Here is a 144,179-nt window from a genome sequence, read left to right on the forward strand (position 1 = left end):
TATTTTTCATCATCATGACTCTTTTGGGGCCTGGCTCGTGATTTTTGAACATTGGAGGTTCGCAATACTATAGACTTCAGGCAAGGACTGTCTTTTGTTTCACAGAGATCAAAAGTGCATTGTCAGCATGTAATAAATAAAGAAGAGAGGGAATAAAAAGTAACTGGAATTCAAAAGAATGGGTTCCTGATTTCACAATCGGGAAAGTTTCAAAAGGAACAAATAAAACATCTCTTCCCAAATGGAAAGTTGTGAGTGAAGGATTTGTCTCTGTTTCTGCATCTTACCTTCTCCAAAAGTCTCTCTTTCCCCCGCTCCCTAAAAGTGGTAAGTGGTATTCATTCTGGAATTTTTATCTTCACAGATTCAGATATAATCATTTAGTTTCTCTCCCCCTGCTTTTGAATCTGAAATGACAAATTCAAATTAGGGCTTATACCTGCAAACTGACTGCAGGTTTCTGAATCTGTGACTGGATGGCAAAGAAATGCTAAGTATATCTGGGTTGACTTATTCGAGAGAGAATTGATTCACATATTCATAAACTTCAAGATCAGAAGAGACTATCATGATCATCTAGTCTGACCGCCATAGCAGGCAACAGAACCTCACTCATACACTTCTGTAATAGACCCATAGACTCCGGATGAGTTACTGAAGTGCTCAAATCATGGTTTAAAGATTTAAAGTTACAGACAATCCATCATTTACACTAGTTTAAACCTGCATGTGACCCGTACCCCATGCTGCTGTGGAAGGCGAAAAACCCCAGGGTCTCTGCCAATCTGACCCAGGGGAAAATTCCTTCCCAACCCCAAATATGGCGATCAGTTAGACCCTGATCATATGAGCAAAACCCACCAGCCAGACACCTGGGAAAGAATTCTGTATAGTAACTCAGACCCCTCCTCATCTACTGTCCCATCACCAGCCATTGGGGATATTTGCTGCTAGCAGTCACAGATCAGCTACATGCCATTGTAGGCAGTCTCATCATACTATCTCCTCCATAAACTTATCAAGCTCAGTCTTGAAGCCGATTAGGTTTTTTGCCCCCACTGCTGCCCTTGGAAGGTTGTTCCAGAACTTCACTCCTCTGATCGTTAGAAACCTTCAATTAATTGTTGACAGCCAGTTTATATCCATTTGTTCTTGGGTCTACATTGGCGCTTAACTTAAATAACGCCTCTCCCGCCCTGGTATTTATCCCTCTGATGTATTTATAGAGAGCAATCATATCCCCCCTCAGCCTTCATTCGGTTAGGCTAATCAAGGCAAGCTCCTTAAGTCTCCTTTCATAAGGTTTTCCATTCCTCTGATTATCCTAGTAGCCCTTTTCTGCAGCTGATCCTGTTTGAATTCATCTTTTTTAAACATGGGACACCAGAATTGCACATTGTATTCCAGAAGAGGTCTCACCAGTGCTTTGCATAATGGTACTAACACTTCTCTCTTACCATGAAGCCTAATTGTTCTATATTTATAATTTCACAAACTCATAGATTCATAGAGTCCAAGGCCATAAAATAGATTGAGCCCAAGTCTATCATTATAAAGAAGATTTTCTAATCCTCATTCTCATTGCTCTTCTCTGAGTCCTTCTTGAATAATGGACACTACAACTGGACTAGGATTCTAGCAGTAGTCAAACCAGTGCTAAATACAGAGGTAATATAACCCCTCTATTCCTCTTTATGCATCCAAGGATCACATTAGCACTTTTGGCCACAACATTGCACTGGGAGTTCATGTTCCGTGGATTGTTCATCATGACTCCCAAAGCTTTTTCAGAGTCACTACTTCCCAGGATAGAATCCCCCAGCATGTAAATATGACTTATATTTTTTGTTCCTAGATGAATGTATTTACATTTAACCATATTAAAACAAATTGTTTGCTCATGCCCAGCTTATCAAACAATCCAGATCGCTCTGCATCAGCGACCTGTCCTCTTCATTATTAAACATCCCCCAATTTGTGTGTCATCTGTAAACTCCATCAGTCATGATTTTATGTTTTCTTCCAAGTCATTAATAAAAACATCAAATAGTGTAGGGCCAAGAACTTTCCATGAGGGTTGCCAGTGGAAACACATCTGTTCAGTGATGATTCCCCATTTACAATTACATTTTGAGACTTATCTGTTAGCCAACTTTTAATCCATTTAATATGTGCCATGTTCATTTTATATCATTCTAGTTTTTTTCATCAAATGTTGTGTGGCACCAAGTCAAATGCGTTACAGAAGTCTAAGTATACAATAACAACACTATTGCCTTTATTAACCAAACTTTTAATCTCATCAAAAAAAGATGTCAGGTTAGTTTGATAGGGTTTATTTTCCATGAACCCATTTTGGTTGGCATTAATTATATTGTTTTCTTTAATTCTCTATTAATTGAATCCCCGATAAGCTGCTCCATTGTCTTCACCAGGATTTGTGTCAGATTGAGAGGCATATAATTATCCAGGGCACCCCATTAAGCTTTTAAAAATATTGGCACATTAGCTTTTTTCTAGTCTTCTGGAACTTCCCTGGTATTCCAAGACCGACTGAAAATCAGAATTAACTGTCCAGCAAGCTCCTCTGCCAGCTCTTTTAAAACTCTTGGATGCAAGGTATGCTGATTTAAAAGTGTCTAACTTTAGTAACTGCTATTTAACATCCTCCTGAGATACTAATGAACTGGAAAAAGTGTTACCACATGCTATGACTGCATCACCTGTTCCTTCTCCAAACACAGAACAGAAATATTTATTGAACACTTCTGCCTTTTCTGTGTCTTTATTGATAATTCTACCATTTCCATTTAATGATGGACCTATACAATTGTTAGGATTCTTTTTGTTCCTAATACCTAAATTCCTTCTTATTGTCCTTAATTCTGCTGGCCATAGATTTTTCCTCGTGTCCCTTTGTTTTCCATATCAATTTTCTACAATTCCTAGCTTCTGATTTATATTCATTAGTATCACCTTTCCCTTTTTATTTTTTTTATAGCTGCCTTTACTTCCCCAGGTCAGTTTTTTAACCCATACAGCCTTCCTTCTTCCTTGATTGTAGTTTTTTGGGCATCTAATAAAGAATTCTTTAACAATTCCCAATTATCATTTACATTTTTTCTGATTAAATTCTTCCTCCTAGTAGATTTTGCTCATAATTGTTTTCAGATTTGTGAAATTGGTCCTTCTAAATCATCAAGTAATATGTATTATTGGTTCTGGCTTTATTCTATTTGCACATTATAGATGTGATCAAGTCATGATCACTTGTACCTAAGCTACCATTATTATTTAGTTCTGTAATCAATTCCTTTTTATCTGTCAAGACATGGTCTAATACAGAGTTCCCTCTTGTTGACTTCAACACTTTGAATTAGGAAATTGTCATCTATGATATTTTGTAATTCCAAGGACGTTTTAGTACTGGCAACATGAGCCCTCCAGCATATGTCACTCAAATTGAAGCCCCCATGATCTCACAACTTTTTCCCCTCAACCCTTTATAGACAGGTGTGTAAGGAGCTGATCATCCTGTTCCCTAATGCCATTTTATTATCTGTAGCAGACACCAACTAACACCCCACCTTGTTGCTTTATCTGATAGGACATTGATCCATATGCATTCAGGATAAGTTTCTTCTGAGTTATCAGGGATTCATTAGGTGATGCCATTTTTGCTGGAGTGCCACTTCTCTCCCCTTTTGCTCACTCGATCCTTTCAAAATAGGTTATAACCGGTTTGCTAGAACTGGTTGTTAAATTTAGAAGCTCTTTTAGAACCGGTTGTCCAGTGAGGGAGAACTGGTTCTAAAAGGGCTTCTAAATTTAACCACCGGCCAAAAGTGGCGCCTTAGGCGCCAACTCTGTGGGGGCTCCGGGGCTGGAACACCCATGTGGAAAATTTGGTGGGTGCAGAGCACCCACCGGCAGCTCCCCGCCCCGCGCCCGACCCCAGCTCACCTCTGCCTCCTCCCCTGAATGCGCTGCCCCAGTCTGCTTCTCCGCCCCCTCCCCCGGCTTTCCGTGAATCAGCTGTTCGCACGGGAAGCTGGGGAGGGCTGAGAAGTAAGCGGCGGCTTCGCGCTCAGGCCCAGAGAGGCGGAGGTGAGCTGGGGCGGGGGGAAGGAGGGCCACCCGTGTTGCAGCAAGTAACCCGGGGGGCCGCGCAGGGGAACCACTCCTGGCCCCACCTCACCTCCGCCTCCCTGGGCCTGAGCACGAAGCTGCCACCTGCTTCTCAGCCCTCCCAGGCTTCCCGCGCAAACAGCTGATGGAACATCCATGGAGTCGGTGCCTAAGGAGCCACTTTTGACGTGATCAGTGGGGGGAGCAGCCGCTCCCCCCCCCAGTTACGCTCCCCCCACCCCTAGGAGCCAGAGGGACCTGCCGGATGCTTCCCAGGAGCTGCCTCAGGTAAGCACCACCAGGACTCCCCACCTCGCCCTGGCAGGTCCCTCTGGCTCTTAGGGGTGGGGTGGGCACCCACTACAGTGGCCCACGAGACCCTCCTGCCCAGTTCTGGGGGCAGTCAGGGGACAGGGGAGGGAGGTAGATGGGGCAGGGGTCCTGGGGGGGGGGAGCGTCAAGGAACGCGGGGGGTTGGATGGGACAGAAGTCCCGGGGAGTGGGGGTGGGCCACAACCCCCTTGCGGGGTGAGGAGGGAACCGGCTGTTAAGATTTTGGCAGCTCATCATTGGTTATAACCATTTATTTTAACATTCCAATAATGGGAATCATACTATCAGGTTTCCATAATACCAGCTTGTTCAAATTTATGCTCATACCCATTGTGAGACAATCAGCTGGTATGGATGATAACTTGGTCTCTCTTGGCTGGAGACAATCTAGAAAAAAGTAAAGAAAGATCATTCTTCATAAACTGTACCAGATAAGACTGAACCACATACTGTATGAGCAGCCTGTTAGACCCATTTCCAAAGCTAATCTTTAAACAATTTTTATTAAAATACAAGCCAAAGAACAGACTTGGTACTATTCCCAATCAAATGAGAAAGTAAATCAAGACCACTATACAAACACTCATCTGCAATATCCAAAGACCCTGTAACTTTTGCTCCCTCTTCCCCGCTCCCAGTAAAAGCAACTACAGCAAATTTACAGCTTCATTCCACAATCCACACTCAAGCAAAGCTCACATCACCAATGACGATGTTGCATGTGTATGGATTGCAGAATAAACAGGATTAGAATGGCCCAAAAGACCACATGCCGGCAGGAGAGAATTAGATATGGATAAGGAAAAAAAAACAGGGTTTCCATCGGTGATCAGCAAAAATTTATGTATTCTATGATTCTGCAGCTTCAGAATCCACCCTTTGCTGCATAATTCTACTCCAGAGTCTAAGGGTATGTCTACACTATGAAATTAGGTTGATTTTATAGAAGTAGATTTTTAGAAATAGATTTTATACAGTCAATCGTGTATGTCCCCACTAAGCGCATTAAGTCGGCGGAGTGCGTCCTCACTACCATGGCTAGCATCGACTCCTGGAGTGGTGCACTGTGGGAAGCTATCCTACAGTTCCCGCAGTCTCCGCTGCCCATTGGAATTCTGGGTTAAGCTCCCACTGCTTGATGGGGCAAAAACATTGTCACGGGTGATTTTGGGTACATGTCGTCAGTCTCCCCTCCCTCTGTGAAAGCAACTGCAGACAATCGTTTCGTGCCTTTTTTCCTGGGTTACCCATGCAGCCCGCTCAGCTCACCACTGCTATTGCAAGCATTGTAAACAGCTCACGCACTATACTGCAGTATGTGCAGAACCTGGCTAAGAGATGGCAGCGTGAGGACAATTGTGAGGACATGGACACAAACATTCCTAAAAGCACAGGATGTGGCAGTTGGGACATCATGGAGGCTGTGGGGCTGGTTGATACAACGGAATGCCAATTCTGGGCTCAGCAAACAAGCACAGACTGGTGGGACCACATAGTCTCGCAGGTGTCCATGGACAGTGGTGGGGTAGTGGTAGGGTCCCCCCTAGAATGGCATGCAGCTGATCACAGAAGCGGCATGTATGGGGCTCTGACCTGGAGTGACCATTTGCCTCCTTTGTCTTTTGGTAGGCTTGCCTGAGCTCCTTAACTTTCACGCGGCGCTGCTGTGTGTCCCTGTTGTAGCCTCTCTCCAACACGCCCTATGAGATTTTGGCAAATATATTTGCATTTCTTCTTTTTCAGCGGAGTTCTGCCTGCATAGATTCTTCTCCCCATACAGCAATCAGATCCAGCGTCTCCCTTTCAGTCCATGCTGGAGCTCGTTTGCGATTCTGGGCGGACTGCATGGTCACCTGTGCTGCTGAGCTCACCATGCTGGCCAAACAGGAAATGAAATTCAAAAGTTCCCAGGGCTTTTCCTGTGTACCCGGCTAGTGCATCGGAGTTCAAAGTGCTGTCCAGAGCAGTCACAATGGAGCACTCTGGGATAGTTCCCAAAGACCAATACCATCGATTTGCATCCGCACTACCCCAAATTCAACCCAGCAAGGTCGATTTTAGTGCTACTCCCCTCGCCGGGGAGGAGTACAGAAGTTGATTTTAAGAGCCCTTTAGGTCAACGGAACGGGGTTGCTTGTGTAGACGCATTCATTATAAAATAGACCTAATGCGGCTAAATTCAACCTAACCCTGTAGTGTAGACCAGGGCTAAGCTTTCATTTAACAGATAGCTCCTAGGTAAACTCAACCTAAGCTTTTGGGACCCCTGAGTTTCTTCTCACTGTGTTTCTATGGGAACTGACCTGGTTAGATTTAATTTGTTTTCTTTACGTTTGTTTATGTATAACTGTGAAGATAATGTCTGTGGATTATAAAATAGCCATGTTATGTTGTAAAAATTAAGTTATTATTTATTATGTTTCTTTATAAGATATATAAAGATACTTAATTAAGTTCATTCCTTTTGTTCTTTTTGGGATTTGAATGTCGGGAGGTTCAAACTTAAATTGTTCTTTAGGTCTCAGTATAATCTACAAACCAGGCAAGTTTGAAGCTTTTAGATGTTCAAATTGTGTATGTACAAAATTTCTCATTTGAAGGATTGTTTTTTTTAACATGTACTTATGTCAAAGAAAACCCACTTCAATTAGTTCAAGGTTTTTTGTTTTAAATCACCTATAAACTGAGAGCACAGAAAGTTTTGCACCAATCTAGATGTTTGCTACCAACTTTTATTGATCTATCTAAACTTTAGAATTTTTAAATGGCCCAGGCTTTAAGGGAGCCTGGTTCAGAAGTCTTAAGATTACGCATGTCTGTTTAGGATAGCTCAGTTAGTCAAGACTGTTCAAATGGAAAGGCAAATGGCACCCCCAAAAAGAATTTACAAGCTGCATTGACAATTTTTTTCCTGTTTTTTCCCTGGTAGAGATTAATGCTAAACAAAAAATGTTCTACTGAAAAATGAAGCACTTAGTAGGCAGTGAAACCTTACGTTTGAAAGCTCAGCATTAACTCTGGCCCCCTATTGTTATGTCTGTCTCTCATATTTATCTGTATGCCAGCATAAGTGATTTGTCAACTAATTCAATACATAACATCAAATAGAACTTTATAAAACCTTACATATAAATTATAGTAGAGAATATACAGATCTTCTGACTTGGGTTGATTTTTAAATCTTAGATCTATAAAGGTAGAACTGTTCAGAAAATTTTCATCAAAACATTTTCAGTGAAAAAGCTGTTTTGACAGAGTCACCAGTTTTTTCATGAAATCATTTAATTTCACCAAAAAATCCTGCAGAAAAAAAAAAAAAAAAAAACTTTACATCTTGGAAAATTTACATCTTTTGGAAAACTCTGAATTACATATTGGAATTTTGAAATGTTTTAAGTGTTTTATTTGATGGGTTTTCACATTTTTAAAAATATTTTACAGCATTTCATTACATGTCAATGGCAGGAGTTCACATATGTAGTATTCCACTATTACTGACATGTCATATTATGACATCATAGTTCAAATTCTGATTTATTTTAAAAATTAAGGGCAGCTGCTACTTTAGTACTGATTGGAACACCTCTTTTAGATCAAAAGTCAAACTGTTTCATTAAAAGACAAAAAGGAGACAATGACAAAATCTTTCAATTAGTATTAAGTAGCAGTTGTTCTTTAAAAAAAAGAAAAAAATATATTTCAGCTATTATTTTCGTATTGTATGTCAATAGAATAGTGCCCAGATTAGGCTGTGAAACTTTTTGCCATGGGATTTCATCGAGACCAAGACCTTAGTAGGATTAAAAAGGCTGTGGACTCTCATACAAAAAACATGGATAACCAGATTTATAATAGTAAATATTAAAAAGAATTTTGGAAGGGATATAAATCCTATGCTTCAGGGTTAAACTGAACCTGTAACTTTTGGGGTTACGAATAAACCTTCTCTGGGGGCAGGTTTTCCCACAACTACCAACTTTAGGGTTTCTTTTACCCTTCTCTGAAGTATCTGGTACTAGTCAAGCCTGTGAGAGGACACTGGACTGGAAAGACTCTTGGTCTAACCAAGTACAGTGCATCCGATTTCTAACTCCTATGCTGCTTCTCCAGCCAAATATTTGCGTAATATTCTTTATAGCAACATCTAAACCTCTTATCTGTGTAGTTCATTGCCAACTTTCTACTATGTATTCTTCCACAGCGCTGGCCCTAGTTGAAACAAGTATTAGACTATTTCCTCCCACCGTTCTTTTTTTCCTACTGTGCCACCAGACTTATCTCTGTTAATGCCTCGTCCAAAAGAATTTCCCCATTTCTGCAGTCTCCAAATCGCCCCATCATCAACTGCAATGGAGCAATGGAAGTGGCAAGGGGCTTTAAAGTGGATTTAAGTGTAATTTACATCCATTTTGGAGTCTATTTATTCTTCCAGACCTTCCTAAAGGACTTTAACATAAATGAGAATCAGACCCTTGATGAGCAGTCAGTGGTTCGAGTGTAGTTCCAACCACACTCCATGAGATGTGGTGCCTTAAGAGGGCCACTTACTTTGACTATTCTTAAGGCCACATTCTCCCCCTCTCTCTTCCTTCTCCTTCATCTCTGTGCAGCTGCAATATACCAGGAATCATTCCTCAATTTATGCAGACATGATTCCTTCACATCATGAGTCTTCTTCTACCTTAATAAGGGAAACCCTGTTTCAAGTGGTGGGCCCATTATCTGTAAGGACCAGCAAAGTTCAAGTCTTTGTATCTACTTTCTCCAGTTTGTTCACCTTATACTTTGAACTAGCATTTTCACATGGATAATACTCAATTGTACCTATCCCAAAGGTCAAAATATTTCCTATGGTTAAAATCCTCTACCAATTTACTCCAGTTTATGTCTTTGTCCTAGCAGTGCTTTGCTTATCTAGCAATAGCCTCCTCTTTCCCGTCCCTCCCACAATCTCATCACGGTTAATGAGTGCAGTGTCTGCCTGCCATTCCTAACCTTTTTCTGGTGCATATGCCACATCTATTCCTCATCTCCTTTCAAGAGTTTTGTATCTTTATGTATATAATGGACTTAATCCTGTGTGTCTGCAGCCCAAACAGGAGATAACCTCAATCAGCTGTAGCATTTGAACTTGCTGGTTCATGTTCTCCCTAAAACCAAGGCACAAACTAGCTTTGTTACATATTCAAGGATGAGCCTAGCTATTAACCAACATCTGAAAAATGCTCATCCAAACAGAACGCAACTACAGACTAGGATGAAATATAAAACAGGTTAAGTAATTGTAGTAGTGAGGCTGCTACATTTAAATAAATAAACACAGTTCATTTTTTTCTTATTTAATAAATAATATCAAAAAAGTGAACCGGTTCTTTTTGTACATTACTGGAAAAACAACAGTCACTTGTCTAACTTCAGCAATTATACAAGCTGTGGAGAAACAGGTTTAGATTTGAAACCAGTTTTTTATGTGGACATTCCGTATCCAGTTTACGTGGAGCCAGGGTGCCTGCCTCACATCTATTGATGACTTTTCCTCTCCTGGGCTTGGTCTTCTGCTGCTCTGGTTCCACAGATGACCTCACTGTTCACAAGCCAAGAAAAAAACAAACCTGATTTCTTGTTTAACATTATGTCAGCAAAAATGTAGCAATTTTCAACAAATGTGATCATATTATATTACTCCCTATATAGTAACATCATACAGCTGTTAAAATAAGTTTGTCACAGGAGCAGTAACATGACATTTCATCGTGACTGAAACCTTATAGAAAAAAAATTGAAATAAAATATTATATGCGCTTACACACACTGGACAAAACACGTAGTTTACATTTCACTTTTATTTATTCCTTGAAACTGCCCGTATTGCAGATTGTTTTGATGAAATATGGAACTGAGCAATTCAAATTTTCTACAAAATTATGGTAAAAACTTGCTCAATTTTCTACCTTATTGCTAAGAAATTTTACAGGTGCACAGTTTGTAAAATATAACCCTTAAAGGACTGAATGCATACACTTGCTGCAAGGTTCAAGAAACAAACTAAAACTAAGCATAGCGCCTACAGCTGGACAAATGCAGTACGGACTGTAGGCAAATGTGTACAAAATTGGAACTGTTCATCCATTTTGTCACTTTATGAAGGGAGGAAACAGTTCAGTCCTAAAAGGGTTAGGTAGAAACCCCAATATATGACTGTTTCTAACAAAGCTGCCACTCAACCCCACAGTACAGTGCTTGAAAACAAAGTCAACCGCCTGGCACAGGAAAGTACACATTTTTTCAGTACTCATCATACACACAGCTGCTTTTGAAAGTAAAAAGTAAATAACATGGTTAACAATTACAGAGCATTTTGTTCCAAAATTGACACCTCTACAGTTACTTGGTCTGAAGTGGGTAACTCACTTGTTTCATTTTTGTCAGATTTGTATTAGGGGTATTTATGGTTTTATTTCTTTAGGTTCATGTCTTTTCACGTAACTTATAAGTCTGTGCAATGAAGACAGAAGTGAAATAGTGTATATCAGCATTAACAAAAAGACAGATGCGGAGAGCCTTCAGATAAAATTAGGAAAATTGTCAGCAGCAGGTTATATCATACTAGTGTTGAATTCTGAAGTGCAGTTCTAAACAAAAACAGAACATAGGTAGCTTTGAGCATTTAACTTGCTTTCTCATCCAATAAGTTGGAACTATAAAAACATTCTGAACAGACTCAATTTCTATGTATACTTTTAGAAATAAGAAGACAAGACAAGACTTAACAGCTACAGTAGAACAGTTCTATAGTTTCATATTGAAACATTCTATAAGTAGTTTAACAGAAATTTTTAGCATTCTTGGAATATTGTGAATATCATGAAAGATGATCAACAGCTCTTGATGCCATTAAAAGTAACAAAGCCACTCACAGGAAAGAGTTCAAGAAAATAAGTTATTTGAACTTAAATTACAACTGAGCATCTTTCTTAGTGACAGTGTGGATCTGGAAGACAATTCCTGTGTTACTAACTAGCTACTAAAAACAATGGAGCCACAAGTCCAGGAAAAAGCCAACAAAAAGAGCTTTAAAAATTATACATAAGCAGATACTGCTGAAATGGAATTTAATGTACTTTTCCACCCACTAGCCTGTGGTATGTAGAGTGGCAAAAATTAGGCCAAATGCATCATGTTTGTTAGATTCTTTAAAAGTCCAGGAAGATTGTGTATACTCCATTGGGCAAACTTATTGCAAGGAAAGAAACTGAATACAAAAGTCTATTGCATTTACATGTAAAAACATTTTAAAATAATGTAATATAAAAGCAGGTGCCTCTTATGGTTTGAATAGCTATTTAAAAATATTCCTTGAAAGTTAAAAAGCTTGTTATGGTTTTATCTGCTGTGTATGTAATGGTTTGTTCTTTAATATTATACTAAATTAATTACTAACCACTTCCTTTAATCCTCAAGCTAATAAATGAAGAAAACCTGAGGCCCATAAGTTAAACAGTACTGTATAAAACAAACATACTTCTAGCAAAAACTTGTGAAATGATTTCTGTCAACACAACCAAGATAAAATTAAATAGCACACAGACAAGTAAACAGATTTGCAAATAAATGCCAGTAAACAGCTTAAAACAGAGATAAGGCCACAATGAAGTCTGCCCTTGGCCACTGAAATAGAGATGAGGCAGTATTTGTAACAATGTTCAAGGGAAGGTTACATAGTATAAAATGGCTAATAAGAAGGCCTGTGGTAGAATACAAGCACATTTTAGAAGGACAGTGGCACTGATTTAACAACTAACTGAATATGTTTTACAACGGATTTCTTCCCTTAACCACATTATCTTCAGTTTTCAATGAATGCAAAACCAACACGTTCATCGAGCAGCTGAGGCAAACACGTAGAACAGAGCGTCAGAGAAGACAAACATATTGCAGAGAAGCAGTGCTTTAAAATGGTGCTGGTGCTGAAATTGGAAACTCTTAAAGTGGTCAATGGAAATCTATTCAAATAGTCAATGGGTAAGCCTGCAGGCCATACTCTGTAGTAAACCACAGGTTCACATGGACACAGTAGTTGTGGCTCTTGTTTCATGGGATGGTAAAGGTTGAGCAATTCATAGAGTTTATATTCTTGTCCTGGAAGGGAAAGGTTACACTACATCCTATAAGCCTATGCCTGGTTCTGGGATTGCAAATGAGCCACTGGGATATATTTTCAAATACAGTTGAAGCGATCAATTACATAGAGAGGGATAAAAAAAGGCAAATTCAGAATGAGAGTCACACAAATCAACTGAGTCAAACTGAGCCTTAAATTTATGGTGGAGAGAAGGCTCGAATATTGCACTAATTGTTTGCAGGGAAAGAGAAAACCCCCTGGAAATAGAGATGGGAGTTGACTTCACGACAGTGCTTTTGTAATCTTATAATTGCCCATTTCTAAGTACTAAAATTTATTTTTAACTATTATGGTATGATCACTTCACAATGAAAGCACGTCAATACAAGGATTACACCAACGTTTGGCCTAATTTACTGAACAGTAGGAAGAAAAACCATGCTTTTTGTGATTTCTCTCATTGTATAATGATGAAGGGCATCACCTACCAATCCCATTTGTAGCAAATACTTCTCATGATATTAGTCACATGCCAACAAGACAGAAGACATGCTGCCAAATGAAGTCATTGGGAACATTCCACTTTTGAAATAAAATGTTTAAGTTACACTTCATACAAATTATGTACAAGATTAGAAAAAACCTGAATGGATCCTAACACACTTTATGATACATTTCTGACTTTTAGGAGGGAAGGGGGCAAAAACCACCCTTCAAAACACCAACGTATTCCTGTGACGTGACCAATCATAAACATGACTGTTTGAAATGTCACATATTTTGAACTCCTGTAATGTTAGACCCTCATGAATTAGCACTATAAATACATATTTTAAAAAAAGGAAAACACAGAAATAACGATTAACGACTGAAACCAGAGCACTAACGTTAACATACATTGCATGTATTGCAGGCAAGGCAGAGGCATTTTATTTAAAGCTTTTGCACAGACTTCATATAATCTTAAAAAAAAATATGCTGGCCTTTCCAAGGTTCCACTTGCTGAAATAAAAACCATTTCAGTTCATAAAAAGTCACAAGACTTCAGTTTAAAAAAAGGAACAGTTCCAGCCACAGACCAAAAATATATCTATTTTTTAAAACTGGAAGAGTATGGTAATTAGATTATACAAGCATGGTCAGGCTTGGAACCTGAATATACTTCAGAGCAAAAGCTCAGAGGAAAAAAAAATATAAACTATTTGGTAACAAAAGTGTACTATATGTTGTGATACAAAAAAGGTATGGTGAAAATGTACCTTTTATACTAAAGCTTATACAAGTTCCTTGGTCCGTAAAAATTATGTCATGTTCATGTTTTCTAGTTTGTTTAACTTGTATCCCAGCCACATTTCAATTTCTTGCCCATTTAAAAAAAAACAGCTGAAAAATAGATTTTAATAAAGTTTATACATTTCAGATTTTTTTTTTTTTATTGTGGCTTCTATTTTTCAGATCAGCACTTGCAGGTAACAAAGTTCAAATAATATCACTCAGAATGGAAAGGTGTTTTCCCATGAAACCACAAAATTGTTCAGTTGTCTTGTCTGTAGCACTTGAAAGTCTGTTAAAGTCCAAGCAAACACTGTAGTTAGGAAACTACTGTTGCTGCAGATGATGTGACATTGGTTGGATTTGTGCTGACATTTGTGTAACTTCCCTCGCTGTTTGTATTTGTTTCACTGGAAGCCATGAGGCTTGAGTTGGCTCTGAGAATTGCTCCAGCAGCACTGCAGTGTGGTCGTGGGCCTGGCTCCGGTGTATATGTAAAGGTAAGGCTAGTGGAGTAGATTATGCCATCATTACGGACCAAAGTTACTGGAACCTGGACTGGCTGACGGACCCACCTCCAACCCTCTCGGAATGCAGAAATGTCTGGAACAACACACAGCATACTTTCTGCACATCTGACAAGAGAAAAAGGCAACATATTAGCTGCCACGCAGGTATTCAGTAAAAAAGGTAGTGGCTCAGAAAATGAAGAGATATGGAGCAAACAACAAAAATCAATATACACTCGCCAGAACTTCAACACCGACTGTAATCAGAACTCCACCCACCAAAATAGTAGTAGAAAATAATACTGCACCTGTACATGGTTTCAGCTTCCACGTCCCCAAACCAGACACGTAAATTTGGAGTGAAATTCTGACCTGTAAGTTCCAGCATTGCTACATCTCCACCACCATTTAACTAGAGAGAAAATAAACCAGACATACAAAATCAGAAGGAATTACTCTTGTAGTACATATGAGTACCATAAACATTGGTTTATTCCTTCTTTTCCAATTAAGAAAAGCAGCAAACAAATTTAACTCAGTTAAGAGAAATCACATGATAAATAGCTCCAAATGGTTTGGTGTTCGGAAGTGAATGGCAACGCTTGAAGGAAGACCATTTCAATCACAAAATATAAATAGCCAGCAAGCATCTATGAGTCAAGTGCCTGCACCGTCTTCACCACCTGGTAGTTCATCAAAGCTCAAGTAGGAAGAACTTCAGGACACAGGATATGACCTTTTGTGTAGCTGACCTTTTGAGTCCTCTCTCAAACAGAATGAGGTTTGTTGTTAACAAGGAAGGGTTCAGTCATAGTGTGTTAATTGGTAATTAGTTGTTATTGATAAGGAGTCAACATAAATTTTTAAATAAACAAAAATAAAGATCTTCGAGGATTTATTAAAGAGGGCAATTTTAAGAAGTGCAGCAATTCTTAAGAAATAGACAAAGTCGATGTTCTCTTTATCAAGCATGTGTTCTTGTCTTGCATAACAGAGTTGAAAAAACATAGCTAAAATTTGATGGAACTATAAACAGTATTTTTACTTAACATTACAAAACACTCTCTTGTGGATGCAGATATATAATGTAGGACTAGTTTAGAATTGTTCTGCTTAAGAGAGTTTGTAAGACGCTTTCTAAGTGTGAAAATGCAGTCTAGTGATTAGAGAGGGAGAGACTGGGAATCTGAACTCTTTGCTTTTACTCCCAACTCTGCCACTGACTCACAAGTGACCTTGGGCAAATTATTAAAGTTCTCTTTGACTCAGTTTACCCATCTATAAAACTGGTTACATAATACTTACCTACAGCATCTCACAGGAGCACCATGAAGTTTAATTAAAGACTGTGAAGTATTTAAAGATGCTCAGATGAGAAGCCCTATAGTAAATGCAAAGTTTATTAACAAGAGCAGAAAAAGTAAACAACTGACTTACTTGAAGACTTTCTACAACAGGCACAGGTGTTACTGGAGCATGGACTGGTCCCATCCCCTCATAAAATGTATATTCTGCCTTATCTGTACTAATGATTGTCCAAGAAGCTCCATCATTAATCATCTCTTTATTTGGTTCTTTGGGGCATGGAGTGGCCTTTAAGAAAGAATAGTTAGAAGTTTGGTCTGTATATTGGTTTGATATTCACACCAGAACTAATAATGAAGAATCTGAATTGGTAAGAGGAAGTGGGTCACAATGTCTCATTTCAAAGTTATGCAACTTAGTTTCCCTGTGTCTCTTCCTATAACAGAATGTAGTCAAAGAACAACCCCTTGTACAATGCGGAATGCATTGCAATTTGCAACACATCCTCCTGTGCTAAAATAGTCATCAAGAGCCTTACAAAGCATACAAGACACAAAATAAGCAACAAAAATATTCACACTGAAAGAGGGGTTCTACTTGGGAAATGTGAACAGGTCCAGGAGGAACACCCTTCACTATTTTTAATGATTGAATTGGAGGGAAAATCTTGATTTTTTTTCCTGTTATGAGATGGGGTCATGGCATGGAAAAGGTTGATAACCATTGCACTAGAACAAGTACAATTACTGAATGAAATACAGAGCTGAAAAAGTCAGTTGATATGCTTAAGTGGTTCTGTGTCAATGCTTTGTTAATTTGGGAGGGGAGTGGGGGGGAGGTGGCTGCACTGCAGTGTCCAGGTTCAGTGTCAGACATCCAAAAGAGGTGACAAAAGGAGAAATTTTACTTATCTCTACATTTACTTTATTTGACCCACTTTAGATCCTTGGGTTATAGTTTCTCCCACCCAACAGATGGAGACAGAACATTAAGACTTTTGATATCACACCCATGATATACAAAGATTTGGCAGGTTGTCAACCTTCTGTTGAATTCATTGAAATCCGTACCAAACAAAAAAAATGGATTGATGCTATTCAATAATCATTAACAAATAAGTTCAGTAAGTAAAAGAAGAAATCTTAACATGGGATTGACTCAATAATGGCATTAAAACTCTCAGTAATGAGGTAGATGGCCAAGCAAGGGAGGTGGGAGGTGAACTGATCTAGAAGATTCCAAAAAGATAATAAAATTTCCCCTTCTATGATCTTCTGTACCAGTCCAGGTGCTTGGAACTTTCCAAAGCAGTTCAACATTTTAGTATGGATGGGACTACCATTAAACTACTAGTGCCAGTAACAACCTTCTACAAAGGCTGTGAATGCAATCTTATTCTCCAATGTTTTCGCAAAGATGTGGGCAGAAGCTCTGAGGCAGTCTTGCAAATCTCTATTAAAGAGGCTTCTGCTCTTTCTGCCCATGAAGATCCTACTGACCAGATAAAGAGAGCTTTAAAAGATTCTAGTGTTTTTTTTCCTGCTGTAACATAAAGACACTCTGACTAATTCCCTAATCCATCATCTGATGAGGAGTTCAGAGGCACATGACAACCTTTACATTTTGGTGTGGGATGAAATACTTTTAAGATTGCTTAAATTTTGTTATTCTTTCTATTGAGTCCATAGAGCCCAGGCAATGTAGCCTCCCCCCTGTATGATTCTAGGGCCAAATGTGGTTAGAGTGATTTCCCAGTTCAGGTGAAAGACTGATGATGTCTTGAGCCTGAATTCAGGCAGAGTTGTCAGCATGACCACAACCAGGTGAAAAATCACATGACTGCTTTCAGAAAAGGCCTGGAACTCCACAACTCCTCTTGCTCCTATTATTATTAATAAGGTTAGCGTTCAGAGTCTTAACCAGATTAGAACCCCATTGTGCAAGGTATGATATAACCATGCTTTTATCAGGAACAGGACTTGAAAACACAAGTCTCATCAAAATACTCCTCAGAAGGTTCAAAATGGTGAGTTAGCACCAGTTTCAAGTTTTAGCTAAGAACCACGAGGCTAATCTCACTTTATCTGCTGCCTTCAAGAACCTAGAAACATTAGTTTCCAGGCATAGAAGTAGTTTCTCAGCTTTCTCCCCTGGGATTCTTGCCTGGTACTTGCACCTTCAGCCTGACTGTTCAAAACCTGAAGGGCCTACCCTTGATGTTTGTTACCTCTTCTCTGGTTCAAGCCTATCTTTTTAATGTGATTCTGCCTCCCTTTTCCTGAATTATAGGAAGGGCCCTACCAAATTCACGGCTATGAAAAACACGTCACGGACTGTGAAATCTGGTCTCCCACCTTGAAATCTGGTGTTTTGTATGCTTTTACCCTATACTATTCAGTTTTCACAGGGGAGACCAGTGTTTCTCAAATCGGGGGTCCTGACCCAAAAGGGAGTCGCAGAAGGGTCACAAGATTATTTTAGGGGGATTGTGGTATTGCCACCCTTACTTCTGCACTGCCTTCAGAGTGGGGCGGCCTGAGAGCGATGGCTGTTGGCTGGGCACCCAATTCTGAAGGCAGCGCCATGCCAGCAGCAGCACAGAAGTACCAGACCATGCCACCCCTACTTCTGCGCTGTTGCCTTCAGTGCTGGATGGCCGGAGAGTGGCGGCTGCTGACTGAGGACCCAGCTCTGCAGGCAGCAGGGTAAAAGTAAGGGTGGCAATACTATACCATGCCATCCTTACTTCAGAGCTGGGCAGCTAGAGAGTGGCAGCTGCTGACCAGGAGCCCAGCTCTGAAGACAGCGCCACTACCAGCAGAAGCTCAGAAGTAAGGATAGCAGTACCACAACCCCTCCCCCGCCAACTCCTTTTTGAGTCAAGACCCCTACAATTATCACACTGTGACATTTCAGATTTAAATAGCTGAAATCATGACATTTACAATTTTTAAAATCCTAGGACTGTGAAATTGACGAAAATGGACCATGAATTTGGTAGGGCCCTAATTATAGGTATTAGTTGTGCTGGATTTGTTCCTGTTGGACTGTAATCCTAGAGCCCATAGGGCAGTGGTTCTCAAACTGTAGGTCGGGACCCCAAAGTGGGTTGCGACCCCATTTTAATGGGGTCACCAGGGCTGCCTTAGACTTGCTGGGTCCCAAGCCCGAGAGCTTCAGCCCTGGGCAGCAGGGCTCAGGTTATAGGCCCCCTGCCTGGGGAGGTGGGGCTTTGGTTTTGCCCCCCCGGTGGCGGGGCTTGGGCGGGCTCAGGCTTCGGTGCCCTCTTCTGGGGTCGTGCAGTAGTTTTTGTTGTCAGAAGGGGGTCATGGTGCAATGAAGTTTGAGAACCCCTGCCATAGGGCCTCAGCTGGGGTAGGACTCACTACTTTGAAGCAGCTAAGGACTGTTACATCTTCTCTTTTCTCCTTGAAAAGAAATTTGCCTTTGAAGTGCACAGGTGGTAGTCTGACATTAGAGGAAGAGCCCATTACCCATGGTTTGAGTCACAGAATTCTTCTGCCTGCCACTAAGGTGGCCACGGCTCTAGAAGATGAATAGACTGTCATATCTGGTTTCACACATGAATGAGAGTATGAGGTCCAGAAATGGGAAGGTCAAGATCAGTTCAGCGTCCTCATCTTTGGCCTCTGCATACCTGCTTTACCGCTGTAGCCACCTTGCCCTTGCCTGGGAGAGACACGCTGCATAAATTGGAGCTTGCAGTGACAGGCCTGAGATCTGACAAGATCTTTTTTAAGGGATGCCTTACTTCTGTCACGGAGAGCCCTAATAGCTAATCCTTCTTCCACAGGAATTATTGTCCTCTTTGCTACCCCCCATTTGGCACTGTCTGCCCTTTTGATTCTCAATGATCATCTCCACATCTGACACTCTGAGAGGACAGAGAGCCTTTAACGCCATGCTTAGGGTCTGCTGATGGTCAGTCTTCTTTCTGACATAGGAGCGGATGGTCAGCAGCTGCAGGGTCCTATCAGATTAGGAAAGCTCCCTGGCACAGCTTCTGGCCAACAGTTCCTGCAGCTCCAAAATATGTCCCATCCTCATAAAGAGCATTGGCAGGTCCTGCTTAAATATGCAAAGTTCACCTTTCTCTTGATCTTAGGGATCCAGATGGACCTGCTGATTTTCCAGTCTCCTTTCCTTTCCTTTGTCCTCTCTCTCTCCCTAGCTATTTTCACGCCACTCCACTATGTCCACTCAGTGGACATGCCCAGTGATTTCCTCTCTGTAATGGGCAGGTAGAAGGAGCTGGCTAAGATGCTCCCTTCATTTCTGCTTGTTCTTAAACTATAGAAGGTAGAGTTCCAAAGACTCCATAGAATCTGGGCTGTAGTTCTGGAATAAGCAGCCTGGTGCTCACGTTTGATTGGGTAGGAAGAAGCAGGTGAAGATGAGACTCTGTAAATGCAGAGGCTTCTTTCCCACAGAGCCTTTGCCCGCAAGAAGAGAGAGTGCTGTTCCACAAATAATCTGGAAAAGGGGATGGGCAAGTGAAGTGACAAAGTTTGCAGACGATACAAAATTATTCAAGATAGTTAAGCCCAGAGCAGACTGCAAAGAGTAATCAAGGGATCTCACTAAATTGGGTGACTAAACAACAAAATGCCAGATGATGGGTTCTAAATTAGCTGTTACCACCTAGGAAAGAGATCTGAGAGTGACTGTAGATAGTTCTCTGAAAACTTCCACTCAATTCACAGCAGCAGTCAAAATGTCTAATGGTATGTTAAGATCTATTAGGCAAGAGATAGAAAATAAGACAGAAAGTACAGTACAGACCCATTTACGCACGGATGTCGGGAGTCAAGCAGTCACGACCGCGTGTTAATGGACTGCGGGTTAAGAGGGCCAGGCTGAAAAAAGTGTCTATGATTCACTTAGGAAAAAAACACAGTTATTTTCTGCTCTTTCTGGTTCGCATTTTTTCTCTCTTATGAAGTCTGTCATTTGCTGCAGATGAATGATTTCAATATTTTCTGCATTTTGCTCCTCCATAAATCTTACAACAGTTTCTACAGCACTAAGGGCTTCTCTGGGCGAAATTTTGACCTTTTCAACGACATTCTCGCCATCACTTTCGTGGTCCGACGTAGCCTCGCAGCCCATTAATATTTCTTCGTCGGACAGAAATTCTGAAGTCGGGCAATCTTCATCCATCTCCAGCCACTCGGTAATGATTTCCAGCGATGTATCCAAACTAAAATCCTCTATCATTTGAAAGAGAAGTTTACCTTTATCCTCTTTTGTCTGCGTGCATGTTTGTAGGACATCTTCTTCCAAAAATCCTTCAAAGTCTGGCTCTGAATCAGTGCCACTGCTGGAGTTTTCCGAGTCTGAGCCGTCTTTGACAGAAAAGGCATCACTAAGAGCCTTCATCCAGCAGTTTTCAATGGACTTTTGTTTTACTCCGTCCCAAGCTTTTTTAACTAAATAAATAATTTCCTTCATGTTTAACTGTTTCAGGAATTCGGAAATGCCTGAAGACATACAAGACACGATCGCCGAAATAAGCTCCCATCGATAACTGTTTTTAAAAATCTGAACAATGCTCTGGCCTAAAGGTTGAATTTTTGATGTTGTGTTGAATGGTAGGTGTAGCACCTGAATTTCTCCATCGCTCGATACCAGTGATTTGGCTGGAGGATGGGTTGTACAACTGTCAATTAGCAAAAGTGCTTTGGCTTTGAGTTTCTTCGACCGCAGATGCTTACAAAGAGCTGGAACAAAGCTGTTGTGCAACCAGTCATCGACAATGTGTCTCATCATCCAAGCACTTTTGCTGTTAGTGTATATTACTGGCAGTTTTGGCTCTACTGAGGTGATTAAAGCAGTGAGGGTTATGAAAGCAGCCAACGAGAAGAGGGGCAAGCTTATGGCTGTCAGTCTTATTACTACTTATTACTACAAAAAAGTAATATATGATTGCTCTCTATAAATATATCAGAGGGATAAATATCGGAGAGGGAGAGGAATTATTTAAGCTCAGTACCAATGTGAACACAAGAACAAATGGATATAAACTGGCCACCAGGAAATTTAGACTAGAAATTAGACAAAGGTTTCTAACCATCAGAGGAGTGAAGTTTTGGAATAGCCTTCCAAAGGAAGCAGTGGGGGCAAAAGATCTATCTGGCTTTAAGATTAAACTCGATAAGTTTATGGAGGAGATGGTATGATGGGATAACATGGTTTTGGTAATTAAATATTCATGGTAAATAGGCCCAATGGCCTGTGATGGGATATCAGATGGGGTGGGATCTCAGTTACCCAGGAAAGAATTTTCTGTAGTATCTGGCTGATGAATCTTGCCCATATGCCCAGGGTTTAGCTGATCGCCATATTTGGGGTCGGGAAGGAATTTTCCTCCAGGCAGATTGGAAGAGGCCCTGGAGGTTTTTTGCCTTCCTCTGTAGCATGGGGCATGGGTCATTTGCTGGAGGATTCTCTGCTCCTTGAAGTCTTTAAACTACGATTTGAGGACTTCAATAGCACAGATATAGGTGTGAGGTTTTTTGCAGGAGTGGTGGGTGAAATTCTGTGGCCTGCGTTGTGCAGGAGGTCAGACTAGATGATCATAATGGTCCCTTCTGACCTCAATATCTATGAATCTATGAGTCACACGATCTTTTATCTTTTTAAATCCAGCTGTTTTCTGTGTCTTATAATTAAAGGCTAAAGTCTTATCAGGTAGCAGTTTTGAAAATAAAGCTGTTTCATCACAATTATAAAGTTGTTGTTTGTGGTACTCTTCATTTTGTAAAACTGATTTTAACTCGGTGGTAAACACGTTCGCGGCTGATTGGTTTTCTCCAGAAATCGATACCTGTGCTATGCCATGATGTTTTTTAAAACTACTTATACCCCCTCGCTGGCTTGGAATGATTCATCCCCCATTAAATTTCCAAATTTTGTCACTTGGGCTTGAAGAATTGGCCCACTTAGTGGCATTCCTTTCAGCCTTTCCTGAGCAAACCATGTGCGCATGGCTTTATCTAGTGTGGGTTTTGCTGAATAGCGCACACGTTTTCGCTTAAGCCCTGCGGCAGAATCGATATTTTGTACAAAGCCATTCAGTTTAGATTAGTTTTTTTTAGCCATCCTCGGAGAGTAGATTTGGTAATCCCAATATCTTTTGAAACTTTGGCCTGGGTTTCTCCACTATTTACTCGATTTATTTCAGCTAGCTTTTCTTCTACGGTGTAGGAATGCTGACGCTCGCCCTCTGCGATTATATTAGGCCTATGGTTAAAATTTTCTAATGTAATTACTATATAACTACTATAGATTATATATCTCTCTAGAGTGACAATGACTAAGCATGCGTGATACGTCTTTACCAATATCGGTAAAGACGTACAACACGTTTCCGCTCCGCACTTTGTCGATTTCTACGTCAGTGAGTTAGTGAACAAATCTGTAGAGCTACATAGCAAGTTCCTGCACCGCGTGTTAATGACTCTCGCGTGTTAAATAGATAGCACTGGCAAGCATGGTGCTACCACCCGTTAAGCGAATTCGCGCGTAAACGGGTCTGTACTGTATCATAGTACCACCATATAAAGACATGGTGTGCCCACACCATGAATACTGAGTCCAGTTCTGGTCGCATCTCAGAAGGGATATAGTGGAACTGGAAAAGGTTAAGAGAAAGGCAACAAAGACGATCAAGGGTATGGAATGGCTTCCATATGAGGAGAGACTAAAAAGATTAGGGCTGTTCAGATTAGAAAAAGAGATGACTAAGGGCGGGGGAGAAGCGGGATCTGATAGAGGTCTGCAAAATCACGAATAGTGTGGCGAAAGTAAATAGATAAATGTTATTGACCCTTTCAGACAGTACAAAAACCAGGGGTGACTTAATGAAATTAACAGGCAGCAGGCTTAATACAAACAAGTGAATGTACTTTTTCCATACACCTAACACCTGCAGAACTCATTGCCACCATATGTTGTGATGGCCACAAGTATAACTGGCAGGGACACAACCCATACCTCTGATCATCAGAAGCTGGGAGTGAAAGACAAGGGAGGAACACTCCATAACTGCCCTGTTCTGTACATTCCCCCTGAAGCTCTGGTACAGGCCACTGTCAAAGACAGGATACTGGGCAAATTGGACCATGGTTTGACCCAGTATGACAGCCTTTATGTTCTTATGAAAGTGGGAAGAGGCCCATGTGCAGCCTGAGCAGGGTTTAATCAGTGGGGAGGGGAAGCAGATGGTAGCCTTTCCTTTGTTCTCCCCCTCCATTCTCAAGAGAGAAATTAGAAGAATTGATGGTTTTGTTCTTTAATCTTGTTCCTACCCCTGAGAAGAGCTGGCTCTGATCTGACTGAGCTTGATGAGTGCCGCAAGAATAGTTACAGTGGTAGGGTGTCTGTCTCTGAGTCCCCACAAGCATTTTCCAGGGAGGCTGAATGTACTGCACTCTAAAGCAACTTTCCACAGCAGCAGGAGCTGCTTTTTCTCTTGACTCCCCCGGCTGCTCTGTGAGGGGAGGTATAATCAGGGAGCTGATTCTAAGCATTCCTGGTGTTTCTTGGCTTTCTGTTTCCTGATGGAGGATGTGTTTTCCTAATGGATAAGATCTGATGTTACAACTGTTCCTGCCTAGAAGACACACTTTAAGGTTGAGCGATAGTTCATGCTGGGGACGCCTCCAGACACTCGAGGGGCTTCTCCCAGCTACTTAAGATTCTTTCCTGGTACCACTGTCTCTCTTCAGGGCAAGGATCAAGCCTTCTGAGGCAAAGCCAGGACTGAGTCTTCTTGCTCCCTCCTTATACTGGAAGGAAGTTTTTGTCCAAGGCCTGGTAGAGGCAGGTCTTGCTCAGCTTAGTCGAAATTTGGCCCTAATCTTGTTCCCTTGTAGGGGACAGCCACACTAAACGCCTGCTAAGAGTGGTTCACCATATCAGATGAGATTGAGGGATCATGTCAGTGTGTCATTTGTGCTGCCTGATCAGCTGCAGACATCCTATGTAACAAGGCTCCTGTTAGGCCTCCAATGTCTGCTTTTTCACTCGTGATGCAGCAGCTTGCTAGGAATAATTTTCTCCACCTACTGGAGAACAGAATAACTGAAGACACTTACATGTGAGAGAATGACATAATCTACAGCTTTAATGTTCTGTTTCCATTTATTGACTGGGAGGAACTATAAAACTCAAGAGTCTAGTCTGATACAGAAGACTGGAGAAAGAAAAGAAAATTTAACAGAGTTAACAGGAAGAATAAAGTTTGGTACTTCCTATACCAATTTCTATTAAAAACAAAGACTGCTGAGACCAAAAATGTTCTTCCCAGATATTTTTGAAACAAACTTGATTACATTTCTCATTTAGCACAATCTGTTTAAATAACTCACTTGAAACTGGATTATTCTCTCCTGGGAAAGGCACAAGTACATTCTTTCAGTATCTTTAAGGTAGAATGCACATTTATGGAGCTGCGATACTGGATCATCTGCATCCAGTAACGCTGTCTGTTTATCCACTTTTCGAATGATCTGTTGGTAAAAAATACACAAAGAAATACAGTTAGAACCATGCAATCTATGTTTTATTTACATCAGAGATTATACATTTACGTCTGGCAATTTTACATCAATGGTACGGTAACAAGAGACATTTTAACACATACATTTGCAAGTTTAATTTTAAACATTTGATCAAAAACTCCCTGCAATTTCTAAAACAAGGACAGATATGAAGGCTTCTCTGCTTTTCAGAGTCCTAAGTGAGTTTGTGCTGCATGCATATATTTTAACTTTTTTGCTAGAAGAGAGGGAAAAAAGCATCAGAAACCAGCAAAATCTAATTTCTTTTGTTTGGTCTCCTGATACAGAAGAGCAGCTGGTCAAATATCAATACACAATTTTACAGAAGCAAATGCCTCCAGGATTGACAACTGATATAGCCAACTGCAGCATAAAAGGCCACTTATTGAATTTAAACCTTTCAAAATAGGGATTTATGGTCAAAGTATTAACACATCATTATCTATAGTTTTGCAAATGCAACACTATAATAGTGTATCTCTTGACAGCTGGTCATGATAAATATTAGTTAAGACATGACTGTACAGTACACCTTTAAAGGATGGCTGTTTCCTATATTTGACAATCCAGCATAAAAATACCTACTGTTGTAATTCTAAAAAGTTATAGTATTTGATTTTAAAATATAATTACTCCCTTACAGACGACGGAATCTGAAGCTTGGAATTTTAACTCAACTTCTAGAAAAAAAGTTTAGTACTTCATTTTATGCATCAGCAGCAGAAGCAGCAGCCATAGTGCTTGAAGATTTCTAAGCCACTAATCAGAAAGCCAACCATGTCCTCTGGGATTTCTAATGACGATAAATGGAATTATTAGCAACATTATTTTCAAGGTTTACATTTTTCTTCAGAAATTTTATGAAAAAAATTTAGTTTCTCGCCTAAAACCCTATAGCCAATATAATAAAATTAAAGGTGACCTGCAAACATACTTTATAAAAAGAATTGTAAGGGTGTGTGCTGAATGTTCCCAACTGCAAGGGTAAAAAGTAAAATGTCATGGTAAATGCAAATTTACTTCCCCTTCCCCATTAGAGGTCTCTGGAATTGCAGATGATGGCGCCTTTCCAACTGGTGGCTGGCCCAGCAATCACGCTAATCATGATGTCATATCGCAATATGGAACCTATTACGGTCAAAGAGAATCTTTCCCTGATTTTCATGTATACTGAATCAAACTAGAAACTGGGTAAATGATGGAATTTTTTATTGCTATAACAGCTTAACAAAGTGAGGTTTTATTATTTTATACCATTTCAGTAGATAAAACAAACAAAAGTTTTGCCCTCAGCAGACTATTTCCATTCTCCAACTGAATTTTGTTGTAGAGACAAATTCTCAACATATTCATGCTGGGATATTTTACAGAGCTGGAACTAAATCTGTCAGAGTTTTATTCTGTCACCATCATCATATTTGAGTAGATTACACATAAAAAAGACTGATAATAGTGAAGTGCCTAGTGGGCTAATGATCAATGGTTTTAGGAAACTTAAATAAAGGGAAGGTTTATAATCAGTTATGTACTAATGCCTCCCAGGCTGGCTATCTGTGGGCATTCAGTGCACCTATATCTATAATTAGCTTGTTAAAAAAAGCCCTAAACAGCCCTTTCTCAATCATTGAGGCAGAACTGATTACTATCATTTAAGCTTACAGAACCAAAACACAATTTTTCTTTTGCTCATAGGCACAAAGTAATGGTGATGTGCAATTTTTTAATATATGTATTCTTATTGTTATATATGGTTAAATAAGTTCAGTGCCAGTAATCATCTAAAATTACTTTGCATAGTATACTGATATAAGGTGGATAGAAAGCTGGCTAGATTGTCTGGCTCAATGGGTAGTGATCAACGGCTCCATGTCTAGTTGGCAGCCGGTATCAAGTGGAGTGCCCCAAGGGTCGGTCCTGGGGCCGGTTTTGTTCAATATCTTCATTAATGATCTGGAGGATGGTGTGGACTGCACCCTCAACAAGTTTGCAGATGACACTAAACTGGGAGGAGAAGTAGATACGCTGGAGGGTAGGGATAGGATACAGAGGGACCTAGACAAATTGGAGGATTGGGCCAAAAGAAATTTGATGAGGTTCAACAAGGACAATTGCAGAGTCCTGCACTTAGGACGGAAGAATCCCATGCACCGCTACAGACTAGGGACCGAATGGCTTGGCAGCAGTTCTGCAGAAAAGGACCTAGGGGTTACAGTGGACAAGAAGCTGGATCTGAGTCACCAGTGTGCCCTTGTTGCCAAGAAGGCCAATGGCATTTTGGGATGTATAAGTGGGGGCATTGCCAGCAGATCGAGGGACGTGATCGTTCCCCTCTATTCAACACTGGTGAGGCCTCATCTGGAGTACTGTGTCCAGTTTTGGGGCCCACACTACAAGAAGGATGTGGAAAAATTGGAAAGAGTCCAGCGGAGGGCAACAAAAATGATTAGGGGACTGCAACACATGACTTATGAGGAGAGGCTGAGGGAACTGGGGATGTTTAGTCTTCAGAAGAGAAGAATGAGGGGGGATTTGATAGCTGCTTTCAACTACCTGAAAGGGGGTTCCAAAGAGGATGGCTCTAGACTGTTCTCAGTGGTAGCAGATGACAGAACAAGGAGTAATGGTCTCAAGTTGCAGGGGGGAAGATTTAGGTTGGATATTAGGAAATACTTTTTCACTAGGAGGGTGGTGAAATACTGGAATGCGTTACCTAGGGAGGTGGTGGAATCTCCTTCCTTAGAAGTTTTTAAGGTCAGGCTTGACAAAGCCCTGGCTGGGATGATTTAATTGGGGATCGGTCCTGCTTTGAGCAGGAGATTGGACTAGATGACCTCCTGAGGTCCCTTCCAACCCTGATATTCTATGATTCCATGATATTCTACTTGCCTGTAACAGGGCACATAAATATACAGAGTGATTTTAGATCTGAATCTAGTAAAGCACATAAACCACTCAGCTTTAAGCACAAGAGAAGTGCCATTGGCTTGAATGAGACTACTCACATGCTTAAAGTTAATCACAAGCTCACTTGCTTTAATTCCCTGGCACCTTTGTTGTCATTGCTAAGCTAGATCTATCTTTTTGAAAAGCTCACAGGGTAACCTACATTTAGCATTTTGATTGATCTGTCTATCATGCCTTCTGTTTAGTTTATGCTTTTACACCTTATCCTTAACTAAGAGAATAATTCTACAGCAAAACAGAAATAAAGATAAAATATCATATTAAAATGAACATTTTTAAAATAAAACAATAGCAAAAAAGAGCTTTTAAAAGTCAAAGCCAATTTGGCATTTCTTCTAAAAATAAATATGTGCTAATCAGCACATGAACTTGCATCTAGGTACTCTAATTAGTATATTACAAATTAGCTATAGCATTGGAGAAGTTAAACTGTACCAGTCTTGGGAGTGCCATGCCAGTAACTGAACACACAAGTTTGACAGTCTGTCCATAATGAATGTAGCCATCTCGCACTGTGAATTCCTCTCCCTCAGATTCATCATCATCCACTGCATAAAGCAGACAAAGTTCTATGTTAAATGGTTTAACTAATTTCTCTCTTGATGTCAAGGGCATAAAATGTTACTATATTACACACAAATATATACACACACACAAAGACTGAATCTTTACTTTGAAAATTGATTAAAAGGGAATAAAACTGGGGGTTTGTATTCTGGGGGGTGTTTTTTGTTTGTTTGCTATTTTTACTTACAGAGATGAATGTAAAATGCTCCCCACTGTTGTGAACTGGCATGGAAATTACCTCCTTCTACGTGCAAGTATCTGGTGCTAACTGTTTGGGATCGAAGTCTATTAAATAGTGCCACTTTTGTTCCTGACGCAATACATACTGCAAGAAAAAATAAAGACTTACTTAATATTGTAAAAATGTTTTTAATAATGCAACACTAATAAAAACAACAAACAGATGCATAATAGACTGGTTCAGACAGTAATTCCCTCACCAATCTGTAATTACGTTTTGTAAATTGAACACATTTGTGACACCCTGGAAAACAGTCACAATTATAAAAGTCAATTGTTTATCTATAATTGCTGTTCTTTGAGGATACTATAAATTCTTGGTAGTTTGCCACTCTTGGACCAGTGCATCTGTCACTGTGGGAAGCCCCTTAGCTCATAGTTCTAAACCACTGGACTCAGAGGTTGCATTGCCCCACCCTACTGAAATACTTAGGCTATTCTGAGTGCCCAGCTCCTTTCAAGCATAAGGAAAATGATGATGACCAGTTAAAAAAAGGAAGAAAAAGAAAACTGTACAAAATTACAGAAACTTCAACTCTCTGATTTGCTCAGATCTCTCTCTCTTGAAAGTACAAAAGGTTCAGCGAGTCTGGCAGAGTATAATCCCTCACAAACCTGCTTACTGAATGCTTTAGATTTCTTTGAGGACAGAATCCACCTAAGTGCAATCTTTCTTCTACACCAGGAGTGGACAAACTTTTTGGCCCGAGGGCCATATCAGGGAATAGAAATTGTATGGCAGGCCATGAATGCTCACAAAATTGGGGTTGGGGTGCTCTGAGGTGGGGCCGAGGGGTTCGGAGGGCAGGAGGGAGATCAGGGCTGCGGCAGTGGTTCAGGAAGGGTGCAGTTTCTGGCTGGGGGTGCAGGCTCTGGGGTGGGGCTGGGGATGAGAGGTTTGGGGTGCAAGAGGCTGTTTCAGGCTGCGATGAAGGGGTTTGGAGAGTGGGAGGGGGATCAGGGCTGGGGCAGGGGGTTGGGGCCTGGGGAGAGGCTCAGGGTGTGCAGGCTCCGACTGGCACTTACCTCAAGCAGCTCCTGGAAGCAGTGGCATTGGAGTGCACTGGAACTGGAGCTGGGCCATGCCGCAGCTTCCAGGAGCTGCGTGGTGAGGCCCCGACCCTCCACCCCAGCAGGAGCAGGGCTGAGCCATGTGGTGCGGCCCCCAACCCAGCACCCCAGCCAGAGTGGGCCTGAGCCACATGGTGCAGTTCGTGGACTGGCTTAAAACGGCTCGGCCCACAGGCCATAGCTTGCCCACCCCTGTTCTATGTGGTATTTGCCTTCAAAGAAAGCTCAATACAAGCCACCAGAATTGCAAGACTGGCTATAAGAACATAAGTCAACAATGCATAATGTTGGCCCACTGGTGAGACTCACACAGCAACAAGACTATTTCTAGTTGCACGTGCGGCTCCGGACCATGGGTCCCAACTCAACAGTGTGATGGGCACCAGAACAACACAGCTGATCTAGATGAATGTTTTGTTAGAGTGAGTGCAGGTTGAACTATAGGACCTTGACCCAAGACCGATGTTAACCCTGGCTCTTGGGGCTGAAGTCTTTGGATATGTCTACACTGCAATTAGACACCTGCAGTTGTCCCGTGCCTGCTGGCTTGGGCTTGGGCTCTAGGGATGTTTAATTGCAGGGTAGGCCCACCTTGCAGGGTCCTAGAGCCTGGGCTCCCACCCAAGCCCAAACATCTGCCTCACAATTAAACAGCCCCTTAGCCCAACCCCCACAAGCCCAAGGCAAATGGCATGGGCCAGCTGCAGGTTTTTAATTGCAAGGTAGACATACCCGTTAAGGCTTCCTAGCCCAGTTTCACAACAGAACTGTTGGAAAGGATCAGGAGGGCTTTAAGGTAAACATTCTGGTACCTCACGGCTTGTGATGGTCGCTGGAGGCATAAATCACAGCCCTTCCAAGGCACAAAACAGTAGCTGTGACTCCCCATTAGTGGAGCAATCAAATTGCATTTCAGAGCATGTTTGAGCAAAAAAGGGAAGGGAAAAAAGAAAAACACAGTGCAACCTCATGTGTTGACTTATGTGCTGAGAAATGGTTATCATCGTGACTTCCAGTCATTTTGGTTGTTGTAGACCCATTTGTGTTGTTGGGAGCAGTGGGCACCTTCCATCTGCGTGCTCCTTTCCACAACGCTCTGACAGAGTTTCTACGATTTCTCCCTTTCCCCTTACTTCTCTTCATTTCTTTTCCTTCCTTTCCCTTTTCTGTATATTTTGTTCTTTTCTCCTCCCCTCTCTCATTCCTTTTTTTTGTTCTTCTGTATGTTTTTTGCACTTTTCCTCTCATCCAGCACCCTCTTTTGTTTTCCTTTCTGGCAGCACAATTAACCTTCTCCATATTCCCCCACTTATCAGAAAAGTGAATGCTTTTAGAATTGAAGGATGTCCACCGGTGCATCTAAGGCTAAGATGAGTTCCACATGAGCAGAGAAGAGACACTTAGGCTGGCAGACAACTGCCTTCATCTGCAGATCTCTACTTATGAACTGCTCCTCCAACTACATTCGGCCACAAAGACAGGCAAGAGGGAAGGTAGGGAGTTTTCAAGAAGTCATCTGCTACTTTAACTGCACATTTGCAAGTTGTGTGGGGGACTGGGGTCTTTCAGCTTTCCCCACTTACACCGATTCCCTCTCCTGAGCCTTGCACCCCAATAAACTAGTCTGGAAATCCCAATGCAGGATTCTGAGATTGGAGAAGATTAGACGACAATATTTGAATACGAGAGAATCTGACGGATCAAGAAAAAGGGAATACACAGTGTCTGATATGCATCAATTGTGGACAAGGAAAACTCTGAGGGGAAAAAAGCAAGGGAGATTATAGCTTGGAGTGCTTCAGTTATGCATCAGTACCCAAGAATTCTAGAGCTACAAAACAAAAAACAGGCGTTCCAGAATGAGCAAGAAAATTGGGTTTAAAGTCTAGAGAATCAACAACATGAAGAGTCCCAAACGCCAATAAAAGTCAATACCTTGAAGATAATCACACAAAATACATTTATAAATAAAATTGACATCAATGAGAGGAAAGATAGTGAGAGACTGAGAGCGATGCAGAGAAGTGCAGAGTTGATTGGGGTGATATGGAGCTAATCACTAATGTTCCTAAAGCAGGTTTCAGAGGAACAGCCGTGTTAGTCTGTATTCGCAAAAAGAAAAGGAGTACTTGTGGCACCTTAGAGACTAACCAATTTATTTGAGCATGAGCTTTCGTGAGCTACAGCTCACTTCATCAGATGTTTACCGTGGAAACTGCAGCAGACTTTATATACACACAGAGAATATGAAACAATACCTCCTCCCACCCCACTGTCCTGCTGGTAATAGCTTATCTAAAGTGATCAACAGGTGGGCCATTTCCAGCACAAATCCAGGTTTTCTCACCCTCCACCCCCCCACACAAATTCACTCTCCTGCTGGTGCTAGCCCATCCAAAGTGACAACTCTTTACATAATCAAGTCGGGCTATTTCCTGCATAGATCCAGGTTTTCTCACATCCCCCCCCCCACCCCCATACACACACAAACTCACTCTCCTGCTGGTAATAGCTCATCTAAACTGATCACTCTCCAGGTTTAAATCCAAGTTAAACCAGAACATCTGGGGGGGGGGGGGGGGTAGGAAAAAACAAGAGGAAACAGGCTACCTTGCATAATGACTTAGCCACTCCCAGTCTCTATTTAAGCCTAAATTAATAGTATCCAATTTGCAAATGAATTCCAATTCAGCAGTTTCTCGCTGGAGTCTGGATTTGAAGTTTTTTTGTTTTAAGATAGCGACTTTCATGTCTGTGATTGCGTGACCAGAGAGATTGAAGTGTTCTCCGACTGGTTTATGAATGTTATAATTCTTGACATCTGATTTGTGTCCATTTATTCTTTTACGTAGAGACTGTCCCGTTTGACCAATGTACATGGCAGAGGGGCATTGCTGGCACATGATGGCATATATCACATTGGTGGATGTGCAGGTGAACGAGCCTCTGATAGTGTGGCTGATGTTATTAGGCCCTGTGATGGTGTCCCCTGAATAGATATGTGGGCACAATTGGCAACGGGCTTTGTTGCAAGGATAAGTTCCTGGGTTAGTGGTTCTGTTGTGTGGTATGTGGTTGTTGGTGAGTATTTGCTTCAGGTTGCGGGGCTGTCTGTAGGCAAGGACTGGCCTGTCTCCCAAGACTTGTGAGAGTGTTGGGTCATCCTTTAGGATAGGTTGTAGATCCTTAATAATGCGTTGGAGGGGTTTTAGTTGGGGGCTGAAGGTGACCGCTAGTGGCGTTCTGTTATTTTCTTTGTTAGGCCTGTCCTGTAGTAGGTAACTTCTGGGAACTCTTCTGGCTCTATCAATCTGTTTCTTTACTTCTGCAGGTGGGTATTGTAGTTGTAAGAAAGCTTGACAGAGATCTTGTAGGTGTTTGTCTCTGTCTGAGGGGTTGGAGCAAATGCGGTTGTATCGCAGAGCTTGGCTGTAGACGATGGATCGTGTGGTGTGGTCAGGGTGAAAGCTGCCTGCATGCCTCCAGCTTTCACCCTGACCACACCACACGATCCATCGTCTACAGCCAAGCTCTGCGATACAACCGCATTTGCTCCAACCCCTCAGACAGAGACAAACACCTACAAGATCTCTGTCAAGCTTTCTTACAACTACAATACCCACCTGCAGAAGTAAAGAAACAGATTGATAGAGCCAGAAGAGTTCCCAGAAGTTACCTACTACAGGACAGGCCTAACAAAGAAAATAACAGAACGCCACTAGCCGTCACCTTCAGCCCCCAACTAAAACCCCTCCAACGCATTATTAAGGATCTACAACCTATCCTAAAGGATGACCCAACACTCTCACAAGTCTTGGGAGACAGGCCAGTCCTTGCCTACAGACAGCCCCGCAACCTGAAGCAAATACTCACCAACAACCACATACCACACAACAGAACCACTAACCCAGGAACTTATCCTTGCAACAAAGCCCGTTGCCAATTGTGCCCACATATCTATTCAGGGGACACCATCACAGGGCCTAATAACATCAGCCACACTATCAGAGGCTCGTTCACCTGCACATCCACCAATGTGATATATGCCATCATGTGCCAGCAATGCCCCTCTGCCATGTACATTGGTCAAACGGGACAGTCTCTACGTAAAAGAATAAATGGACACAAATCAGATGTCAAGAATTATAACATTCATAAACCAGTCGGAGAACACTTCAATCTCTCTGGTCACGCAATCACAGACATGAAGGTCGCTATCTTAAAACAAAAAAACTTCAAATCCAGACTCCAGCGAGAAACTGCTGAATTGGAATTCATTTGCAAATTGGATACTATTAATTTAGGCTTAAATAGAGACTGGGAGTGGCTAAGTCATTATGCAAGGTAGCCTGTTTCCTCTTGTTTTTTCCTACCCCCCCCCCCCAGATGTTCTGGTTTAACTTGGATTTAAACCTGGAGAGTGATCAGTTTAGATGAGCTATTACCAGCAGGAGAGTGAGTTTGTGTGTGTATGGGGGTGGGGGGGATGTGAGAAAACCTTGATCTATGCAGGAAATAGCCCGACTTGATTATGTAAAGAGTTGTCACTTTGGATGGGCTAGCACCAGCAGGAGAGTGAATTTGTGTGGGGGGGTGGAGGGTGAGAAAACCTGGATTTGTGCTGGAAATGGCCCACCTGTTGATCACTTTAGATAAGCTATTACCAGCAGGACAGTGGGGTGGGAGGAGGTATTGTTTCATATTCTCTGTGTGTATATAAAGTCTGCTGCAGTTTCCACGGTAAACATCTGATGAAGTGAGCTGTAGCTCACGAAAGCTCATGCTCAAATAAATTGGTTAGTCTCTAAGGTGCCACAAGTACTCCTTTTCTTTTTGTTCCTAAAGCAACGTCTTTGCTGTTGACTACTGGAGGTAGCTTAAGTACCTCAGCAGGAAGGGTCCTGACCTGCTCGAATCAACAACTTAGAACTTTGAGATAAGGAAGTTCTTGACAAGCCTGTGTATAGGTATTCAGATCCATGATTGGAAATCTGCTGAAGGACTTTTTTTAAGACTATTAATCTATATTGCGAATGCTAGCCATATTCAATTCATTTACAGCACAGCCAGGTAAATAAAGGGGAATATTGTAAAATACATCAGTGTGCAGAGGTCTTAAATACATTACAGTAAATCTGGAAAATTCCACTGTATTTATTTTTAGTTCCAATCAAGCCTCAAACATACAAGAAGAAAGTCATGTGAGGTCAAACATATCACCACATAAAGTAAAGACCTGCACACTAAATACTTACAGTCTGCATTTTTCAGTGATTGCTTCTTTTTAGAAGGTTTGGAGATGACTTTGATCCGTTTACTGAGGAACACACCGATGTCGTCACTATTGCCATAGAACATTTTTACTGATAACATGAAGTGCTTTCTCTTGTCTGAGTCAGAGATGTATAATGTTTTGGCTGTGCAATAGTTCTGTAGATTAGAATAAACTACTGTTTCTTTTTCAGATAAACTTTTAGTTCAAGATAGCAGAAACACTTACCACACTAAATAATCAGAAAATATGACATGGGCGGAATTCATCTTTAAAAACGCCTACCCAAATGTTTTTCTTTACCACATTCCCTGAAATCACAAAATCCTGCTCCAATTATTTAAAGCGTACATCATGAAGAGCACTGTAAAATAGACATTTACAGCATCAGTGAAGGAACTACATTGCAAATACAAGGTAACTGAAATAGTGCTTGCAACACCTACAAACAACATAAACCTATGCACAGTCAGTTTTATTCTAGCTATCTTAGTTCATTGATGGCACAAGAAAACATCCCATAGTAATTTGCATTATTGTAAAACATCTCTCTTCATTTAGCAAAATACTATATCAATTCTTTTAAAAGTATTTTTATTCCCTCCTTTTAAATATTTGTTATACCTGCTTAGAAACTTAATAATTTCATTCTCTTTACCAATTGACAAACCTTCCCCACCCTAATGTCTTATGGGCCACAATAACTAGTTAGTGATCAGAAAATAAACACAACATGAAAGCATTTGCTGAAAGAGACAGTAGTGGTTAGAATGTCCCATGCTGTAATCTGCAGGAGTAATTATCATACGGGCTCTACCTTTCCTTCCAAATTCAGCTGTTGCATTTCTTGGTCGCTGTTTCCTATTCCAATGAAAGCACATGGTTGTGACTCTTGTTCAGAGCAACCATCCCGTTCCATTTGTTCTTTTTTTTTCTTCCATCCACTGCCCATAAGGTACACACATGGTGGGGGGCAAAAAAACCTGAAGATGAACAATTTACAGATTACATACAGCTTTTATAAAAATCTTTGCACACAAGCGACAAAATTGAGTCTTGTCCCGGCAATACAAAACATTCCTAGCCAAATTAGCATTTGATATTTGAACAAAAGCCCTCCATCACAGCATAAAGGGGGAGACAGATTAAAGATATGGCATCTTGCAACTGTACAGAGCAAAATCAGGAGCTTTATACTCTTGGAAGGGAGATATTCAGAGCTTTTAAATAGAGCCCTGGTAAGTATTGGGTCTTAAAATGACACTGAGTGGGTATTTGTAGGTTACACACACACGCACACACACATATACATATATACACACACACACAATTGCAACCCCTCAATTACGGTCGGGCTGAGAGTTTCACTTTAAGCCAGGATGCAAATTCTGTTTTGCATAAAAAGTATATTGTATCTTCCTCCAAATTTACAGCATATAATCTATGACTAAACTGAATTTTGAGGATTTTCTCAAATGAATCTATTAATTAGTTTATGAATTAAAACTAAACAAACGTGATTCCTTTATGCAATTTATTCTGGCAACTCTCATCTTTGCGTGTGTAGCTTCCTGGGAATGGCGAACCGCGGCCACCAGGAGCTGCGGTGGGGCCGTGTCTGCAGACAGTGAAAGTCAGCAAAATGTCTCGCAGACCGCACTCAGATTACCCTGATGGGCTGCATTTTGGCCGCAGGTTGCCCACTACTACTCTAAGGACCGTAAAGTTGGTGTAGAGATATTAAGAGCTTTGATTGACAGATAAAATAATAAAAACATAAGCCTTTCAGAAAAACCACTCTAAAATATTCACTTAGTATTTATTGTTATATTTACATCCTTTCATCAATGACAAATGAAGACAAGACTTGTTTTCTGACAATGTGGATAAAACTCTGATTTTCTTTAAAAATATTTTTAAATCAGATTTTTTAAAATCTAAATTAAATACTTTCTTTTTTAAAATAAACCTCTGTAAAATTAAATTTGAAATTATGACAAAACTATGGTAAGGACAAAACTTACTATATTCTATTAAAATAATTTAAATAAATACAAATAATATGCTGCCCCAGTGAGCCCTCAAATTGTAATGACTTAAAAGAGTATTGCTTTCTAAATTATCTACAGAAAAAGGGGGAAAGCATCTTTAACTTTTGAGGTCAATTCAAGCTTTGAAAATATGTTACAATGTCATGTACTGTATTACGTATCTATATTATTTTCAGTCTTTACAACTGAGCAAATGCGGGTGTTTACATATTGCCAAATGCAAGTACTTTCAGTGTATGTTGTACAGAAAAGCTTTTGCCAAAGGACACTAGGAGGCGATAAAGACCACCAGAAAACAAGTTAAAACCCATTTTAAGAACAAACTGGCTGCAACACTTCAACTTTCTTTTAAACTAAAACTTACAATAAGGGCATCAAAAATACTGAATTATATTGCAAAACAAAATCATATACAGACTCGTGGCTTACTAAGTTTTAAAAAACTGATTTCAAACTGCCAAATCAAAGAGAGAGAGAGACAAGGTGGGTGAAGTAATATCTTTTACTGGACCAACTTTTGTTGGTGAAAGAGAGAAGTTTTTGAGCTTTACAGAGCTATTCTCAGGTGCGAGCTCTGTGAAGCTCAAAAGCGTGTCACAAAAAGAAGTTGGTCCAACAAACGGCAATACCTATTACCTGACCCACCTTGTCTCTCTCATTTCGTGGGACCAACAAGGCTACAACACTGCAAACAAGTAAAAGAGGAACAGTCATAATTATTAGACCTGCTTGATTGGTTCCCTTATTGGTCTAGCCTTAAGGGTTAATCTCTCTTACTCTACCTCCAGATGGAGGCAAGTATTGGTTTTTCAATTTCTAACTTTATACAGAGAATCCTAGTATCTCCTGTAAAGAAGAGTTCAATTATATTGTGTAAAATACAGTATAGCTTCAGAGTTATGAACACCTCGGGAATAGAGGTTGTTCGTAACTCTGAACAAAACGTTATGGTTGTTCTTGCAAAAGTTTACAACTGAACATTGACTTAATACAGCTTTGAAACTTTACTATGTAGAAGAAAAACGCTGCTTTCCCTCTATTTTTTTAGTAGTTTATGTTTAACAAAGCACTGTACTGTATTTGGGGTTGTTGGATTTTTAGGTCTCTGCTGCTGCCTGATTGCATACTTCCAGTTCCAAATGAGGTGTGTGGTTGACTGGTCCGTTTGTAACTCTGGTGTTCGTAACTTTGAGGTTCTATTGTATGTACAGTAACGTGTGCATGTACAGCACTGATGCAGTTATTTCTCATTTAACATGGGACAAAAGAAGCCCCCATCTTTGATTAGTTTAAAATAACTTGGAGAAAAAGGATTTGGAAGAAATGGGTTAAGATAATAAATGAGAATATCTAAGTTTTGGTCATGGGCTGATTTTCAACTACATATGAAGAGAGGAAAGAGAAAAAAAATTCCTTCAACTATTTTTAGTTTGAAACAATTTCCAGAGCTCAGAATTAGAAACAGAGTGGGACTAGGTGCTATGGAACAAAGAAAACTGCTTTCCCTTTCATCTTCAATTTATAGGGACTTCTAACTTCTAGTCCTCTACATTAACCACAAGACCATAAGCTTCTTCTTGAGTGGGAGGTGGAAGTTCCCAAAGAAGTAATCTGACCAACAAAAAAAAGAAAATGATTAAAAACCTATTGCCTCTGATTCTCCAAACCTTTGCCAGAACCCTGACTACAAGAGGTACTAGTAAAAAGGCATACAGGAGTCCCCTTATCCATTGGATAGATAAGGTATTCCCTTGTTAATTTTTTTCTGCCATGCCATGAGCAGAAGATTGGTAGCTTCTTTTTCAAGTAAGGGATGGAGAAATTTACCTCCACTGTTCCTCTGTGAAGTAGGTAGGCCACTACTTGCTCCAGAGACCACTTGTGAAGATCTGTCATGGATCAGCTCTTTCTGTTATGTTCTTCTTCCCTGCTAAATATATGGTGATCAGAAGTGTCTTCTGGGTAAAAACTCATTCCCACATCTGCCAAGCTTTGCGACGTAAGATGCAAAATTTGGTCCCTTCCTGCTTCTTGATGTAAAGCACAGTGACCCTATTGTATGTCTGAACCAGGGCCACCTTTTGGCATATCAGGTCTCTGAAGGTACTTCATGTATTCAGAACCACTCATCTGCTGTACATAAAATGTTCTGTTGTTGCTCCTATAGACAGACTAAATTCCTTGAGTGGGGTGGGGGGCACTTTCTTTGTATGTTCCTCATGTCATGTTGGACGAATCTGTGGTCACTACAATTTGAATGGCTGGAGTTTGAACTAAAACCCTAATTGAAGCTCATCTTTGGGACTGGCATTTAGCCAGAAAAGCCCAGAGGCTGTCCATCATCCAGAAGAGATGTGAGTCCCCCTATAATGCTTGCTTCCACTGTGATCTCAAGATCCACTGAGTTGGTCTCATGAGAAGAAAAGCCAAGGTACTCCTAATTCAGTTGAGGCCACCAAAACTCAAATGCATTCATAGTATGGCCCATGCTATCATCCATCTGATCTGACAAATCCTCTCCATCAGATTGGTCATGTGTTGAATCCTGTTCTGCAGCAGGAAGACCAAGCAGATACATGTCTAGCATAGCTCACATGTACTCCAAATGTCTGCTGGGGAAAAGTAGAGACTTTGAATCCTACTGACTCCAAAACCCTCGTGATGACATGGAAAAGTGAACAGACTGCTCTTTTGACTCCCTCCATAGTGGTGTTCTTGACCAGCCAATTCCCCAAGTAAGGGTACATGTGCACTCCCAGCCCCTCTAGGTATGGCACCACTAAAGCCATGAATTTGGGAAAACATGGTGCTTCAGTGGTGAAACTACCCTAACTAGGCTTACCAGGGAACAATGGGTTTAGGCCAACGCTACTGAGTCCTGGCACTCAGCACTCTTGTTCAACTCTGGCTTCTGCTTCAAGGATTTACCTTTTGAAACACTCTGGCCTAGCCCTGTGCTGGTCTCAAAGTAGTCTTCATAGGTTCCCTTGATGTGGGGTTGGAGAAATACACCACCGTTCGAGGTGACATTTGCATGACAATATTTCCCCTTGTACCTGGTGGTCGACTTGGAGACAGTCAAGGCAGAAGATATGTTTGTCAATTACCCACATTGTTCTGAGCATGAAACCACTCAGCAGTCTTCTTTCCTTCTTAGGGGCTGAAGAAACTGACAACATCCACTGAAGAATACAATGCAACAAGAAAAAAAAAAAACATGAAAAATAATTAGGTGCCAGAGTGCTAAAAATAGGCATCGGAGCCACGTGGCAAGCCTTGAACAAGGCAAAGCACTCAATGACAAAACAATCTTAGCAATAACAACCAGGACCTAACTGGAAGGTAGGCACACGGTAAAGCATACTCAACAATGCATTGCAGAGAAAAACTGAACAATAACTACAAGGTGCAGCTTCTGCAAGGAGTTCTTTCACTAACAGCTGTCAAGAAATTGCTAACTAGAATATTCCAAGCGTACTAAACAAACTCAGACAGTAATATGTGACCACTGGTAGAAGGGCTGGCTCAAAGTCCCATTAGTGACTGCCTTTTGAGACCGTAAAAACTTCAATAGTTTGGGGATCTGTCGCATGCCAGGAAGCTGAGAACCAGGAGTGAAATGGTGGATGGTATCTTTACAGAAACATAACTAGCACAATTCTAATCTAGAATCAAAGCCCCCAGAAGGAATCCAGACAACTATGCTGAATGTAACATCTGAGAACATAAACAATAACTAATGTACACATGTCATTGCCATATGGTTCACCTGCAAATTTCTTCTGTTAAATTTCTATCACCCTTGCCATTCCAAAGGCTATTATTACTAAAGAGAAATATGCTCTCATCTTAGAAGAGTGAAGGACCTGTCTATTATTATTTCTATTACATTAACATCTAGGAACCCTAATCAAAGATCAGTGTGCTAGGCAATGAAATAGACAAGTAAAGAAGTTGCCAAGAACTTGGGGACTAAGTCTGGAAGTACCTCTTCCTAAGGTTTTTAAACAAAATCACACTACACAACATTTGCACATCGTATGGTTCCTTTCCACCAGGAATGTCATACTATTGATTAAGCCTCATCGAAACACCTGCAAGGTAGTTATTACCCTCATTTACAGATAGATAAACTGCACACAGAAAGGTTAAAAGGTTTTTCCAAGGCCTCATAGCAAACCAAATGCAGAGCTGGAACAGAAATGAGGAGTTTCTATAGCCTCGTGATTACACTATCTCTATGACTGGAAACTGGAATTACAAAAGGAGCCCCAACTTCTGAAAATTTAGAAGCCTATCAAGTAAAGATAGATTATTCTTTACACATCTAAAGTGAGCCAAGATACTACCTTATCACATTAAAGTCCAGGACCAAAAAACATGGAGAGATCCTTCTATGAAGCTTAAAATACAATGTAACCATAGGCACAATCAGTAATGGTTCAATTAATAACCTCTCTCTTTGAAAATGCAAGGAAAAAAATGGATAAAAACTAATGTTCTATGAACATGATTAATCATTAGAATAAAATGTCCTTAAAACCTTTGCTAATTTTGTTTAGCCCAGCAATAAGAAAGGAATAAGGCATGTCTCGCTATGAGTAAAGTAAAATGAATTTGAAAATCAAGGACCTAAATCTGCACTCATTTGCACAAAGTATCTGGAGGCAGAAGTGAATCCAAAGATTTAATTACAACTGGCACTTCTGAGCCTTCTGTTGATACCGGCAATTTAGTTAATAATGAGACATCATTTGTGATGCCAGAAGTTTGGGAGCCTAGTGTAATACTCTAAGATATCTTCTTAACTGGTTTAAACACCGGTTTGAGAAGGAGAATAAAAATTAGAATGTTTAATATTTAAACAAAATGTATAGTTCTAAATATTCCAATTTTTCTTTTAATAACTTTAAATCAGTATTAAATCAGTTTGGCAATGATGCTATAATCTTATACTGAACTCCCAGCCACTGTCACCGTGGAGCTCTCTCTTCCTGAAACTCTGAAGGTCTAAAAAGAAATCTATACTCATTTGGTAAGTCTATTACTAGGAAAATAATTCAAAATACCTGGTGTGAATAAAAACTCCAGCTATACTAAATAGTGGATGGACCTACCTCCACAATGTCTACAGAGTGGTGGAGGAACATGCTATGCAAAAATATTTTATGTATCTATTTTAATTAATATCTGATTACAGTTCAGTTTCTGAGCCACTAATGGTGGCCATGACACCCCTGAAAAGTGATGTAAAATTTTTCGTACCAGATCATGAGGATCCAGTATCAAACACTACAATACAGTTCCCCCTCAGAAGAGCTTTGGCGTTTTAACATTTGGCATTTTGTATTTATGTAATATTAATGTCGTTCTGATTGCATCTTGTGATTACTAGTTGGCATGAGCACAGCAATTCTCAGGAGTTGGGAAAGCATACTTGTATGCATGCCATAGTGGTTTTACTAACATTAACAATATATACTTATGATAACCAGCAATCCACATCAAGAATGCCTGAAGCTCTACTCTGTATTTTATCCATGGAATTGTTTAGGGAAATATTACCTGTCAAAGGCACATGGGAATATTTAGAAATTGCTAGGAACAAAGACCCACCTTGAAAGTATCACCTCATATTTCTTAAGAGTCATTTTGGAGAAGGAGAGGGATGAGGACTTTACACATTTTCCTAACACAAATGGCGAGTTTTAAACTTCAAATAAAATGAGCCCTCCCCCCACTTCCTTTACTGCAATCCAAACAGGAAAAGAGTAAATCTATCCCTAAAAGGGTTGGATGCTGGACGACTCCTGCTCCTGAAGTACTTTGGGCCCAAGAGAAGGAACAGATTTCTGTCTGACAGAGGAAAGCTCTTTAGAAAAGCGTTTTCCTATTGATGGAAGCGTACAAAGCTTTTTCAGGGGTTAAAAGAATTCAGTATGCTGTACTCCTTAACCATGCTATTTTGGAATAGGATGCAATCTGGGAAGTTAACCATGTATTCCTGCTGTTCAGTCATCATGAATCTTGATGGCTGTAAAATCCTCCTTTGTGAAGCAGCAGGTACTGCTTACTGCTACTCTGCCTTGAATTGTAACTCCCTTGCTATGTGCCCAAAAACACTGCAGTCAGCAACAGAGGGCTGCATAGTCGCATACACTCGGTGCACTTGTTCACTTGTGTCCTTTTTTTCCCCCTCATTGAGTTTCCTATTTGATTCTCAAGATGAAATGCAAGGCTCTAAAGAGATCTAAAAAATCCTTAACAATTAAATGGAACTGCTGAACCTGGAAACTGCCTAGAAGAGAAGCTTAGTGAAGACTGCAAGCTGTGAAGGTCTTATCAGGAGAGTGGAAATACACTGATGTACCAGTAACTAGGCACAGAAGTGTGAAGAACAGCCAACAGTGGCCTTTTCATGAACAACAGAGGCCCAACGGTAGGAAATGAATCCATTTGTACTAGTGGTATTACATCTCAGTACTCTGCAGGCAATTTTCTGATGGATTCTGATTTTCAATTGTTTTTGTACATTGAGATGTTTAATATCTCAACCCTCAGGAAATTTTACAAGCAATATGATACAACAGGATGTGGACCAAGGTGGAGAAAGAAAGATTAAGCATCAAAGGTAACAGTACATGCAGCACGTGTGGCTGTTTTGTGGCTATTGCACATAGATAACATCTGTGTCTGAAACCTCATCTGCTCTAGTCCAATATTTTTAGCTCAGCAATTTAACTTTTGAAATTTGTTATGGACACTTACAGTAACAGTCAGTCATTGTGCATTATAAGATAATTAGAAATCTAGACATAAGGGAGCTTTTTCTGATTGATGCTCCAAGTCAGAATTTAAGTGCACCGGCAGAACAGTGCCGAAGAGTCTGCACACAACTTATCCATAAAGCACATTCACTAACAAGCCTTCCCAAAATGCTTCTTCTGCAGCCTCTTGCCTTAAAAACTACCTGAAGCGTACTACAATTGCCTGGAAATGCAGTGATCAGATATGTTGTTGACAGCTGCAGTATAAATATCTACACAAATAGACTCAGATAGACAGCATCTTACTACTTATATATTGATCTATATTTGGCAAGAAGCTGTTATAACAAGACATACTTTATACTAATTTTAATGATACATCTCGATGTGTCTTATTGCAATTACAGGCCTGATTCAGGACAGCACGTGCTTAAATGCTGTCCTGAATTGAGGCCATGTATATCTTTATTTAAAATGACTGAAAGAAAAAAGCTGACCTTCCCACCACTTCTTCCAAACAAAATACTTTAAACAGACACTTTACCACGGAAAAATAGTTTATACTAATAGGAAAGTCTTACTAAGACTAAGAGAAGTGAGGCCCAGGCTAAGGATATCCCTCTCCCCACAGAAATCAAACTGTGCAGGGAAGAACCCCTGCAAAGGACATGAGGATCTACAGAACCTCACTGCTCTCCCAACCATGTGAACTAGATAAAAGAAAGAAATCCCAGGGTGAAGTGAACCTGGGGGCTGAGACTGCCTGCAGAAACAGACACAAACGTCTATGTACTAAAAGCAGCAGTTTTCCAACATTCACTGTACAAACACCTGTCTAGATTTTGGCAATACACTTGATATATTTCATTAATACATTTATTTAGAATCAGATTAAGGTGTTTTTAATTTAAGGCAATTTTGTTAGGTACTATGCTAAAATTAACGACACGCCAGATAATTAGTTTTTTTGACTCGATGGGAGAGAGAGAGAGACTGACTCTTCCTTACCTTTTTTCATTTCCATAGGACTTCTGTGCAACTTTTGCATGGAGGATTAGTACTGTTTGATCACCCCGCTCCTTTAGATAATTCCGCATAGCTTCCCTAAAAATTAAATTTAAAGTGAAAATAAGTTTTGGAAGTTTTTTTTAGTTTTGTAGTTATAATAATTCAAATAGAACTTTAAGAAAAAAATGCAGCTGAGGTGGAAAGAAGCAAAACCGGGGGCACATGCAGCACACTAACAATACAGAGTTGGGTTTAAACCAGATGTTTTAAAAGATAATTTTGGGGACAAAAAAAACAGTATTCAATTTGCACCTCAGAACTGTAAGTTATACTGCAATACTTTTCAGTGGGTTTTCAACATCTACTATCATCTCAAAGTTTTCCACTACAGGGAAACCTTGGGGTGCTGTAGAAGGACAGTGTTTATTTCAATACGTTCATTCACACCAACAGGGATGTTTTGAGGTCTTGTTGTTACTATTTACAATAACTTGCTACCCATATTTGTTCAAAAACATTGAACAAATCCAAGGTCTCCTTTGTTAGTTTTATCTGATGTGCGCTGATGTGCCTACATGACATACACGGTCCATGTTGGTTTTCTAACATTCATCCATACAATGACAACAGAAGCCAGACAGAAGCTGTTCGGCTTAAAAACAAAGACAACCATCTCTTCAGTTGAATAGGTAGATGATGACATTTTACTAGTCTTCTGCATATTACACCAACCCTCCATTAAGCACTATAACCAATTCAAGGTCCCCTGGTCCTTACCTTCAAAGCCCTTAACTAGGTAAGTGCAAATACTGAAGCTACCTACTGAAACTGACAGAAGTAGAGATAAAACTCCGTGGAAGGGGTTTCAGGACATTTTTGGTGAAGGGCATCCACCTAAAGGCAGCCACGCAGGAGATCAAACTCAACCAATGTTTGGATAGTTCTTTAATGGCACCAAAACATTTGTTGACCGAGAACTTTACTCAACCAAGGAAACAATATTCTTAGTTGACAAGATCTGTTTCCACTAGAAAGACCCCTCAGATAAAGAGAGCCTATGGAATACAAACTCACCCAGGACAGTGGGGGACAGAACGTAATCCAACTGGGATGACATTTCAGCTTAAATTCTTGTACTTGGCACATAGATACCATGGTAACTGGTGCACCAGAAATATGTATATAAGTGGATGATGCATCGATACAGAAATATGGGCCAAATCACAATTTTAAATGTGGATTACCTTGATCTCGCGAAATTTGGCTAATAACTAGTAACATCGATACTATGCTGCATACAGCCATAAAGTATAGACAATAAAAAACTGTTTCTCTCAAGTATATTTACATATACTATCTGAGACTATTTACATAGATATTCAGATGTTCAGTACTTTGTAACTACGAAACCAAAGATTAATATCTTCTCAATGAATTATATTTACATATTTCAGTACTGACACAAAATTCTCCATTTTAGCTTCATTTAACTTAATCATAAACATATGTTCAAATTGCAGAGTGAATTATGCAATATCCATGAATATCTACAGTACTCATGTTAAACAATTGTTCAAAGAAACTGAAACAAATATAATAAAGAATGCCCATGTGCTGTCAATTCTAGTGTATATTAAGCATTGTGTTGGGAGCAAATTATCTCTACCCCTTTCTTCTGCTCTAAAAGCTGTATTCATAAAATCACTGTTGCCACATAGACCTAACCCCCTAAGAATGGAAAGACTATCCTCCTTTCTCTACCGCTTATCAAGAAAATGTTCAATAAGAACAAGAATACCTACCTCTTACATAGCTATTTTCATCAGTAGATCTCAAAGCACTTTAAGGAGGTAAGCACCATTACTCATCATTACTAAATATGTAATTTTATATATGACTGCAAAAGCAAATAGCACAATAGAACAGAAGTTGCTTAGAGATCTTTTTATTCCTTCAAGGAACTTAAGCAATGAAGAGAAAAAGAATGTTTCAGAATTGCTGAAGAACATGTATCAGAAAAAAAAGTTATTTTCCAACTGGAGATGGCAAGCAGGTGCAACATATTCTATTAGTCATATAGGACTTTTGATAAATAGAAAATAATTTAGTTAAAAGAGCATTTGAATTTTAACATAATGGTATATTCTTCAGACTATCTAAATGTATCATATTCTTACTTATATTTTCTATTATGTATTAAGTATAGGATTGCTAATTCAAAGGGAAAAGAGATACAAGAAAGGACTCCAGTTCACCAGTTTCCACCTTCTTTGCCCTCTTGTACTCACAAGAAATCTATCTTCTGGGACACGTCTACCCAGATCCTAAAAGATGTTCTCTACTCAATTCTTTAAGCACAGATTCTCAACGAAGAGGTCAAGACCACAAGAGGCATTGGGAGGTCTTAGTAGAGGATAGGGGAGGGCACTTCTTTGTTCAGATTTTATAGGATGGAAGTTCCTCAACATTTTACTACATTTTCAGAACATGGGGTCTTGGTATGTAAAAAAAATTAGAACCACCCACTCTCACATGGGAAATGGTTCCCAGGTTGAAGATACTTTACTAACCAAGTAGCTGAACCCTAGATTCATCAAAGTTAAGCATACAATACAGTTTATGCCCTGATATACTACAGGATGTTCATTCAATTTTCCATTTTTAATTAATCCCAGGAAGGTGGATCCTACCAACAACTTTGGAAGCAGAAAATTCCAAAAGTGATTAACCTTCAAGGGGAGAAAATACTTCATGATTTTAAACCTAACCTGTTTAAAAAAATCCACAAATAGATATAGATAACTATATAACTCATATGGGAAAAGAGAAAATCACCTGTTGATCTTATTTAGAACTATTATGGGATAAACTCTGGTTGAAACTCTGGTTTGAGTTATAAGTACTTACAGCCTAAATGTGAAGCAAGTTGAGCACAAAGCTAGAGTGTATCTGGAAATGCATTCCTGATGAAATGTACCCCAAACCTAACATGACACAAAACATGTTTCTTCTTGTTTTGCATAAGGCATCCTGCTACCTCACATAAAAGGAAGTAGGCCAGGGTACAGTGGGTGTGTTATGCCCCCAAACACTATTGTTCACACACAGAGCTATAAACAAAAGTGCAGGTTTTGTGCAAATCAGGCAAACGCAGTCGCCAGTATTAAGTAAACATTTACCTACAGTTGCCACACAGTAGTAGCCAAGATTACTATAGTTTTCCCCTCTCCACAGATTAATCAGTATTTATAGTAACTGTTTGGTAACAATTGGAAAATGGTGACTATTTTATGGCTTCTACAGTAAGTTACTCCTAGACAGAACAGGAATAACTCAGATAGAATACTTCACAGCCCTTCTCACAGCCTTTCATGAACAGCTTCCCTTGAGAATGTGGTACTACTTATCACTGGTCACACTTCACAAAACTTTTAGGTTAAGATCGTTCCCTGACAGCATTCTTGATTGTGATGTACATTGCTGCGCAAAAGCCGTCAAATACAATATTTAAATTCTGCCAGTAAGAGAGTTTTGGCATTTGATGTGATTTCATTAGCCACACTTACCAATGAATATAGGGATAGAATGTATATGTACTTGTCAATGAGGAGAGGTTTGAAGTCATCTCTGGAAACTTAGACCTGAGCAGATTAACACCTACTACAATGCTCTACAAATAATAAACATTTGACTACATAAAAGCCAAGTGATTTCTGCAAAGAATTTTGAATTTCAGATTAAACAGAGAAATGAAAGGAAGGCAATCAATGTTCAGAGTACTATTTCTGGTTGATAATTTGTTTGTTAAAGCTTTCCATTTTGGGGGAAAGATTTTAAACCAACATTTTGAAATGTACTCTGACTCTCTGCCGAATGATTATCCTTCAGCACTGAAATTAAAGGCTGACAAGCTAAAATTTGTTATATATCTTTGAAAGGAAAAAATAAGTTTAGATAAAATGATAAACTATTCTATGCTCACCTGGTAAGACGTTTAGGTTGAGGTCGCTCACCAAATTTCCTGTAAACAAACAAGAAGCCAGTAATTTAAAACAAACATTCTGTGATAGATTTTTACACTTAAATATTAGAATTTGCTATATTGCTGTATCTTCTTATTTCCTTGATTATTTTTCTTTATTTTTTTATGCTGACATAATAAAGTATATATACACACACACTGATATATTTAAAAACACAGTACAAGTACTGATAACTCATTTATGATTCAGAATGTTTTAAATTGAGTATGTTCCATTTCTATTTTTGTTTAAAACAAACCAGCCTCTTTAGTATTACAGAAAAACTCTGTAAAGACATTTCTTATTCAAAAAAATCATAAAAATTATGTTATTCACATTTTAACTAAAATGAAAAAAAGCCCTTCACTGTGAAATTGTTCTTAATGCACCAAAAAGCCTGGCAAATGAAATCATCCATTATTGTCCAGTTGGGGGGGGGGGGGGGGGAAATGTAGTACAATTCCTACTAATGTCCTTGTTTACTATGCCTTCTGCAAAAAGTTATATTTGCCTCATTTTTCTGAAGTTTACTTTAAAAGTCCAAGTTTCTTAACTACATCAAAAATCAGGTATCTGCTATTACCACCTACTAGAAGTGCCAGTAAGAACTGTTACTAATCAACACAATGACAACAACATTACTAATATTGTGATCATCAGTTGTCTGATTCTGAGCTGGCAAATACACTGCACTATAAATACTTCACATTAGAATCACTTTTCTAAGAAACTGGGTTTCCCCCGCCCAGTAACTTCTTACAGTAGGGTTGACAAAGTTTATTATATACAATGGTTTAGAGACTCAAGAAAAGTTAGGTTCTCCGCTAACACGTAGGTATAGATAGGGTGATTCAAAAACACCTAATAATCCAATAGTATTGTGAGGCTATACTACCTCACCACAAACTTTAAGCTAAATCTTCCTAAAAATATTAAAGTATGTAAGAAGATGCATACATGAGTTGTATGGAAACATTCTCTTCAGTAATACAAAGCAAACCAAAAAGTTTAAGTCAGAATTGTCAAGAAGATTTGAGAAAAGGAAGGCAAGAATATTGCTCCCCTGCCTCAAAACACGTCTGTTCCTATGTTCAATCTCTTAAAGGAAGTACAATCACAAGCTAAAATGAGAACAAGAAACGTGTAGCAGCTAGCTCAACACCCTTCTACCTAAAAATAAATGATATGAGACAAGGAAGTCAACCATGCAATGAATACACAGCCATTACTGGTAAATACACCAGAATGGCAATGTTCTTGGTTCAGTATATCATAAACAGATATATCTTTCCCTTTATGCTTCATGAACAATGAAACAAATCCATCTATAATAGTGCTCTACAACATTTGAGGCTCCCTATTACATGACAAGAGATCCCCTAATTTATGGAGCAGATCTGCACTAAACTTTGTAGCAAAGCAAGTACAACACAGTAATGTTAACTGATTATGCAATTATTCAATACACCTAAATTTTATTTAAGTAATTCCAGAAATGCACCACAAAGTGAAAATATATAATTAATGCATATAATTTAATTTGCATTGTAACAGAGGAATACCATCCTGCTTAGGAGACCACCAAAAGAGAAAAACTATAAGGGACAGGCAGCAGCATTAATTTAAGGTGATTAAATCAATTTAAAAACACACCTGAACTATTAAACCAGTTCAACTTTCTGTGTAGACCAGACCGGAGTGTTTTGGAAGACATGTCTGTTTTAAATGAATTTGCAAGCTTGAGTGAAGGATTTTGCATTTAGCTCTGAGCAGATGACAACCATCCACTCTCTGAAAATCAGGTCTCTTTAAAGTATCTCAATTTGGGCACCCCAAAATTGAAGTACCCAACATCACTAGTCATTTTTCTGAGTGTTGACCTAAAACCTAAAAAGTTATAAAAATTGATTTTACTTATTATTTATGCTTTGTTTCTTTTTTACATTAGTCTCAGCTTGAATAATGAATGCAGATTGCTCAATTTCACTTATTTTTATGTACTTGTGGCACCTTAGAGACTAACCTATTTATTTGAGCATAAATTGGTTAGTCTCTAAGGTGCCACAAGTACTCCTTTTCTTTTTGCGAATACAGACTAACACGGCTGTTACTCTGAAACTTATTTTTATGATCAGTATATAGCTGCTTTCACTTTATTTCTTGTGTGTTAGTGCAATGCTGAACTGTTTGGCCTTTGAATGTTATAAGAACTTATATGATTCTATTTGGAATGTAAAAGTAAGTGTGTGTGTCTGTGTGTGTGAGATTTTAAACAAGAATATATGCTGCACTAACATCTATTTAGTCACTGTTCTCCTTTGGAGACTTACGACAATAGTTATATTTAAGGAATAAATAGGGTGAAAAAAAACCTGAAGATTCACCTTCCTGAGACTCTCACTGACCAGGCAGTGAACTATCTCTAACCAATGCCACCTCACCAACAGAAGCAGAACCTGAAAGTTGAGTAAGTAGTATGACTTTGTGGAGAAGTGCATTCTCTGTTGCAGTGCTACCTATGTAGTGCAGCTCACTAAGATCACCTGATTAGGGTCCAATGCTGTGCGAGAAAAGTGGATTTCGATTTTTTATATTTATTTATATTCTGACCAGATCAGTTATTAAACTTTCATTTACTTATTTATATTATGGTAGCACTTGCAGGCCACAATCTAGATTAGGATCTTATTCTACAAGCAGCTGTATTATTCAAAGAAAGGAAAAGTTCCTGCCCCTAACTAATCACAATCTAAGGCCTTCTCTACACACACACACGGTTTTTTGAGTTAAATCAGTGCAACTCCCTTGCAGAGACTCTCTTATTTCAGTTTAAGAGAGTCTTATGTGGTGTTACTGTGGCTTTAAGAGAATCTCCAGCGTGTTGGAGCAGACAGTGGGAGGAAGAAGTTGGTTTTAGGTTAGACTGATAGATGGACCTGAGTTAAGATGCTCTGTATATATGTTAACTATGTCGCTAATAAAGAGTCTAGTTAAGGTGCTGGCAGTGAAAGAAGTTAAAAAACCACCTATAGTAAAAGTTACTGAGAAGTGAAAAAAGTTTGATCAAACTAAGATGGATCAATTAAGAATTCCCACATTTCTAAAAATGTCGAGAAATGCTATGGAAAACTGGAAAATGTTTCAACAAATATTTGATTGATTTTTGAGGACACTGGGATCTAATCATAAAGAAGATGAACAAAAGACTGCCATCTTTTTGAATATTGCAGGTACTGAAGGAATTTCATTATATAATTTATTTGAGCTTACTGTTGGAGAACGAGCTCACTATGAGTTTGTCTTAAAAAAACGTCAGAAATACTGTTTACCAAAAAAATGAAACATTCGAAAGATTTCAAATTTCACTCAAGAAATCAAAAGTAGGAAGAGACTTCTGCATCAGTCTTAACAGATCTAAAGATAAGAAATCAGAAATGTAATTTCCAAGAATCTATCTGAGTAAATGATAAGCAGTCAAACTGTGATGGGTCTAACAGATATCAGTGTAAGAAAAAGACTGTTAGAAGAACCAGATCTAAATCTGGAAAAAGCAGTGAGAATTTGCCAAACTACTGAACTAAATCAACAATGATTTCATATTTTAGAAAGAAAACAAACTGATGTGAATATACACTTAATAAGAAAAAGTCTATTGAGGAAAACAGTGAAAATATTAAAGTTGAAAAATATGAGCATATGAAAGAATGTTCTAGATATGGAAGAAGACACCAACCTAAACAACGTCCAGCATATGGGCAAACCTGTCATATCTGCAAGAAACAAAATTATTTTGCAAAACTTTGAAAACGTAAAAGTCAAGTAAAATTAGAAATATACACTTAGTTCAAAATTCAAAAAAAAAGTCTCGGAGAAGATGCTGAATAAGGAATACAGAGCTTATAGTACACATGAAAACAATTTGTTTCTGGGTATTTTGAAACAGTCATTCTGTGAACTACAAGAAGGATACGACAGTACACTATCTACTAATGGAACATTTATTTCATATGTAATAGATACAGGTGCACAAGCTAATATAACTTCAGAAGAAATTATAAAATATCTAAAGTAAAAACCTGTATTAGGAGAACTAAATATTAATTTGCAAACTTACAATGGCGAAAAAAATCCTGTTATGGGTATTTGTGAATTACAAGTCATAGTTAAAGATAATTTAGAAAACGTACGTTTTTGTAGTAGTTAAGGGACTATTAATTTTTATTTTAGATTTATAAACATGTTTAGCACTAAATCTAATTGGTAGAATTCAAACTATTCAGGATTCTGAAACATTGGTTATATAGTATCAATTTGCAGAGAGTTATTCACTAGAATTGGTAAATTAGATACAATGCATAAAATAGAGTTAAATGAAACAAAGAAACCAATAATACATGCAACTAGAAAAATACCCTTAGCTTTAAGAAACAGGGTACACAAGGAATTGGAAAGGTTAGTTAATTTAAATATAATTAAAAGAGTGTGAGAGCCAGCTGAGTGGGTGAATTCATTAGTAATAGTAGAAAACAAAGATGGATTCTTATGGTTATGTTTAGATCCCAATGAGTATGTTAAAATGGAACATTTTAAAAATATCTACCAGGGAAGAAATATTTGGACAAATATCAGGAACAAAATACTTCTCTTCTTTAGATGCTTTGAATAGATTTAGGCTAATAGTACTGGAGTAAGAAAGTCAATTGCTATGCACATGTAATACATCTTTTGGATGTTATTGTTTTAAAAGATCACCTTTTGGATTATGTTCAGCTCCAGAGATATTTCACAAAGCAATACAAAAGATTTTTGAAAATATATATATGGCACACAAGTGTACATAGATGATATAATAATATGGGGAAGAACTTTCCACGACACACCTTATATTGGAGCGTCCAGACCAGGTAGTTCCCCTGATTTAACTAAGTTTCTCAACCTATTTAAATTGGTACCATTTTCTTGTCTAGATAGGGCCTAATTAGACAAGACAAAAAGTATTATCATCCACATTTTACAGATAGCAAACTGAAGCATAGAGAGATTAAGTGAGTTGCCCAAGGTCACACAGGTCTGTGGTAGAGCCAGGAATTGAACCCCGATATCCCGAGTAAATTCCAAAACCATCCTCACTTTGTACACTTCCAGATGAAAGTTACAGATTTTGTTGAAATGGATGTGTGATCTTGGATAGGTACTGCCTCTACTTAAAGGAACTTTTTCTAAGCACATAAAGCTAAAATCAAGCCTGAGAGAACAAACTATTAACTCTCTAAGCTGCTATCTTTTTAAAATACAAATACTTTTGGGGGTTGTAGGTCCATGTTTGTTTACTGTAAGCCCAAATTGTGACTGCCTCTATTAAATCAAGCTGCCTTTTCTACAACTGTATTATCTCAGTCCCCTTAAGCTGAAGTCCATGGAGAGGTGAATGTCATATCATGGCATTTTTCAAATGAAAAAGAGGATGCTACCCTCTATGTTCTCGGCATTTCTTTTCTCACTACAAACAGGTTCTAAAGTCCAAAGCTTTGTATGCACAAATGGCCACAGTCACAGCAATATTAATATATAATTTACTGTTTGTAATGTCTTTTGGGATGCCTTATGCATGGAAAGCAATGGGAATAGATATTGTTTGTATCTAACTGGTAGCAAGGACAGAAGTCTCTTTTACATAAGGTGCTTAGCAGACTGTTGGTGTTCAGTGAACGACAAAGGGCTCCACACACTCAGCAGCACAATGGACCCAAATTCCACAGCAGGTAACCCATAAATGCACTGCAATATTAATTATGAAAAATCAGAAAATTAACATAATGTGTAGTTGATGTGAAGTAACATCTTCTATGGGATCTCTAGATAAGGGCAAAAGTTTCCCAGTGAGGCTGAATGTTGAGAATCCCTATACAAACAACACTCAGTTTCTGGAGACAGTATATGGTAGCTGGGTAAAGCTCCACCCTTTATGGTCCCGAGCTGCTGCCACACCTCTACCTTGGCCAGACAGAGCTCCGACCAACAGTAGCAGTTCATCAGCTTTGGCCCTTGGCTGCCACAACCCTTCCTCCGCAGTTTCTGCACCTCCACTGCATACTTTGCATCCTTGGTGGGACAGAGTTCTGCCCAGTGCAAGTGGCTCATTTTCAAAACCTCTGCATACCACATTCTCTCCCTAGGGCATACACCTTCAATGTTGGGCAAGGGTGGTCTTGACAAGGCAGGACAGCTGTTGTATCACATGCTGGCTCCTGCTTTTAGGGCAGCAAGGTGGGACAATGTGCTGTTTAGGTAATTCACTGTGAACACAAAAAATTGTGTTCTTGTGAACACAAAAATTCTCCATGCTGGGTGTCGGACTCAGGCTGTCTTTTTTGGGAAAACTTCAGCCAAAATGGTCCAGCCATTTCTGAGAACAAGCCTAGAAAAAAAATGTTTTGCTCCTGTTAAATTCTGGCAACCCTTTCTTTTAACAGCCCTCGCACCCCAATGTTTTAGAACAGGGACCTTGAAATTTGGCAGGGGTTAACATTTGTGCCAAGGATGTGTCTTTCACCATCCATGTGAAAAATGCCCAATTTTAGCGAAGAAGTGGGGAGAGGCAAGACACTGAGATTGGACAAGCCATCCATGGAAGGAGATTGGGACTGGGCACCACTAGGGATGAAGAACTTGTGAGTAAGGGGGAGGAAGAAGGAACTGGGTGGTTGAAGGGTAAGACTGGGATTCATGGGCAAGAAAACTGGGACTGGGAATCTGGAGGGGTAAGACTAGGACTTGCTGAACAAGGACACTAAGTCTGGGATCAGAAGCCTGAGGAGTGATGACCAGGACTGGCTAGGTGAGGAGAACATGAATGGAACTAGGAGAAGGCAGAACTGGGACAGGGTCAGGTTGAAGGGGACACGACAGATGGGGTAATGCTTGGGGGGAATGGGCAGAAAAGACCATGCACACTAAAATACACTTGTCTCCAGAGCCTGGAATGGAACCCCAAGATTCCTGATTCTCACCTTTCCCCCCTCTGCTTTCCACAACTATCTGTGAAACCTACCGGCAAAGTGCCCCACCCCCTTTAGACCAGCGGTACCCCAAATATTCCCCCCATGCCCACCCCAGCCTCGTGACCAGTAATGGCATGTGTCCACACACACACACACACACACACCCAGGGCCGGGGGCCGCAGCCAGGGGTGGAGCCAGCAGCTGAGCCACAGCTGGCGGCTGAGAGCAGGAGCCAAGCTGCAACCAGGGTCAGGGGCCAGGAGTGGAGCCGGGACCGCAGCTGTGGCCGGAGAGGAGCAGGCAGCAGAGTGGGGCTGGGTGGCGCTCTGGCTCACGCCCAGCCATGTCCCCTGGACATTCCTCTGCACCCCCCTAGGGGGCTGTGCCTCACAGTTTGGAGACCACTGCTCTAGCCAGAGAGGATGACAACCTTCTTCTGCATCAGTTACTCTGTTAGCACAAAGGATAGAGGTCTGTGTGTTGGATCTAAAGGTTTCACCCATGCTCAGGACCCATGTGGGTATCAATATGATGCCATGTGACTAAATGTCTATTTTTTCAGTTTGCATTTAAAAAAATCTACGAAATTACACACAAGAACTATGTAAAACACATTAAGGTTGCAATGTCAAGCATTCCAAAATTAGGAAATGCCAGAATTAAGACTGCCTGTGCAAAATCCTTAAATCAACAAATCATACCTGTTTTTACTATTAATTCACTACTCTATTCATAACAAGCCTAATTCAAAAGTCTGTATCACTGAATTTTGACTAAAGTTCTCAAGCAGCATTTTTCTTACTTTGTCTATTTGTAATTTTTGATTATTATTGAGAAAAATATTTCTTCAGTTTGCATGTGTATGGTGAAATAAACATTTACTGATAAAAAACAAATTCTTCCAAGCCTACATATAATGCTAAGAATGCTGAAAAATCAGGTCCCAAGGGTCTCAAGTTGGGCACCCAATATATTAGTGGGATTCCTCAGGCCCAATCTTTTAACCACCATGAAATACAGAAAGATTAAGTTCCGCTGAGGTGCCATGTATGAATGAGTGCAACAGTGTTTGTGTCAAAGAGAAAACAGATCCTAAACAGCTCAAGAGAAGACACTTGCACTTGATTCCTCAACAGAAAACTGGGCAAAGAAGTGTGTAATTCAGTGACATCCTCAGACATAATGGTGATGAGTATGGTAATAAGTAGCTAGAGCAGATGATAAGTAGCTAGAGCAGATGGATTCTTAGCCTGACTTCTAGGTCAGGTAACTGAAGATAAGAAAAGAAGGTTAAAAAGTTACCATGTATCTACATGGCTCAGGTGAAGTAAACAAAGGGAGAAAAAAACCTGCTTGATGGACAGGAAATAGCCACTATGAGTTTGTGCTTGCTATACAAACTTCCTTGTTATTACCACCAAGTAGCACTCCTTCAGCGCTATCATTTGTGGAAACACTAGAATAGACAAGGTCCAAACATTTTTTACTTACATGTCATATTACCTTCTGAACAGCGTTAGATGATGGGGATAACAATGCCTGAGCTTTCCCTACACTAGTGTTGGGCAAGGAGGTTTACCAAGCTCTGCATTGTATGTTATCACATTTACCATAAGGCATGGTTTTCAAAACTATTTTTAAATTTTGTTTCATACTAGCTAAAGCCTGTCAATCTGGGTTTTTAAACTACCATTTGAGAGTCCCAATAGAAGAAAAGAGAAGATAATCAGATACCAAGATGATCTGACTGTACAATGTTATTGTAGCAATGTCAAGCGGAAATTGTAGGAGCAGAATAGCTCCCTTCAGAAGATGAGAAACAGTTTGTTAGACATCAACAATTGTTTAGAGCAACCAACACAAAGGCATACGCCCCCATATTTAGTTATAAATGAACTAAAACCTTGAGAAAGTTATTTTAAGTAAAAATGAACAATTTTTATATTAGTTCCTGCTATATCTCTATACTGACTGCTAAAATAAAAAATGAATTTTAAAATTTCATTAAGTGTCCTGATTTCAATGGTATCAGATAAGTCCCTTCATGGAATCCACAATTTACATTAATTTCAGCAGCTATTTCATTCTAAATTGTGTAGACCCTAGTTTAGGATATCCAATCTATTCTGCTATGAAAGTTCGCTCAGTAGTGAAATAACCCCAGTATATTTACACTTTTCCTTAAACTATACTAAAATGAGGATTTCAGGGATTTGAAATGTTACTGTAAACATCTTATCTTCTTCAAAGTGCAATATTAATTGTCCTTAAATCAATATTTAATTTATTCATTTATACTGCTCCAGGTTTAAGGATTAAAATATGTAAAAAATTAAATGGGTATGTTGTGATTACATTGCTCCATGTAACTTTGATATACTAAAGAAAATAAATTTTGCCACATGTATGAATTCCAACAAGATTCCTAATTATAATGGTACCACAAATTAGTAGCTTATCGAGAGCATGGATGGAACAAAAATGTGAACACCAATGCTCAACTGCTTTTTTTGCTCCCATTCTTGCTATTCTTTATGGTTCATACTCACTTTCATGTCACAGAGCTGGAACAGTACCCCAGCAATGAGATACCATTACCAACGTCTATTTTCATTTGTTTTAGCATATCCAGAATTCCCTGGACCCTCTGTGACATTATGAGTGTAATATAATATCTCATTGAAAGGTGACTGGGCCAGAAAGAGTTAATTAACTCACAGACTGACCTGACCCATGGCCGAACTTTAGAGACTGGTTAGGAAGATATGTAAATGAAAAGAGCTTTGAAGTGCAAACCTCTATTGTTAGAGATAGAAGAGTAAATGTTTGCTCAGGTCTTGTGATGTAAGCAAATAAGTCTTGTCTATGGCTATAGCTTTGATTCAAAGATCAAAAAAGGAAAATTAACATTTAGGAAGATACTTGAGTGAAATAGTACTATTGTCTATGTCTCTTTGAAGGTTGTAATAACCTGTATCTGAACTGTTTAATGGACAAATTATCCTGTGCTAATTGCCATGATGCTTGGAAGAAGGAAAGTTAAGCCTATTGTTTTCTCAGGCCAAAAGGCTGCAGGAAATGTATAAAAACCTTGGGATATGATCCTTCTTCATCTCAGATCTGCTTTGGGTTTCAAGAGGGGGAAACCTTAAGCCATAAGGATTGAGATCCCCAGTCACTGACTGGAGTCACCCTGAATATGGACATTGGTCTATAACCTATGGACTATTTCTAAAAGGACTTTTGGCAACTACAAGCTCATCTCTGCTATGTAACTGAACCTCAAGAATTCAACTCAAGTCTGTATGTATATTGATCTTTTAACCAACATGCTCTCTTTTTTCTTTTTTAATAAATTTTAGTTTAGTTAACAAGAATTGACTATAGCGTGTATTTTGGGGTAAGATCGAAGTTATTATTTGACCTGGGTCTGGGGCTTGGTCCTTTGGGGTCAGGAGAACCTTTTCTTTTATATGATGAAATAAGATTTTCAGAATTTATCATCATATGTTTGACATGTGTCTGGATGGAGGCCTGAGGCTGGGAACTGCATTATTTGGACTTCTGAGTAACCAGTGAGGTACTATAGACGCTGTTTTGTGCTGGCTTGGTAAATCTAAGTATTGGAATATCCACCAGCATTTGGGATTTGTTTGCCCCGTTTTGTTTGCAGTTCAACCTGATTGAGTGACCTTAGCTGGCTTCCACAGGCAGCACCGTCACACCCTCACATGTACAAGTCCAAGTTCTCCGATACGTAGATACAGTAAGACTTCCTGAGAGACTAAGACAAATTTTGAACAAACAACTGGCTATGTCTTCCCAGTTCAAGACAGCAAGAATTACTCCCAAAAAGTTTCCTGGCTGATGAACAGGGGCCGAAATATACTGTCACTTTATATTTTAAAATATTATAATATATGGGAGGTCATAAACCACAAAACAAAATTCACACATGCAGCCTACTAAGCTAATAAGCCCCAATAAATGTCTGATACAGGCACAGTTAAAAGTCAGAAAACAGCCCATCTTACTGAAAACAAACAAAATATAACAATGCAGAAACACTGAAGTAAAATAAGAACAAAATGTCTTCAGTCTTCCCTCAAAGGAGCCAGAAACATATTACAGCAAATATCTAGACCTCTTTCTAAAAGATATGCTGTAGGTCAAACAAAGTTAAGGTCTTGATGTAGGTTACTAACTTCTTTGGCCTGTGTTATAAAAGAGATCAGACTGGATTATGCAAATATTTTCTTCTGGCCATAAAAATCTCTGAATATCCTTGTGAAGAGAATTCAAAAGGAAAAAGCCCTGCTTCCTTCCCAGAGGGAGAGCTGGCCAAAACATGAAAATCCCTTCCCATGAAAAATTTGGATTTTTTTTTAAAGAAAAAGATTGCCCTAAACTAGTACAAAATGTCAAAAAAGCAGAATTACTCAATGGAAATGTTTTTTTTTTAAACTCCATTCTAGGAGAACCAAAACTAATGTTTTTGGCCACCCGCCTGGAAAATTCAACTGTCTTAACAAGGGTGTGTGTGTGCTCTCATCAATTTCATGGGTGGAGGCAGAGCACATGGGTGTGCTATAGGAGCCCTCAGGTACAGCTTTTATCAATTTCACTTGCAGAATGTGAAATTGACAAGAGCCTTCCAGGCAGGCAGGCAGGCAGTAATTTTGATTTTCCCCAATGAGAAAAAAAAGAAATCTTTGGCAAAATTTAAATTTTCTCATGGAAAATTTCAGTTTCGCAAAAAAGGCATTTTTTGTAAGAAAAAACATGCTGATGAAAAATGCGCAATCAGCTCTACACAGAAAGCATGAAGCAGATGTTCAAAAAGGCACAGAATATGACAAACAATTTCTGCCCACAAAATTTTCACCCACAAAATTGAACAGCAGAACATTTTGCACAAGCAATTAAACTTCAGGCACAAATCAGGTCAAATTAGGGACAAATTAGGTCAATCAAAAGCATGTTTCACTTTATTATAAAAGCAACTAAATAGTGAAATGAACTGAATCTTGTTTTAATTGTAAAAATCTCAAACCACCTACACATTAAAATGTGGCTAGTATTGCAGGGAGAGATTGTCTATACTACAGAACATCTTTAGAGGGTTCAGACAACTTTTCATGAGCCAGAAGAGAGATTTTTGCAATATTTCAGATGGATGCTTCGAGACGGCATCAACCTCCAGATTTGGGGTTAGGAGGAAACTTCCCTTGAGAAAGGTTATCCTGTTGCCTAGTGCAAGGTTTCTTGCACCTTCTTCTGAAGCTTTTGGCACTGGCGACTGTCAGAAATAAGATACTAGACTTAGATGATCCAATATGACAATTCCTAAATGTGTTTATCAAGTGAGGATTCTCTCTCTTTTAGATAGATGTCAATCTAGTGCGCGAAGTAGGGGACTGATTCCACTCTACTCAGGAGTTACGGAAGGTGAGCCCTGTGAAGTGTGTGCTCATTACTGGAGCAAGGCAGCTAAAGGAACTAGACCATACATGGAGGACATAGGGATAAAGAAGGTTTTGGTTTTAACTGCTAGAGGAGAGTAACGCTTGAAAGACAGAGAACCTTGAATGGGACTCCAGATTTTCATAAAATCGGTGGAGGAGTTTTGATACACTCTATGGGGATCAACAAGAAGGAAGTAAGAGAATTTCTGGCTTCTCCAGAGCAGCAAGAGTAGGCAGGAAGGAAACTTCGGAGACTTGGGAGCATGACAATAGAGCATTTTTTGCTCATTTCTGTAAATGGGTAGTGCACTGAGGGTCCTTAAAGGGAAACTATGGGGACTGGCATTCCAATGAACTTTGGGTGACGTTCTGGTTAGTGCTTTAGCATACAAGAGGACTTTTAATCCTTCATTTAAAAACCACGTTTCTCAGCTGGCAGATGTGATTATTTTATAAACACATTTACAAGTAACCATATGACACAAACATTGTCACAGTAACAGTTATATTTGAAAAAGTGAAAAAATAATAAATAACTTTAGCTTGGTTGAGGAGCAGTTGAAGGAAAGTTTCTATTACTTTTTTAAAGGAACTAACAAAATCATTCTGACCACTGTACTTTCATGTTTTCTCTCTCCCCACAACTCTTTGTAAGTCACTTATGGGTTTTTTTTAGATTGCAAGATCTTTGTACAGGCATCATGTCTTCTTATATGTTTGTACAGCACCTAGCACAATGAGGCCTTGATCCTGACTTGGACCTACCAGCATTACCACAATATAAACAAAACTTTTTTTAAAGTATATAGTGTGTTGCTATGTTGTTCTGAGTCCTAGTCTTGTCTACTGATGACCCTTGTACCCTACATATTCACATCTGCAATAGTAGAATTCACTTTACTAATAGTATTTTTATAAATTTTGCTTAAGGTATTGCTACTGGCACAAGGTTCAATTAAAAAGAAATGCGGAGAATGAAATTCACAGTTGCCTAGTCAGTAATATATTTATGAAACTTGTATGGGAACTAACACTTTTTTCAGCAATTAATTGGCTTGAGCAAAAGCTGCATCTGATGGAATCTTTATTTTTCAAACATATTGGGACTCTACTTCTCCTTTACATGTTTTGTCTTTTTTCTGATCTCTCTCAGGTAAAATTTAATCATCACTTGGTAAGAGGCGTGCCAGGCTTTTTTATAAAAATATATAATTAGAATTACTGAATATGGGAATGCAACAGATGTAATATATATGGATTTTAATAAAGGATACAGTCCCATGAAATCCTGAAAATGTATTCAAATTAGTCTGGCTGTGACAACATCATGTGGAATTAAAATTGGCTAATAATAAAGCACAATGAATCAAACTGTAGAGGTGTTAGAGAAGGGACTATCTTTTGCCATCAGAATTCAGCTAGTTATTAAAATATTAATACTTTTGAAAATAGGAGTATACTCATTAAATTCATAGTGATACAAAATTGGGAGGAGTTGCAAACACTAGTGGGGACAAATAGATGGTATCATGCAGAAGAAGTTTAACTTGTAGTCAAGTTTTTCTGTGTGCCATTCCACACCAAACACCACTCAACATGCATCACTGAAAAAGCAAAATTAAAAACCAATTTCTGCTTAACAAGACATTTAATTAAATCAAACGTTACATATATCCTGAGTGAAAAAAACTGTCTGCAAAACTAAAATAACCTTAACTCTAACCCTATAGAGACATCAGCCTCAACATCTTTCCTTTTTTACTCTAGTTCACAATTAGGGCCTGATACTGCAGAAGTTTGCATGGTTAATGGTATGCAAGATGAGGCCCCCTAAGTTGTTTCATTTTGGATCAAGGACTTCAAGGGCTCTAGGAAGTTTGCATGTATAGTTGTCGACATCTTAAATTTGTGAATGCCAATGTGTGGTGTAATGACCATAACCCTGCCATCCTCCTATTTTCCCGTGGTTATACTTTTCATAAGAACTTGTAAACAGTATGTTAAAACCTTAAATATGGAGTATGATCCAGACTTAGAAGCTTAATATCTATAGACCCACTAGTTCTGTATTTACAGATGTGCATATACTTAACACATCAGTGACTTCGGTGCTAGGGAATCCTGGTGACAGGAACCAAAGATAGTTACATGAATCTTAAGCATCTGGAATTTCTCTATGCTGTAATTTAATTAATAATTTGTAAAATATGTATTTTCCTATGTTGTTTATGGCTGTGAAAATCTAAGTGACCACAAACACTGATAAGACTGCTGTCTGCACATCACCAAAACAATGGTAATCCCCCCATGTAGTGATGTCTTAAGAAAGAAAAACAAAATCTCCTAAGAGACAACCTTATCCATTTATATGATTTTTTCCCATTCTGTGGGTGCATATTCATGAATGATTTTCATGGATTTAAAGCCAGAGGAACCACTGTGATTATCAAGTCTGACCTCTTGTATAACAATACAATAATAACTTCTATTAAACTCAGTGTCACAATTGTGTATGTAACCTTAGTTGTTGATTCACAGTTTTCAGTATTTGTTTGTCAGATGTTGTTGATTGAATTGGGTATTTGATTTGTACTAGACAACCTTAACCAAGATTTTTGGTTTTCTGACTGCTGACACAGGAAATGTTAAATAACATGCAATGTGCTGTTGAGACCCTGATTTGAGATCTGTATTTGAGCAGGTGGCGTTCTGTGTCTTCCCAAAGCTAAAAATCGGTAACACCCAAAAGCCATGCTCTTCAGGCTTAAAAACAAACAAACAAATCGTGCCCTCAAACCAGTTAAAAAAATGGAAGCAGGTTATTTTTTAGAGGCTGCCCAGGAACTCGGGAGCCATTTGATATTTGTTATCACTTAATAGGTTTTGTTTATTTGCATTTTAAGATGCCATATACCTCAATATGCATATTTAGATTTTTTTTATTGAAATATTAAGGCATTTCATACTTTATTCTTCCAAATGTTGTATGAGGCATGGAGCAAAAGGATAATTGACAATCAAGTGCCTTGACATTCAATTAAATGTTCATTGGTATTACGATTTGTTAGAATTTTCTAATATTCAGAGACGAAAGGCACCTTCAACAGAAAAATCCTAGTTTCTAAAAAGGAAAATATAGGTTGAATAACCAGGAAAATGTTAATATCATTATACTGTAGAGTAACTTCCCTAAGGGGTATGGTGGAAGCTACATCAGTAGGGACATCTGATACTAAACTGGACAAAATACCAGAAACATGTATTACTGCAGGGAACAATCCTGCACTGAGAAAGAGATAGACTAGTTGATTTGATGGGTCTTTTCACTCTAATTTCTGTGATTCCATAAATAAATTCTTCAGAATTTTTAAGTGCACTAGCTGTTCTCATCCCCAACCTTCCCTCTTAAGTTAACTTTTACTGATTATCAGAACATTAGAGGCCACTGCAGTCTAAGTTAATACAAGCTGTGAAAGGTTCCAACTCCTAATGATTAGTCCGGGTAACCTCTGAGGGAAAGGAATCTTAAATTCCTCAGCTTGCTCACATCCTAAACATTTTAGATGCCCTTTGCTGCTTCCTCTCACTTAAATATGGCCATGAAAGTTGTCTCTGTCATTTCCTTAATAAAAATGCTCTGGAGCAGCAGCTCAGTTCTATGCAGAAACCACAGAAAGTTATGCAGATCCACTGTACCACAGTAATGAACATTTTAAAAAGGGCTCATTTGTTTAAAATACTCGGTAGAGTCTCTGCAACATGAAAAGTTTTCTTTTTACAAAATGCCTAGTTATGCTGACAGCCTGATAAAATAAACGGTGTTGCAAAGGTACTTTGCATCTGAAGAAACAGGCACTGTTCTTGGAAAAAATGAGCTAGCTGCCCCCGCCCCGGCCAGTACAATTCTATAATAAGGACAACCTTTAGGGCAGAGGTGGGCAAACTACGGCCCACAGGCCACATCCAACCTGTGGGACCGTCCTGCCCAGCCCCTGAGTTCCCGGCCAGGGAGGCTAGCCCTGGGCACCTCCCCTGATGTTCCCCCTCCCCTGCAGTCTGAGCACGCCGTGTAGCGCTGCCAGTGCTCTGGTCTGCCGCTCCTGGGCAGCGCGGCGGCATGGCTGCAAGCTCCTGCTGCTCTGAGTGGCATGGTGAATGGGGGGGGGGGTTGGATAGAGGGCAGGGGGTCCCGGGGGTCAGTCAGGGGACAGGGAGGGTTGGATAGGGGGTGGGTCCCAGGCGGCCTGTAAGGGGGCAGGGGTGTGGATAGGGGTCGGGGCAGCCAGGGGACAGGAAGCAGGGGGCAGTTGGATGGGGCCGAGATCCTGGGAGGGGGACAGGGAGTGGTTGGATAGGGGGTGAGGTCCTGGGGATCAGGGGACAAGGAGCGGGGGGAGTTGGATGGGTTGGGGGGTTCTGAGGGGGGCAGTCAGGGGGCAGAAAGTGGGAGGGGGAGGATAGGGGGCAGGGGCCAGGCTGTTTGGGGAGGCACAGCCTTCCCTACCCGGCCCTCCATACGGTTTCGCAACCCCGATGTGGCCCTTGGGCCAAAAAGTTTGCGCACCCCTGCCTTAGGGTCTGTCAGTCAACACAAATCTAAGAGTTCACAAGGTCACCCCTCATGCCTTAGCCCATGCAAGGTATGTGTATACACTGATAAAATCGCTTTCAGCCACGATGACATTGCAGACATTTATTATTTATATGCTACAAGCACTTAGAGGCTGCGATCTGGATTGGGGCCCCACTGCTCTAGTAGTCATATAAACACATTTATAAACAGTCAAGACAAACAATACACAAATACAGACAATGTCAAAGGTATGTCATTAGTTAGCCTCAGCCACATTTAAAATAAGCTGCAACATCTGCACCCATGCTCATACTGCAGCTAGCTTGCTTCATCGCTGCTGACCCAATATGCACTCTTTGCTGCCCAAGCTACAGAAACAGATACAAGAATTAAAAAACTGCACCAACCTAATGGTATCTGCATAACCGAAAGTGAATAAAGGCATGACTTCTCCTACTCATGTGCTCCAATGTCACTTCAGCTGCTCTTCCCCATTTAGAGGGGGAGTGCTAGATGGCCTAACTCCACCATGGTTCTTTGGGGAGTCCAGAAGTGAAAGAATAACACAGTCTCCCCCCCACCCCCAGTCAATACACAGAAAATTCCTTATCTGTCATTCAAAACTTTCTTAAAAACCCACCTGTTCCATGATGAATTCCACTGACCATGCACCATTATATCTTTGTACGGCATGGTCCTGTACTACACCAGACTACGTTCACAGACAGCAAGTCCTCCAAAACAGAGAACGTGCTACTTGTTTGAAACAAGTCTCCTATTGTACAGCACTATACACACTTTTGGCACTATACCAAATAAAGCTCACATAAATACAGGAGACGAGCGCTGGTTCTCTTAGTCACGCCCTCTCACTGAAATCACTTGTTCAATAAGAAACTCCCTCTCCCTTTTCTTACCCTCTTTCATCCTCCCACAGTTCTTTCATCACTGTCTTCTCTCTTTTCCAATCCCCAAAGAAAGAAAACAGAGGCAGCACAGTTGCAATGCTGCGTCGTTGTTCTGTTTTAATAAGTAGGTTAACTTTTAAACAGTTTACAAGAGTAAACAAGCTCACTTCTACAAAAGTGTCATTTTGCATTTGGAAGAAAAACTCAGCTAGTAAGTTATCACAACTTCGCTACCTAATTCCAAGGAACACAAGCTACAGTCCAACCTAAAGTGGTTCGCATTTTAATCCAACTAAAACTCATGCAATTCCGCCACAAGGATAAATAAATAAACCAAGAAAGCCGATATGATACCTCGTCTAAGGCCAACAATGTGCCTGACCATAAATCTGAAGATACTTTTCATGTATTCAAATGTTACCATAGTTATCTGCTGTTACAGGCTGCATTATTCCAATGATCTTTCAAATCTATGAAAGGTTAATATACAATTAATAGAAATACAGAAAGTGGCACTTGCAGTGAAAACCAGAATTTAACATGTTTATTCTAACACACTATAAAAGGAAAGGCGTACTTGTGGCACCTTAGAGACTAACCAATTTATTTGAGCATAAGCTTTTGTGAGCTACAGCTCACTTCATCGGATGTAATTTTTAAAGATACCTTTTATCAGATATGCTACTACATTTTGTATTAACCCCTCATGAATGAATAAGGCTGACTGAAAAGCTCAGTGCAAACTGCAGACTTTCAGACACTTACCTCAGCAACTGAAAGAGATATCAGCTTGAAAAAATCAGCATGCCAACAGAATCTCAGTCCCTAAAACACAATATAATTTGGCTCAGCTATTGTGATTACATTGGGAATGTTCAATGTAAGGCTCTAGTCTGAAATATCTTTATCCACCAAAAAAGGTAAGAAATAGAGATAGCAAGATGTAAAATGTGGGCCGGGCTGGTTTGTTTACCTGCCACGTCTGCTCCCACTGGCTGCGGTTCGCTGCTCCAGGCCAATGGGGGCTGCGGGAAGGGCGGCCAGCACCTCCCCTGGCCCGCGCCGCTTCCCGCAGCCCCCATTGACCTGGAGTGGCGAACCGTGTCCAGTGGGAGCCGCGATCGGCCGAACCTGCAGACGCGACAGGTAAACAAACTGGTCCGGTGCACCAGGGGCTTTCCCTGAACAAGCAGCGGACTGGCTTTGAGAACCACTGCTCTGCACTACAGCATCTAAGTGGCATAGCTACAGTGGCATAACAGTGCCGCTGTAGCACCTATAATGTAGATGTGGCCTGATCCACATACCACAATCAGTAAGAGATTTTGCAACTGAATTTAGTTATTTCTCAGAAAATAATCCTCACCCTCCCAAAGCTGTACTAGCTCTATAGTGCAAGTTGGAGTAAAAACTTATTTGTCAGCTGATGAAATTGTGAATATAAAGAAGAAGCAGAGCGATTGAGTCAGAAGGACCACTTTTTACAGTTGTTTTCTGACCATAACTGCATAGTGGAGTTCAGACAACAGCAATTTCTAAACTGCAGTAGGAGTTAATTTAAATTAAATAAACCTTCTCAATATATTATGTGTTTGCTTTTGTTGCTAGACTACTTAAGAGTCTAACTGACAGAAGTTAGAAATGAAAGAGACCTACTATTAGACTATTTAGGCAACTTTCATGCCACTGCGGGATTGATTGTTCTCTACAGTGTAATATGAGGTTTTGTTCTATCTTGTTTTCAATGTCCGAACCTCTCCAGTTTTCAAAGAACAGAGGTTCCTGTTCTTAACTACACCTTCCATCCCTGAAGTGGAAGACAGTAATAAACTTTAATCTTATACTCACATGAAAGGTGTCTCGTACGAATCACATAAAATCCGGAGCCATAATGAATTTCTTTTAACTGCCATCATTCCATACAATGCCAGTACTACATACTATAAAGAGAAACTATGAATGACCCAACAAGGAAGTGGTAAAGGACTAAATTGAGCTTGCAAATAGTGTCATTACCAAGGAGGAAGGCTCTTACAAAACTAAACCAATCTTGCTAACCTTAAAAGGATTTTTCTTTTCCCTGAGCATTTCTGACCTTCTTAAACAATCTTTTAGGCTGTGGATCAGGATGCTCACAATCCACTTTTGAGTGACTTCTACCCACTGCTCAACTAAGTAGGAAAAGGTGATCATTCTTTTGTGCTCTTATGCTTACCTATGCCCCACAACAGGGAATTTCATCACCACCACTGGAACCACTACTTCCCTACCAACGGATCAGTTACAGCAAACAAAATAAAATACAGTTATTGCTACGATTTCAAAAGAAGGAGAAGACAGAGAATCTTAGCAGCAGCTCAAAAGAGAGACTTAATGTTTGAAGGAAACAAAGAAATTGTTCAAGGTTTCCTCACAGTCTCTCCCAACAGAGCTGGAGAAGCTGAGGGAGAGCTTTCCAAGAAGAAATGATTGTAGCTACAAGTTTGCTATAAATCTTAGACTGGTGTTGCAAAAAAACAAACAAACAAAAAATCAATGGTTAAATGTTAGGCCATTTCTATGGGTGCTTCAGCAGCACAGCTATGGCATGTTAGGATATAGATATTCAGGTATTCAGATATTCAGCCCCCTAACATCTACAGCTATGTTGCTGTAGCACTGTCGTGCAGATACTTGCTATAGCAATGGAAGGGGGTTTTCCACAGATTTAGGTAATGAACCTCCCCATGAGGCAGTAACTAGGTCAATGGAAGAACACATCAGGAGTTAGGTCAGCTGAACATGTGAATTTTTCACATTTGAGTGCTGTAGCTATGGTCACCCAAACAGTAAGTGTAGACCAGGCCTAAGATAAACAACAACAATGAATCTGCAGCTTTTGAAGCAAGTGTCTTGTAGGAGTAAACTCTGGATAATAAAGTTTTATTCTGCTAGAAGTTAGGAGTACTTTAGCTGTATTGTTTCAGTGTGTTGGTGACTCGCCTGACTAGACTCTGTTTTGCTGCTTTCCTCCCAAATTTGGACAGACAGACAGACAGACAGACATTTAAAATATATGGGGATTACAGCACACAAAGCTATATGGCAGTGAAATGTGTTAACCCTTGTGATCTTTACACATAGTGTAAAAACTTTATATTGTTTGAGGATACTTTAGCTCTAAGCTATAAATTGTCTTGCATTTGTATTAAAATACTAAAACAATAACAAAGTTCTGCACTTTAACGAAGGCAGAACTAGTCTACTAAAGACGACCTCAAAAAAGGGCAGCGGCATCCCAGGTATAATATCTAGAAAACGTGAGAATGTGTGAAAATATTACATAATTGATTACCCTTGCAAGTATAGCGAAGTCTTAAATTCTCTCTGTGACGGAGGTAAAATTAAACTATCAAGGTGGAAATACAATTCTATTTTGTATAGTAACTTCCTGAGAGAGTTCCTCCCCAACCCCTTGCAAAAGCCAGTACTGCAAACTCAAACTGAAATTTCAAAGACAAGCTGTGTTCCTTCTGGCTCATCCATCATTAAGTCTAATAAAGATCTTGCAGCTGGAATTTAATTAATTTAATTCTGTTTATGATGCATGAGCCAAAGCAGAATCTAGATCATTCTCCTATAGATGTGTTTCTGCAGTGCTTAAAGGTGTGGGAAATGGTGACAAAAATATTTGAAACTAAGGTAAGGTAGATAGTGAGACTGACTACGCTGAGAGAACAGAACTGTTGAGTATGAAGCTGTCATTTTCATACACTGTCACTCTTCTGACTATAACCATATGTGAAAGGACACCAAACCCTCTGCAAGTGAAACATGACATTCTTCCTACCTAGAATTCTTCAAAAGTAGAACCATTTAATAAATAATTAACTTCAATGTAATAGTCAATCAATAATTCTGCTCTTTCCAAATCCAAATAGCTAGGACCAAAACACCTCTTTAAAAATAAAAATAAAAAAAATGAAATTTGAACAGGCAACTCTATTTACATATAATTTTCTAAAGTTTCAGTGGAAGGCCCAAGAAGACTCTGTTGGGGAAGGATATTATGACCATTTTAGAATCATTGCCCTGTGTAACTCTTGGAATCCTCTTTATCCTCCCCTACCATGCTGCAGGTAGGGACGTAAAACAGAAAAACCACTTCCCAGCAGAGATAAAAATGTTACTATCTTTGATAACCAACATGGGGGGAGTGGGTTTACTCAGTAAATGATCCTGAAGACAGATTTCAGCCTTATCCCAATCTTTTCTACTTCCCTGACACACAGACACACAAAAAAGACCTGACGCTCCAATATCAACCTGTCTGGTACTATGCGGGTCCTTGAAATCATGTAGTAAAATAATCAGATACCAGTCAGGAAAGCTCTATTACAAAAGAAAGCTTCTGTGTACCACATGAGGCTGTATGCATAACCAACAACACAGGGGAAGAGGACATTCAAAAAAATTGTTTTCTTTCAATTCTGTTTGTAACCCCTCTACTCCCTACTCCACACACTCTTTTTGGGCAAGACAGTCAGACTCTTCATTTTGTGTTTGAGAACCTTTTTGATACAAGGGGGTGTACAATGTTTATATCTCCCACTCCCTTTTATTTCCTGTCTCCCCCTTCAAGGGCATCACATTAATCTGCCCTTCCATCAAGGAATGGTTGCAGCTACCTCTACCACCTATTAAGGCCATTAATGCAGTAAGAAAGTATCGCTAGAGTGATAAAAGATGTTGCATGGGAGAGAGTGCTCCACCTGTTGGCCCTGAATCCAGAAAATGACAGATCATAACCATCAACAGTATTTAGGCAGAGGATGAAAATCAAGCCATAATAAATTTGTTGGTAGTTGTTTAGTGGGGCCATTTCCTAACTTCCCAAAAAGCATTTTCTTCTTCACTTGACAAAAGCAATGAGAGGAAATGCGTGAATGCACAAGTTTTGCCAGTCTGCTTTCTGTGTGTTTTAATGAAATCATATTTAGTAACAGTAAGTTTTACAAAATTATAGGGTTTCTTAGATTTCAAAGTGACCAATTATATCACCCAAGACATACTTGGTTACAGAACATTCAATTGAGTGTCGTGGCCTAGAATTAATCTTAATAAGCTGTACTATGTGACAATATACCCAACAACACACCATCCCATGAATATACAAACATCAGCAATGCACACACATGTTGGAAAAAAGATGATAATGTTGAAAATTGATGAAAGTTACCAATTTTTCCTGTGTATTATGGCAGCCAAGTAATTTTTACGTTTTAAAATGTCATAATTTTATGAAAAATTAAAATAATTTAAAATGGCTTAAAAGTTTCATTATTTTGTTAAATTAATCTCCAGGCAAACTAAGCCATTGCTTTCTAATCTGGCTATTTCCTAAGTGAAATCACTTCACAGAATTGAGTCTGCCCTCTGCAGAAAAGGGTTAGCTACAACTGACATATAATTTGTGTTATCAACTATTTTTGTGGAGAAAAAAAATCAGACATTTACATTTTCTAAACAGCAAAAAGATTTTTTAAAGTTGAATATCTGATGCTAGATATTTTATTAACCAGTTCTTAGGACTCCCAGTATTTATGACTGCATAATTAATTACTTTTTTTGTGACATAATCCATAGAATAAAGCTCCATTAGCAGATGCTATGTACATCTAATATATTATTATAGTTAACTGGGTCAATGACATAGGAATAAGAAGGTTACCTGCAAATTTCTGAAATATGCTTTTTAATTCATGTCATAGTAATTCTATAATATATCATGTGTGTCAGGTACACTGACATCTCAATCAGTGTCTCATGCTCCGTTCTTTTTGCTCCATTTGAATTGTAGCGTCTCATACAAAATCTCAGTATAAAATATGGGTGCATAAAACAGCACATTTATAAATATCTCAGCTATGTACCTTCTTGTGTTTTTTAATGTCTTCTTTCTCCAAGTGTACTCATCAAAATGTAATGCTGCCTTGAAAAAAAAATTTTATGACTTTTAAAAAGAATCAAATTATTTCATCCACAGAGGAGAAACACATGTTTTCTATGGGGGATCTTCACATGAAGGAGATCTCCAATGAACAAATGCAAAGTCATTATTGTACAAAATATATTTTTCAAAACACAAATAATTGTTGTCCAAATGTATTCCACACTAGTGTCAGGAGCCTTGTTTTTCAGGTTTATCACATTTAAACTCCACATACAGGCAAATTACAGTTAAAACTTCTCCATGCACCACAGTGAAGTATACTGCATATTACAAAGCAAACTTGAAAACAAGAATGCTTTAAATTATAATTTTTCTTGGCTAGAATTTTTGAGCTCCCTTTGATATCACTACATACATCACTAGATATTCTATCTACTACCCAAGATCCATAAACCTGGAAATCCTGGGCGCCCCATCATCTCAGGCATTGGCACCCTGACAGCAGGATTGTCTGGCTATGTAGACTCCCTCCTCAGGCCCTACGCTACCAGCACTCCCAGCTACCTTCGAGACACCACTGACTTCCTGAGGAAACTTCAATCCATCGGTGATCTTCCTGATAACACCATCCTGGCTACTATGGATGTAGAAGCCCTCTACACCAACATTCCACACAAAGATGGACTACAAGCCATCAAGAACACTATCCCCGATAATGTCACGGCTAACCTGGTGGCTGAACTTTGTGACTTTGTCCTTACCCATAACTATTTCACATTTGGGGACAATGTATACCTTCAGATCAGCGGCACTGCTATGGGTACCCGCATGGCCCCACAGTATGCCAACATTTTTATGGCTGATTTAGAACAACGCTTCCTCAGCTCTCGTCCCCTAAAGCCCCTACTCTACTTGCGCTATATTGATGACATCTTCATCATCTGGACCCATGGAAAAGAAGCCCTTGAGGAATTCCACCATGATTTCAACGATTTCCATCCCACCACCAACCTCAGCCTGGTCCAGTCCACACAAGAGATCCACTTCCTGGACACTACAGTGCTAATAAACAATGGCCACAAAAACACCACCCTATACCGGAAACCTACTGACCGTTATTCCTACCTGCATGCCTCCAGCTTTCACCCTGACCACACCACATGATCCATCGTCTACAGCCAAGCTCTGCGATACAACCGCATTTGCTCCAACCCCTCAGACAGAGACAAACACCTACAAGATCTCTGTCAAGCTTTCTTACAACTACAATACCCACCTGCAGAAGTAAAGAAACAGATTGATAGAGCCAGAAGAGTTCCCAGAAGTTACCTACTACAGGACAGGCCTAACAAAGAAAATAACAGAACGCCACTAGCCGTCACCTTCAGCCCCCAACTAAAACCCCTCCAACGCATTATTAAGGATCTACAACCTATCCTAAAGGATGACCCAACACTCTCACAAGTCTTGGGAGACAGGCCAGTCCTTGCCTACAGACAGCCCCGCAACCTGAAGCAAATACTCACCAACAACCACATATCACACAACAGAACCACTAACCCAGGAACTTATCCTTGCAACAAAGCCCGTTGCCAATTGTGCCCACATATCTATTCAGGGGACACCATCAAAGGGCCTAATAACATCAGCCACACTATCAGAGGCTCGTTCACCTGCACATCCACCAATGTGATATATGCCATCATGTGCCAGCAATGCCCCTCTGCCATGTACATTGGTCAATCTGGACAGTCTCTACGTAAAAGAATAAATGGACACAAATCAGATGTCAAGAATTATAACATTCATAAACCAGTCGGAGAACACTTCAATCTCTCTGGTCACGCAATCACAGACATGAAAGTCGCTATCTTAAAACAAAAAAACTTCAAATCCAGACTTCAGCGAGAAACTGCTGAATTGGAATTCATTTGCAAATTGGATACTATTAATTTAGGCTTAAATAGAGACTGGGAGTGGCTAAGTCATTATGCAAGGTAGCCTGTTTCCTCTTGTTTTTTCCTACCCCCCCCCCCCCAGATGTTCTGGTTTAACTTGGATTTAAACTTGGAGAGTGGTCAGTTTAGATGAGCTATTACCAGCAGGAGAGTGAGTTTGTGTGTGTATGGGGGTGGGGGGGGGGGATGTGAGAAAACCTGGATCTATGCAGGAAATAGCCCGACTTGATTATGTAAAGAGTTGTCACTTTGGATGGGCTAGCACCAGCAGGAGAGTGAATTTGTGTGGGGGGGTGGAGGGTGAGAAAACCTGGATTTGTGCTGGAAATGGCCCACCTGTTGATCACTTTAGATAAGCTATTACCAGCAGGACAGTGGGGTGGGAGGAGGTATTGTTTCATATTCTCTGTGTATATATAAAGTCTGCTGCAGTTTCCACGGTATGCATCTGATGAAGTGAGCTGTAGCTCACGAAAGCTCATGCTCAAATAAATTGGTTAGTCTCTACGGTGCCACAAATACTCCTTTTCCTTTTGCGAATACAGACTAACACAGCTGTTCCTCTGAAACCTACAAAACTAGTGTTTTAAATGAAAATTCTACCTCACAGAGCTTAACTACTTCTGCTTAAGCGTAATGGTCATAATCTGTGTTTATTACAATACTGTGTTCCCATAATGACAATCATGATATCACCAACTTAGCATTATGATTATACTGCAAGATAAAATTAAGAGCACATAAGCAGTGTTGTAAGGACACCAATTCCTCAGTTCTGCACCCAACCTCTTTTTAAATTGTCTCAGCTTCTAAAGAATATTCTCATCCAGAAAGCACGGTAAATTTGTAAGAACTGTTTTGAAACGCCAAAGAACTGAGCAGGCCTTTTGTCAGCTGCCCCAATACCAACACCACCTTGAGGACCTAGTCTGGTACCATTTTGAAACACCTGGAGATTGCTGAACATACAGGGTCAGAAGCAGCTTTGGTACATGGCTGATACAAGGATTCATTGGGAAAGAATTCTGGAATTGACACTTCCCACTTGATGATAGAGAGGTAGATGGTCTCTCTAAGAAGCAGCATTGAAGAAGGCACTGGGTCTTCAACAGATTCACTGAACTGGAGCCACCACCACAGCTTACCAGGTGGGAGACCTTAGATCGTCCATGAAAAAAGTGTGGAGTTGCAGCAAAGATTCTTCTATAGCTAAGATAGATGGACAGAAATAGTCATAATCTAAACATCAGGGGATAATCTGTTTATCTGAGAAATTAAAGTTCAGATATTAGATTCCCAGTGTCTTCCTTCAGGGTATCCCTCTTTCACTGGAAATATGAATAATGTGATGTGTGCTACTGTAACTCACACACCTTCTGGATTTGTTGTTCCATCTCATCTAGTGGCACCGAGACCACTTAGAGAGAAAGATAAAATGAGTTTGCTCTACAGCCTTAGCTAACAGGCAGTTGGCTTTTACCTCATGTGGTAGAGGCTCATGCACTAAACTCCAGAGGTCCCAGGTTCAATTCCGCCCACCGATGACCGGGGTCTGTCAGCGTTACAAGTGGGGGCTCATCTGGGATATCAACTGGGAAGGCTCTGAAGCTTGGGACGCTCTTCCTCAGCTAGGGGAAGTATGTAACCCACACACCTTTTGTGTGTGGTGTTCTGTCCCATCTAGTGGCACCAAGTCCACTTAGAGAGAGAAATAGAATGAGTCTGCTCTACAGCATTAGCTAAGAGCTAGCTGACTTTTAGCTCATGCACTGAACTCCAGAGGTCCCAGGTTCGATCCCACCCACTGACGACCAGGGTCTGTCAGCATTACACTGTGACAATGGCATGAAGAAGGGCCAAGGTTACACCAAGAAAAGACTGTCTTATCTAAATCACAAGGGAAACCCTCTATAGTCAACAAGTAATGCTGACAAATTACTTTCTAGATTGATGATGAAAAAAATTCAGAATGTCTCATTTGAACTGTTTTAATTAGACTCATACACTTTAAAGTCAGAAGGGATCACTGTGATCTAGTCTGGCCTCCTGCAGATTGCCGGCCACAGAACCTCATCCACTCCTCAAACAGACCCCTAACCTCAAAACAAATAAATGATTTAAGGACGTCAAGTTAAAAAGAAAAAAGAAAAGGAGTACTTGTGGCACATTAGAGACTAACAAACTTATTTGAGCATAAGCTTTTGTGAGCTACAGCTCACTTCATCGGATGCTGTAGCTCACGAAAGCTTATGCTCAAATAAATTTGTTAGTCTCTAATGTGCCACAAGTACTCCTTTTCTTTTTGCGAATACAGACTAACACGGCTGCTACTCTGAAAGTTACAAAGAATTCATCATTTACACTAGTTTAAACCTGCAAGTGACTCGTGTCCCATGCTACAAAGGAAGGCAAAACCCCGCCAGGATCTCTGCCAATCTGTCCCTGGGGAAAATTCCTTCCTGACCCCAAATATGGAGATGAAATAAAAGGAAGTATTTCTTCACACAATGCACAGTCAACCTGTGGGACTCCTTGCCAGAGGATGTTATGAAGGCCAAGACCATAACAGGGTTCAAAAAAGAACTAGATAAATTCATGGAGGATAGCTCCATCAATGGCTATTAGTCAGGATGGGCAGGAATGGTGTCCCTAGCCTCTGTTTGCCAGAAGCTGGGAATGAGCAACGGAGGATGGATCACTTGATAATTACCTGTTCTGTTCATTCCCTCTGGGGCACCTGGCACTGGCCACTGTCGGAAGACAGGATACTGGGCTAGATGGACCTTTGGTCTGACCCAGTAGGGCCATTTTTATGATCAGTTATACCCTGAGCATGTGGGCAAGACCCACCAGGGAGATACCTGGGAAAGATTCTCTGTAGTAACTCAGAGACCTCCCCATCTAGTGTCCTGTGTCCAGAAGCTGGAGATTTATGTAGGCGATCTTATCATACCATCCCTTCCATAAACTTATCAAGCTCAGCCAGTTAGGTTTTTTAGCCCCACTAGTCCTCTTGGAAGTCTGTTCCAGAACTTTACTTCTCTGATGGTTAGAAACCTCTGCCTAATTTCACTGGCCTACGCTTACTGATGGCCAGTTTATAGACACTTGTTCTTGTGTCCACACTGGTGCTGAATTTAAATATCTCTCTCTCTTTCTCTCGTATTTATCCCTCTGATTTTCTTTATTTAGGTGAATCTTGGTCATTTTAAACCCCTTTTGTAGGAAAACAAGGATATGTATTTGGATATAACATCAAGGCTTCATCTTACATGGCTTTTCAGTTTGCCATGATACACATGGTATCCCTCCCATAATATGAAGATGTGCTGTTCACCCAAGCCTAACTAAGGGCAATTCCTTGTCCAACTGTAGGGTTATAAATAGAAGGTTTTCCAGAATTCTAAGTTATTAAGTATATATCACAACTTAATTCTAAAATTACACATAATTCTAGAGTCCCCGACTTAAATGGATTCATATAAATTGAAGGGAAAAAAATTATGGGATGAATACTAACTTTATCTTAAAGTTTCTTAGAGCAGGGACCAACTGCACACTAGTCTGGAGAATGTCTAATAGAAAACTGGAAATTTAAAGATACAAAAAATATTTCCCTGTGTGATTTAATTTTGTCTTTCTCTAGTGATGTTCAGGATGCTGTTATTAATTTATAGGTACTACTCTTTGAGTAGATGATGTCACTGTCTGGGGGTGTAGAAAGAACTGCAAGACTGTCTGTGATGGGGGAAGTGAGGGGTGGGGGACAGGTTCGGAAGCTTGAGGTACTTTTCACTTCTGTTTTGTACTTTTTCATGTACACAGGAAATTCCCTCTGTGGGAGGGAAGACCAACTTCCCAATGCAAATGTAAAAATGAGAATTTAAATAAAGAAGAGAGTTAAAAATTTTCCAGGTTTCCACACCTGGCCATCTGCCAATTCTGTAGTACCTATAATGATGAGTTGCATCCGAGAGTGCTGAAGTAATTGGCGGCTGTGATTGCAGAGCCATTGGCCATTATCTTTGAAAACTCGTGGCAAACGGGGGAAGTCCCGGATGACTGGAAAAAGGCTAATGTAGTGCCAATCTTTAAAAAAGGGAAGGAGGAGGATCCAGGGAACTACAGGCCAGTCAGCCTCACCTCAGTCCCTGGAAAAATCATGGAGCAGGTCCTCAAAGAATCAATCCTGAAGCACTTGCATGAGAGGAAAGTGATCAGGAACAGCCAGCATGGATTCACCAAGGGAAGGTCATGCCTGACTAATCTAATCGCCTTCTATGATGAGATTACTGGTTCTGTGGATGAAGGGAAAGCAGTGGATGTATTGTTTCTTGACTTTAGCAAAGCTTTTGACACGGTCTCCCACAGTATTCTTGTCAGCAAGTTAAGGAAGTATGGGCTGGATGAATGCACTATAAGGTGGGTAGAAAGCTGGCTAGATTGTCGGGCTCAACGGGTAGTGATCAATGGCTCCATGTCTAGTTGGCAGCCGGTATCAAGCGGAGTGCCCCAAGGGTCGGTCCTGGGGCCGGTTTTGTTCAATATCTTCATAAATGATCTGGAGGATGGTGCGGATTGCACTCTCAGCAAATTTGCGGATGATACTAAACTGGGAGGAGTGGTAGATACGCTGGAGGGGAGGGATAGGATACAGAAGGACCTAGACAAATTGGAGGATTGGGCCAAAAGAAATCTGATGAGGTTCAATAAGGATAAGTGCAGGGTCCTGCACTTAGGACGGAAGAACCCAATGCACCGCTACAGACTAGGGACCGAATGGCTAGGCAGCAGTTCTGCGGAAAAGGACCTAGGGGTGACAGTGGACGAGAAGCTGGATATGAGTCAGCAGTGTGCCCTTGTTGCCGAGAAGGCCAATGGCATTTTGGGATGTATAAGTAGGGGCATAGCGAGCAGATCGAGGGACGTGATCGTTCCCCTCTATTCGACATTGGTGAGGCCTCATCTGGAGTAGTGTCCAGTTTTGGGCCCCACACTACAAGAAGGATGTGGATAAATTGGAGAGAGTCCAGCGAAGGGCAACAAAAATGATTAGGGGTCTAGAACACATGACTTATGAGGAGAGGCTGAGGGAGCTGGGATTGTTTAGCCTGCAGAAGAGAAGAATGAGGGGGGATTTGATAGCTGCTTTCAACTACCTGAAAGGGGGTTCCAAAGAGGATGGCTCTAGACTGTTCTCAATGGTAGCAGATGACAGAACGAGGAGTAATGGTCTCAAGTTGCAGTGGGGGAGGTTTAGATTGGATATTAGGAAAAACTTTTTCACTAAGAGGGTGGTGAAACACTGGAATGCGTTACCTAGGGAGGTGGTAGAATCTCCTTCCTTAGAGGTTTTTAAGGTCAGGCTTGACAAAGCCCTGGCTGGGATGATTTAACTGGGAATTGGTCCTGCTTCGTGCAGGGGGTTGGACTAGATGACCTTCAGGGGTCCCTTCCAACCCTGATATTCTATGATTCTATGAAGCACCAGCCTTAATTGCCTCTTGTAACCAAAAAGGAAAACATAATGGAGCTACACTGGCTTTGGCTTTGTTTTTCAAACAGGAACTAAGTAAAAATTAGAGTACCAACAAAGCCTGCTATCCACCACTGAAAACAATGGCCGCTAAACACCTTAAGTTTCTGCAACAGGGTGAGCTGGCCCTGTAAGGTAGGCTACAGGACCATCTCTGCCTGTTCCAACTTTCACCCTCAGAAACGAGGAGTTTCCAGATGGACACCGGGAATTATTGGCTGGGCAGCACTGCATGCTTGGAAAGGAGATAGGAACCAGTAAGAGGTCCTCTAATGGATCAGTAACTGGTTAAAAGAAAGGAAACAAAGCATGAGAAATAAATGGTCAGTTTTCACAACGGAGACAGGTAAATAGAGGGGTACCCCAAGGAGCTGTACTAGAACCGGTGCTATTCAACATTTATTAATGCTCTGGTAAAGGGAGTGAAGAGACATAATTTGCATATAAAATTACGTAATTCAGATAGTTAAGTCCAAACCTGACTGAGAAGAGTTATAAAGGGATCTCAATAAACTGGGTGACAAAATGGCAGATGAGATTCAATGCTGATAAGTGCAAAGTAAGGCACATTGGAAAGAATAATCCCTCCTGTATATTCAAAATGATGGCATCTAAATTTTAGCTGTTACCAGTCAAGAAAGATCTTGGAGTCGTCATGGATAGTTCTCTGAAAACATCCACTCAATGTGCAATGACAGAATGTTGGGAACCTTTAGAAAAGGGATAGATAAGACAGAAAATAACAGTGCCATTGTACAAATCCATGGTACACCCACACCTTGAACTGCCTTAAGTTCTGGTCATCCCATCTCAAAAAAGATACATTAGAATTGGAAAAGGCACAGAGAATGGCCATGAAAATAACTGGGGGATGGAATAGCTTCCATATGAGAAGAGATTTAACTGATTGGGACTGTTCAGCTTACAAAAAAGAGACTACGAAGGGAAGGGTATGATAGAGCTCTATAAAATCATGAATGATATGGAGAAAGTAATAAGGAAATGTTATTTACCCCTTCACATAACATGAGAACTGGAGGTCACCGCTGAAATTAATAGGCACCAAGTTTAAAACCAACAAAAAGAAGTACTTCACACAATGTAAAGTCGACCTGTGGAACTTGTTGCCAGAGGACTGTGTGAAAGCCAAAAATATAACTGGGTTAAAAAAAGAATTAGATAAGTCAGTGGAACACAGGTCCATAAATAACTATTAGCTGAGATGGTCAGGAATGCAATCCCATGCTCCATGTGTCCCTAAACTTCCAACTGCCAGAAGCTGGGCCTGGATGACAGAGGATGGATCACTCAAAACTGACCTCTTCTATTCATTCCCTCTGACGTTTCTGGCACTGGTCTCTGTCAGAGATAAGATCCTGGTCTAGATGGACTACTGGTCTGACCCAGTATGGTCATCCTCATGTTCTTTGGAGACACCTGAGGGAAGAGGTCCTCCTGTGGAGAAAACCTAGAAGGGCTAAGGAGATGACAGGTCTGGGAAGCTAGTCTAGGAGGCAGTTGGACAAAAGAGTAAGGAACCCCAGGGAGAAGAAAGTTCTAGGGACTCTGTTACAGACCTTGGGAATGGGAGAGGGTGGGTGGGGGGAGGAGGGGAAGGTAGGGGAACTGGGGAGGACAGAAATGATTTTTAGCTAAATAGCCAGAAGCACCCAAGTCCCAGGAGCAAAATTGAGACTAACAGAGTAAAGAAAAAGGCTATGGACAAAGGGAGCACAAAGAACTGGTGATGTAAACTAAGTGCTAGCTTTCTTTTACAGGGCCCAGGATCTGGGCTTCCAATACTGGGTGTGAGTAAGATTGGTCAGACCCTTGAAAAACCATTATGACCCAAAGAGGACAAAGACTGGCTTCTTTTTGGAGCTATTGTTTGTTTTGGATTTTTGTATACCACAGAAGGTGAATTTTCCTAATTTAAATCAAGGGGGAAGTAACACTATTGTTTCACACTCTTATAGGAATATCTCCCTGGAGTTATCCTTTAGAAATAAGTGTCATACATGACAAATGTATGACACTTACAATAATGGAAGTGGATTCTATCAAAAAGAGAAGATATCATATCAAAGCACTGCCAACAGATTAATTCTTTCATACTGTGGCTAGAATAGCTTATGTTCAAAAAGTTAATGTAACAAGAATGCAATATTTTTTCATATTGTGGCTGGAATAGCACGTGTTCAAAAAGACAATGCAACAAGAATGCAATATTTCCACTACACACAAAAGAACCATTATGGTTTTACGTAGCAGGTTTTCAGTGCTGTCCTAACCACAGATACAGTCACAAGAAAACTCCTTCTGCATAGTAAATAATTTTAAAATTTAAGTCAGGCATTTTATTTTAGGCACTAATTAGCTGTAAATTTCAACATTTAGAAATGATGTTTTTTTTATTTTCAGCAGGTCAAAACACTATCTTAATCCTCCCTCCTCCAGAAAAGTTTCATTGCCTTATAAATGTAGCACTATCATAAAAGTTTAAGAAGATGTCCTGCTGTTTTTTTAGTCTTTATTCAAATAGGGTCTCTATAAAACCACAAGCATTTACTGTGAATGCTTGCGCAACAGAAGACCTACAACAGCTATGCAACTGTGTCCTAACCTAGTAGTTAGTATCCTGCAGAGTAGAAAATTTAGTGAAAATATATTTTTTTAAAATAGTTTATGGTACCAGTCAGTCACACTACACTTATTTATATACTGTAAAGAATTCTATTTTACATACATTTTAAAAAGTGAAAATAAGTTCTTCCTAGCTGGTTCACAAACTCAGTGGACTAAAAACAAACAAGGTATCAGTGTGGGGGGTGTTTCAAAGTCACAAATGACAGTTAAGCACTCAACTCATTAAAAGTCATTGAGAGTCGGGTGCCTAATGGTTTCGTTTGTGCCTATGAAATGCTCCCCTATTATGTTTACAAGAACTATTCCTAGCAGGCATCAGAAATACCTCTCTTCTGCTCATTCACAAGTTCAATTTCAGTTATCTCTGTTGGGTAGGAGGAGGAAGAGAAGACAGACATAGCTTCCCACACACTTCTAAAACTATGAAAGAACAGCAAAGTTTGAGGGGAGAGAGAAAGCAAAAAGAAACTAATAAAGAAAAATTCCCCAACAATGAAGCTCTTTTTCCTCTCCAGCCCATTGCCTTCCCTCAACTAGCTACACCCTGAATTTTTAGCTTTCTTTCATTCCCTTCTCTTTATTTCAGTCTCATCCTCACTTTTTTACCCCCAAGGGGTATTTGGACTCTCCCACCACTCTAATCTGACTTACCCTAAACCAGAATAGATAAAAGTCAATGATTTATGGGGCGGGGAAGGGGGATCAGACTGTTGTCATTTAAATTGGATTTATTTTTTTTTTGCATTTAAATAGATCTTTGATTTTATTTTAACAACAAGATTTTCTTTTAAAAATGAAACCTGTTTACAATGAAATCTGAATTGAATACAAAATATGTTATTGGCCTAACCTTATAATAATCTCTTAAAGCTGTGGTTCTCAACCAGGGGTACGCATACCACTGGGTTATGCAGAGGTCTTCCAGGTGGTACATCAACTCATCTAGATATTTCCCTAGTTTCACAACAGTTTACATGAAAAGCACTAGTGAACTAACTAGTTTCAGTACAAACTAAAAGTTCATACAATGACTTCTTTATATAGCTCTATATACTATATCAGTGTTTCTCAACCTGGGGGTCATGATTTATAATTACATGGTAAAAATGAGAAAGTAAGCAATTTTTCAGTAACAGTGTGCTGTGAAACTTTTGTATTTTTAGGTCTGATTTTGTAAGTTAGTAGTTTTTAAGTGAGGTGAAACTTGGGGGTATGCAAGACAAATCAGCCTCCTGAAAGTGGTATAGTAGTCTAGAAAGGTTGAGAACCACTGTCTTAAAACACTTAAATAAAAAATAAATGTGCTGAATCCATGAGTCTCTATCAAAAACTGAGTTAAAGGCTACTTTTCTATATAAAAAAACAATTGGGGAGAAAGATCTAACTTCTGAGGTCAAGCTTTATAAATATGGCACAGTAGGTCATGTACTGTATTGAGGGTTTGCTACTGTGGGGGACCCAGGGGTTCTGCTACTGGGTGCAAAAGGCTAACAGTCATCACAAATGTTGGAACAAGGTCCCTGACTCCAAGAGACACCATTACTTATCTCATCAGGATCATTCATTAAGACCTCCTGGGCGTATTTTACTCCTATTTTACAGCTTGTCAATACCTGAGCTCCAGTTGGCTCAGTTGTCAAATAATGACTATTTATGACTCCACCCACCATACAAACATACTCTGCAGCTCACAGGAAAACACTTATCTGCCGAGTAACTACCAGCCTGTTTCTGGATGGTCCTGGGCACTTCAAGTAAATGGTCTTGCTCTATTTTTCTTGCATATGTACATAGAGATACAAACAAACAGAAATCCATTAATTTCTCAACCTCCTCCTTCTGTCTCAAAAAAAAATATTACAGTGCAAAAGGCATGTGGGTTACACATGTAATTAAACTTATCTAATTCTGTTAGTTTTTGGTTTTCTGGGGGTAGTGGTGGGAGTGGGGTGTGGCAATGGAGTTACGTTACAAGGGAGAAGGAGCAGAGTGTGCAACCAGAAAGAAGCAACTCTGGTGTCAAAGCAAGACACTTGGAAGAAGGGACAACATTCTTCAGAGAGCAGTCTCCACTGTTGACTTTAACACTTGGGAACTGGAGAAAAAAATCCTACTGTGGCTGCAGGTTACAAAAGAGACTCTCTTTGGGAGGATTTTCAAGAAATTTCTGTACCGTAGGTAAAAAAGGAACACATCCCAGTGTAAACAGGGCAACAAAGATGCAAAACCTGGTTGTCAAAATGAAACGTTATGAAAAATCTTCCTCAGAAGTCAATGACTTGGAAGATGATGTGGACACACGCCTGAACAATCTGGATCAACCAGTTAATAATTTTTTTTTGCACCATTCTTACAGACTGCCTACTATGTGGATTACTTATGAATTTCAAGATGTGTGTGTTCATAATTTAATTGCTTTGTTAGTTTGTTGTTGCAGTATTTATCAATTACATTGTACTGTTACTGCTGGACTTCTGAAATGATTTTTTTATTGCCCAATACAATCAGACTAGGTGAGGATTTCCTGTTTAAAAAGTAAAATTTTATTAGGCATTATTCATTTTAACATTTAATTTTTTCCCCAAAATGTTTGGTATATTCCTAGAGATCATGATTTAAACTAATTTAGATAACCATATGGTTTATTATTTTCCTTATGAAACTGGGTTTAGAACATAAGAATGGCCATACTGGGTCAGACCAAAGGTTTATCGAGCCCAGTATCCTGTCTTCCAACAGTGGCCAGTGCCAGGTGTCCCGGAGGGAATGAACAGAATAGGTAATCATCAAGTGATCCATCCTGTCACCCATTCCCAGAGTCTGGCAAACAGACGAGGGACACCGTCCTTCCCCATCCTGGTTAACATTCATTTATGGACCTATCTTCCATGAACTTATCCAGTTCTTTGAACCCTGTTACAGTCTTGGCCTTCACAACATCCTCTGGCAAAGAGTTCCACAGGCTGACTGTGCATTGTGTGAAGATATTCTTCCTTTTGTTTCTTTTAAGCCTGCTACCTATTAATTTGACACTTTAGATATAAAGGGTTATGAATGTCCATCATCTACAGCGTCTACAACTTCAGTCACTTACTGATACCACCAATTCTGCAATTAAACATACGTACTTTAAATAGTGAATTACCTGTATCAAAAAAGAACTTTCATCATCCAATAAAGCCACGTCTGAGTTCACAATCAGGACCAGTAAATTCCAGCAAGATAAAAAGATTGCTCATTTCATTTATGAAACAAAATTCTCCCTTTCACGTCGTTCAGAACAAACATTTCAATGACACGGTTCAATCATTATGATCAGGCTATCCTCCACCCAGCAGAACAGACATCACTAGAAAGTTGCAGGATGGAGTATATGAAAACCAAACTCCACAATGTGCAAAAAACATTGGCAAGATATGGATGGAGTAAAGTACACAATAATCCAGTAATATCTGTTTTTGTGACAGCAAAAGATGGGGTTGTATCAATTGTTTCTGCAAAAACAGACATCAGAAAATGCCCATACAGCAAAATACTTAAAAGTAGCAGCAATAAAAGCTATTACAAACTCTGAACAGAAATTCAAGTGTTACGCACATAGCTATGTCACAGACAATGGAGCAAAGATGAAAAAAAAATCTAGAAGAAGATAATGAAGGGAAACTAACTTGTAACATATGGGTGCAGTGCTCATTTGAGCATCTTTTAGCTAAAGACAAAAGAGATGGAACTTTCACAGCCAAAGTAGTCAACATCAGACTAAACAGAAATGTAGAAGATATGCTGAATATACTGAAGCCTATTTCCATAGTCTTGGACAAACTGCAGAATATTGCAGCTGTATTGCTAATGCTGTTGAAATTTGGAAAGACCACCAAGAGACACTGAAGAAAGAATAGCCAACAACAAAGTTAAATTGCAGGCAGATGGATCAAGCACTGACTCCACCTCATTTTCTTGGCAATATTCTCATCCCAAAGTACCAGGCTAGATGCCTAACTGCTTCAGAAGATGCTGCTATCACATGGGCAACTAATAGTCACCCATAAATCGTGCCAACCATAATAAATTTCACAGCTGGAGGCGAATCATTCAAGCAGTACATGTTTGCTGATGTTTTAGAAAAAGTCACATCAGTGAACCAGTAGAAGTCACTGGCTAAGCACCTGCAACCAGAGTTTGTTGAAGTGCTAATCAGCTTTTGACAGCAGTAGCCTCTTCTGCAGATACAGAAAGAATATTTACTTCATTTGGACTAAATCACTCAAAGCTGAGAAATCGACTGGGACCTGAAAAAGCAGGAAAACTTGACTTTCTTTTCCAGCCTATGAATAAAAACAAGGAGGGAGGGGATGACATCAACTAGTTTTAAAAGTCTGAAGGACAGCTTAAGTAACTGAGGGTAAGTCTACACTGCAGTTAAAAACCCATGGCTGCCCTGTGCCAGCTGACTCAGGCTCACAGGGCTCAGGCTGCTGGGCTGTTTAACTGGTGTGTAGACTTTTGGGCTCAGGCTGGTATCCAGGCTCTAGGACCATGTAAGATGGTAGGATCCCAGAGCTCAGACTCCAGGCCGATTACACAATTACACAACCTGCAATAACACAGCCTCACAGCCCGAGCCCCGTGAGCCCAAGTCAGCTGGCACAGACCAAACTCAGGTTTTTAACGGCAGTGTGGCAGTGTACACATACCCCAAGGAAACTCGTGTCTCATTTTCAAGGGATTTAGGCAAGTCGGGAATTAAGCTCCAGTCACTTTCATTTAGGCATATTTTTCCCAGTCTGATCTGAAATAATCAGCTTAATCCACTGACTACAGTTAATCCTTCTGTTTAATAAATCATTTAGTTGTAAATGTGAAACATTTTGATAAGAAAAGTTTATGTACCCAAAACATTTAAGGTTGTTTTGTTTAATACAAATAAATTTTACAGATTGCGTGTGCTTGTTTAAATTCCAGTTACCATCCTAAAGCAGCTTGACATAAATCATGAATAAAAGGTTAATTATCTAGTAAATAAGCAATATATCATTCACTGAGTCTCTGGACTAAGTTTAGAAGTGTGAGCAACAACGGTGATGTCGTGGTGGGAGTCTACTGTAGACCACCAGACCAGGGGGATGAGGTGGACGAGGCTTTCTTCCGGCAACTTGCAGAAGTTACTAGATCGCAGGCCCTGGTTCTCACGGGAGACTTCAATCACCCTGATATCTGCTGGGAGAGCAATACAGCAGTGCACAGACAATCCAGGAAGTTTTTGGAAAATTTAGGGGACAATTTCCTGGTGCAAGTGCTGGAGGAACCAACTAGGGGCAGAGCTCTTCTTGACCTGCTGCTCACAAACCGGGAAGAATTAGTAGGGGAAGCAAAAGTGGATGGGAACCTGGGAGGCAGTGACCATGAAATGGTCGAATTCAGGATCTTAAATACAAAAAAGAAGCTTACAAGAAGTGGAAGATTGGACAAATGACCAGGGAGGAATATAAAAATATTGCTCAGGCATGCCGGAGTGAAATTAGGAAGGCCAAATCACACCTGGAGTTGCAGCTAGCAAGAGATGTTAAGAGTAACAAGAAGGGTTTCTTCAGGTATGTTAGCAACAAGAACAAAGTCAAGGAAAGTGTGGGCCCCTTACTGAATGAGGGAGGCAACCTACTGACAGAGGACGTGGAAAAAGCTAATGTACTCAATGCTTTTTTTGCCTCTGTCTTCACGAACAAGGTCAGCTCCCAGACTACTGCACTGAGCAGCACAGCATGGGGAGAAGGTGACCAGCCCTCTGTGGAGAAAGAAGTGGTTCAGGACTATTTAGAAAAGCTGGATGAGCACAAGTCCATGGAGCCGGATGCGTTGCATCCGAGAGTGCTAAAGGAGTTGGTGGATGTGATTGCAGAGCCATTGGCCATTATCTTTGAAAACTCATGGCGATCGGGGGAGGTCCCAGATGATTGGAAAAAGGCTAATGTAGTGCCCATCTTTAAAAAAGAGAAGGAGGATCCCTGGAACTACAGGCCAGTCAGCTTCACCTCAGTCCCTGGAAAAATCATGGAGCAGGTCCTCAAGGAATCAATTCTGAAGCACTTACATGAGAGGAAAGTGATCAGGAACAGTCAGCATGGATTCACCAAGGGCAAGTCATGCCTGACTAATCTAATTGCCTTCTATGACGAGATAACTGGCTCTGTGGATGAGGGGAAAGCAGTGGACGTGTTGTTCCTTGACTTTAGCAAAGCTTTTGACACGGTCTCCCAAAGTATTCTTGCCAGCAAGTTAAAGAAGTATGGGCTGGATGAATGGACTATAAGGTGGATAGAAAGCTGGCTAGATTGTTGGGCTCAACGGGTAGTGATCAATGGCTCCATGTCTAGTTGGCAGCCGGTATCAAGTGGAGTGCCCCGGGGTCGGTCCTGGGGCTGGTTTTGTTCAATATCTTCATAAATTATCTGGAGGATGGTGTGGATTGCACTCCCAGCAAGTTTGCAGATGACACTAAACTGGGAGGAGTGGTAGATACGCTGGAGGGTAGAGACAGGATACAGAAGGACCTAGACAAATTGGAGGATTGGGCCAAAAGAAATCTGATGAGGTTCAACAAGGACAAGTGCAGAGTCCTGCACTTAGGACGGAAGAACCCAATGCACCGCTACAGACTAGGGACCGAATGGCTCGGCAGCAGTTCTGCAGAAAAGGACCTAGGGGTTACAGTGGACGAGAAGTTGGATATGAGTCACCAGTGTGCCCTTGTTGCCAAGAAGGCCAATGGCATTTTGGGATGTATAAGTAGGGGCATTGCCAGCAGATCGAGGGACGTGATCGTTCCCCTCTATTCACATTGGTGAGGCCTCATCTGGAGTACTGTGTCCAGTTTTGGGGCCCACACTACAAGAAGGATGTGGAAAAATTGGAAAGAGTCCAGCGGAGGGCAACAAAAATGATTAGGGGACTGCAACACATGACTTATGAGGAGAGGCTGAGGGAACTGGGATTGTTTAGTCTGCGGAAGAGAAGAATGAGGGGGGATTTGATAGCTGCTTTCAACTACCTGAAAGGGGGTTCCAAAGAGGATGGATCTAGACTGTTCTCGGTGGTAGCTGATGACAGAACAAGGAGTAATGCTCTCAAGTTGCAGTGGAAGAGATTTAAGTTGGATATTACGAAAAACTTTTTCACTAGGAGGGTGGTGAAACACTGGAATGCGTTACCTAGGGAGGTGGTGGAATCTCCTTCCTTAGAAGTTTTTAAGGTCAGGCTTGACAAAGCCCTGGCTGGGATGATTTAGTCGGGGATCGGTCCTGCTTTGAGCAGGGGGTGGACTAGATGACCTCCTGAGGTCCCTTCCAACCCTGATATTCTATGATTCTATGTTTTCTAACATACAAAAAATGTACAATTAATAAGAAGCTAAAAATATTATGCTATATAATTGCTTAAATAAATGTGTATAGTTTTAGTGTACCCACATAAGCAGCAAAAAGATGTACTAAATCTATTTAAAGGCTACACTTAGTCACAATCATTAGGCCTTATCTACACTAAACGGAAAAATATCTAAGCTACACATAGCTGAATGGCATAACTCAGATCGACATAGCTTAAATCTACTTACCGCGGGGTCCACACTACTTGATGGGAGACGCTCTCCCGTCGACTTCCCTTATTCTTCTCCATCAGGTGGAATACAGGAGTCGACGGGAGAGCGATCGGCAGTGGATTTAGTGGGTCTTCACGAGACTTGCTAAATCTACCGCTGATGCATCGATCGCCACAGCATCAATCCTCCGGTAGGTGTAGACAAGCCCTTAGAACATGCTGATTTACATCTACCAGTGAGAATACATCTTTCTTTGGAAAATAATTGAAGTACAAATGAAAGAGTTGATTAAAATTGATGATTTAAATGAAGGCTTTCCACTTGGAGATTTAAATCAATCCACCCTGCCCTACGTAATGATGTGGACTACGGCAACTCACTTCTTGGCTGAGCAATAGGAATGGCTTTCTCTAGTGTTTCTGATATGTACTCTCTTCCAAGGACCAAGTGGACTGGCTTATCAAAGCTCCTAGCCCCAGAAGCAAAGATCCACATTTGGGCTTGAATTGCAATATGCTGTTGCTTGACTGACACATTGGCTCTGTGGAGTAGGGAAGGAAATCTGTGAGCGATCCACACAGAGGATAGCTGAACATGTATTTGCAAACTAGACTGTCCAGAGACAAAATATATAGGACAGAGGAAGAGGACAGAGCCTTGTGGAAACCACACAGCAAGCTGGACATGGGATTAGAAGGCTCCTCCAAGTGAAATACTGAGGGTATGTCTACACAGCAAACAAAAACTATGAGCTGACTCAGGCTCACTGGGCTTGTGCTGTTTCATTGTTGTGTTTTCATTCTGGACTTGGGCTGGAGCTCAAGCTCTGGGACCCACACACCTCTCAGGGTCCCAGAGCTCAGACTCCAGCCCAGAAGTCTACAAAAAAATGAAAGAGCCCTGCAGTCCAAGCCCCACAACCCCAAGTCGGCTGGGATGGGCCAGCCATGGGTTTTTCTTTGCTTTGTAGACATATCCTGAATGAACAATTAGAGAGGCAGAAGGAGAGCAAAGAAAGAACAAAGTTACAAAATCCAAGGGAGGACAAGGTTTCAAGAAGATGATCATGGTCAACTGTGTTTAAGGCAGGATCAAGAAGAATGAGTATAACTGGTTAAAATTTTTGGCCAAGATGTTATTGGAGACTTTCAGAGCCATTTAAGTGGAGTGCAAGGGCGGAAGCGGAACTGGATGGAATTAGAGGAAAGGAACTCCAGACAGTAGCTAGAGAAACAAGTGTTTCTCACTTTTTGTTTGGTTGTTTTTTTAAGATGGAAGAGACTAAAACATGGTAGTATTGTGAGGTGAAGGAGAGGGAGAAAAGTGAGAGGTTCAGTGGAAAAGAAAGGGAAAACAGGATTGTGAGCAATGGCGATGGGATGGGAATATGATTTCGTTCAAGTCGTGTAATTTGTGTGCAGAAAAGGCTTAGAATAATAAAATTTTGTGCTTGAAAATTTCAAACACCAGAAGCAAGTTGGAAGCTTTCCCTTGTGAGTGGAAGAGCCTCCTTCTTTAGATACTTCATGTGTATCAACTATCAATTTCTGTAGAAAGCTTTAATTTTTTAAAAAAGTGTAAGTATTACAATTGAAAAGATAAGCTTTCAAATCTGATGACACAGTGTCATCTTCCTGAGTCTGCAGATTGATGGTCATAGCCCCTCTGCTGCTACACCTAACTGTTAAATTGCTATAGTTTGAAATTAACAAGACTTTACTAAATTTCACTACTGCTAGTAAGAATTCAGGCTACAATTCATGGGAGCACTTACACACATGCTGAAGTGCTATCCTGAATACAGATGCTTCCCTGAATTGGGCCTTAGTGAGTAGCTTCACAAGGCACTAGAGACAGACACTGGAGCTATTCAGCAAGGAAGGATGACCCTTCCAAAAAAAGAAAACAAAGCCTATGGCTACATTAGAGAGCTTACAGCGGTGCAGTAAGCTGCTGTAAGCCAAGGAGTAAGAGCTCTCCTGTTCATTTAATTACTCCAGTCCCCGTTAGTGGTGGTAGCTATGTTGGTAGGAAAGCTTTTCCTGCCCACATAGCACTGTCCACAATGACACTTATGTTGCCGTAATTATGTAGGGCTAATTCACACCCCTGAGTGACAACTTATATTGACTTAAGCTGTGGTGTAGCCATAACCCAAGATTCATCCTCTACTTTCCAGCAGCCTATTGTACCTTATGTGGAGGCAGTTTCCATACGAGTTACAAATGGCCCACCGTGATTATCATACACATTGTAAGGAGAGTGGTCACTTTAGATAAGCTATTACCAGCAGGAGAGTGGGGTGGGGGGAGATATTTTTTCATGCTTTGTGTGTATAAAAAGATCTTCTACACTTTCCACAGTATGCATCCGATGAAGTGAGCTGTAGCTCACGAAAGCTTATGCTCAAATAAACTGGTTAGTCTCTAAGGTGCCACAAGTACTATTCTTTTTGTGAATACAGACTAACACGGCTGTTACTCTGAAATAGAAAGCTTGTGTTTGTCACTCAAGTCTACCTATTACTCACCAATAGTCTTCCATTGTTTTTTTCAAATGTATCTCTAGGTCCAGTATAGCAGAATGAGAATGTTTAAATGCTATTTATTAAATAAATAATTTTAAAATACTTATTGTAAAAGGGCTAATTTTCTAAAAAACATGGACCATTACTTTTGCACTTCTCTATAAATTTGTGAGTTCTGCATTTTTCTGAGACTAACCCTTTTCTTCATTTTTAAATTTTTTTAGTCATGACAAAAAGTAAGTAGCCTTAGCCATGACCTATGACAGAAAAGCAGAAAAAGTGTGCAATGAAGCCAGAAAGAAAGGACGCATACTCAAAATCACAAGCAAGAGTATAACATTTTAAATTAAATAGAGAGCTGATCAACAATGCTATAATTAAATACAGAGAACAAAAAACAACACAGAACTGTTTTCTTCCTTCAGATTGCAATGGGTGTTTCTTAGGCTATGTCCACACTAGCACTTTTGTCAGTAAAACTTTTTGTGGTCAGGGGTGTGAGAAAACCCACACCTCTGACTGCCATAAGTTTCACTGACAAAAGCACCAGTGTGGACAGCGCTACGTCTGCTGGAGGTGCTCTCCCACCAACATAGCTATTGCCACTCGTTGGGGCTGGTTTAATTATGCCAAAGGAAGAGCACTCTCCTGTCAGCAAAGAACTTGCTCATCACCATAGTTTAATAGGCAAAACATAGGAGACTTGGGTTGCAGAGCAACTCTGACATTTGTTTTAACTAATGGTTGTCAGTGTTAATCAAGTGCCGTTCTCTGTCTCAAGAAGAGGGCAGCAAACATGTCTCTGCAGCAAGTCTCCAGTGGAGATTTTATCGTATTAGTCCCTTACATATTTAATTTAGTCAGTACAATATTTTTACATTACAACATTCTATAGAGTTTTTAAATTTTCCCATTTTGAAGATCCTTAGGGGCATGGTCAAAGGTTACTTGAAATTAAATTCCTAGCTTCCCATCTGTGACAGGGTGTATGAACCCCTCACTGGACAGCAAAGAGCAGATCTGCGCAGAGGAGGACCCATGCCGAGCATGCTCCGCTTGGAGGTGCAATCTACAAGGGAGCCGCTCAATTAAGGGTGGACAGAGCAGGGAGGAGGATCGACTCTGGAAGCTCCAGAGCAGAAGGCAGCCACATACAAACTGAGTGAAGATATGCTGGAGAGCAGCAGCCCTTGAGGGACAGAGGGTGGGGGTAGGCAACCACCAGAACAGACTGCAGAAGACAAGATGGAGGTAGGAAATGGCCCAGGGAGGCTGACTCGAGGCAATTTAGGGGAAGGCTGGTAAGCAGGCCTCACGGGGACATAGGTCAGAACCCGGTGGAGCGGGAGGGCCCATATTCCTCTAGTCTTTCAACTGTAATCATTAGGCGGGGGGGACTGCTATAGACCGAAATCACTGGGGATGGGGGAACCGCCAAAGACTGTAACCACTAGGCAGCAGACCCCGGGCCTGATCACACCATCTCCAAGAGTAATTTACAGTAACCAGCTGTTCCACTGTCACCTATCCCAAGTATATTTTTCATTGCATCCAGTAAGATCAGCATAGTAAGCTATAAGTTTCTGTTAACAATCAGCAATGATAGTGTTAATATTGGCATTTATGGCCTCCTTTGTAAAGTGTATTTAATTTCTGGAGGTGCTCTATAAAGCTAAATATTAGTTAAGTCACTGGGATGTAAAGATATGATTGCTTGAGCTGAACTGAGACAGTTCATGTCTCAAACTTGTCACAGGCTCCTGTAGTATCAGGACAGATTCACATTTAGATTATTTTCTTCCACCCCACAAAGGCTAGAAGATTAAGTTCTGCAGTGCAACTTTTCACCTACAGAATCATAGACTACACATGGCCTTAAACATATATTGAACTTGTCAACATCATAAATACTCAAACAAGGCAGGGATGTAATTATTTCCTTTGTATTCTATAAAAAAGTTACAATTGTTTAAGAGCTGGTGTAATTGGGAAAATCTCTGTGTTCAAAAAAACCTCATCAGTTGTGTTTAGAACTAAAAGCTGAGAAAGATCTGTATTCTAAAGAATGTGTACCTGTCTAACGCTTCAATATCTGCTTTGCTAGGTAGCTATCAGCAGTGACTGTGAAACTCCAGAAGAGGTGACGGGGAGGGCAGGGAGAGAAATAGCTGGTTGATATCTTAATCATTCATATGAAATGGCTGGAAAATATCTGTAAATTAATTTCACACACAGGGAGTCATGGTCCCAACTAATTATTTCGGTTAACTACTCTACTACCTCTCTACTGTCCTGAGATAAAATACAATTAGGTTTTAAAAGCAGAGTTGTGATTAGGAAAGTTATTTTCAGTACACACACAAAAAAGTTAGCTGGAGAATTCCCAGTTCACCTCCACCAACCATGGAATGTTAGAAAAAATCTTGAATGCAAAAAGACTAAATGTTGGCAGAAGTGCTCAACAACATGGAAAGAAAGAAAAAAATGTTGGCTCAGAAAGCAGTTGGCCACAGGAGATTTGGTCAAAGGAAGAAGAAGTACCAGAACTGATCATTGGAAGACATCACAACATATACAAAGAATTGACTAGTTGATTTCTCCATGAAAAAGTAGAAGGAGAAAAAAATCCGTCCCTCCGATATAACTGATTTTGCCCTATTTTCATTCCTCCAGCTCACTACAGTTCTGTCTTACTTTTGTTTGGGAAGCTGGAAAGAGGTGTTACATAAAAGAAAAACCAAATCATCTATGCAGATTAACTTGTATAGAGAAATAAAGAGATGGCCCCTTAAGGTTTCATGCCTGTTCTGCTGAGAGCTCTACAACTGCACTCTTCTTGACACCATATCTGTCTGATTGTTCTGCACCTTAAGAACTTACATGAAGGGAGTAGCATCCCTTCTGTTGCCACTGTAGCTCTATGCTAGTAGCAATTAAAGTTATTAAAACTGATTAACCATGCAAATGATTACTCCCTTTTGGTTTCTCTTTCCATATTGTTCTGCACTGAACTAGACAAAAAACTACGTAATTCTGATGTCTTCCCTCAGTCTTCTGATTCTACATTTCTGGTAGGTGAGAAAAAACACTGCTTCCACTTGCCAATAACAGCACACCAAAAGGGAGCATGGCCCAGCAGCTAGAACACAGTTCAGAGAATCAGGGCTCCAGTCCCACCTCTCCCATTGACTCTGCATGACCTTGGGGAATTTTCAACTTCTTTCTGCCTCAGTTTCCCCATTTATCAAAAGTGCTTTCAGATCTATGGCTGAGAACCACTGAATAAGCTCCAAGTATTATATATTCTGTTAGTGCAGATATTGGAGCTTACATACAATGGCATAAATTCACAGTGGGCTTGAAAATATCCCCTCCATTCTCCAACCCCCATTTTAAAGTTCCCTGCAGATAACAAAATTAGTACATATTAGAACTGCCCAAAAGTAGAAGCAGCTGCCCACCAGAGAGAAACTAACATGTTTAGTAAGTATCACACAGTGCCTTGCTGAGCAAAACACCTTTTTCTATGTCAGAGATGAGCAACATTAAGGTAGACTAGAGCACAAAATCCACTAAACCCCTTTAGCAGCCACATAGGGTTTTTTGTTTGTTTGTTTTTCAAAAAGATTGCGCCAGGTTGCTAAGGGGCTCAGTCTTTTAGAAAAGCTGCTGTTGTCTCATATCGCTAGGCTTCACTTCCTCAACAGCACAGGCTCCGACTCTACCCCATGCCATCCAGTTCCAGTTACTGCCCCATTGGCTGACTGTTAGGAAATGAGAACCACATTTCCCCTATCCACCCATCAATGGGAAGGAAGTAACCAGAACTGTGTAGCATGGGGCAGCAGAGTGAAGCAGAATGCCATGTGTCAGGTCACACCATTTAAATCTAGCCCAAACACCCCTCCAACATACCAACAGGGAAGGATATTTGCTGTTACACTACCCAATTCTGGTTACTGCCTCCCCACTGGCAGACATATGCCCCGATTCATCCACAGCCTGGAGAGTAGGGGGAGATAGGCTGGCCCCAATCAGACTGGCTGTGGGAACTGGGAGCCAGTGAGAACGCAGTTAGAGCCAGGTGGCTTGGAGAGAAGCCCCTTCCCTGCATGCATGAAACTAGGGTGGTTGGGCCAACGAGTGGCATTGTGACCGAGTCCCTGGGCTTCTGCTCCCAGTTCTAGGCTCTGCTCCCCCACACCCCACACTTTAAGCACTGTGTCTGGTGCTCAGATTGGGTGGGCCTAGGAGCTAATTGGGTAGGCAGGGGCTCAACCCTGCTCAGCCTCCCACACATGAGAATATTTTCACCAGCTGCCTCTGGGCAGACCAAATAAAATGATTTGGCAAGCCAAATCTGTCCCCCAGGTTGCCAGTTACTCATCCCCATTCTATGCAGTGCCTTTTCCGGAACTTAAGGTGGGTATATGAAACTGACTAGGCTTTTGTCAAATTTCAGTCTGAGTTTGAGGTTCTTGGTCTGCAAAATTGCTGCACACAGGAGTTGCGGCACAGGTGTAAACTCAGGGCTTGTCTACAGAGAGACTTAGCAAAAGTCAAGCCAAATTGTGACAGTTCATCACACTAGCCTTCCGTGCACCAAGTCGACCTACTGCCTTTCACTAAAAATTTAGTAGAACTTTCGTTCCAAATAGCAGGAGGTCAAAGTACACTATGGAACTTTTAGTGCACTTAGTATACGGCAAGCTAGTTTACTGTTAATGCACGCCTTGGTTTGCCATGCACTAAGTCTCTGAGTGGACACGCTCTTAGACGAGGAAAGGGAGGCCAAAATCTTCTATATACCAGACAGGGTTATCCAAAGGATTCTCAGAAAGGGTTGCTTTAAAGGTGGCACATAGAAAAAAGATGAACCACTGAGGGTTAAGATTGCAAATGGATTTATTTTGGTGACTTATTAACAATTATAAATAATTGGACTAACAGTGAACACACTCTGGCATAAAACCCCTCCTACACACACTTCTGAATACCTCCTCTGAGATACATAAAAATGAAATGAACACACAGATGTATCATCTCATGCAGTGTATTTAAACATGACTGTTTGCCAACCACTCTGCTGTGAGGCCTCTACAAAACTTGATAGTGATTAGGCGGCTAGCGTGCCGACACCACTGCCTATTCCATCTATCTATATCCATCTGTTGTCTCTTGTCTTGTACTTCACTTGTAAACTCTTTGGGGTAGGGACTGTCTTTTTGTTCTGTTTGTACAGCACTTAGCACAACAGGGTCCTAGTTCATGACTGGAACTCTTGCATACTATAATAATACAAATAAATAAATGATACATATTAATAAATGAGTTTGTTAACTAGAGCTACTCAATATTATCCCCCCAACTCTTAGTATTATTTACACATTAGTTTTGATTAACTTAAGACCACAAGCAACAAGTTTTCAAAGTAGCATTGTGAATTGGCATTATGTTGAACATTGTAAAGCTACAATAATTCTGTGGGTGTTTTATATCTTGATTAACCAGTGTTCTCAAGTTTGAAGATACTGTTTAAATGTGGTTTCTTACAAACCACCCATACCATCACATTACAGAGTGGGGCAGGGGAAGGGAGAGCAGGGGAAAGGGAGTTTACCCCCTGCATGAAAGGCCAAAGAAAGACAAATGTTTTTATTTGATTTAACCGTATATTGTTGAAGAAGCCAGATGTTTAAGTTAACAGGGAGGAACATTAAATCCTAGTCTACGCTACAAAAACTGTTATTCAAAAAATGTTTGATAAAGGTACCGAAGAATGAAGTTAACTAAAATGCTGCTGACCACAATTCTGCAGTCAGTGTAGTCTAGGACAAATCATGTCCAGTATTATGTCAGCTAATCATGATTAAATGATGACTAGCTGACAAGATGTTGAACACAATCTATCCTTGCTACACTGACCACAGTCATGGTTGGTTTCATGTCAGCTAATTTGATTCTTCACACCAGTAAAACTTTGCAGTAAAGATTTCATATTCTAAAGTTATGTAGTGAAGAAAAGCCCCAAGAAAATATAAAACAGGACACAGCATTACCAAGATGGATAACAACGTGTAAGAGAAACATTTTAAAGTGTGTTTGTATGAAATGGTATGATCATTACAAATATGCCATCTTGTGTGTATTTTAATCCCTTTCTGCTTATTTTTTGACAAAACCGGGTTTGAAATTTACAAATATGGGTTTGAAATTTACTGTTCTTAGATTCAATAACAGTATAATGATTTTTGAACGGTTACTCTCAATAATTTCCTCCTTAAATAAACGGATCAGCTGTTGGACAGGTGCTCTTTTGTTGCTTGCCTATTTCATAGCCTATTCCTCTGCATCATATAAACGTGCTTATTGAAATTATGTGTAAGAATCAGTATTACCCATGTCTTGGTACACATATGAAAGCTTATTGTGAATTTCTTAATATTGTATGATGACCTTCCACAGTGGAACATCAATCACTCAGCAAATTCAAGTAGGAAGTCAATTTTATGTTGGAAAAATGTACAGCTTTATTAGAATATAAACACTTAAAATTTACATAAAAATTTGTTGACAGATTTACGCATTCACCCTGAAGTAGGTGACATTTTTTACTGTTAACCTAAGTAGTGGGAACAGATGAGCACTGGTTATATTTAAGTTAATGAACATTACAACTGTTCCTTTCAGCTAATTTAATCAAAGTATATTTTTTAATTAAAAACCCACTTGCATGTTCAGCTATGCCTTTCCTGTAAAATGCTTCTTGGGAGCCAACAATTTAGTATATTATAGTAACATGTAGATCAATTAATGAAGTGCTTATAATTAATTTCAAAGGACTTGGGATGAAGAGTACTGTAAGAGAGCAAGAGCATACTGCAACCATAGAGTTAGGCTTGGAAATGTTGATTATTTTTTTTTAAGACAGATAATATCAATGTTTATTTTTAAGCATTTTTTTCTATTTTTAATCTATTTAAATTTTCAAAGTTGTGGGAAATTATTTGGGGGCAGACAATTATTTAGTGACTGTAGACACAGATTAAAAAAGCTAAAGCTTTACAAACATTAAAAACAAATTGTCAACATTACATGTCAAAATATACAGAGAAAATATCCTTAAATCAAAGTTTAATAAGTTCTCAAGCAGCATTTTTCTTACTTTGCCTATATGTAAATTTTGATTCTCATCAATGGAAATATTTTTTCATCAGTTTGTGTGTGTGTGTACAATGAAATTGACTTTTACTGACATTTACTGATAAAAGCCTACATAAAGTTCTGCTTCGCACAGTTTTCTTCTAAAGATGAAATCAAATTATGTACTGCGTAAATTACACTTCAAGAGATATAAGAATGTATTTCATAGTCCGAAATATTTATGATGTTTATATAATTTACATCTTAGGACATCTAAAAGCACAGCTTTTCTTTCTTTCTTCCTTCCCCCTTCAACCACTGCTCTCCACCAAAGCAGAGTAAACGTTAATTATTATTGACTATATAGTTTAGTACTAAAACTCTGACCATGAAGACCTAATATCTTTGTAAGCCACTCCAGCTAGAGACATTTCTCCTTCTTTCCATATTTCTCTTCTTTTAGTACAACAGCATCTTGTTAATTTTTACTAATGTCGAAGAACACTATAGTGAATTGTTCTATTGCTAATTTGAAAAAAGTACTCTGTTCTCTTATTTTGACAAGTGCAATTTTCTTTAAATAATTTATTACACTTCATAATGTACTACAGTATATTTTGTAAAAATAAAAGTCTTATATCTAAGACTTCATTATTATATTATAGAATTTTTTGCTAAGAAATAAAGAGATGGCCCCTGAAGGTTTCATGCCTGTTCTGAGAGCTCTACAACTGCACTCTTCTTGACACCATATCTGTCTGATTATTCTGCCCCTTAAGAACTTACATGAAGGGAGTAGCATCCCTTCTGTTGCCACTGTAGCTCTACACTAGTAGCAATTAAAGCTATTAAAACTGATTAACCATGCAAATGATTACTCCCTTTTGGTTTCTCTTTCCATATTGTTCTGCACTGAACAAGACAAAAAACCACGTAATTCTGATGTCTTCCCTCAGTCTATTTGGTGCATGTCAAATAAAAGACGTACAGATTAGTGAAGTTCTACATACTACCATAATCTGAATAAAAACAAGATATTTGTTTTTAAGTCAGTCTACTCCTGCATTGGACACTGCAGTCCTTTTTGTGGCAATTAAATAATTGTCATAGAGGATTTAGGGTAATGAACAAGCAGCAAATGCAAACACACTAAAAATCAAAGATAATATTTTCATACAACAATCCTTAATAAAACCATGAAAAAAAAATGTGTTTAGAGCTATCTCAAAGATTTTCAAGGATTCCCCAAAGGTTTCTCAATAGCGAAATTTAGAACAGTAATGCTAATGATTCATATGTTAATACTTCCTTCTTGTGTGACTTTTATTCATTCGACCATAAATGATCTTATAAAAACAACCTTCTAGACTATGTATGTGTGTGCATACAGTATAAACATCCATAGTTTTACTATTCTCAAATCTTAACCATAAAGTTTAAACCTAGAGTGATAGGCACATCTCCCTCCTCCCTTTCATTGCTAAGCTCATTGCACAGCTGTTTACAATTGCTGTCTGGAGTTGCTTTCCTCCAATTCCACCCTAGACCCTCTTCAGTCCATCTTCTGTGCCTTGCACTCCACTGCAATTCCTCTTGCCAAAGTCTCTAATGACCTCTTCCTAGCTTAAGCTCAGAACCAGTACTCCTTGACCTTTCAGCTGCCTTTGACATGCTCTTAATTGAAATATTGTTCTCCCTTGGTTTCCATGACTGTCCTCTTCTGGCTCTGCTACTTCTCTAATTGCTCCTTTTGCATATCCTTAACCACCCTCCAACTTTCAATGGCAGTTCCCCAGAGCTCTGTTCTCTGTCCCCCCTTCTCTTTTCCTTCTACATCTTTTCTCTGGGTAATCTCATTCACAACCACAAATTCACTACCATTTCTATGCTGACAATTCACACAGCTTCTTCTCTATTCCTCTCTTTCTCCTCTAAATGCCTTTTGTCTACACTAAAATCTCAGACTCTCTCGCTGACATCTCCGCATCCTCAACATGGCTAAAACAAAGCTTCTAGTCTCCCCCACCACAGTCCTTCCTGCTTCTTTCCTGGCTTCTTTCCTATGGACAACACCACCATTCTGCCTGTCACTCAGGCTCATAACCTCAGTGCCATCTTTGAGCTGGACCGCCAGGTTATGTCTAAATCTTGCTGAGTGCTTCTCCATAAGATCCTAAGATATAATCTATTCTATTCATCCACAGAGCCAAAACTTTCACCCAGCATCCCAATTACTGCATTATCCTACTCTCTGGCCTTGAAAAATGCAATTTTGCTCCACTCATATTAATTCAGAATGTTGCTACAAAGACCATTTTCCTAGCATGGCACTTCGACCATGTCACCCCTCTCTCTTCATTCCTCAATAGGCTCTCTTCTTCTCTACTGAATCAAACATTAGCTGCTTGTCTTCACTTTCAAGGCTGTCATAAATATGAAGGGAAGGGTAAACCCCTTTAAAATCCCTCCTGGCCAAAGGAAAAATCCTCTCACCTGTAAAGGGTTAAGAAGCTAAAGGTAACCTCGCTGGCACCTGACCAAAATGACCAATGAGGAGACAAGATACTTTCAAAAGCTGGGAGGAGGGAGAAAAACAAAGGGTCTGGGTCTGTCTGTATGCTGCTTTTGCCGGGGACAGAACAGGCATGGAGTCTTAGAACTTTTAGTAAGTAATCTAGCTAGGTATGTGTTAGATTATGATTTCTTTAAATGGCTGAGAAAAGAATGACTATCCCTGTCTGTGTGTCTTTTTTGTAACTTAAGGTTTTCCCTAGAGGGATTCTCTATGTTTTGAATCTAATTACCCTGTAAGGTATTTACCATCCTGATTTTACAGAGGTGATTCCTTTACTTCTATTAAAAGTCTTCTTGTAAGAAAACTGAATGCTTTTTCATTGTTCTCAGATCCAAGGGTTTGGGTCTGTGGTCACCTATGCAAATTGGTGAGGATTTTTACCAAACCTTCCCCAGGAAGTGGGGTGCAAGGGTTGGGAGGATTTTTGGCGGAAAGACATGGCCAAACTACGTTTCCCAGTAAACCCAGTTAAAGTTTGGTGGTGGCAGTGGAAATTCCAAGGGCAAAGGGTAAAATTTAATTTGTACCTTGGGGAAGTTTTAACCTAAGCTGGTAAAAGTAAGCTAAGGAGGTTTTCATGTAGGTCCCCACATCTGTACCCTAGAGTTCAGAGTGGGGGAGGAACCTTGACAAAGGCCGTTCATGGTCTGTCTCCACACTACCTATTAACTCATATATGCCACAGAGACATCAACTCCTACCTCCAAACAACCCATGATGCCAGCCACTACCACCCACTTGTTACATTTTTTAAACACCTTTGATGCTTCCTCATATGCTGTCCCTCATGCTTGTGAGGAACTCCCTGTAAACATCTCCAAAAACTCACTCATTCTCCTCTACACTCTCTTTTGGTCAGCAGCCTATGACACCATGTGGCACACAAGGTTGCTGTAAAGATGTCAAAAATTCTTCCTAGATGGGTTGCCATGGCAACTGTGCTATTGCTCCAAGGTAGACATGTGCAAGTGGCTCTAGACCATAAAACCAGCACCTGAAGATTCCCGAAGAACAGACTCTAGAAAGGCTTGATGCTGGAACCAAATTTATTTTATGCATTCACCAATGAACTGACATACATCATCTCAAGGAGATTCATGTAGTCCCATGATACCTGCTTGGCCTCAAGGGACTCTAACTTCCAAAAGACTGAAGAGAACCTGAACAGTGATATTGCTGCCAAAGGTGACTACTGTAAGAAATGGAGACAAACCAAGTACATGAAACACTGCATCAGCATGCTTCCTCTTACATCATGAGGAGAGCCAACTTGAGCTTAAATATGTTTTTGAACAGTCAGAAGTTGGCATATGTTCTAAAACCAATGTATCAAGGGGTTACTCTAAATCACACACTTATACACAAATGCCACCTCACTAAAGTAGTTCAAAAAATCAAGAGCAGAAACTGTCTTCTGAACAAACTAGTAGTTTCCTCTTGGGGAGTCAATGCGCTATGTGGTTTGGGGCTCACCATATGCTACTGAGTTGGAGAATGTTGTGCCCGTTTGATTAAGCTCTGCACATGCTACACTAGCAGACAAACAACTCAATCATACCATGAGAATTATTACCAGGCACCCTCAAGACAATAAAACTTGTATGTTTACCAATCCTAGCCAAAAATCCTCAACCTAACAGCTAGCATCACAATATAGCAAATAAACTGATCAGGGTGCAAAGTACCTTTATCAAGACACCAAGATATAGCAAATGAATATATGGGATGTACCCCATCACCAACTGCACAGCAGAAATCTTATCTGGACAGTGCTGCACACACTCTATGCAACTGATATCATCCTCCGCTCACCATGGTGATCAGAATTGAGAGAGAACCTCTCCCACCGCCTGTAACTCTCACATCACCACCAGGCTGGATGAACAGCAACCTGACTTTGGGCAACTATGCCACCTTTGGAGACAGTTCAATAGGTCCAGGTGTGGCAGGGTTTGCTATGCCAAGACAGATCATGCCTAGGGCACCAAGGACAGCCCTCTGTGCACCTTTAATGCTGTGCAGGAAGCTGCATACATGCGGGATGGCTGCACTTTTTGTGTTGGATTCCCCAGAGGTCTTCCCATAGTGAACACTGCTGACTCAATGGCCACTTACCGGCTCAAGACCATTTAGCTGTTTTGGCATTGGTTTGTTTTTTAAAAGCTTGTCTTGCTCACATGCAGTCATGTGCATACTCTCCCTCTGTAAATACATATAGTGTGTGTGTGTTTGTGTCATATCCTTTTTGTGATACCTACAAAAAACTTGACAATGGAAATGCTGCTGGTATACTAATACCACTGCCTATCGTGCTGACCAATACTGTCTCATTGTTTCCTTGTACTCCCCCCATCTGTCTGTTTATAGCCATCTTGTCTCACACTTAAAATGTAAGCTCTTTGAAGCCTGGACCATTTCTTTGTTCTGTGTTTGTACAGCACCCAAGTACAATGGCGTCCTGGTCCATAACTAGGGCTCCTAAGCACTACAGTAACAAATAAATAATAATAAATCTGATAATATTACACCTATAATTAAAAACTGTATAACCATACATTATTCACACAGCTAAGTCTACGAAAAAACAAGCTCATATTATTGTTACCCCATCCACCTCTGTTTGCTTATATCACCCATCTTGTTTTAAACAAAACTGTAAGATCTTTGGTGCAGAAATTGTCTTTCACTATGTCATATATTTGTATGAGGCTTATCACAATGGGTTCCTGACCTAATTGGGGCCTTTAGGTACTTCCATAACACAAAATTGCTCAGAATGAAGGTTTCTTATTGAATCTATGCATCTCTAATAGCTGATATTTTCATTAATACTTCATAGCTTTAAAGTGATTAACGTTTTCCCAATCATTTACATTCTGCAGAAAAGCTTATGATATTCTGTCCATAAGTTATCCATTTCCATTAGTAAAATATTTTTGAGAATAAGACATTTTCAGTTACTTGTCTGCTACATTTCTAACACATTTTTCATTATCTCTCTCTCTGCCCCTGAAGTGAGTAACTTAGGTTCAATCATAATAATGACTGTATACTTCACTATTCCGATAAAAATGTATTTGAAATAAAATGGTTACAGTCTATAACTTCGTGTAGATAAGAAAGCAGGTAGGTTTTGGTCATACCGGAAAAACAACTTATGTGGTGAAGTGCTAACCTCACTATTTCATGAACAGGTTACTGGCACAAGTGAATAGATGCATGCAGGTTTATTTACTGTAATTTAAGTTTTAGCATTCACAGTTTTCATAGAAAGATTGTTTTTATAGAAAGACATTCAACTTGCATTGACTAGAAAACAATCACTTACAAGCTTTGTCTAGCAATCTCAGTGTCAATAAAATTGCAAGCCACCACTGAAAAATTTTCACTTACTGAAGGACACATCAGATTTTAATTTTAACATATCCACAATGAAAACAGGATATAACATTGCATAACATTAGTATAACATTGCTAATTCAAAACTAGAGTTTAATAGTGCTAATCCACAAACCTAGTAATTCTCGCAAAAAACATCAACTAATTCCACTTTATAATATGAAATATTATAAATCATGGCAAACTAAACTACTCCTGTCAAAATTTAGTCATCTGCATTTAGCAAGGTTCTACCAGATAGCAGGTCCTGAGACCATCATTCACTCCTCAACGCAATAAAGCCACACCTGTTAATAAATTTTAGCATGTCTTTTAAAGTCTACCTGTGTGATAGACATATGTTTGAAGTGATTAGCCATAATAATAATAAAAAATGATTCAGGGTCTCAGGTAGTAACAAATGATCTCCCACCTTTAATAAGTACAGTATTATGATTCCCGGTTTCAGGGAGTAACAATGAACTCCTTCCTTTAATAGGAATTAGTAAATTTATACAGGTTTTGATCAATACAACCAATTTTAGAATCCTCAAACACACACAGTCTTTTCTGTTCTCATGTTAAAGCACAATGTATTTTCTTCTCTCCTACTGTTAGCCTGGTATAATCATTTCTAAGAAATTTTCTAGGATTATGAATTAGTCAAAAGGTAGTACATATCTCCTAAGAAGAGACAGGATGATACAGACCTGAGAGCATTATTGATAGCAGTTTGCTAATCAACAAGCAAAGAAAATAACTGTCAAATGATCAGACAATTAAATGAAATGAACATAAACTGCAATACAATTCATCCATAACTAACCCCACAGCAACATTTAAAACAAACATTTTAAAGCACTTTTTTGTCTTGTTCCCCACAACCCTTAGAACTCTAAATAGTGCCATCCAGAAACTGTAACAAACACCTGCTGCCTTAAAGAATATTAAATAGGAAAAATGAGCAACAGCAGCAAGCTCCATTTGAACATGAAAGAAACAAGGCAACATCCAGGCAGCAGCTTAGATCTTGTTTTCAACAATCAAGATTAAAAATGGAACAACCATTGAGGCCAAAATGAAACAAGAAAAATACCATAATGCCACTTTTGCCAAGAGAACAAAAGCAACCACCAACCACCAACCCCACCCCAAACAGGCTGCTGGCCTCTCTAACCACATAGCCATAGCTGGAGATAATGTAATCTCATGGGGAAAAGAGTACTTTTGTGTGTTTGTGACATTCACTGTGAAAATATCAAACTAAGTCCACAATGTAAAGATACCCAGCAATATTCTTACCAACCAGGATTTTGTTATGAACAAACAGGTGGTGAGCAGACAAGGCCCGCTATTGTACTTGGAGCCCCATCCCTCAAGAGTCAGTGTGTGTTCAGTGGAGTGGACGCAACTACACAGTGTGACCCAAGACTGGGGGTATGGTGCCTGCTTTGTGCAGTGTAACTCAAGATGTGGCAGAGGTGTGCAAAACGGCTGCTGATGCACCCTACCACTACAGTGAATCTACCATTATTACCTAACAGCAGCTGACTAGGAGTATGCCACCGATTACAATGACACAGTTTACAGGTGGAAGGCCATTATTCAGTATGACCCAGTGGCCTTAATGGGGATGGCAAGTAGTTTTCATGCTGAGTCAATAAGGAGCAGATGGAGTGGGAAGGCTGCTATTCTTCTGTTGGGAGGGAGGCTGCTAAGAATATTCACTTGTAACCCAGAGAATGGTGAACAGGCAAGGAAAGGGGAACTTCCACCCACTTCTGCAAGACAGCAGGGGGTCTTGCTTGGGAAGAGACTGTTCCTACTGAATGGGACCTAGAGCCTGATGAATTCAGCGCACCCCGGCACGCGGGGAAGGAGTGCTCTGCCCCCTCTCAGCGCGCCCTGCTAGAAAGGAGGAAGGCACCAGGCGGCTTTCCCACAGCAAGACAGGAGCCTTTGTCTGGTGCCCCAGGGCCGGTGGCTGAGGGGGCCTCAGCCCGGACCCGGGCTGGGAAGCCCCACGAACAGGTACCCACCGTGGGGGTGGGGGAGAGAAGAGTGTGCCCGGCACCGAGCCCGCTCCCCCGTCCCGCCTGGGATTTGGGAATCTCGGCCCTCCCTGGACCCGCCCCCAGACTATCCACCTGGGGATCCCGGCCTATCACCCGGGGGCCTTCTCCGGTGCAGCCACCTGGGGGGTCCCAGCCCCCGAGGGTCTGTGTCTCGTGGCCTCCCCCGGATCGCCCGGCTAGGAGCTCCCGCCTCCCCAGACTGGCGACGGGGAAGCAGCAGGGCCAGAGGACGACGGTGGGTGAACCCCAGTGCCCGCGGAAAGGGATCGCTCCCGGCCCGGCGCTGCGAACCCCCCGCACTTACCCTGTCACAACAGGCGCCATCTTCCACAAACTCTCGCCAAAACTCCTACTCTCGCGAGACCTGCCTCCTCCTCCCCAGGCCGAGTGCGCGCGTGCGCGGGCCCGTGAGACAGACACGCGGTCGCGGAAGGGAGAGAGTGGGGAGGCGCGCCGCCCCCTCATCCCGGGTTCTCCCCTCAGACACAACAGCAGCAGCAGCAGGCGTGGGAACCTGCCCAAGGCTCGCGAGAACTCCAGCAGCGGCCTGCCCGGCGCTAAGCCAGACTAGTATCGCGAGAACAAAGTGAAGGGGAGGGGGTGGGGGATTCCCTCGCTGCCGCGCTGCGCGTCTGTGGTCCTTGTTTCTCTGAATCTCCCTGAGCCGGCGGCGGGCGAGGACTAAACCATTCGGGGGAGAGGTGCGGTAGGGACCATTTGCGTGGGGCAGTCAGGCTCTGTCCCACAGGCAGGGAGCGGAGCGGTTCCCTCGCGCGCCTCTGCCTCTTGCCGGCACGCAGCGTGCCCGGCCGCGGGGCTGGCAGCGCTCCGGCGGGGCGTGGAGCCGCCCCGGCCTTCGCTCCAGCGCCGCCCTCCCCGCGGGGCGGGACGGCCCGGCCCGGCTCGGGCAGCCGCCCGCAGTAGGAGGTTGCACGCTGGGTAACCGCTGATGTTCTAGCTCCTTGCGGCCCATTCGTCTCCCCTGCCCGCCACCCTCCATCCCCCTCTATTTTAGGGACTCTCTGAAACCCACTCTTTTCCAGGGGCGGTGCGTCCTTTCTCCCTTCCTCACTAGGCTCCCCCACTCTCCCACCCGGGCCTCCCTGGGACAGCCCCCATGCTAGGTTACCAGGGCACCCCAACTGGCCAGCGGCTCTGCGTGCATCCCCATTTCCCCTGTTCGGTTACAGACAGATAAGTAGAGAACTGCCGTGGTGGTGAGCATGGGCCTCACTTCCTTCAACACAATTAACTTGGCAACTGCCTTTTGGCTGCACTGGAAAGGTAGAGGGGAGAATGAGCAGGCAAGAGAAACTATGTCAGTAACCAGGTTATTAAATGATCTACACATGGACAAACTTCTTAGAATCATAGAATATCAGGGTTGGAAGGGACCTCAGGAGGTCATCTAGGCCAATCCCCTGCTCAAAGCAGGACCAGTCCTCAACTAAATCATCCCAGCCAGAGCTTTATGAAGCTGGGCCTTAAAAACCTTTAACAATGGAGATTCCACCACCTCCCTAGGTAACCCATTCCAGTGCTTCACCATCCTCCTAGTGAAATAGTTGTTCCTAATATCCAACCTAGACCTCCCACACTGCAACTTGAGACCACTGCTTCTTGATTCTATCATCTGCCATCACTGAGAACAGCCGAGCTCCATCCTTTTTGGAACCTCCCTTCAGGTAACTGAAGACTGTTATCAAATCGCCATCTTACTCTTCTTCAGACTAAATAACCCCAGTTCCCTCAGCCTCTCCTTGTAAGTTATGTGCTCCAGCCCCCTAATCATTTTCGTTGCCCTCCGCTGGACTCTCTCCAATTCATCCACATCCATTCTGTAGGGGGACCAAAACTGGATGCAGTACTCCAGGTATGGCCTCACCAGTGCCGAACAGAGCAGAATGGTCACTCCCTCGGTCTGCTGACAATGCCCCTACTAATACAGCCCAATATGCTGTTGGCCTTCGTGGCAACAAGGGCACACTGCTGACTCATATCCAGCTTCTCTTCCACTGTAATCCCCGGGTCCTTTTCTGCAGAACTGCTGTTTAGCTAGTTGGTCCCCAGCCTGTAGCAGTGCATGGGATTCTTCCTTCCTAAGTGCAGAACTCTGCACTTGTCCTTGTTGAACCTCATCAGATTTCTTTTGGCCCAATCCTCCAATTTGTCTAAGTCACTCTGGATCTTATCCCTATCCTCCGTCATATCTACCTCTCCCCCCAGCTTAGTGTCATCTGCAAACTTGCTGAGGGTCAATTAATCCCATCATCCAGATCATTAATAAAGATGTTGAACAAAACCGGCCCCAGGACCGACCCGTGGGGCACTCCCCTTGATACTGGCTGCTAACTAGACATCGAGCCGTAGATCACTACCAGTTGAGCCCAACAATCTAGCCAGCTTTCTATCCACCTTACAGTCTAATATAGTCTTGGCAGTAGGGATTTAAGAGGAAGTGGGAAATCCTGATTTGGGGCCCTAAAATTGGCATTTAGGAGCCTAAAAGATTATTTGCATAACTAAATGTGCACTAGGACTTTCCAGTTCAGGGTCTGAATGTATATCAGATGTGGACTACATTTGAAAAGTAGACTACTGATGTGCAAGATCACTACTAGCTCTTCCTTCACCCCTTCAGCTTCCTCTTGCTGCTTCTGTAGTATCAGAAACCATCTAGCTTAACACTCAGATCCTCCATATTAATAAAAAAAAATGCAATATGAGAATGAGATTCTAAAGTTTACTTCATTCTTATCACTCTACTTTGGCAGGTCTGGCTCTATCATCTATACGATTTTTGGTCTGCTTCTTCAGCTTATTCTCTACTGCTAATATAATGCAATGGAAAACAGCTTCCTAGACAAACTACAGTAAACTTGTGCATTTTAAAAGACTGCTTTGCCACAGAGTTTGCTGTAGTTGTACAAACAACTAGTGTTAGTTATCATTACGAATACTCTTTTCCCACCATAATTTCTCCCTCCTCATTAGTTGCAAAAGGATTTTGATTGGTTCCTTACAGGTACACTCCTCATCTGAAGCACAATGCGTACTGCAAATCCTCTGTATTGTTTGTGGAGCAGTAACTCACAATCCCCCTTTAAAAAGCTCTTCCTGAAAACATCTTTTTTTTCCAAGACTGATGAATGATCTCAGTTCATGCTAGTTCCATTGCAGTAAGACTGGTTTCTGGATTTTTGCCCTAGTTTGTCTGTAAATGGTTATTTTGTGGGGCCTCTTCTTTTTGTGTGTGTTTTGAATCAAACTGGAAAATCTAAAAATATTCTTGTGTACCATATGTCAAGACTTTAATATTTTCCAAAGAGGACATACTTTGATTTAAAAAATTGGATCCCAGGAAGGTATATTGTTTCCAAGGATTAATCATTAATAATTTGAGAAAAATGCTTTCTATCACTGATTCAGATGCATTTTTAAAAACCCCAGGATACATATTAAACTATTTTTAAAAAATTATAAGTATTCTATAGTAGCCTAAAAGGTCACTCACCCTAACAGTCCAGAATTAAAAATCAGGAACACAAACCATAAAATCAGAGACAGGGCTACCAATGTGATATATGCCATCATGTGCCAGCAATGCCTCTCTGCCATGTACGTTGGCCAAACCGGACAGTCTCTACTCAAAAGAATAAATGGACACAAATCTGACATCAGGAATCATAACATTCAAAAACCGGTAGGAGAACACTTCAACCTCTCTGGCCTCTCAGTAAAAGAGTTAAGGGTGGCAGTTTTGCAACAGAAAAGCTTCAAAAACAGACTCCAGCGAGAAACTGCTGAGCTTGAATTAATATGCAAACTAGATACCATTAACTTGGGTTTGAATAGAGACTGGGAGTGACTGCGTCATTACACATATTGAATCTATTTCCCCATGTTAAGTATCCTCACACCTTCTTGTCAACTGTCTAAATGGACCATCTTGATTATCACTACAAAAGTTTTTTTCTCCTGCTGATAGCCTGTTACAGTTTGTATGGCGACTTCCACCTTCTCTGTATGTAGATATATATCTTCTTACTATATGTTCCTTTCTATGCATCTGATGAAGTGGGCTGAAGCCCACGAAAGCTTATGCTCTAATAAATTTGTTAGTCTCTAAGGTGCCACAAGTACTCCTGTTCTTTTTCCAGATACAAACTAACACAGCTGCTACTCTGAAATCTGGAAAGAAAATAAACTTCAGGCAAATTTAAATTTTTGGATGGACTTTTTTAAAGTATTGCTAGTACTGACTGTTTTTTGTTATTTCACAAAGTGCTGAGTATTTAATTCCTAATGATTTCAATGGGAGTTGAGAGCACCCACCACCTCATGAGACAGGGCCCTAACATCTGATCCTTAATGGAAGACAGTACCAGATTTGAGGAATAAGAACAACTTTAGATACAGTATAGGGCAGTAAGGACTTTGGATTTATTTGTTATACAAGGCAGTCTGTGCCAATCCAGGATACAGTCTTGTATCTAACCCAGCCCCTATTGAACTCAATGGAAAGAGTTCTAAATCAGGTATTAGGGACTACATTTTTCAAAAGTGACTAGCGATTTTGGGAGCCCAACTTGAAACACAAAGGGGACTGATTTCAGAAAGTGCTGAGCACCTGTCCTTTAAAATTTAGTCCCCTTTCAAGGTGTCAGTTTGGGCATCCGAAAACAGTAGGATTAAAATTTTCAAAAGTGACTAAGGAAGTACTGTTTTTTAACCTAGTTTATAAACTCTTTGTGGCAACTACTGTCTGCTACTACTACAGTTTGTACAGTGCCTAGTACAATGGGGCCCCATTCTTGGTTGATCCTTAGGCACTGTTTTAATAAACGTAAGAGTAGTTAATAATTGTATTTTTAACCCCTAGCTGCTTTATAAAAGATACTGACACTAATAAGCAACATATATGCCAGTACCTCACAGACTATCCATATCTTAGTTCATTATAAATAATACATTTCATCTCACGATGTTTCAGTTTACATTTCTGGATGTAAATCACATAAACTACTAGTACTTATTATGATATAACCTTTCTGGAATTTTATAAGCACAGGATGTGCAATATGGTTTAACCACGTTTCTAGGAAAGAAAATAAATACAGTTGCCCACAGAGTATATCTTACATCTAAGCTTGTGTGTATACACCAACAAAAGTTATCGCTTAAACTGCTAACTGAATAAGAGCTAGATCTCAGAAGTGACTTTGCTGTTTAAAATGGAAGTTCTTATTCGGCATAGCTGAAAGAAAAGAAGGCAATATTACAGTATCTCCTTTTGATCAATAAGAATAGTTATTACTAGCAATCTCAAAAAGGTATGATTTTGAAATTAAACAGTTTACACTTGTGTGTTGTATTTTCAAGTAGGCCACTGGGACAAAAAAAAAGAAAAACTCTAATCTGTCTAAATCTTAATGCTAATAGGTTATATCTTACTATGTATTATTTTACTATTATTATGAAAGCTCCCAAAAGCTAGAGTCAGGTTGGGGCTGCATTGTGCTACACACTGCAAAAAAAACCGAGGTTGATAGTCCCAGCCCAAAGAGTTTATAATCTAAAGACAAAGTGCAACAAGTGAGCATAACAAACGATAGGAAGGAAGAGGGGGAGGGAGGATGAGGTTAACAGTATTAATATCGTGGTTATGTAGGTTAACAGTGTGCACAGCCTGATGGCTCTGAATCATTTAATTTTTTTAGCATCATTTTAAAAATTCCCTATCAAACCACAATCCCTCATACAGTATTACCATTTGTCCCCTACACACCACCACCTAGCTACAAGCGTTTAATTGCAGTGTAGACATATTCATTGAATTCCAATACTGTGAAGGTGCAACTATGGGGTGCCCATTACCTCTCTCACACACCCAACAGTCAAAGTTCGGAACTGCTGACATTTTCAGGGCTCTTAAGATTTTGCACCGGACCCTGCCCTGGTGTTAGTGTGCGTTAAGAGAGCTATTGGGGCTGTGGCTCCTAGAGTACTTGCTTCGTGCAGTGGTAAATGCGTAATACACACCAAACCTGTTCTGGTATTAAGCAAACACTAGATATGATTACAAAATAATTTAATAGAAAGAGAAATAACGAATATCCTCTGGAATTTTATTCCGTAAGCATCTCCCCCAATCTTTCAAAATATGCTAGAGAAAAGTGAGATGATATGTCCCTTCTTGCCATTCTTTATTCTACATTTAGGATTGCTTCTGAGATGATAAGAATAGCTTAATAGGAGCAAATTCATTTTTGATTAAACCTTACTGAAATCAACAGAGTTACAACAGGAATTAAACTGGTCCATTTTTATTTTATTTTTAATGGAATTACATCTTTATGGATGCTTAATAATAAGTATCGAAAAGTACATCTCAGAGAAAAGACATTTGCCTGTTTATCTATAATTAAAATTGCACTCTGGATTGATCTGTGACAGCCACAATTTTGAACTGATGTGAAAATAGATGACAATTAAATCTATGTACCAATCTATCACCTATAAGGTAAAAATAAACTACACTTAAAACAGATGCCTTCCTGCAGGAAAAAGTAGTTAACCAGAGGTGCTGCCTCAGCTCTAATCTTTTCATCATGTACAATAGTGACCTACCTACATGCTGGTGCAAATCTCACACCCAGGACTGTCACTAAATAAGTGAGTTTACATGCTTGCTATTAAAGACATCCTTTGAAATAATGCATGTTTCCATATATCAGCACATGAACTCTGCAGGCCAATATGGAAAACATCAAAATCATGATTTTCTAGGAAAAGCCCTGAAATAACCAAAACTCAAATTTGATTTTTACAGATGCAAAAGCAGACCACACCCTTGACTGTGCATACTTTGGTCTCATAGTTAGTGCATGAGGGAGTTTCAAACTAGCTATAAAAATATTACAGTGAAGACGTTAGCAGACCTACCCCATAAAAATGTCACTAGACACATACAATCCCTTGATAAAACTGCTGAAACTCTTTGACATAATTTAACCCATTTTACCATATAGTAGCAAAGTCTGGGCCCCAACCACAACTATGTAGAATGTGATAAAATACCAACAGAAATCCTTAACCTGCAATTCTACAAACCAGTACCACTGTATGTGTGTAATGCTGAGAGACGCCGGTCCTCACCAGGAGGGATTGAACCAGGGACCTGTGGAGCTTAGTGCAGGAGCCTCTGTTGCATGAGCTAAAAGCCAATTACCTCTCAGGCCTGGTCTACACTATGAGGTTAGGTTGAATTTAGCTGTGTTAGGTCAATTTTGTAATGAATGTGTCTACACAACCAACCCCGTTCTGCCAACCTAAAGGGCTCTTAAAATTGACTTCTCTACTCCTCCCTGATGAGGGGATTAGCGCTAAAATCAATGTTCCTGGGTCAAATTTGGGGTAGTGTAGACGCAGCACTGTGCAATTCGATGGTATTGGTCTCCGGGAGCTATTGCAGAGTGCTTCAATGTGACCGCTCTGGACCGCACTTTCAACTCCGTTGAGCTAGCCAGGTACACAGAAAAAGCACCAGGAACTTTTGATCTCCAGCATGGAGCAAACGAGACACTGGATCTGATTGCAGTATGGGGAGAAGAATCTGTGCAGGCAGAACTCGGATCCAGCAAAAGAAATGCTGATATATATGCTAAAATTGCACAGGGCATGGTGGAGAGAGGCTACACCAGGGATGCACAGCAGCGCTGCGTGAAAATTAAGGAGCTCAGGCAAGCCGACCAAAAGACAAAGGAGGCAAATGTTCACTCTGGGTCAGAGTCCCAGACATGCTGCTTCTATGAGCACCTGCATGCCATTCTAGGGGGGGACCCTATCAGTACCCCAAAACTCTCCGTGGATGCCTGCAAGGTGGCAGCCTCACGCAACACAGATGAGGATTTTGTGGAGGAGGAGGAGGAAGAGGAGGAGAATGCGCAGCAGGCAAGCGGAAAATCTGTTCTCCATGGCAGCCAGGACCTTTTCCTCACTCTGGAGCCAATACCCTCCCAGGGCATATTGTTCCTGGATCCTGAAGGCAGAGAAGGCACCTCTGGTGAGAGAACATTTGTAAGGACACTACAAGGGTTAAAAGCAATTGTGTTTAATATTTGATTTGCCCTGAACAATTGGGATGCATTCGCAGCCAGTACAGCTAAAGGAAAGGTCTGTTATCGTGTCTGGGGATGGAGCGGGAATCCTCCAGGGACATCTCCATGAAGCTCTCCTGGAGGTACTCTGAAAGCCTTTGCAGAAGGTTTCTGGGGAGAGTTCCCTTATTTCGTCCTCCATGGTAGGACACTTTACCATCCCAAGCCAGCAGCAAGAGGTCTGGAATCATTGTAGCACAAAGTGTGGCAGTGAATGGTCCTGGATTTTGGTCGCATTCATGCAACATTCGGTCTTTATCTTTCTGTGTCACCCTCTGGAGAGTGATATCATTCATGGTCACCTGGTTGAAATAGGGGAAGTTTTGTAAGGGAACAGTAATCCCCTCTGTTTGGTGATCACTGACACATTAGGATAGCTCAGTGGTTTGAGCACTGGCTTGCTAAACCCAGGGTTGTAAGTTCAGTCATTTAGGGATCTGGGCCAAAAATTGGGGATTGGTCCTGCTTTGAGCAGGGGGTTGGACTAGATGACCTCCTGAGGGTCCCTTCCAACCCTGATATTCTATTATTAGACCCCAGGCATGCTGGGCTAGTTGCGCTTGGCTAAAAGTGATCATCCTGGAGAATAGCCACCTGGGGGGAAAGGGGTTTGCTGCACATCCACCCCAAAACCGCAGCTCCTCCTGTTACCCGGGGTTCTTGCAACCCAAAGCTCTTGGTAACTTTTACTCTGTGCAAGGTGGTGTCAGGAAATAAATCAGGGGAGACATGGCCATCTGGATGGCTGGCACAAACAGGACAACACAAGAGTGCTTTCACTTGAAGCTAAACTTTACTTAGTCTCAAGCACTTACACATGTCCGCAACAGGTTAGTAAAACACCCCCAACCCTTGATAATTACTAAAGCTGAGTGTAGCTCTCAAGTGACACAGCGGCAGGCTTCTGGTGACCAAATCTTCTGTCTGCCGGTGGGGACTGTAAAATATATCCAGAGGGAGAGTCCAAAAAGAGTTCAGCTACCTCAAAGTTTTCCCCCTTATTTATACATTAGTAATAGAATGACATGTCCCTTAAAGAAAACTTAAGTAAGTCAAGCAAGAGGTTCCTTCCGATTATTGATTAACCAGGATTGATTTTCCAGAGTTTGCAACCTTGAGGCCCCAATAGGCATTCCTGGGGCACATTCTGCTCTTCCAAAATGCATGTATCAGCAACTTCAACACAATTCTCTTTAGGGAGGATGCGGGGTCAAGCTGCCCTTTCTGTGGCACCCAAAACCCCCTCCTCTCCTGCCTTGGTAAAGCTAAGTTTGATACATGGGCACTTTACGGCCTGCTGACTTGGCTGCTTTTAGCAATAAGCCATAGTGGTTTCAGGCACTTTACTGGTTTGCTGACATCTCCCCGTACACTCCTGTTGGTCAGCCATGTGTGAGGTGTCACCATACCAGCAGGCGCTCAATATAAAAGGCAAAATGTGACTTTGTACTTAAAACACGTCTGCTGTCTGCTGTGAATTGCTTGATTCGCTGTGAAAGAGTCTCCCTTTTGTTCTCAGAAAGATATCTTCTTAAAAGTCTATTCTCCCTTTTTTCCCCCCTGCAGCTGCAAATGCTTCTGTGTTCCCAGCATCAACTCCGTCCCTGAGGTTATCGCAGATTAGAAGGTGAAAAAAATGCACTTGCAATGACGTGTTCAGAGCTCATGCAGTCCTCCCACACTGATAGGGTACAGCTGAATGCATGGAGACATTCAGTGGCAGAGGACAGGAAAGCATACAGTGAGCATGATTGGAACATGCAGGAGGAGATGCTGAGGCTAATGGGGGAGCAAACGGACGTGATGAGGCGTCTGGTAGAGCTGCAGGAAAGGCAACTAGAGTACAGACCACCGCTGCAGCCATTGTGTAACCGCCTGCCCTCCTCGCCAAGTTCCATATCCTCCTTACCCAGACACCCAAGAACGCGGAGGGGGGAGGCTCCGGGCACCCTGTCACTTAACTCCAGGGTATGGCCCAAGCAACAGAAGGCTGTCATTCAAACAGCTTTGATTTGTAGTGTGGCTACAATAAGCAATGTGGCCTTGTCCTTCCCTCCTCCCCAACCGCACCCTATTATCAAACCTTTTGTACACCTGGGCTTCCTTTTACTAGTCAGCATTGTCAGTGATCTGAAGTTTTTTTAAATAAATAAATAATGAATGTATTCAGAACAATAGGGACTTTATTTCCTGTGCCAGCTGTTGTCGAAGGCAGGAGGGGGATTAGCTTACAGGGAAGTACATTCACCAAAGGGGGCGGCTTTGCATCAAGGACAAACACACACAACTGTCACACCATAGCCTGGTCAGTCATTAAACTGTTTTTCAAAGCCTCTCTGATGCGGACCGTGCGTCGGTATGCTCTTCTAATTGCCCTGGTGTCTGGCTATTCAAAATTGGCCGCCAGGTGATCTGCCTTAACCTCCCACCCTGCCATAAACATCTCCCCCTTACTCTCACAGATATTATGGATCACACAGCAAGCAGCAATAACGATGGGGATATTGCTTTTGCTGAGGTCTAACCTACTCAGCAAACTGCGCCAGCGCCCTTTTAAACATCCAAAGGCACATTCTACCACCATTCTTCACTTGCTCAGCCTATGGTTGAACTACTCCTTACCTCTGTCCAGGCTGCCTGTGTACGGCTTCACGAGCCATGGGAGCGAGGGGTAGGCTGGGCCCCCAAACATAACTATTGGCATTTCATCATCCCCAATGGTAATTTTCTGGTCTGGAAAGAAAGTACCTTCTTGCAGCTTTCCAAACAGCCCAGTGTTCCAAAAGATGCAAGCGTCATGCACCTTTCCCGACCATCCCATGATGATCCACCAGTGCTTGCAACAACATTGAGAAGTACCCCTTGCGGTTTATGTACTCTTTGGCAAGGTGGTCCAGTGCCAAGATAGGGATATGCGTTCCATCTGTTGCCCTACCACAGTTAGGAAACCCCATTGCAGCAAAGCCATCCACTATGACCTGCACATTTCCCAGAGTCATTACCCTTCTTAGCAGAAGGGTATTGATTGCCCTGGCTACTTGGATCACAGCAACCCCCACGGTAGATTTGCCCAAATTGATTCCCCAACTGACTGGTAGCAGTCAGGCGTTGTAAGCTTCCACAGGGCTATTGCTACTCGCTTCTCAACTATCAGGGCAGGTCTCATCTTGGTATTCCTGTGGTTCAGGGTGGGGAAGAGCAACTCACAAAGTTCAAGGAAAGTGGCCTTACGCATGCGAAAGTTTCACAGCCACTGGGAATCATCCTGTATCTGCGACACTATGTGGTCCCACCAGTCTGTGCTTGTTTGCTGGGCCCAGAATCAGCATTCCACTGTATCAGCCAGCTCCACTGCCACCATGATGTCCCAATTGCCACATCCTGTGCTTTCAGGAACGTCTGTGTCAATGTCCTCCTCACAATCTTCCTCGTGCTGGCGGCGCCTAGCTAGGCTCTGCACATAGTGCAGGATAATGCACCAGGTGTTTGCAATGCTCACAAAAGCAGTGTGCAGCTGAGTGGGCTCCGTGCTTGCTGTGCTATGGCATCTGCACGGATAACCCAGGAAAAAAGGCGTGAAATGATTGTTTGCCATTGCTTTCAAGGAGGGAAGAAGGGAGGGGAGACTGACGACATGTACCCAAAACGACCCACGACAATATTTTTGCCCCATCAGGCATTGGGAGCTTAACCCAGAATTCCAATGGGCAGCGGGGACAGTGCACCACTCCGTGAGTCGATGCTAGCCACAGTATTGAAGACGCACTCTGCCGACCTAATGCACTTAGTGGGGACATGCACGATCGACTATAAAATCGGTTACTAAAGATTGACTTCTTTAAAATCAACCTAATTTCATAGTGTAGACATGCACTTAGCTAAGGCTGTAGAGCAGACTTATTTTCTCTCTCTCTCTAAGTGGTCTTGGTGCCACTAGATGGGACAGAACACCACACCCAGAAGGTGTGTGGGTTACATGTGCACACAGGAATTTTACTATGATTTCAGAGCAGAACTAGGACATTCACCCCTTTGCAGGGAGTCAGGACAAGGCAGAGGTATCACTTTAATCCCACTTAAATCCTACTTTGATTCACACGTGATGTATAGGCATCGTGCTGGTCCTCTGCACTGGGGCAAATTTAACCTGATGTGCTCGGTGACATAGGAGAAACTGTCCTTGTCCACAGTCTAGGAGGACAGTTTTTATTAGTTTGGTTCTATAGTTCAAACAAAAATAAATAGGAAAGTTATACATGCCGAATGAAGATTTTTTTTTTTCAAATCAGAAGGGAATAAATTGAAGACATTGTTGAGGAAACTTCATCCTGAAGAAAATTAGTGTGTGATATTGCCAAGTCAATGTCATTTTTGGCTTATTTGTAGTGAAAGGGATAGTTGTACGAATTTGACTTTCCAGGGCCTACTCTAACTTTTATGCAATAACTTTTTCATTTTGAACCTCTATTTTTCTGTATCGCTTTTGCATCCTGACAAAATGTGTATCAATGGTAATCCACTGGACTCTGACATAGCTATAAAGTGGAAGTAAATTCAAAAACAAATAGGAATATCTTACTGCTTTTATGCACTGTATATGATATTCATGGATTAAAATAACCCTTCGGGGAATGACTTAAATATGATTCGTAGCTGTCTAGCCCATTAGTGCTGGATAAAATGGTGATGGGCATTTTATAAATGAATGGTCGAACAGAGAAGTCATGGCTGAGGTACTGACTTTATATTTATTGCTGAAGTGAGTGGAAACGTCATTAATTTTGATTAGTTTTAAATGAAATTCTAGTGAATGTTTATCTCAATATTTGTTTCAGAATTAACCTAACATTATTTGCTCTTTACACTTAATTCTGGCTTTTCAGTTTTTAAATGGCCTAGTCAGCTAAAGCCCTTTCTACAGCACTTGTAGACTGCCACCCATATTACTCATTGCTTAATTGTCAATTTGCTTTTCTGCTCATTTCTGGCCCTGATCCTGCTAGCAGTTAAGTTACATGCATCATGTTACTCATGTGAGTAGACCCATTGAAACTAATGGGACTAGTCTCCGTGGTAAAGCTACTTAAGTGTCTGCAGGTTTGGGCCCGGTATCACTGGCGACCTTTATTTTGTCAAGATTGTGAAACCTTTCCTGGAAGGAGTTAAGACTGAGCAGAATCATTTTCTTTGCCGTTCACATGTAGATACGTTTGCACAATTTCTCTTGGGCCTAATCCTGATTGATGGTGAGCACCTTCAGTTCCAATGGGAGTTGCACGTGCTCAGCATCTTTAAGGATCAGGCCTACAGTTCCTTACAAATGGGCATTATCATTTGAATTTAACTTTAGCCTGCTTTTCAGCTGTGCTACCTTCTTCCCCTGTTTATGAGTATGGAACAGGTTTTTTTATTTTTAAATTTTGTCATCCATAGGGCCCAGTTCATCAGTATTGCCTGAGCTGAGGCTGGCTCCAACGTGACGGGGTGTAAAGATAACTTTACATCACCTTTGCATCTCCCAAATTCTGGGGCTAGACAATATTTATATAGACCACTAGCAAAATTAGATCAGCTTGAGGATCTGCTTTACCTCTGCCTGGCTGTCAAGCACCCCAGGGAGACATTGCGGCAGCCAGGAATATTTAGAGTGCAGCTGCACTTCAGCCATAAACCCTTTCTCTGAAATACTTGCTTACATTGGAGCTAGAAGGGGAATAGCAGGGAACGGTTACTCTGTCTTTCTATGATCCAGGTAGTCATAGAATTATAGAAATGTAGGGATGGAAGGGACCTTGAGAGGTCATCTAGCCCAGACCCCTACACTGAGGCAGGAGTCCTCCCACACCAGAGGAATTCCCTGGTGTCCTGTTACACCAGAACTATTACCCCTTTACACCATAGGGCAAACATAAATTGGACCCTGTCTATCAAGCCTTGAATGAGCTATAAACCTGTCAGGGAGGGGGAAGGAGAGGAAGGGAGGTTGTTTGCATGCCTACAAGATGCCCCGCACACTATGAATGACACTAGTTTATATAAAATGCAGCTCCTCATTTATAAAAATAGACACCACAGCTTTGCTGTCATTCGGAAGAAATAAATCCTCTGTGGCCCTGGAAAGAAACTTCAGTTTGGAGACTTTCATCAGTTCTATGTATCATTTTCAAAACAGTCCTTCATTTTGACCCATTGACAAAAACAACAATAAATGGAGATGAAAAATTAATGAAATCATAGTGTCTCTTGTTTGCATGCTGGAAAAAAAAATGGTATAATTAATCCTGACCCACTTCTCTGTCCTTTTAAGGATATATACCAAAGTGTTATTTCCTATGGAGGATTTTTGTATTTATTACCCATTTTACTTCCTTTTCCAGGAAAATTTCAATTGAATTGGGCAGCTAGAGGTCTGAATTATCCTCTAGCCCACATCATTTTTATTAATGGTGGAAAGAGCCATGCTGTGTACATGCAGTGTTCATTTTGATGAAGTCTCATCACCCTAGGACCTATGATTAATGACAGAGGAGGAGCACTGAAGAGACAGTTAGGGTTTTGCCAGCTTGTACTGTATATACAGCTGTTGCTGCATAGGGGAGGGAAATGTAAGGCCTGGCTGTCTGCTCAAAACAAAAAGAAATGGCACATGCTATTAGTTCCAGATCACTGGAGTCCCTGCACCACCATCTGCTTGGGGTCAGAGCAGTTGTCCGGGTCGGCGTCAGTCATGCACAAACTGAATGCTTACCACTGAGTTGCACTCGGCAGTACATATTTACAAGAACAATAAAGCAAACCTGCTCCCTAGACACAGGCAACACAATACTCTGTCACATTCCAAACAAAGGAACACAACAAAAGTTGATATGCATCACAAAAGACGCACTGGGGATCTCATCTTTGTAATTTCAGGCTGCTAACACAAATGGGGGTAGGGTGAAACTGTCACCAGTCAGCTGAAAAAATAGTGATTGTAGCACTGTATTTGTGTCAGACATAGTAACGGATTCAGAGACATGAGAACTTGAAAAAGATGCCTCGGGCAGCAAGCTCTCCATAATTGAAACAAAGAATGAGACCTTTTCATGGATCTCTGTATCTTTCTGTGCATCGATCGGCATGTATGTATGTATAGTTCAATCTATGACTCTGTCCTTCTTTAAGTGCACAAAGAGTCTCTAACTAGATGGATCTTTGATAATTTCACACTTTAACAAGCTCCAGTAACTAATGGAGTAACAGCATTTTTGTGTGGCAATGCATGTTCTCTGGAGGATCCTTTGAGCTTCCCAATTTACAATCTGCTTTGCGCAGAGTGAATTCAGAGTTTAGCTCTCATTAACAATTTTCTTTCACCTAGCTTTCCAAGCTGAGTTTAGTTAAGTTTCCAGTAGGGAGCGTAATAAATGTTTCATAAAGCAGAGATGGCTGAGGGGGAAAACAAATAACTTCTTCTCTTGTGTTAGAGTGAGGCGCCTCAGTCTGGCCAGGTGTCTCTGCTTTTCATGTCAGGCTTTTCAATCAGGGTACTTCTGAGGGACCTAAGGCTAAGGCTACACGATAGCTTAAGTTGACATAAGTTAGCCACCCCCCGAGAGACATAACTTATGCTGATTTAACCACCAACGTAGCAGGACAGTTTCACCCGCCGACATAGCTACTGCCGCTCATGGGGGCTGAAGTAATTAAGCCGACAGGAGAGTTCTCCCCCTTTGGCTTAAAATGGCTACATTAAAGAGCTTACAGCAGTGCACCTGCATCCGAGCAGCTATGTCGCTATAAGCTCTCTAATGTAGCCATAGCCTAAGCCCTTCTTCAGCCCCAAAGGCAAACAGTGAGAAACTGACTCTCACGTAAAAAAACCTCTCTGATGCAAGAGTGGTAACGTGGCTCACTTGATAGCATAGTGGAGATTGTTGCAAAACATACACACAGGGCTTTCCAGTGCTCCTGCACAAAAATGATAACACCCACATAGCCAGCCCTTGAGACTATACCGTCATGCCTATGGGAATAGTTGTAGTCTGTCTTATGTTGCTACACAGTGTTTTTCACCTCCCACCTTGACATTTCATCTGAGCTGCATGGTCTTGTTAGCAAATCGTTAGCCTGGACCCATGCAGGCCAGATACTGATGGAGTCCTCCTTAACTGCTCTAGCATGTCCTTACTAACACCTGCCTGAGCCCTGGCAGAGGTAAGTCCGTATATATCTGTTACACCTGTGCAACAGCTATAAGGCTGGTACCTGCTGCTTCCACCATGCACTGTTTTTGCCTGGTACATAATAAGTAGCAGTAGACCTTCGGGCTGGTTGCACCTACTTTCCTGCCAAACTCCACCCACTTGGCCTAACATGCAGTAGTACGCACCAGATTGTGCAGGAGCTCTGAAGCTGGTTCTGCAGCCTTTTGCTGAATGTGGAGAAGCATTTACTCCACTCTGCAAAAATTTCACCGGAAGCAGTGCACATTGGCACTAGCTCAGGAGATGCACCGATGAAGCACCTGCATATCTCAGTCCTGAATTGGGCTCTACAAAGTTCATGTTCTATTCAGATAGCTTTTACGTGAATAGCCAGAGCTAAAGACAGGATTTGTTTAAAAAAAAAAAAATCAATGTTATAAGGACTGATTTTAAAAAGAAAAGCTATGTGGAGTCAGAACAGTAGTTCATTTATAGATTGTATATGATAGTGCTGAACATTTAAAGTGTAAATAATTTGCGGGCCCCTTAAATTAAAACAAACAAACAAAAAAAGCTGACAGACTGATGTTTCAGGGGACTACTAATGGGATAAAGGGAGGAAGAGCCTTTCACCTCTAGGTCAGTGATCTAATCTGGTCGAAGTGTGAGAGACTGAAAGTCATGACCATCTGATAACTGTCCAGCAGCCTATGAGACATTATTTGTTGTTCTCTCAGTCTAGTTCCTAGAGGACAGGTGTCCACATCATGGAAGTCATCCCACTTGGCACTCACTTTCACTCTTATTGGCAGCCTCAGCAGAGAGGCCAAGGACTGAATGAGAGTGGAGAACAGATCACATTCTCACCCCCGTAAGTGGTGCCTCCTGAACAGAGTTCAGGCACATTTGTCAGACAGACAATGTTGTGGGAAACAAGGACTACTGTTACCTGTTCTTCAGATAAATGTAGGACTTAACAATCCAGGACTATTTCATGAGTGCTAAATTAACTAACAAAACAAGCTAAAGCAAGAATGCATTCTGGCTTCATAAAATAATTTTACATATAAAAATTCAGTTGTCTCCAAACAGTAAACAAAGTATGTGTGCGCACTTATGCACAGATGTGTGTGGGGATGTTTGTGTGCACTGCTGCTAAACTGTGCTATATTTTTCTTTTATGAGGTTTTCAGTGAAGTTCTCTTCCATCTTTGTCTGCTCTTAAAACTAATCTAAATAAAAATCACTTACAAAGTTTCATGTTGAGGATGAACCATATGATAGGGCTCCATTTTATAAATGTAGGGATGGATTTTCAGAAGAGCTCCCACATAGGCACCTAAATGAAGTGGCCAGATTGTCAAAAGAGCTCAGTTCCCAGGAGTCCCATTGAAAACAATTCATTTGGGCACCTAAATGGGAGCTGAGCTGTTTAAAAAAAATCCAGCATAAAGGGTGCATGTCGTGCATTTGTGAAAATCTGGCCCAGAATAAATATTTGTATTGCCGCATTGTTTTGCCAGCATCAGCCTTGATCACACATTCTCTCGCCAACCACCTTCTGACACTCTGATGCCAATACTTCTTCACCCGCCCTGAACTAATTCAAAATTTCACTACCCTGTCCTTCAAATCCCTTGTCAAGACCCACTTCTACCACAATGCCTACAGAAGAATGCTATCTGGTAATGGCTTGATAAATGGCCAATAGGGAATACTGAAATAACAAAACAAAACAAAAGTCAAATGGATATCTTGTAATTTTAAAAACAGACAATTCTGAATGATTCAAGACCAGCTAAGAGCACACTTTGCGTATAATATGTAATCATGTGCTACTATCGCTTGTTCTTTCCAACTGAGTATTACACCCACTTGTTGCATCTTGTCTTAACTAAATGGAAAGCTTTTCAGGACAGGTACCGCCTCTTATTTTGTGTGTCTGCACAGCCCTTGGCCAAAAGAGTCCCCCATTGTGACTGGGGTTTCAGGATACTAAAAATAAAAATAAATAAATAGGCAGCTTTAGAACTTGCCACCAAAGCCCTGGGGGTTATATTTATGCAGAATTTTTTTCCTGGATAAATCTTCACAAGCAGGCAGATCAGAAGGTCATATATACTTTTGTTCATTTCCTAAGTTACTACAAGTGGCTTAACAGAACTAGCAAAGCTTGTCTTTCTTGATCTGCCAGTGACTTCCACTCAGCTTCTTAACAAGGAAAATCATGTGGAAAACATAATTAACCATGGGGTTACATGAAAACTCATTTTTTAGATATACCTATATAAACTCTGGGAGGAAAAAAAGGTTGCAGAGTATTAAATATATTAAACAGCCAGTCCTTAGTCAACACCTTGAAATAGCTTTATTCTCTTATTTTCCATATTTTTTATTCTTCATTGTTTATAGAATCCTTTTGGGAAAAAACTCCAGCTGTTTTGTTTTGATCAGTTTTGTAACATTTGCTTTTTCCCTTTATGTAAAAATGGAAAAGAAGCTGTCATAAATATAAAGGGAAGGGTAATCACCTTTCTGTATACTGTACTATAAAATCCCTCCTGGCCAGAGGCAACATCCTGTTACCTGTAAAGGGTTAAGAAGCTCAGCTAACCTGGCTGGCACCTGACCCCAAGGACCAATAAGGGGACAAGACACTTTCAAATCTGGGGGGAGAGGCTTTTGTTTGTGCTCTTTGCTTATGTGGTTGTTCTCTCTTGGAACTGAGAGAGGCCAGGCAGAAATGCATCTTCTCCAACCCATCCTAATCCAAGTCTCCAATATTGCAACCAGTATAGGTAAGCCAGGCAAGGCGGATTAGTTTATTTTTTGTTGTATGTGTGTTTCCCTGTGTTATTCCTGTTTTCTGTGACTTTAAGGTTTTGTCCAGACGGGGATCCTCTGTGTTTTGAATCTGAATACCCTGTATTTTCCATCCTGATTTTACAGAGATGATTTTTACCTTTATTTTAATAAAACCCTTCTTTTAATAACCTGACTGATTTTTCCATTGTTCCAAGATCTAGGGGTTTGGGTCTTTGATTTTGTAACCAATTGGTTAGGATATTATTCTCAAGCCTCCCCAGGAAAGGGGGTGTGTTGGGGTTGGGGAGATATTTTGGGGGGAAGACATCTCCAAGTGGTCTCTTTCCCTGTTCTTTGTTTAAAACGCTTGGTGGTGGCAGCATACTGTTCAAGGACAAAGCAAAGTTTGTACCTTGGGGAAGTTTTTAACCTAAGCTGGTGAGAATAAGCTTAGGGGGTCTTTCATGCGGATCCCCACATCTGTACCCTAGAGGTCAGAGTGGGGAAGGAACTCCTACAAAAACAGTGGCTATTCTGGAGTAGCAGTGATGGAAGGGGTGACAATCTAGTGAGAGGAAAGAGATGTTATAGGAGAGAAATGGAGAGACAGGAAAGAAAAGGAGGTGGAAAGGTAGAGTGAGAGACTGTCACTGCAATAAACAATACAGGGGTTGGCTGAGGAGACAGCATTAAATTGCTCCCAGTCTCTGCTCTGATAACAGACCAGAAGGACATGCTGAATTTGTTACCCCCCATTTGCCAGTCTTTTCTGTAGCAGAAAGAAACTAACGGACACTGTCTCCAGAGCAGCTGAAAACTGACAAAAAAAAGCTGGTCTCTTATTGCCAGGAAAGCAGCAGTTCATTGTCTTGTTAGTTTCAAGCCATAACAGAAGCACCGTTGACAAAGTGTGTGCTGAATTTGAGGGAGCAGAATGTGACAATGAAAGAGACCAGAGAGAGGCAGAGAAAAGAATAGAGGGGGAAGATGAAATGGGAGTGTAGGAGCAAACAAAGTAAAAGAGCACAGTCAGAAGAAAAAGAATTGCCCTAAACTTAATAAAATTAAATAATAATAATAAGGAAGTTCACCTTTTATGCAATGCTTTACAGACGGTCATCCTCACTGCACCTCTGCGACATAGGCGAGGATGTATTATAATCACCATTTTACACATGGGGAAAAGGAACACAAAGCAATTAAGTGACTTACCCCAGGCCACACAGTGAGTCAGTGACAGAGCTAGGAATAGAAGGTAGGAATTCCCAGCTTCTAGCCGCATGCTGCGCACATTGTCTAGTTCCAGAGAGAAGCAAAAATAATTGAAGATATCTAAGAAACGTAAAGACCAATCTATGCCCCATCTGCATAGAAATGTGCAGAGATGAACTAACAGAAAACAAAGCCATGGAATTGGCTCGTTCTCGCCTTCCCTCCCCAGTCATGGGATCAATAGGAAGGGAGACCAGGATGTCAACAGGGTGAGCAAAAGCAGGAGAGGCCAGGGAACCACAGGTGGACCAAGCCCCAACATTGCAAAGCCATCCAGAGGGACTCCATCTCCTCTACCAACTACAGCAGCATGGCTAGATAAGTAGCTATATTGCCACTGGGTGCCTGGGTGGTCTGTGAGCGTTCTAAGATGGGATCAGAGCACACAGAGGAGTTAATACTGCTTGATACATTGTGGTATTTCTACAGTTTTTACAGGGTCCTTCAACACTTCTTGGAGGGGTCAAGAGATGCAACAAAAATCAGAAACAGATAGAAGTAGAAATGCACCATTTACTTCAATGGGAGCTGAGCATACCTATCCAAGTCTGAATTGGCTGAATATGTAGAAGCAAACTTTCCACCTCCCAACACTCCCCAGAGACTGCTGCTGTGTAATGCCAGAGCACACGGTTGAGAATTTTAAATTATAATCATAACAATTGGCATGCCAAGTTTTCCACAAGTTTCAGCTGTTTAGTTGGATTATTTTTCCACGTATGATAAAGGCCAAATTCTCCTCTGAGTTACATTAGTAAAGCTCTTTTAAAATCAATGCGGCTGCACGGGTGCAGTTGAAAGGAGAACTATTAAGCTATTAAGAACAATTGGCTATTAAGACAAAATGGAGTCTGCTTCTATGACACAGAAGCCCACTGGTTATTCACAACTCTGTGTCTGCAACTCTTGTCAGGCTTGACTTACTCACTACACCTAACACACTGTTGTCATTATCTGTATCTAAAAGGTGGCATGTAATATATCATTTGAAAACTGATGACACACTGGTGATTAATATCACTGTGAAATGTATATATTAATATTACAGGAGACATTATGGATATTCACTGATATTATGCGTTAAAGTCTGTGACCAAACAAAGGGAGAAACAGGTTCTCTCCCAGACAGCAATTAATGCAGCTGTCTGCCGTCTCCAATGTATGTTAAGCAAGGTCTCACCCAAAGACAAAGAAAAGCACATTTACATGTGAGGTAAATAAAGCCATCAGAAGAGCAAGTGGGGGAAAGTGACCACCTAATCTCAATAGGGGATGGAGACTGCAACCCCAGGAGGCCTTGCTGCCTCTTCAAGCAGGGTCTATGAACTTTGGGAAGATGTAAGCAGAGAGAAAAAGGCATTTTGGCATCCTTCACCTAGAGAGAAAGGAACCAAGCACTTTGAGATCTATGAAGGGTCATGGCCGGAGAGTTTGGTCAGCCATACTGTAAAGGAGACTTGGTGAACAAGAGTGTCTAATTTGTTAAAATCAGGTTTTGGTTTTAGAAGTGTATTTTTACTTTTGTTTGCTTGTAACCCTTTCTATCTTTATTCTTTATCCTTGGTATCACTTAATCCTATGTCCTTTTGTTAAATAAACTTGTTTTACTTTTACTGTAAGCCAGTTCAGTGCACTAACTAAAGGAAAGTGTGTGTTAATTCCATTTAAGTTAACAGGCTCAGTGTATCATCTATTTAAAGGATCAACAAAGTTTACAATTTCTATAAGTGTGCAGTAAGGGGGCTAGATGCTGTAGGGATATAGTTTTGTGGAGGTCAGGGTCACCCTGCAAAAAGCAACTAGGAGGTGGAAGTTAGGGTATGACCTGCATCCTTGAAGGCTGGCTGTTGGTGTCAGGGCTGTGAGCCACAGCATACCAATTAAGGCACCCAGAGTTGCAAGGCAGGTGGTGAGAACACCTTACTGGTCTGGGTTGAACCCCAAAGCATCACAAACAGCTTTGAGGCATTCAAAATAGACCCACCCTTTGTGACATACCAGGTTATAGTGCAGACCAGTGGGGGACTGTGTCATCCCTGCCCTGCAACCTTGGGTGCCTCATGATGCCTTGCAGAAGGAGCTCCCATGTGGACTACTCATGAACAGCCTTCCAGCATGCAAGCCACACTCTGAGGGCATTGCTACACTGGAAACATCAAAGCACTGTCGCAGGAGCGCTCCCGCGGCAGCGCTTTGAAGTGCAAGTGTGGTCGTGTGCGAGCGCTGGAAGAGAGCTCTCCCAGCACTCCTGGTAATCCACTTCCACCAGGGGATTATCTCCGAGCACTGGGAGCATGGCTCCCAGTGCTCAGAGCCTGTTTACACTACTGCTTTAAAGCGCTCTGACTTGCTGCACTCAGGGGGGTGATTTTTCACACCCCTGAGCCAGCAAGTTAGAGTGCTATAAAATGTAAGTGTAGCCAAGCCCTGAGTGTCTGTGTGTTACTGCAATCTGCCAGCCACACTTGGGTTACACTCTGGCTCTCACCAGCCTTGGTTATACTGAAGGACGACCCCAACACACCCCCAGTCTTAGATTTCCCCCCAGAAATGTATGTCCTGTGTTGCCCAGCCCTCCTGTGGACAGTTCAGTTATTTAAAGTCCATTATTCCTTTAAGGAAATAATATGCCAGTTTATTATCTCAAATAGTTATTCAGACACACCAGTTTAAAAGACACTGGATTAGATAAAACAGTAAAAGAAGTTTAACTACAGCGAGTTAGATTTTAAAGTGAGTACAAGTAATGAGGTATAAAAGTCAGAAAACAGTTACAAGAAAAATAAAGATGAGATATTTACTAATGCCTAACAAACTATGTTAGATTCCATCAAAGTTTCTTACTGTGTACTCCAGCAGTTTACCAAACTCTCAGGTCAGGACTCCTCCCTCACAGTCCAACACTTACTTCCTGTGTCTCTTCAGATGTAGTGAATGCTAGAGGCGGGAAGGGGAGGTGTGTGCCTTGGGATGTTTGTCCCTCCTTTTTATAGTTTCAGTCTCCCTCTTGAAAAACATTTCTAGCAGAGTACGAGGGGACAAAGATTCTACATGGAAGGATGTTCCCTGCTGCCTTTTTTCTCACCTGTTTGAGCTATCTTTGTTTCCCTCCCTGCTTCATGACTATTTGCTGTTTAAATACAAATTATGGCAAGCACACATTCCTTTGTCTAGGACAGATCTGTTTTCCGAATTCTGTTTGGGCAGTACTGTGGGGTTTGAACATGTGTTAATATGATTCAGGGAAATCCTATAACATTACATACAATGTTCCCACACATTTTATCAGGACAATATGGACCTGAAAATTATGAGTTTTCAAATGATACCTTACAAGACATGCCTTATACAAAAATTACTACAATTGTGTGCAGGGTGTGAACACAGAGGTATATTCTGCCACATGCTCCTACCATGATAATATAGCAAATAAAGAAATGGTCTGGTGAAGCAGGAAACCACTTGGAGAAAGGGTTAAGGCAATGGATGGGTATTCAGGACATTTATGTTCAATTCCTGGCTCTGCTATAGGTTTCTTTGAGCAAGTTTTACAGTGTCTCTGTTCATCTGTATATTGGGGATAATACTTTCCTAATTCCCAAGGAGATTAAAATTAATTCTGAGGCACTCCAATAAAATGCTGTTGAGAGCTACGTAAACCTGTAAATTGAATATCAGTTTGGGGCTGGTTCCGATCAGCAGTGAAACCTGTAGATGCAGAGTTCTTCTGGTGGGTGTTATGTTACATACAAGTGTAAGACTTCATAGACTTTACAATCACAGGGGCCGTTCCGATCATCTAATCTGACCTCCTACATAACACAGGATGAAGAACATCACCTAATAATTTCTGCATAAAGCCCACAACTTCTGTTTAAACTATGTATCTTTTAAGAAGATATCCAGCTTGATTTAAAGATTTCAAGGGATGGTGACTCCACCATATCCCTATGTAAGTTGTTTCAATGGATAATTACCTTCACTGTAAAAAAATTTCACCTTATTTTTAGCCTGAATTTATCTAACTTCAGCCAATCGATCTTTTTCTGCTAGATTAAAGAGCCACCTACTATCAAAAATCTTTTCACCATGAAGATACTTGCAGATGGTGATCAAGTTGGCCCTTAGCCTTCTATCAGATAAATTAAACAGATTGAGCTTCTTTACTATATGGCACATTTTCCAGACCTCAAATCATGCTTGTAATTCTTTCCTGAACCCTCTCCAATTTTTTGCCATGAAGTATGGCTACTACAGCTGGAATCAATATTTAAGAAATTGTCTCAGTAGGGCCATATAGGATATGTCTACACTGCAGCTGGAAGGGTCTACACCAGTGGTCCACAAGCTTTTGAGGTTTGCACCCCCCTTACCCCTGTCTGTGCCCCTGCACCCCACCCTGGAACTGGGGCTGCAGCTCCAGGGGGAGCGGGGAACATGGCCAGAGTAAGGGGGCTGAGGCTTGGGCCACAGCTGGGGATGGGTCTGGGCTTGGGAATGGAGCTGCAGCCAGGGGCCAGGGCTGGGGGGCTGGCAGCTGGGCCCATGACCAGGTGAGGATCCGTGCCAAGGCTGGGGCCGGGCATAGGACCGGGAGCTAGGGCCGCAGCTAAGGGTGGGGCAGGAGCAGAGCTGGGGGCAGGGTGGGGCGGCTGGTGCTCCATCCATGCCCCCCCTTGGGAGCTGGCCCGAGCCCTCCGTGCCCCCCCAAATGTTTCTCCATGCCCCCCTAGGGAAGCACACCCCACAATTTGGGGACCTCTGGTCTACACTCATATTAGTGAGGCTTGAGCTAGGGCACTGAAAATAGCAGTGAGGACATCTAGGCTCTGGTGGACAATCAAGCTAGCTACCAGAGCTCGGACTCAGGGGGTTGAGTGGGCTTAAGAGCCTGAGCCATATTGCCCATGCTGCTATTTTTAGCACACTAGCTCAAGCCTCACTATCGACAGTCTGTCTACCTGCACTAGTAGGCTTGCTCCCAGCTGCAGTGTAGGCATACCCATAAAGAGGTAATACCACCTCCTCTCTCCTATTTGATATGCCCCACATATACATCCAAGGATCACATTCATCCTCTTAGCTGTAGCATCACACTGGGAGTCCATGTTCAGTTGGTTACCCACCATGATCCCTCAAGTCCTCTTCAGAATAACTGCTTTCTGCTTTGCAGGGTATAGCCCCTGTCTTCTAAGTATGATATCTATGTAGATACTTTGTTCCTAGATATATGACCTTGCATTTGGCTGTGTTAAAACACATGTTCAATGAGCTTACTTTACTAAGCAATCCAGGGTGGTCTGTATAACTAACCTGTCCTAATTATTTACCAGTTTACCATTTTCCTCATTTTGTGCCACCTGAAAATTTTACTAGTATATTTTTAGCATATATTTCTTCTTCTTTGAGTGCTTGTTCATGTTGATTCCATTCTAGGTGTGCGCGCACATGCATGTGAGGCCACTGGAGATTTTTTTGCCATAGCGGTATCCGTAGGGTTGGCTGTAGCGCCCTTTTGAGTGCCGCTTGCATGTATCGGTATATTAGGTGCCACCGGCCCTACACCCTCTCAGTTCCTCCTTACCACCCATGATGATTAGTTGGAGCACCTTTCCCTTGCCTTGCAAGGGCTAGCGATTCTTCTACTTCAGTCTTTGAGCCTTAAGGTCTTGTAAATAGTTTGTTTACAGTAGTTAGTCAGTAAGTATGCCCCGTCTCCAGGTTTTAAACACTGCTCTGACTGTAACAGGCCTATCACTGTTAGCGACCCCCATAGCAGCTGCCTCAAATGCTTAGGGGAATCACAAGGAGAAGTGTTGCATCTGTAAGAACTTTCATCCTGGAACTCAGAAAAAGTGAGACGTCTGTCTGAGGGCCCTCCTCATGGAGCCTGCTCTCCGCCTGGCATTCAAGCCTTCCCAGCCAGACTCTGCCCGAGCACCTCAGCCTTGGTAAGCAGCACATCCCTATCAATGGGCTACACCCATCACTGCTTCCCATCATGGGTGCCTAAGAAGAGGTCGAAGAAGAGTGACTCCCCGGCACCAAGCAAGAATGGCAAAGGACACAGTTCAAGCAGACATCCCACATCAGAGCCACATGTGGATGCCCCTCCTATGGGGGCCTCCTAGCCCTCCGAGGGATCCGTCACCAACTCCAGGGAGTGGTAGGGGTCCCAGACTGGTGGGAGTGCCAATGCCTTCCCAGGCTCTCCTGGCACCCAGAAAGCAGAGGCCTCTACCAGCACCACCAGCAGCGTGTGTATCGCAGATCATGGCAAAAGCTCCCGGTGAGGGCAAGCCAGCCGTAAAGACCCCCCAGATGATGGGAGAATGATGGCAGTCACCAGAGACGAGACAGCACTCTCCATCTCCACACCCCAGGTCTCTGTCTTCTGCGGGACATCCTACATCGCTGGCACCGTGGTTAGCCATGAGATGCAAGCTTCAACGGCTCCCCCGTGGTCACCAGAAGGTGTTTCCTCCAGTTTGGAGGAACCCTTCACGGCGACAGCACTGGCGCAATGGGGCACCTGAAGCCATGTCGACTCCACAATGCCACTGTGGTGAAATGGCCCTACTGGAGCTCGTCGGGCATGCCTGTGACGCCGATGTCTCAGTCAGTCCATTCCTTGGCCGCCACTTCAGAGCAGCAACCAACAGCATCGGTGACACTGAACTCAGTGCATGTGGTGCACTCAGAGGCCAGGGCAGAGGAACAGGCACGCATCCCCGAAACCCTCTCCCTCCCCGCCGCCGAGGGGATGATCCCTCGGGGCCTCCCGTGGTGACCCAGTCGTCATCCTCATTTGTGTCTTGATTTTTCCAAATTGCAAAAATAATTTTTCATTAATTTTTTTGACTTTTATTCCTTACCGGCCAGCAAACTCTGGAAAGTTCTTCATACTTAATGACTGCCACGGCCCAACTAGACCATCTACACTGAATCATCACACAGTCATGGAGGTCCTAAACATGTACTTGAATGGACAGTTTTAAAAAGTAGCTTGTATTTTATAAAGTGGTAGCTAGTGGGGTCCTTATATAATTAAATATAAAAAGCTATTTTCCTATCAAGCTGTTTGGTGAGGAAACTGCACTGTTGACTGAGGAAGTTTTACCAAATTAAAAAAAAAAAAAAAGGTTTGCCAATCAGGAAATGTGAATAACTGTCTTTCATCAGAGAATAAGATTTCAAAGAGACAGAGGGAGAGGAGAAGAAAAAATCTAATATTATGTAATGTGACAAAGTTCCTGCTCTACCTTGGTGGGCCTTGTGCTTATTGGCGGAGTTGCTGGCCTTGGAGCTTCACGGCAGCCCTCAGCTTGGCCGTTTTCCTGAACCCACAGTCCAGGTCGACTCCTCCTGTGTCTGGCCAGGAGTTGGGAGGATTTGGGGGGAACCCGGGCCCGCCCTCTACTCCAGGTTCCAGCCCAGGGCCCTGTGGAATACAGCTGTCTAGAGTGCCTCCTGGAACAGCTGTGTGACAGTTACAACCCAATGGGCTACTTCCCCATGGCCTCCTCCCAACACCTTCTTTATCCTCACCATAGGACCTTCCTTCTGGTGTCTGATAATGCTTGTACACCTCAGTCCTCCAACAGTCCGTGTTCTCACTCTTAGCTCCTAGTGCCTCTTGCTCCCAGCTCCTCACACGCTCACCACAAACTGAAGTGAGCTCCTTTTTAAAACCCAGGTGCCCTGATTAGCCTGCCTTAATTGATTCTAGCAGCTTCTTGATTGGCTGCAGGTGTTCTAATCAGCCTGTTTTAATTGTCTCCAGAAGGTTCCTGATTGTTCTCTGTTACCTTACCCAGGGAAAGGGACCTACTTAGTCTGGGGCTAATATATCTGCCTTCTATTACTCTCCTATAGCCATCTGGCCCGACCCTGTCACAGAAAACTTAATGAAAACAATTTGCATGAAAAACCTTCAGTATTCAAGTAAAGGATAGTTAAATGAAGTAATTACCACACACTTGCCCCTCTCAGTCTGATGTTTCCTTTATTTCTTCAGGGAAATATAGAATTTGATTTGGCCAGTTTTAGAAGCAAAGATTATGGGAAGATCCACAGTTACCTTATTGATTTCAATGGAGTTATGACAATTTGCATCAGCTGAAAATCTGCACCTAATACTATATTAAGGGCAATTTCAGAAAAAATCTGCACCAGTATATCTAATAATGATAATACTTGGATTTTATAAGAGGTTGACATTTAAAAATTCAACTGCATGAAGCGTTCTCTTTTTGTTGCGTGGATCAAGGTTTCTGTTTCACATCTTAGATTTTATCACAGGCTTCTGGTTTTATTTATGGTTTTAAGTAATGAAAACACCATGTAAACAAATTTTAGAAGCTGAACAAAACAGGGCGTTTCCTGTAATACACCAGCTTAGCCTGGTGTTTGATTCTGAAAAGCAAGTTGAGGTATTCTAAAGATCATGAAGAACATAAGTTAAACAGTGTAAAATGTGTCATGTGTCAACAAAAGGGTTCAGAAAAATATTAATTAGCCAGAGCCATCATTCAAAATCAGAATTTGAAGTCAGGGGGAAAAAAAAAGTGTGGTTAACTCTTCATTTGTTTTTACTCATCTCTACCAGTGGCAATTTCAGGTACTATTAGAAATGCAGGTACCATATGCTTGGGAAAAAGTGCACTAATAAATTATTTTTTAATATGTTTATTATGGTAGTGCCTAAGGCCCAACCAAAAGCGGGGCCCCATTGTACTAGGCACTGTACAAACACACAATAGCAGCCAGTCACAGCCCTGAAGAGCTACCATGTAACTAGGACAGGCACAAGGTGGGGTGGAAGGGTAGAACACAGAAGCAGAGCAATCAGTAGTATGGAAGCAAACATCATGTTAGTTCTACAATTTTTTAAAATGTATTTACGAATTGGGAGGTTGGTTTAGTGAGCAGAGGATTAATTAAAATGGAAAGAAAAGGGTAAAGCAGGAGGCAAGGAGGGCAGGGCTGGGGAGAAGAGGGGCTGATAAGGAGTGAAACTGAGGTGACAGTCTGTAGGAGCACAGCACAGGGCAGAGAAAGTACAGTCATTGACCATGGGTCTAGAAATCAGGATTGCCCAAGTGCCAATTCTCACTTTGCCCATGGCTTGCTGTGTGGCCTTGGATAAGTTACTTCAATTTTCTATGTCTCAGTCCCCCACATCTGAGAAACAGCAATATTAATGCTTCCAGGAAGGCAGAGAATAATTAACAATTTAACTCATTTTGCCTCTTTCCATCCATGGAATGTATTTCAATAATTTTCTTTAATTTATTAAAAATTTGTCCTGAATTTCATCTTCCCGATGGCTTACTCTTTGAATTGAGTGGCTTTATTGTGATTGGTCACACAAGTCAGGAAGTGCCATTTCAGTTCCCTGGCTGAATCACCATAACTCAAACAGGTTTCTAGTGCAATTGCTCATAGAAAGAAGTTTAAAATTCAGTTTCAGTGAATACTTGAGGGTGTGGCCATCACATTTGCTTTCCACAAGTATTTGTGGTTTTAAAGCTCGAGTGCCCACATGTTTGCACACAGAAAACACAAAAAGGGTGCAAAAACTCAGCCAAAATGAATTTGTTTAAAAATTCAAACAAGTTTACAAAAAGTAGTTTTGCAGTATTTCCTCAGCTCCTATAGCTACTCATACTTAACGTTCTCACAAAGGCGATGTAAGGATTCGTTAAAGAGTTTGATACTGCTCTGTCTGTACTCATGGATCCTTCACGCAGTCCCACCAGTCAGGGTCCCTAAAGATCGTAATCATTTTTCTCCCTAGCACCCCTTTTACACCTGTCCACCCTCAGAACTCCACAAACTCACAGTCTAGGCAGGGACAGTCCCGCCTTATGTGTCCTTTGCCTGGTACCACTTGGGCAGCTGGGGCACCCTCTTTTGCCCCCTGCATCTCCTTCCTGGGCTTTGCTGTCTGCGATTCTTCAGCCCTCTCCCCCCACACTTAGTCATCAGGGGACAGAGCTCTTTTCGTGGAAAGTCCGCCTCCACGTACTCCATTAATAGCCGCGCCAAGTGATTCTGCCTGCTGCCTCCAAACCCAGATCCTTGTAGTCTTCAGAATACTCTGTATAAGCTGCTCCAGAATAATGGAGTCCATTAGGGCTTCAATATGCTCTCTATTTGGCTGAAACCATTGAGTTGCCCAGTCCAACAATTTCTGCACAGAGGCCCTGGGGCATATCCCGCCATCCCATCTGGCCACCCGATCTTTTTGCGGTATTTCTCAGCTGACAGCTTTCTCAGCTTTCCCTTGCCCAAAATAGCAGCTTTTGGTGTATCATAGTCTTTCGCCTGATGTTTGCTCAGGGCCATATAGGCTGCCTGAGCCTCGCCAGCCAAAGTGCCATCTGGTGCTAGTCACCGCTGCTCAAAAGTTAATAAAAAGGCATCAGGGTCATCCCCTGGCACCATTTTACATAGTTTTACATAGTTCCAGGCCCACTGTTCACTTCCCAGTCCCCTCACTGGCATTCACCAGCCCCTGCAGAAGCTGTTGCTGTACCTGGGCCTGCCCTTCGAAGAATTCCTGCAGTATTCATTGTTGCAGGTCCCCCATCACGTATCCTCTTCTGCTGAGGGACTTACTGATCCTGGACAAGCCCCCACATGTCACAGTGCGCCTCTGTCGCTACTCGGTGACCTCACTGCTGGCCAGTTCAAATGGTTTCACAGTCACAAATGCACACTGGACTGTTTATCCTTCACCAAGATGTGCATTTATTTCTCTCTTACATAACAACACAGGCTTATAGTAAGGATTGGCTTCCCTGCAGTCCTCACTCACAGCTCACCCTGTGAGCACCTCTTGAACTGCCCCCTTACTTCTTGTTTCCTCCCCTTATATTCTCTCCAACAACCTTGTTAGCCCTGTGATTGTCACCCACATGCTCACAATCCCAGACCCCACAACAGAGCGTATAATTGCCCTTGACTGGCTGCAGCAATGTCAGTGATCAGGGTGCTGCTGATAGCACCCAGTCACATGCTCCCATTGAAGACACTGAGAGCTTGGCCACGTACCCCACTGTGAGCAGGATTGGAGCCAATGTGCTTTTATTACCTATTATTATTACCTAGGTATCGGGAGAGAATAATATTTCTTTCCCTGCCAAAATCTGTTCTGACATTCCCAGCCCAATTTCTAGTCCAAAAACATTGAGAAAAGTTCATACCCACTGACATGCATCCAGAATCAAACACCAGATACAGCCTCAAGCCACACTTTGGATCTGGATTTCAGATAGTTCACAGTTCAGATCTGCAGTTTCACTTCAACCCAATAAAAGACAAGGGGGCTGTTAGCAAAATTCAGATGCAGATCTGGAATACCTGCAATCCAGGTGAGTGTTTGGATCCGTAGTTTGATTTGTGCTTCTCTCTAGTCAACAAAACACAAAAGGGTAAAATGTCTCTAACTGCAATAATCATTTCACAATTGGAAGACCTACAATAGCCGTATATCACATGTAGGCCTCAGCCAGTTTATTAAAGTTATATTTGTAAAGTGGGCATACAATGAATGGGTGACCCAATAAGTCACTAAAATCAATGCTTTTTAATTACAAACATTGTGTGCTTCATTGTGTGTGTGTGTGTACAGAGGGGGAGAGAAAGGACTGAATTTTAGTTTAGCACAGACTAATTACAAAACAGGCCCCGTACTGCTTATGCCAAAAGAAAAAGTTCAAGGCATGAAAAATCCAAAAAGAATTACATCATTTCCTTGTATCTTCCCTAAGGGCAAGGGATTGGAGAGTATGAGTCAGTCTGCAGAAATTAAATGAAAACAGGCTAACTTTACTGACTTTTCTCTACTCTTACCTTATGGAATAATGCAGGCTGTTTTAAGGCTTTTACAGAAACATCTTATAGCATGCTAGCTTTAAAAATAAGTGAAAAGTGAACATGTAAAAAGCATGGTTTTGTGATGAGGGTTATGTAAAGAGACAGCAAATGGGAAAATCTTATCCGTACATGGGGCAGCATGACCTGTGGAATGTGCCCGGGCCTGAGAGCCAGAAGGTCTTAAATACTGTCCATGGCTGATGTTCCATGTGGCTTTGGATGAAACATTTTTTCAAGCTGCCTAGAACAGTGGCTCTCAACCCTTCCATACTACTGTAAGCCTTTCAAGAGTTTGATTTGTCTTGTGTACCCCCAAGTTTCTCCTCACTTAAAAACTTACAAAATCAGACATAAAAATACACCAGGGTCACAGCACACTGTTACTGAAAAATCGCTTACTTTCTCATTTTTACCATATCATTATAAATAAATCAATTGGAATATAACTATTGTAATTACTTTTCATTGTATAGTATACAGAGCAACAAATAATTGTCTATGAAATTTTAGTTTGTAATGACTTCACTAGTGCTTTTTATGTAGCCTGTTGTAAAGCTAAGCAAATATCTAGATGAGTTGATGTACCCCCTGGAAGACCTCTGAGTACCCGAGAACCACAGGCCTAGAAGATATGGACACAACACCCATATCCCTTAGGTCGGGGTGGGCAAACTTTTTGGCCCGAGGGCCATATCGGGGTTGCAAAACTGTATGGAGGGCCGAGTAGGGAAGGCTGTTCCTCCCCAAACAGCCTGGCCTCTGCCCTGTATCCACCCCCTCCCACTTCCTGCCCCCTGACTGCCCCCCTCAGAACCTCCAACCCATCCAACCCCCCCCTGCTCCCTGTCCCCCTCCCAGGATCTCCGCCCCATCCAACTGCCCCCTGCTCCCTGTCCTCTGGCTGCCCCAACCCCTATCCACACCCCCGCCCCCTTACAGACCCCCTGGGACCCCACCCCCTATCCAATCCCCCTTGTCCCCTGACTGCCCTCTGGGACCCTCTGCCCCTTATCCAACCCCCCCACTCCCTGCCCCCTTACCATGCCACTCAGAGCAGCAGGAGCTTGCAGCCGCACCATCCCGCTGCCCAGCAGAAGCGGCGGGCCAGAGAGCTGGCGTCACATCGCACTGAGGCTGCAGGGGAGGGGGAACATAAGGGGAGGTGCCTGGAGCTAGCCTCCTTGGCCAGGAACTCAGGAGCCAGGCAGGACAGTGCCGCGGGCCGGATGTGGCCCATGGGCCATAGTTTGCCCACCTCTGCCTTAGGCGGTTTTAAAAACCTCAGTCAATCTTTCTATATCCCATCTTCCCCATCTGTTGTATGGAGAGGGAGAGGGAATAATATGTAAGAATTAGTGAATGGCTGAACAGTGCTTTGTAGATACAGAGGTGATAGGCAATATTGCTTATCTGTCATGGCAGTTGCACAGTATTCTGCCATTTATCCACTCCACCCTCCAAAGAACTTACACGGTAAACAAATGTTGTTTAAACCCCAACAGATTTCAGAGTAGGGACTTCTTTCTGTTTAATTTACTCATTTGATAACATTCTCTGGATAAAGATTAACTTCTTCCAAATGAGAATGGAAGCATTAACTTCTCCTTTATACAAGGTCCAATGCAGTGAGTAATCAGGCTATGTGCAAATTAGACACATTTCTCCATCACTGACATTGTTGGAGAAAAGAGAAAGCTGGTAGACACTATATTGTATAACATCCCGTGTTGTCAATTAACACTTTCAATGTCCAAAGCCTACAAATATTTGGACATAATACTTTACAATCATAATAATAGTAATTAATAATAATTAATACATTTACAGTTGACCACTAGCAGGCATAGTAATTACCTTGTATCCCTTAGGTTACAATGTGCTGTGGTTGATGAGGTATTTTAGAAGGAACGGATTTTCTGTCTTTCTTACTGTGCACTCTTCCGTTTTTCACCAGTAGTTTCTACTATCTCCATATGCCTATTTTGTCTCTGTAGACCATATTGTCCTCTCTAGTTATTGGGCCAAATTCAGATGTGATGTAAATTAGGGTCCCTTTTACACATTGGGACAGTGGCAAGGGCAAGAAGGTCCAAAGGAGTCTAACCACGTGTATGATACTGAAAGGAGGTTGGAGGATGGGGAGGAGGCTAACATGCCATCTTACTCATCACTTCTATTAACAGACTGAGCACAAGACTGGAAGCCATTACCTCCTAAGGCAGACTATGGCTCCTGGAGTCATGTGATTACATCACATCTCAGTTTTCATTTAAAAATAAAAAGTAAGTCTTGGTGAACAGATGTTTGGAAGCATGATCAGTGTAACTGAAGCAGTGATACCTGCTGAGTCAGTAGACAGTTTGAAACAATAGCTCTGAGAGGTGTGAACTGTACAGTGCATGTCAATGATGTGTGAAGTCCTAGTCCCACTGCTCTGAAGGTCCCACCAACACCATCCATCAGAGGAGTCCATGTGGCAAGAGCAGAAGAGTGAAAAAGACCTGGCCCACCCAGATAAACCTGGCTGGTGAGGTAGTCATTGGGGGGCCCATTGCTGCCACTGCTGCCTCAACCACACAATGAGGAAGGAGGCTGAAGGAGCTATGGCAGAGGGTCGGATCACAGGATGGAGCCACGTGGCCCCACATGTCATGGTGTGCCTAGGACACCAGATTGCCTTAATCAAGCTCTGTGCTCAGCACCTCACTTCCTCCTCTATTGCAACTAGTTCTGTGTATCACCAATCAGCTTCACCACCACACAAATGCAAGTCAATATGATAGGCAGAATGAGTCATGTGATCCTAAATGGTACCTGTCTCTAGGCTGGTGGCCCTACTTAAGCATACGAGAGAGACCTTCTGAAGTGTTCTACTCATTGTTTATACACCTTGCCAGAGAAAGAGCCAGGAAAGGAAAAACAGGTTGCCCCAACAGCCAAGACATCTGGTAGGGGCAGGAGTCACATTATGATCATTTCCAGTGAATAGGCTTTGTTTTTAATTGCATAATGAACACTCTAGAAAGTTGAAATCAATTTTGCTAGAGGTATTGTCACTTTTCTCTATTAATCATTCCTGCGGAATGTATGTAATGTCTCTTGAACGTAGAACCAAAGCGAGATATATTGTGACACACTTTCAGACAGAACATGGAAGGGGTGGCTTGGCATAAGAAGTGTGTCTGGGTGGAGTTCTTTGTACAAGTGTAAAGTAAATGATACTGTATTGGTTGTAATGACAGTTCAGCGTTGGAATAGCCCTTTACCAAGTATGACATGTGAGGACTAGTGATGCAAGCCGCAGCCAATCCCAAAATAAGAAGGGAAGTGTCTATTTAAAATGTGAT

General features: G+C 41.1%; 1 protein-coding gene across 5 annotated transcripts; it reads right to left on the reverse strand.

The window, feature by feature from the left end:
* Nucleotides 1–9,784: 9,784 nt before the first annotated feature.
* Nucleotides 9,785–109,045, reverse strand: RBPJ (recombination signal binding protein for immunoglobulin kappa J region). 5 transcript variants are annotated; one of them, XM_048848677.2, is made up of 11 exons: nt 108,832–109,045; nt 49,176–49,214; nt 45,194–45,289; nt 36,185–36,350; nt 35,351–35,525; nt 28,972–29,109; nt 28,653–28,765; nt 25,062–25,202; nt 15,802–15,957; nt 14,673–14,776; nt 9,785–14,490 (listed from the first exon to the last, which is right to left on the reverse strand). In XM_048848677.2, exons 1-11 carry the CDS (start codon nt 108,990–108,992, stop codon nt 14,175–14,177), a joined length of 1,605 nt encoding a protein of 534 aa, XP_048704634.1. In that variant the 5' UTR covers nt 108,993–109,045; the 3' UTR covers nt 9,785–14,174. The 5 variants fall into 5 exon arrangements, with proteins under 5 accessions (XP_048704634.1, XP_074984090.1, XP_048704636.1 ...); XM_075127989.1 differs by lacking the exon at nt 108,832–109,045 and adding an exon at nt 69,012–69,034; XM_048848679.2 differs by lacking the exon at nt 108,832–109,045 and adding an exon at nt 67,929–67,994.
* Between the last annotated feature and the right edge of the window lie 35,134 nt (nt 109,046–144,179).

This window comes from Caretta caretta, chromosome 4 (assembly GCF_965140235.1).
Source record: "Caretta caretta isolate rCarCar2 chromosome 4, rCarCar1.hap1, whole genome shotgun sequence".
In the NCBI taxonomy this organism is placed as follows: Eukaryota; Metazoa; Chordata; order Testudines; family Cheloniidae; genus Caretta; species Caretta caretta.

Coding starts and splice junctions, on each gene's coding strand:
- RBPJ (XM_048848677.2), bottom strand. CDS start 108,992: ATGAGGGGGCGGCGCGCCTCCCCACTCTCTCCCTTCCGCGACCGCGTG. Junction 35,526..36,184: donor AGCTGAATTTGGAAGGAAAG/GTAGAGCCCGTA, acceptor TCTAATCTACAG/AACTATTGCACAGCCAAAAC. Junction 14,777..15,801: donor CTGTTGTAGAAAGTCTTCAA/GTAAGTCAGTTG, acceptor TTTTCTCTCTAG/TTAAATGGTGGTGGAGATGT.